Source organism: Elaeis guineensis, chromosome 3 (genome assembly GCF_000442705.2).
Source record: "Elaeis guineensis isolate ETL-2024a chromosome 3, EG11, whole genome shotgun sequence".
NCBI classification, from domain to species: Eukaryota; Viridiplantae; Streptophyta; class Magnoliopsida; order Arecales; family Arecaceae; genus Elaeis; species Elaeis guineensis.
The window spans coordinates 101,444,165-101,588,343 of record NC_025995.2 but is presented as its reverse complement, the minus strand read 5'-3'; the positions used below and the strand labels follow the sequence as shown (position 1 = coordinate 101,588,343).

General features: G+C 37.8%; 5 protein-coding genes, 1 long non-coding RNA gene and 1 pseudogene across 8 annotated transcripts; 4 read left to right on the top strand and 3 right to left on the bottom strand.

Moving 5' to 3' along the window:
- Nucleotides 1-25,898: 25,898 nt before the first annotated feature.
- On the top strand, nt 25,899-41,487 carry LOC105041383 (uncharacterized). 2 transcript variants are annotated; one of them, XM_010918346.4, is made up of 10 exons: nt 25,899-26,768; nt 28,109-29,269; nt 34,783-35,919; nt 36,121-36,162; nt 39,512-39,588; nt 40,064-40,148; nt 40,220-40,303; nt 40,407-40,508; nt 40,580-40,678; nt 41,003-41,487. In XM_010918346.4, the coding sequence occupies exons 1-10, from the start codon at nt 26,037-26,039 to the stop codon at nt 41,111-41,113; spliced, it is 3,630 nt and encodes a 1,209-aa protein (XP_010916648.1). In that variant the 5' UTR covers nt 25,899-26,036; the 3' UTR covers nt 41,114-41,487. The 2 variants fall into 2 exon arrangements, with proteins under 2 accessions (XP_010916648.1, XP_019705162.1); XM_019849603.3 differs by having other exon boundaries at nt 26,545-26,768; nt 28,140-29,269; nt 41,003-41,307.
- A 6,105-nt stretch (nt 41,488-47,592) lies between these two features.
- On the bottom strand, nt 47,593-49,164 carry LOC105041384 (uncharacterized). The gene is made up of 2 exons (XM_010918347.2): nt 48,966-49,164; nt 47,593-48,384 (listed from the first exon to the last, which is right to left on the bottom strand). Exons 1-2 carry the CDS (start codon nt 49,131-49,133, stop codon nt 47,833-47,835), a joined length of 720 nt encoding a protein of 239 aa, XP_010916649.1. The 5' UTR covers nt 49,134-49,164; the 3' UTR covers nt 47,593-47,832.
- Nucleotides 49,165-62,773: 13,609 nt separating this feature from the next.
- On the bottom strand, nt 62,774-69,479 carry LOC109505616 (protein LURP-one-related 12-like; annotated as a pseudogene).
- A 2,591-nt stretch (nt 69,480-72,070) lies between these two features.
- Nucleotides 72,071-82,860, bottom strand: LOC109505658 (uncharacterized). Its single transcript, XR_002164252.2, has 4 exons — nt 82,634-82,860; nt 82,279-82,407; nt 81,909-82,036; nt 72,071-73,929 (listed from the first exon to the last, which is right to left on the bottom strand). It is a non-coding gene; the product is annotated as an uncharacterized lncRNA (long non-coding RNA).
- A 1,533-nt stretch (nt 82,861-84,393) lies between these two features.
- On the top strand, nt 84,394-100,974 carry LOC105041385 (probable inactive heme oxygenase 2, chloroplastic). The gene is made up of 5 exons (XM_010918348.3): nt 84,394-84,922; nt 91,708-91,931; nt 92,925-93,032; nt 93,151-95,730; nt 100,406-100,974. The coding sequence occupies exons 1-4, from the start codon at nt 84,457-84,459 to the stop codon at nt 93,241-93,243; spliced, it is 891 nt and encodes a 296-aa protein (XP_010916650.1). The 5' UTR covers nt 84,394-84,456; the 3' UTR covers nt 93,244-95,730; nt 100,406-100,974.
- LOC105041386 (uncharacterized protein At5g64816) lies at nt 100,447-100,974 on the top strand. The gene has a single exon (XM_019848999.3). The coding sequence runs from the start codon at nt 100,447-100,449 to the stop codon at nt 100,825-100,827; it is 381 nt and encodes a 126-aa protein (XP_019704558.1). The 3' UTR covers nt 100,828-100,974.
- Nucleotides 100,975-109,613: 8,639 nt separating this feature from the next.
- LOC105041387 (uncharacterized) lies at nt 109,614-121,604 on the top strand. 2 transcript variants are annotated; one of them, XM_010918349.4, is made up of 6 exons: nt 109,614-110,296; nt 111,075-111,310; nt 111,395-111,653; nt 120,481-120,660; nt 120,755-120,910; nt 121,003-121,604. In XM_010918349.4, the coding sequence occupies exons 1-6, from the start codon at nt 110,267-110,269 to the stop codon at nt 121,174-121,176; spliced, it is 1,035 nt and encodes a 344-aa protein (XP_010916651.1). In that variant the 5' UTR covers nt 109,614-110,266; the 3' UTR covers nt 121,177-121,604. The 2 variants fall into 2 exon arrangements, with proteins under 2 accessions (XP_010916651.1, XP_019704486.1); XM_019848927.3 differs by lacking the exon at nt 109,614-110,296 and adding an exon at nt 110,415-110,730.
- The last annotated feature ends 22,575 nt before the right edge of the window (nt 121,605-144,179 follow it).

Here is a 144,179-nt window from a genome sequence, read left to right as displayed (position 1 = left end):
TTTTTCATTTTGTTTTTTGTTTTTTTTGGTAAGATTTTTTTAATTTTTTGGTAAGAATTCTTTTTCATTTTGTTTTATTTTCAAGCCGTTGTGGTCAACGACAATGGGGTTTTGGGAGGATACCCAAGCAGCCTAGATTGGAGGACTTGAACTTGATAGTTTCGAAAGTTTATTTATCATATGTCCCAAGTGATTACGATGCTAATCTCATTTGTTTTACATAATACTGGTTCATTTTTGTGTATTACATAATACTGGTTCATTTTTGTGTCTGCCTAGGAATCTATTACGTGGTGCGACTAAGGTGCTGGTCACATTTATTCAACATGTTTCATTTTTGTGTCTGCCTGGGAATCTAGAACGTCGTGCCCATCGTTCCTTCATATTTTTTTTTATAAAACCATTCTTACATATTTCAATATATAATCATATTTTATTAAAAAAATAATTAGATCTCCTGGTCCATCAATCCGGATCGATTCCTGCGTCTATTTGATTTCAGAGAACGAGACCGTTGGAATCGCTTTTCTCACGGTCTCTTTTTTTTCGTGTGCAATTTAATTGCCGGTCCTTCCGGGCACCTCTTTGTGACGAGTAGCCAATGTTGCCTGTTGACCGGCAATCAAGTACTGGTCCCTCTTACTAAAAAACAAAAAAAAAAAAGTACCGGTCCTAACGGGGCACATCCCCGTCCCTATCCCATCCCATACCATTGCTTTAATCACCGGTCCTAAGGCCTTTACCAAAAAAAAAAATCACCGGTCCAAAGGGGGCAAAGTGCTTTAATCGCGGGTCCCTAAAAGTTCCAACGCTCTTCCCTGGCCTTCTCCGCCCACCCCCGCACGCGCTATTAATGTGACATGACTTCACCCGTAGATGAAGACTGAAATGATTCAGCCTTACTTCCAGTCTTCCCAAAAAAACACGCTAAGTTTTAATATTATTAATTTAGTGTAACTTATGCTAATGGGCTAAGTAAGCGAAAAACTTGTCATTGTGTCTGACATTGTCGGTCTTTTTTTAGTTATCATCTACTTTCAAGTTTGTGGAATTTATGCCTCGATTCTGATCAGACTGGAAGAAAATTATTTTCTTATTTTTTTATATATAATCGTATTTTAGTTGAAAATTAAGTAGAATATTTGTTTCTGCGCCTTCAATTGAATTTGACCGTGGAATCTTTTTCTCACAATTTTTTCTTCATTTTTTTTAAGAATGTTATTTTGCCTGCTTGACTTTTATTTTATTTTATTTTATTTTTTACTTCATTGTTCATCGATCTTTCTCCTGGTCGGACAGGAATATTATTTTTAACACCCAATATTGCTTTCAGAATTCGTTTTATGTATCACAATACCAACCGAGTTTGTTGTCCAAGAATTATCACTCCTATACATTTCCGTCCTAGCAACCTTTTTTCTACGCAGGCTACATGAATTCTTCATCATTCCATCAGCTTATATGGTATCATATCACGAAACTTGCTCCCTCAATAATTGAAACCCATTATTTAGATGTCTTCGGGTGCTCTTTACCGTGCAAACCTCCACCATCCATATGCCAATGTTTGATTTTCTAATAGTGAACAGTCCATCTCTCTATGCATGGATGTTTCATTAGCATGTACCTTTGCAGAGCATTAATGCCATTGTTTTTGTGATGCCGCATCTTTGCCCCATGCTTGCTCTATATTAATTTTGTATCATATGTGAGGAACTATACTTACTTTGCCACACCGGTGCATCTGGGGCAAATCTCTTTAGGCCTACAACAATATAGACGTCTTACCTATCAACAAACATTTATAAATATTGTGTATAATTGAAACAATAAGTGTGTATGAACATGTAAACCATGTATAACTACGCAAATTATCTGAGATTGAGCAGCAGCTAGAGTTGAATGATGAGCAAAAATCATCTTGCATACGGCAGATATAAGTTCGAAGTGGACATATATCATTCTTGTTCATCACATCATCGGGCTAAATGCTTCCACCTCTTCAAAAAGAGGAAAAAAAAAAAAAAGGAAGTTGAACATAAATGCCATCTAATTGAAAATCTTGGGACCCCGAAAATAACATAATGGTTGCTAGCTCTCATGAATAAAAGTAACCCTGAAATTGAAGACTGCATTGCCCTTCACCAATATAAAGAAAAATTATTGTTAAGCCCACACGCAAATCCTGGCGCGAGTATGTGCATACAATACATAATTAGACTCACGCATATCAATGATGTTATATTTGCATATATAAATATATACTAAGTTCATGGTTATGTGCATGACTATACATTGCAGAACATATGTTGCAGTCAAAAAGACCTAAAGAAAGCTAGATTTTCTTAACAAGTTCAACTTTCATGACTACTGGGCGGAAATCTCAGGTGTATTTTGTGGAAAGAAATGAAAAGAGTAGGATATCCAAAATTTTGTTACAGTACGGTGAACTGTGCACTTCCATTAATTGCAGCACAGACATACATCGATGAGATTGTCCAAGGTCATTAAGAATTTAAATGATCCCTTAACCTGAAAAACCAAAAAACAACCTCTGAGTTGGAACACTCAAGATAATAAATAACTATATGTAATCCCGTAGAATTTTGTTAGCAACAGTATATTACCGTGTATAATTTTGCTAATTTTCCAGCAATGATGTATAACAGTATATAGATGTGCATAAATTTTCCAAACAACTCCATATTACTGTATATGAGTTTGCTAACCTACATATAACTATCCAATAAAAATAAGAAATTACCAACCTATTCTTGTTGAAGATAAAGACATCATGATTGATTAGAAAAAAGAAATAATAATCAGTGGTGCACAGCCATGCCACAACGATATGCATAACTTTGTTTCATGGCAAAAGGGCATTTCCTAAACGTCTTGTAGGATTACTCGATTAGATGAGGGCCTTGGTCCCTTTTCATATCTTCCATGGTAATAGAATTTTTCTTCAAAAAACTTTAAAGCACAGCCAACCCAACAAAACTAATAAAAAAAATGTTAGGGGTTACTAAGTTTTAAAAATTAATTAAGGTACGTACGAATAAGAGCAAATCAATGAAGAAGAAAGCGAAATAGAAAAACATACCTTCTTGAAGCATAAGTCTTGAGCCTTGTATGATGAAACTAAGATAAGTGTCCCACTAGGAGAAAAATATGGGAAGGAGAAGGAGAGGTTGGGATGCTGATTGGTAGAAAATGGATAATGAGACATGAATTAGTGAAGAGAAAAGAAGGAAAGCATCCTAGAGATTCTTAACCTTGTTTAGTGAAGATTGATTAAGAACTTAATTGCTAAAAGTTATTTAGTCCAGAATTTATAATCTATATAAGGGACTGAAAATAAAACCCTAGACAATGAGTACTAGAAATTGTCATCTTTCCATAAATCTGATAAATGGAAGGTAATCATCTTTTAAGAAGCTCTTTGATTACAGGCACCTAGATCTTAGATGTTGCATTCCAATTGCTAGCAACTAGATAGATGTAGACAATTGAGATGCACCCTCAGGCTCTTTTACTATAAATAGAGATGCGGCCAAAAAAAGTTGCATTCCAAATGCAAGCTCTCTCTCTCTCTCAATAGTATTTCTATGATTTTAATTATAAAAATTAATTTAATACTATCATGATGCAATATTATGTGACAATAATTATAATATAAAGATATATAAATATAATATTTATTATAATAAGGTGATAATAATCATTATGATGTAGTTATTATCAATATTAATTAATTATAAATAGTATAATTATATATATAATATTAGTGAAAGTAATTTTATCACGTTAGCTGCAAAGTGGTAGCACTCTTTTCATATTAAACAAGCAAACACAAAAACTACAGTTGTAATTCTTAGATTCAAACAAACCAAATTAACACTTGCAAATACAAATTCAATATATTTTTAAATGTAGCTGCATCTAGAAATATAAGCAACCAAAAACAGCCTCTAAGTTTGAAACAAGAGAAGTCTATTTTGGAGAAATGTTTGACTGTTTGACTTTAAACTATTATACTATATGAGATAAATTTTTCTTATCCTATCCTACCTACACTATATGCAATCTCCAATGCCATATCATGTCTGAACTAGTCCCGGGCTCCCCACATGACGGGAGTCTTCAGCTGGTATGATTTCACAATACTAGTCCCGGTGATCGGTGTGACGGGATTAGTATCTGCATGCATTAAGCTCATAGGTGGCCTGAGGGAAGTAGATAAATTTATCTTGTCCAACCCCTATAAGTTTCAACTAGTCCAGCACTCCGCCTAACTGGACTTTTCTTTCTGGTTTTTGTGTGCGTGTGAGTGGATTAGCTCATATTTACTGGGCTTGAACGCTATCTAATGCAAACTAGGCTCAGCATGTAGCCTGACGAGACTATTTTACAATGTGCACTTGGTGTCCAGATTTAGTGGGTCCCAACACTCAGTTTGACGAGATTAGTACAAATTCATCCTGGGCTTGCTCTGTGACTCTAAACTAGTCCCTGCACTCCACCGGACTGGACGTGACCACATTTACTGGTGCAAGCCAACGTCGACATTGGTATTTAGTCATATTATATTTGGGGCAGAGTAAACTCACAAGATTTAAAGGGGTATTTAGTTCATAATCAAAATCAGAATGAAAATAAAAATTAAAATAGCTTAGAATTGAAATCAGAATGGTCAAATTTTTTGAAACATTTAGTTCGTGATCGAAATCAGAATCGAAATTGAAATGAAAATTTGAATCCACAGAAGAGAATAGGGATTGAGTTTTATATAGATTGAGCCATTCCCATTCCATCCTGGAATCAGAATCGGAATGAAACTTCTTCCAACTAAATGATTGGAATGGAAGTCATCCATTCCGATTTCAATTTCAGATCCTCACTCTCCCCAACTAAATATCCCCTAAATGAATCCATTCAATCGCAACTAGTCCATTAACTTTGAGCATTTGCTTGGTAGAATGTTCATTGCTAAGTATTCAAATGGAATAGTTAATAGTTTAAGATGCGAATCCTTTGGATAATCCTTCTTAGCGTGGCATGACCACACGGAGTATGAAGAAAGAATTCTACAAAGTGACTTTTTAATTGGTTATTGCAAGTATCAATTTTAATTAAATATATAAAATCGATATTACCGGTGTACATGTAAAAGATTTTTTTATAAATGCACAATACATGTTATGACAAAAAATGATGTGCTGAAAAAAGGCTAGATGTTCACGGAATTCAGACACTTCTATTAGTAACCATTGTTACTTTTGGTCATTCCAAAAAAAAATCTGTGGCTGAAAACCTGATGACGTTAAAATATGATAATAAAAAATTCTACCGCAAATCACCAGTTTTTTCTCACAAAAAAAAAAAACTACTCACTTGGGATTCATCATATTAGTTGGTATTGAGTATGGTGGAGAAGGGATACTTTAAAAAAAATTTATATTATATATGAGAGAAACTCACCGGAGATGCTAGCCTGTTGGACATTTCATTGTCTTCGGTGTCGTGTGTTATCATACATGAGTGGAAATAGGGTATCAATTTGTTCTTGGATTAGTCCTTTAGTTGGGAGACATAAAATAAGGACAATCAGGATTATGTCGTAATTGTGAGTCCACAAAAAGTAGAAAAGCATCCATACTTTAGTTGGTCATAGGAAAATAGGCAAAAGTGACAGGTATATGTTTGTCTAGCTCTCCATCTTTGGTGCGCATGGACTAGGTCAGGGTCGGACTAGGACCTGTTCAACATAATTCTGTGATGAACCAGCTAGGTTAAAGCTCAGCCAAGCCCTATTTTACTTTAAAGAAATGCAGATCAAATAAGTCAATAAAGATTTAGGGGATGTTTAGTTCACGATTGAAATCAGAATAGAAATCGAAATTGAAATAAATTAGAATCGAAATCAAAATGGTCTAATTCTCTGAAACGTTTGGTTCGTGTTTGAAATTGAAATTGAAATCGAATCAAAATCGATGATTCTCATTGTTGCTATTTGGTTCATCTAAAAAAATTGAAACAAAAAATATTATTTTTTAAAAAATAATATTTTATTTATTATTATTATTATTATTATATTTTTTTAATAAGATAAAGAGGTGAGGGGAGATTTATTTTTTTTTTTCTTCTATCTTTCTCTCTCTTCCCATGGCATCACCGCACCCAACCCCCCACCTCCGCTGGTGCAAATCGAGGCTCCTCCGCGCTGCCCCCCGCCCCCCACATCTCCTCCGCGCCACATCCTGGCCTCCCTTGCATCTCCTCCACTTCTCTGTGCCCTCCCAACCCCCATCCACGGCTCGCCACTCTTCCGAGCCACCACCACCACCCTAGCCTCCCGTGCCTCCTCCGCTTCTTCGTGTCACCCAACCCCCACCTCTGTGGGACCAATGCCTTTTCTGACCCATCGCCCAAGCCCTTGGTGGTCCGTGGCTTCCTCACGCTGCCCCATGGCGGCCCACGCCTCCTCCAAGCCACCACCATCCCTCCAAACCCTCTGGTGGTCCGCGACTCCTTCATCCTCTTTTCTCGCATTCGACGCTAATGCCTCCTCTCCACTTTCGGTCCCACCTCCCCACTCACCTCCCCGGTGAAGCCCAATGTCATCCTCGACTTCCTCCACTGCCGCACCGGCCTCTCCATCCCCCAGCTCCACCGCTTCGTCCACTGTCGTCCCTCCATCGTCACCGCTGACGTCCCTTCCAACCTCCTCCCCAAGCTCTTCCTCTTCCATTCCCTCCCTTGGCCACAGTGTTCGCATTCCACGCCTGATGAGTTTTTTTTTTTTTTAATCTCATTCCAATGGAATGAGATTTTGACTCTCTTGAGGTGAGGCCGGATTCGACTATAGAAAGAAATGGATCATTCCCATTCCTCTCTGGAATGGAAATCGAAATGAGATTCTCCTCCAATCAAACACTTGAAATAGGAGTCATCCATTCCGATTCTCATTTCAGATCTTAATTATCCCAACCAAATAATCCCTTAACGTAGGCTAGACCCTTCAAACATGAGCTGGTTCTATCTAATGCAATGTTTCCTTTCTTCGGCCCAATTAAATTTGGTTTAGCCTAGCAGGTCATCTCCCTCAAACAAAGTAGTGGTTACATTTTGATCTAATTTAAATTATTTTTTGGATAAAAGGGACCATGCCAATGGGCCGTATGATGTGGGTAGTCCTTCCAAGATATCCTTAGCATGCAAAACATCGATGAAGGCGAGATTCAATTGAGGGGGTGTTTGGTTCGTAATCGAAATCAGAATAGAAATGAAAATCGAAAAGGCTTGGAATCGGAATGGGAATGGCCAAATCCTCCGAAGCGTTTGATTCATGACCGAAATCGGAATCGAAATCAGAATCGAAATTGAAATTGAAATAAAAATTTGAATCCATAGAGGAGAGTAGGGATTGAGTTCTATATAGATTGAACCATTCTCCTTCCACTTTGGAATCGGAATCGGAATCGGAATCAGAATGGGACTCTTTTCAACCAAACGGTTGGAATACGAGTCATCCATTCCGATTCCGATTCCAGACCCCACTCTTTCCAACTAAACATCCTCTGAAAGTTATTTGATATATATATATATATATATATATATATATATATATATATATATATATATATATGGTATATATATTTTATATGCATACATATATATATATATATACCATATATTTTATCTCCAATACAAGTTAGGTCAAGATTGCACTGGTTAGGCCAAGATTTTATGGGACCTAAATCAACTCAGGCTTGTCCTAAAAGTAATTTAGGCTTAAAAGTTTAATCTAATCTGACCCTAGAAGTATAAAATTATTGCACGGTCCAACTATACTTTTTAGCTGGCTAAACACATTTACATTTTTACCTTTAAACCCATATGAAATCTAGATTTAAACCCGGGTTTCTTTGAGACTACCACCAAAAAAGCTTAGTAGCTTATTCTCTTTTTGGCATAGCTTCTACTTCCTAGGAATTAGTTTTATTTTAGAAAGGTTTTTATTTTAGAAACATAGAAACTGAGACTATTTGGTAACCTCATTTCCACTTTTATTTTTTTAGAAGTCTTAATTTTTTTTTAAAATTATGGAAGCTAGAAAATCTGGTTTTTAAAACCTTTGAAAATCAAAACTAACTATGACCACCACTACTACCTCTTACTCTATTACCATTGCTGCCTCTAGCAGCCACCACCACCAACATAACTAGTGCCACTGGCATCACTAATCGACAACATCAGCATAGTTGTAGCCAAACATAATTCAAGTAATGAAACATGTTTTTAGTTTTTATTTTTTAGTAGAATTTAAGTTTTAGTTTTTAGAAGAAAAGTAGAAAGTATGTTTCAGTTTTTAAAAGACTGAAGGATGAAAACTAGAGGTGATGCTAAACTAAGGACGAGTTATATGGAGAACATACATCAATCTACCTCTCATCCGATATTTCATAGATTAAAAACAAAGATGGCCATAAAAGAAGGGAGCCAGTGAGAGTAGCTATATAAAATGACTTGTGAGGTTTTGCTTTTGTGCAAATGAAAAGTTCCACCTACAATGTGATGTTAGGGAGATTGGTATATCTTATATAAGTACATTATAATGAACAAGATTCACCGTCTCAATATCGAATCTCGTATCGATATCATTCTATTACAATATCGACATGTATTTCGGTGAAGTACAATAGTATCGATATGAGACGGTATATCATATGGATACTGTTGGGTATAAAATAACCCTAGCCGAAGCTCGTAAGAGACCAACCCTCCCAAGACTCTTCCGGCTTCCGATCTTATGCGATGTTTTTTCGAACTCCTCCGACCGTCCGAGCTTCAATAGTACCCTCCGAACTTCTCCAATAATGAGCTCCTTCAGTCGTCTATCGGACTGCTCCAAATACTCTCTGGGCTTCACTATCAGTCGATTTTCTACAATGATCGACTACTCTCCGAATCTCTTTCGGACTTCCTTCTGTCATGATCAACTTTACTCCGAGCTTCTTTCGGGCTTCGTCAATGTCCGAGCTTCTCCAGCAGCAGGACTTCTACAGTAACCAGACTCCATCCGAGTTTCTACACCCGTCGACCGCCCTCCGAATTTCACCCAGGCTTCTACAGTAAGCGAATTCCGTCCGAACTTTCACGGCAATCGGTCTCCATCCGAACTTCTACAGTAAGCGGCCTCCTTCCAGACTCCTACAAGAATCGGACTCCGTCCGAACTTCAACAACAGAATTGGATTCCAGACGAACTTCTACAACGGATGGGCTCCATCTCAGTTACAACTGAGCAGTGCTATATGCCAAGGAAGGAGTTTGAATCTTCTAGGGTCTCCACTATTATGATCTCCCTGTGATCGGCCCATGTGGTGGTGGTCATGGACCACAAGACAGGAAAGAAGCCATTGCATGGTCCTAGTTGGGATATACCGACTGACCCCCGTACGCCGACTTATCCTCGGATCGGTCCGACCGATGCCCGACTCTACCCACCGGACAGATAAACGACTCCGACAATGACTACCGACAATATCTGACCAAAGGTATGCCGGTCAAACAGACCAATATTGTTTCCAACCAACCGAACGGCCGAACCCATACCACCGACTCACTGTCGGGGGTGGCTGCCGACGTCCGACTTCCACAAGGTACCAGATCAGTCGATGGTATTTTTGAGTCATCGCCCGACATTCCAGCAGCTAAATACCGACATATAGTCAGCCAGCCTATCCAAACATCGTACAACTGCTATGGGCTGTTGTCCTATCAAGGACATGCTGTGCGATCGCCCTGGGGTATTGTCCTGCCAAGGACATGGGTTAATTCTGATGACCTAACAACCCATGCCGATTTGACAACCCCCGACGACCCACGTCGATTTGATAGCCCCCGATGATTTGACAACTCTCCAGTTGTCTGCATCATTAATGACGGGACCATACCGTATTCTACTATAAAACGAGGTAAGGTAATAATTTTTTAAAATTTTTCTCAAGCTTTCTCAAGTTCTGAAAAAGCTCTTAAGCTCTAAGCATTATCTTTAAACTCTGCTAAAATCCCATTCGAGTGCTCCATTTCTGTTGAAGCAGAGTACTGACTTGAGCGTCGGAGGTCTTACCGAAGCACCCCCAACTCCGGTTTAGACTTTCTTTGTAGGTCCCGGCGGCAGCCATGATCCCCTCGACTCCAGCTTCTCCGGCATTGGCGGAATTCTGCACCAACAGAATTGGCGCTAGAGGAAGGATGTGTGTCTTCGCAGGATCCTTGTTCTTAAAGGAGTACTCAACGGGACTGTCTCCGATCATCTTCTTTGACATCTTCTTCTTCTTCGGTCAGATCCCAACCTGATGTCTCTCCGAAAGACATCCACCAAGCGATCTACGGCCTCCATGGACAAATCTCAGCAAGACCCATCGGCTCCGGCCTCGTCTCCAATTTTTCAGGCTCCTCCCCCTCCGACAACGACAGTCGGCATAGAGCAGTTCGACCTGCTGGTTCAGCAGGTCAGGGGCCTCACCGAAGCGATGCATGCCATGCAGCAGCAGCAACAGCAGCCGCAGACATCTGTGCGGCTGGAAAGAGCATCGTCGGAGTTCCAGAAGCCGGCGATTGGATGGCCCATTTGGGCCAGTCACCCTGTATCTCCCAGAAAGGGGAAGCAGGGGGCGGAGAGCCCTTTGTCTGATCATGATTTTGCCCCCGGAGGGTCCCTACCTCCGTTCTGCCAGAAGACCCTCGAGATTCACGATCAAGAGGATCTCCTAGATCAAAGGCTCCAAGAGATGGACCGACGGATCGAAGAGCTCCGCCATGCTCCCCCTGCTTACGATGAGAATATCTGTACTGACCCACTTTTTTCTCAAAAAATTATGCAGGAACCGATCCCGTCGAACTTCAAGCTTCCCCAATTTGAGAGCTACGACCTGGAGGGAGAATCCATCTACCTTGAAGGTCTTTCGGATAATGATGCTACTCCACGACGCGTCAGACGCCATCCTGTGTCGAGCTTTTCCATCTACCTTAAAGGGAGCAGCAAGAAATTGATACTCGACATTGAAATCGGATACTATCTTCTCCTTTGATCAAATGAGCCATCAGTTTGCGGCTCATTTCGTCAGCAGCCGACGTCCCCGGAGAGGTTTGGAGTCCCTCGTCAGCATCAAGCAAAATGAGGGAGAATTCATCCGAACTTATGTTAACCATTTTAACGCCGCCGCATTGGAGGTCCGAAACTTGGACCAATCGGTTGCAATGGCCGCCCTGAAGAGCGGTCTTCAAAAGAATGACCTTCTATTTTTTTTAGAAAAGAAGTATCCCAGGGACTTCGCTGATTTGCGAGCTCGGGTCGAAGGATATGCTCGAGCAGAGAAAGCCTTCAAGCTGAAGGACGAGGAGGCCGCGAAGGAGCGACAGGCAGGTGACTCCGGCAAGCCCGCAGCTGAAAAAGGGTCGAGTGAAGCTCGATCGCATTCTCGAACTTCCTCCGGACACAAGCGTGTCCGAACTCCCCTCCGAGCTCGTAGGCAGAAAAGCCCGGACCGTAGAGTTTGACGGAGCTCTCCCCCAAGAAGATTCCATAGCTATGCCCATCTCAATGCTCCAAAAACTCAAGTGCTGATGGAGATCACGGAGCAGCTGCCGAGGCCGGAAAGGATGCGCACACACCTCGAGAAGTGCCATCCTAATAAGTTCTGCCTCTATCATCGTGACCACGGTCACGACACGGAGGAGTGTATTCAGCTTCGAGATGAGATCGAGGAGCTCATCAGACGAGGTCGGCTCAACAGATTCATCCGACGCCGGTCTGAAGGTAGGAAAGATTGGCCGAGGGCCCTACCACCACCAGAGTCACCAAGGAGGGAAGAACAGCCTGAAGATCGACCTTCAATCGGGATCATCAACACCATCTCTGGAGGATCCCGTCGGGGAGTAGCCAGTGGATCGATCGGACTCTCCAAACGGCAGAGAACTGAAGAATCTATAATCTTTACTGAAGAAGATGCCCAGGAGATTCAATTCTCCCATAATGATGCGGTTGTAATTTCTTTAAATATTGCTGACTATGATATATGCCGCATCCTTGTTGATAATGGAAGCTCGATCGATATTTTATTTTACGATGCATTCTCAAAAATATCCATTCTGGATGGTCGATTAGGGTCGATAAGCTCTCCATTGGTAGGGTTCACTGGCAATGCTGTACCAGTAGAAGGAGTAATAACTTTGACCGTAGTTGCAAGTCGGTGCCTGAAACAATCTAAAGCGCAAGTAAATTTTCTGATAGTAAGAGCGTCGTCTGCCTACAATGCAATACTCGATCGATCTGGCCTCAACGTCCTCTGAGCTGTGGTATCGACCTACCATTTGAAGTTGAAATTTCCTACAAGCCAAGGGGTCGGAGAGGTCAGAGGAGATCAAGCCCTGGCAAGACACTGCTATAACATAGCCTTACAAAAAAATGGTCAGTCTGACCCCTGTCCGGTTGATGGATTAGACACTCACGACGACCTTGCTGAAGAACAGGGTGAGCCGATCGAAGATCTTGTCCCAATTCTTTTGAACGATGGGAATGAAGAGCACGTGGTAAAGATCGACTCCAACCTGGGAGAAGAGGTACGGACACAGCTCATCAATTTTCTATAAAAAATTATGGATGTTTTCGCTTGGGTTCCAGCGGACATGTCGGAAATTGATGCAAAAGTCATGGAACACCATCTAGCTGTCGATCCCAAACATCGGTCGATGAAAAAAAAATTTAAGGTCATGCACCGGAAAGGCAGAAGACAATAACTGAGGAAGTTGATAAACTCTTGAAAGCCGGGTTCATCAGAAAAGTCAACTATCCGAACTGGGTCTCCAATGTGGTTCTCGTCAAGAAGGCAAACGGCAAGTGGAGGATGTGTATAGACTTCAGAAAGCTGAACAAAGCCTGCCCAAAGGACAGTTACCTTTTGCCCTGAATTGATCAATTAGTGGATGCAACCTCAGGCCACGAGCTTCTCACCTTCATGGATGCATTCTCCGGCTATAATCAAATCAGGATGGCACCAGAGGATGAAGAAAAGACTGCTTTTATCACTGACCGTGATCTTTTCTATTACAGGGTCATGTCTTTTGACCTCAAAAATGCAGGGGCGACCTATCAACGACTGGTGAACAAGATCTTCAAGGAGCAGATCGGCCGCAACATAGAGGTCTACATGGACGACATGCAAGTAAAAAGTAAATCCTCAATGAACCACGTCGCCGACCTTGAGAAGACCTTCAGCGCCCTCTGAAAGTACAAGATGAAGCTGAACCCAACCAAGTGCACTTTTGAAGTAACCTCAGGAAAATTTTTGAGCTTTATGGTATCGGGGCGCGGGATCGAAGCAAATCCGAAAAAGATTCATGCCATCCAGAAAATAACTGCCCCGAAGTCAATAAAGGAAGTTCAGCACCTTACTGGGAGAGTAGCAGCTCTGAATCGCTTCGTCTCAAGGTCGGTCGAATGGTGCCTGCCTTTCTTTCAGACTCTCAAGAGCTGAAGAACTTCTGTTGGACCACTGAATGTCAGTAAGCGTTCGAAAAATTGAAGAACTACCTCAACTCACCTCTGCTATTGGCAAAGTCCGAACCTGGAGAGGAGTTGTTCCTGTATCTGACGGTCTCCCCTGTGGCTCACGCAGCAGTTCTGGTTAAGGAAGAAGCAAAAATTCAACGACCGATCTACTACATAAGTCAAATATTGAGAGACGCTGAAACCAGATACACTAAGTTAGAAAAACTAACTTATACCCTGTTGATTGTAGCCCAAAAGCTCCGACCTTACTTTCAAGAGCACACCATAACACTACTCACCGACCAGCCAATTAAGGTGGTTCTGCATCGAGTGGATGCTTCTGGAAGGATAGCGAATGGACGGTCAAGCTCACGAAATTCGACATCAACTATCAACCTCGGTCGACGATAAAAGCCCAGATATTAGCAGACTTCATAGTGGAATGCACTATCCTGGAAGAGGCCGAACTTGAACGAGGTGAAACTGACAACCCAGAGCTCCAGCCGAACTCCCCTGAGGAAAGAACGGATCTCCCTGATGATTTTTGGGCCCTCTATGTGGACGGATCCTCCAACATGTCAGGTGCGAGTGCGGACCTGATCTTGATCAATCCGGAAGGAATCATCGTGGAGTACGCACTGCGCTTTAGATTTCCTACGACAAATAACGGAGCAGAATATGAAGCTCTAATTGTAGGACTGAAGATCGTCAAAGAATTAGAAGTAGATCGGCTCCAAGTCTACAGTGACTCCCAATTGGTGGTGGGACAAGTCAGCAGAAACTATGAAGCTCGGAAAGACAGTATGGCCAAGTATCTCGAAAAGGTAAAAGAGATCATCCCTGCCTTCTGCAGCTTTGACATCAAGCAGATTCCAAGAGCAAAAAATATCAGGGCCGATTTGCTCTCCAAATTGGCTACACTGGCTCCGGCTAAACTACCCAAAGAAGTCCTTTTCGAAGTTCTGAAATATCCAAGTACGGAAGAACCGCAGCTTGTAATGGAGATCTGCCATGAACCCAGCTGGATTGACCCACTGGTTGCATACCTCAAGGACAGGATTCTTCCTCATGATGCAAAAGAAGTTTGGAAGCTTAAAAATTAGGCCTCCCGATATATCCTTTACGAGGGCAAACTGTACAAGAGGTCATACTCTTTGCCCCTCCTGAAATGTCTCCGACCTTCTGAAGCCGACTTCGCCTTGTGGGAGGTACATGAAGGAGTCTGCGGAAGTCACCTGGGGGCCAGATCTTTATCCCACAAACTGCTCTGACAAGGTTATTACTGGCCTACAATGCACCACGACTCCATTGAATATGTCAGAAAGTGTGATCGGTGTCAGAGATATACGAATATCCAAAGACAGCCCGCCTCCGAACTTACACCTTTGAGTGGCCCATGGCCGTTTGTACAATGGGGGATGGATATCCTTGGACCTTTTTCCATGTCGTCCGGGCAGCGGAAGTTTCTTCTGGTGGCAATTGACTACTTCACCAAGTGGGTCGAAGCCGAACCTTTGGCAAAAATCATAGAAGCTAAAATGCAGGACTTCATCTGGAAGTCAATCGTTTGTAGGTTCGGCTTGCCCATAACTCTCATTACTGATAATGGGCTACAATTTGCTAGAGCAAGGTTTGCTGAATTTTACGAGGACTTAAACATCTCCCATAACTTCACGTCAGTAGCCCATCCGCGGGCAAACGACGAAGCCGAGATGACCAATAGGACTCTGTTGCAAGGAATCAAGGTGAAACTTGAAAAAGCAAAGAAAACTTGGGCAGACGAGCTTTATCATGTGTTATGGACATACCGAACTATCCAAAGACTGCCCACGGGGGAGACCCCCTTTGCCTTAGCCTTCGGAATAGAATCCGTTATCCTGATTGAACTCAAGCTTCCGTCGGTGCGAGTCATGGCATTTGACGAGCAGCGCAACTCACAAGATCTCAAGGCCAACCTCGACTTGTTAGAAGAAAAATGAGAGACAGCTCAAGATCATATGGCAGCCTACAAGCAGAAAGTAGCCCGCTACTACAACTCCCAAGTCAAGAGCAAAGCCTTCAGAGTGGAAGACTTAGTACTTCGGCGAGCCGCTATTTTACAACCTCAAAACTAAGGAAAACTTGCCCCAAACTGGGAAGGCCCATATAAAGTCAGGAAGGTAGTCCGGCCCAGAACATACTATCTAAAAGAGCTCGAAGGAGCAGACCTTCTGCGATCATGAAATTCGAAAAATCTACGGATGTATTACCGATAACTTTGCCTTAAATAAAAGTTTCATATTTGTATATCTTCTCTTTTGGCATGAGCTTATAACGACAGGGAATAGCTCCTTCAGACAATCGAAACTAAGCGTGTTAGGAACAGGAGGAAGACCTCGTCCTAACACGAGCAAAGTCGAAGATCCGGTTATTAAGAGACCGGATGGAGGGAGAGGCCCTCGCAACGGCCCTTATGCACCCCCACAGCCATGTTAGGAACAGGAAGAGGACCTCGTCCTAACATGAGCAAAGTCGAAGATCCGGTTATTAAGCGACCGGATGAGGGGAGAGACCCTCGCAACGGCCCTTATGCACCCCCATAGTCATGTTAGGAACAGGAGGAGGACCTCGTCCTAACATGAGCAAAGTCGAAGACCTGATTATTAAGAGACCAGATGGGAAGAGAGACCCTCGCAATGGCCCTTATACGCCCCCACAGCCATGTTAGGAACAGAAGGAGGACCTCGTCCTAACATGAGCAAAGTTGAAAATCCAGTTATTAATAGATCGGATGGAGGGAGAGGCCCTCGCAACGGCCCTTATGCGCCCCCACAATCATGTTAGGAACAGGAGGAGGACCTCGTCCTAATATGAGCAAAGTCGAAGATCCGGTTATTAAGAGACCGGATAGGGGGAGAGGCCCTCGCAACGGCCCTTATACGCCTCCACAGCCATGTTAAGAACAGGAGGAGGATCTCATCCTAACATGAGCAAAGTCGAAGGCCCGGTTATTAAGAGACCAGATGGAGGGAGAGGCCCTCGCAACGTCCCTTATGCGTCCCACAGTCATGTTAGGAACAGGAGAAGAACCTCGTCCTAACATGAGTAAAGTCGAAGATCCGATTATTAGGAGATTGGATGGAGGGAGAGGCCCTCGCAACGGTCCTTATATGCCCCCACAGCCCTGTTAGGAACAGGAGGAAAGTCTTGTCCTAACATAAGCTGAAATTGATTGTGTCGGGAATAGGAGGAGAACTTCGTCCTGACACAAATGAAGACCTGATCGTTTAAGATCGGATGAGGAGAAAAACCTCCTCAACGGTTCCTCTACACCCCTACAACTCCATTAGGAGCAGAGAAAAAATCCTCGCCCAAACATAAGAAAAAAAAGAGGAGAGAAAAAAAGAGAGAGTGATGAACTACGCCAGAGATAAGGAAAAAATGGACTACATCTAAGACACAAGGAACTTCGTCTCAACGAGAAAGAAAACTCTTGTCAAAGACCCTCAGTCTCTAAAGGGGAACCAAACACTAGCAGGAGAAAATAGACTTCCTCAAAGTAACAAGAAGTTCGGACCTCGAGCTCGAACATCGAGAGAAAGCGTCAAATTCGAATGGCCTCAAAAAGATCTTCGGTCATGAACAAGAAGGGCGAATCAACGCGGCGATGATCAGGAACCTTCAAACAACGTCGACATCGAATAAGACAAAAGATAAGAGAAGCTCGGTAAACGACAGCTCAGAGCAAGAATAGACAAGGTAATGAGAAAATTTCTTTTCATTTCACTAATAAAGAGTGCATTACAAAAGCCTTTGAAGGCCAAAAAAAAATGACAACAAGAAAAGAAAAAAATACATAGAACAAAAGATAAAAGAAGCTCTAAGGAAGCTTGACTTCTTCTGACTTTAAACTCTCGGTTCTAGCCATTATCAGGGATTGCTTTAAGTTCTCAACTTCTTCTTTCAGTTCTTTCTTTCTTAACAGCATCTCCTGATATATTTGGTGAAACCGTCGGCTTTCGTCCTCTGATTTCCGAAGCCTCTTCCTCAGAACTTCAGACTTCGCTTCTGCATCCTTGACCACCTGCTGCTCATAGGCCAGCTGAATTTTCAACCACTGCAATTCGGCCTTCTCTTTTTCAAGGGCTATGGATAGTTCTTCCGTGATCCCCCTTAAGGATCGAAGCTCGTCGGAGCCTTGAACCGAAATGGCCTGGGCTCTTTCGGACAACTGCTTCTGAAGACGAGCAACTTCGTCAATCGCCGTCTTGAGCCTCCTTCTGCAGTTGTCTATTTGCCTGCACCAGCCGACTCGGTAAGTGTTGTAATTCGTCTCGACATCCTGTAGCTACTTCTGGAGGTCGGAGAATTTCTTCGACCAGTCAGCCTGAGTTGAAAGCCAGGATGAGCTCCCTTCCAATTGGCCGATCTTCTCCTGTGCGGCCGCCAATTCAACCTCGAGGGAGTTGATCTTGGAGGCCTAAGTCCAAGATCGATCGCTGGCACGTTTCTGGAGTTCCTCAAGCTCCTTCACGAAGTTGGCCTTTTTTCGGTTGTAGTCCATGAAGTCTTTTTTATGGAGGTTTCGAAGGCAAGTAACTTCCACGGTGGTTTTCGAATGGCTCTTCCTCAGTCGGTGAAGTTCGGCATCCATCTTCTTTGATTTCTTCGTTATGTGACGAACTTTTCTTCTTAGGTCCCGTATCATAGACTTTAAAGAAATCTCCTACGGTATGGGAAGAGCTTCGGCAGGGCACTGTCGTCGGAAAATAAGAGCATCACAAAGCAAGTCATTGCAAAGAAAAAAAAAAGAAGAAAAAGAAAGTAGAAGAAGAAAAATGAGCTCTCTGTAAAGAGGAATCCAATTTCATTGATTGAGTAATTCTTAAGTATAAAAAAAAATGGGGGTTGTAACAAAGAAAAAGTATAAAATTAGAGGTTTCGGACCTCTGCAGCAGAAATGGAGGAGCTCGGTGCTTCTAGAAGGTCGGTCACGGCAGCTACAGCGGTTGAAGAGGTCCGACTGGAGGAAGATCGGTGGCAGCTTCGGAAGGTCCGGCTTCATCGTCGGACGTCTCATCCAGGAAGCTGAGGTCGAGTTTGAAAAACTTTCCGACCATCTTTTCCTGGCAAAGCTCGAAGTCTTTGATAAAGGCGGTCTGGCCGAACTTGATATTCAGATTCCTCATCTCGGAGGAGGTCTTGAACTCCTCCACTGCTTGGGCCCTTGCCTTCGAGACTAGGGTCGGGATCTGCTCTTTCAGCTTGGACACCTCGGCCTCTGCATTCTTTCTTTCCTCCTCCAAAGCAGCCTTGAGATCCGTCGAAGTTTGTTCCTCCTTCTGGAGCACCTCTTGGAGACTCACGACTTCAGTGACCTTCTCCTTAGGACGGGCAGCCTCGGCCTGGCGACCTTCCTCCACCTGGGTTGCTTCCTTCTTGGCATTGTTCATCACCTCGATGTTGGCGATAAGCTGGTGTCCAATCTGCAAGAGCGGCCAGAAAGTTAACATGAAAGCTAAGGAATGCACTAAGTGAAGAAGCAAAGGGAAGAAAAAAGTAAATCGACCTGCCTCAAGAAAGGATCCCAGAAAGTCCCAAGCTCGTTGTTCAGGATCGGCATGGACGATCCTATAGACGATCTCGGGCAAAACGCACCCGTCGACCAATTTTTTTATTAAATCCCTGTTGTTGAAGGGATTCTCCCCCGGATCCTCTTCGGAGCCGTCAGACCTTTCGATGGCAGCCCTGCTGCTGCTGATTTTGTGGACCACCGTCTTCTTTCTTCTCTTCCTTTCGGCCCCCGGTGCCTCCTCGAGACGAGACTCTGGAGCGGGAACCTCAGCCGAAGGGCTTCTTGAAGAAGCTCGGGGGACTGTGGGCTCGATGTCGGAGGGGGCATTAATGACAACGACCGCCTGGGCAAGCACGGTCGAGCTTGTCTCCTCTATCCTTGCCTTCTTCATCGACCCGAAAGTTGCGGTGCCTTTCCTCTTGTGGGCCTTGAGACCCTTGGTTAGTATCTGAGCTGCGTCTGTGTCCATGTCTGCAATGAAAAAAGATCGACACAGCTTAGAAACAGAATAAGAGAAAGAGGAAGCAGCGAATGGCTTGAGAAAGAAAAATACCGGTAGGGTTGAAAAGGCTCAGGCCGACATTGAATAAAAGTTGCTCCTTCAGAAGGTCGGAGAGGAGAGGAGCTGGATAAGTCTTAAGTTTATTGGAGGCTTCTAGGTCATCCTTTTCTAGGCTAGAAGCCCGACGGACGGAGTCTCTCAGGGAGCCCCAGGGGGGCAATCCCAGCCTCAGGGTCGGGCATCGGACGTAGAAGTACATCTCCTTCCAGTTGTGGATAGAATAGGGGGCACCTTTCAGCAACCCCTTCCTACCGAACTGGAGGGAGAAGTACCACCAGTCCTTTGTCAAAGGATGACGCTTAAAGATATAAAAGTTTCTAAATAAGGGAAGAGTTGGCCGGACTTCAGCTAAACGACAGAGGGAAAGAAATCCTATCAGAAATCTAAAGGAGTTCGGCGCTACAGAAACTAGAGAAATGTTTAAAAAGTGAAAAAGAGCAACAACAAATGGTGGGAGTGGAAGTTGAAGTCCGACACGAAAAGCTTCCTGGTATAAATAAAAACGGCCAGGGAGAGGGGTGCTAGACCGGTCAGTTGGCCCGGGAAGCTCAAGCTTATACTCCGGAGGAACCCCGTACTGAATCCTAATCAGCGAGAGTTCGTCCGGGGTTAAAGAGCTAGGAATGATGTCTGGCACAAAGATCGGACAAGATCCGACCCTAAGTATGGGTTCATCTACAGTACTAGGATTTCGGAGGGCTGGAGCTGACGAACTTCTAGAACTGCTAGAGGAAGAAGTGTTGGAGGACATTTCGGATCAAATGAAAACCCCAAAAAAATATCAAAAAAATTGAAAAAAATAGAAAACAAGGCGCTCGCAGAGAAACAGAATGGACGGGATGCAAAGGAGGAAAAATGAAAGAACATCAAGAAAAAGAAAGATTCCAGAGCTAACCTAGGCTGGTCCGAGAGGTGCAGGAAGGCAGCGAAGGCAGCGAAGGCGATGAAGGTCGACCTGAAGGGCGCCTAAGATCTAGAGGGATGCTGGAGGAGGACGAAGCTCTCAGAGAAGAAGAGGTGATCAAAGAAAAATCTCAGGCAAGATGAAACCCCCGAAGGAGAGGGACGGGTTTAAATAGACCTCAGGGTCCGGCGCAATAATGATTGCAGATCTCCTTTGGCCGATCTACAACCGTGGCGTGTCCCACTCATCGTGGCCGACGGCTGACGACTGACAAAATCATGATCGCACCGTACCTGGGGCGACGCTCCAGCGGAAATTTTAAAGAAATCTTTTCGGATCGTCTCGATTTGAAAAGACTCCAGCACCGGCGTGCCAAATGCCAAAATATCTGAAAACAATCGAGCACGAAAATCAAGGGGGGCAACTTCGGCTATGAAAATTTTTCTGTACTTCCTTCGTTCGAAACCCGAACTCGAAAGTAGGGAGACTAGTGTTGGGTATAAAATAACCCCAGCCGAAGTTCGTAAAAGGCCAACCCTCCCAGGACTCTTCCGGCTTCCGACCTTGTGCGGCATCTTTCCGAACTCCCCCGACCGTCCGAGCTTCAATAGTACCCTTCGGATTTCTCCAATAATGAGCTCCTTCAGTCGTCTATCAGACTGCTCCAAATGCTCTCTGGGCTTCACTATCAGCCGATTTTCTACAATGATCGACTACTCTCCGAATCTCTTCCAGACTTCCTCCTGTCACGATCAACTTTACTCCAAGCTTCTTTCGGGCTTCGTCAATGTCCGAGCTTCTCCAGCAGCAGGATTTCTACAGTAACCAGACTCCATCCGAGTTTCTACAGCAGTCGACCGCCCTCCAAATTTCATCCGGACTTCTACAGTAAGCGAATTCCGTCCGAACTTCTACAGCAACCGGTCTCCATCCGAACTTCTACAGTAAGCGGCCTCCTTCCGGACTCCTACAAGAATCGGACTCCGTCCAATCTTCAACAACAGAATTGGATTCCAGACGAACTTCTACAACGGACGGGCTCTATCTCAGTTACAACTGAGCAGTGCTGGATGCCAAGGAAGGAGTTTGAATCTTCTAGGGTCTCCACTATTATGACCTCCCTGTGATCGGCCCATGTGATGGTGGTCATGGACCAGAAGACAGGAAAGAAGCTATTGCATGGTCCTAGTTGGGATATACCAACTGACCCCCGTACGCCGACTTATCCTCGGATCGGTCCAACCGATGCCCGACTCTATCCACCGGACAGACAGATGACTCCGACAATGACTGCCGATAATATCCGACCGAAAGTATACCGGCCAAACAGACCAATACTGTTTTCAGCCAGCCGAACGGCCGAACTCATACCACCGACTTACTATCGGGGGTGGCTGCCGACGTCCGACTTCCACAAGGCACCAGACCAACTGACGGTATTTTCGAGTCATCGTCCGACATCCTGATAGCCGAATACCGACATATAGTCGACCAGCCCGTCCAAACACCGTACAACCGCTATGGGCTGTTGTCCTGTCAAGAACATGCTGTGCGGCCGCCCTGGGGTATTGTCCTGTCAAGGACATGGGTTAATTCTGATGACCTGACAATCCACGCCGATTTGACAGCCTCCGACGACCCACGTCGATTTGATAGCCTCCGACGATTTGACAACTCTCCAGTTGTCTGCACCATTAATGGCGGGATCATACTGCATTCTACTATAAAACAGGGTAAGGCAACAGTTTTTTGAAGTTTTTCTCAAGCTTTCTCAAGTTCTGAAAAAGCTCTTAAGCTCTAAGCATCATCTCTAAACTCTGCTAAAATCTCATTTGAGTGCTCCATTTCTGTTGAAGCAGAGTACTGACTTGAGCGTTGGAGGGTCTTGCCGGAGCACCCCCAACTCCGGTTTAGACTTTCCTTGCAGGTCCCGACGGTGGCCGTGATCCCCTCGACTCCAGCTTCTCCGGCATCGACGGAATTCTGCACCAACAGATACAGTATCGTATCGATATGCAGCAGTACGGTAAATCTTGATAAAGAAGATAGTTAAGCATAGGGGTGCAAAAAATTCTGATTAAACCGTCTAAACCCTCCAACCTGATCTGAGCTGATCCAAATATGACGGTTTGGTAGTTTAACTGGCTTGATTCTATTGAATAAAATAGAAAAATCGATATTTTGGTTTGGTTATTGATTTATTTATTAATGTGATCTGCTGAAACTGAATCGAACTGACGAATCGAAACTAAAATACCATCATTTTATATATTTATATATACACCTATGTTACATGCTTCATATGTTTATATATACACTTATGTTACATATATTTTTAAAGTTGAGCTATGTGCTTTATATAAATTAAGAATCTAAAATATTGATTTGATCCTATTTTAATTCAATTTGAATCAAATTTGATTTGATTATAGATCATAATAAAGAAATAAAAAATAGAAACTAAATTGACCAACTTGCTTAAACCGAAAGACCATTCAAATCGTTCAAATATTTGAAAACGTTACATGAATAAATCGAATTGAATCGGATTAAAACTGAACCAAAAAATTTGATTGTATTTAGTCAAATATTTAATTTTACAAACTATTTAAACCAAAATATCGTTTCAATTTGAAAAAATTACTTAAAATCGAACCGACCAAACTGTTTTCGGTCCTAATTAAGCATGGAGTTGTTGATGCAATAATAGTAAGCCTGAGATTCTGTATGCATGAACTGAACACCCCAAACATTTCCTAGTAGGATGGCAATAAAAGAGAAAGCCAAAGTTGACTCGGAAACAATGCAGAAAATATCGGATTTTCTCATGTGCTAAATTAGCTGTCTGTAATTCCAGAAATGAGGTATCGAGACAATGCTCTACTCGCCCATCCCAAGCACTGGTTGCTACCATAATTTTGCCGTAGCCCACCTCAAACCTTAACACCAACATCCCTACTATTAGTTGTGTTGGGTCGGGTTTCTAGTATTTTGCCCGCTAGCAAGGTTCATGGCGGAGGATACATTGGTCTAAGGAAGAGTTTTATCCACTTGATAATATGTATGCCAAATAGTTATACACAGTAGAACCAAGTCAGAGACTCAACTAGGAGCTCAAGTGGTTGGGAGGATCAGTCCAGGTTAATAAATCCATCACTCTTATCCAACCTCATGATGTACTCTCATCATGATTGGCTCTTACTTGAGAGAGAAGTGGCCCCATCTATGGTCCGGATCATCCTTGGTCCCAAGGTCCTCCACTCAAAACCTTAGGCTATTAGGAGGGTTAGCCTAGTCTAATAGACCCCATGTGGCACTTTTTTTATTAATCAATATGGGACTATGAGAACTCGCATCCCCAATTGCCATATCTCCCTCTTCAGATGCCCATGCACAAGAGACATGCAGCACCAATTGACATGGCTATGTCAGGCAATGCACCAGCCCAAACACGGTCTGACCCGATCCTCTCATCACACCCATCGATTTAACCCCATTCGGCATCTAATGGCTCATAGTTCATGCAGTCCGCTGGATTCCTTTCTCCCAACTCTGTACCATTCAAAATCGGATCGATATATCTATATTTATATTTATTTTTTTATAAATATAAAAATAAATATAAATATTATTTAAATATAAAAATTTATATTTATATTTATTTTAAAATAGATATAGATATAATTTAGATATTAAAAATATAGATATAATTATAGATACCAGTTGGATAATTAAACTTTATAACTATAGAATTCAAATATCACTAGATAGATACTAAATCAAATTAATAATATATTTATATAATTATATATTTTTTAAAAAATTAATAAATACTATATAAAACTATGTAGAATTATAGTTAGATTTAGATATTCAGATATACATCGGATAATCATCTATCCATATTCACATCTATTTACTTTTAACGATATGAATATGATATGGATTAGGTTTTTATAAATTTATCTACTTTGGATATGAAAATAGATTCGGATATATATTAACCATATCATTTTCATCCTTGGGTTGCATTTGGCAGCTGGCAATCTATCCAGATTACTGACAATTTAAAGGGATCCACCAGATTACCACATTTGGTATGCTTTTTGGATTAATAATCCAGATTACCAGATAATCTAGATTACCTCATGGGAGGTAATCTGGATTGTCAAGAGAAGAGATGGCTATTCAGATTACCATGGTAATAATTTTTTTGGATAAAAATATCTTCAAAAATTCAGATAATCTTTTTCCTCACGATAGGCAGTGGAAAGAGGGGACCAAAACCAGCACCCTTCTTCACAAAATCAGGCCGGCAACGGCTCCAAAATTGGCAAATTAGCGGGCTGCCACCATCTCCGAACTGTTGGTAGCCATTGGAAAGCAAAGGAAAAACATCGATCAAGGCGGGATTCGATGACCCCTCCTCCCCCCTTTTTTTTATTTGTTTGGTTAACCAGGCCGCCGGCAAGCCGCATTTGGTGCCGCCGGTTGCTCAAATGTTGCCGTTGGAGTCGCCATCGCCTCTCCGAACAGCAGCCTACAGTCACTGCACGGAGAAGAAGGAGGACACGATATGGAGGAGCCGGCGTCCCTTTCTCCCCTCTTTTTTTTTTCCTGATGTGAGGAAGGGGAAGATCGGATTTGGTAGGGATCAAGCGACGCCAGTCACCACTACCGATGCTGTGCTAGACGGCAACAGGGGATCGACGATGCTGGTGAGGGCGGCGACGCTGGTGGGTGAAGGCAGCGATGGAGGCGACTGCAGAGGGTGCGGCGGGTGAATTTGCTGGGGGGCAGGGGACGGTATAAGGGGTGGTGCGGATAGCCGGAGGGCCAAAGGCGGTGCCGGAGATGCTTAGCCGGAGGGCCAAAGGCGGTGCCGGAGATGCGACTGCTGGGGGTCAGGGGCGGAGCAGTTGGAGGTTGGAGGGTTGTAGCGCATGAAGGAAGAAGAAAGAAAAAATAATATATTATATTATATATTATATATATAATATAATATAATATATATTATATTATATATTTTTATTTTTTTATTTTAAAAAAATAAAAATTTTATGTTTAATAAATTTGATTTGAAGATATTTTAAAATTTTAATGTTACACTATTAGTATTCTGGTTGTCATATCAAATATATTAATAAAAATTTTTAATAATTTTTTATAATATTATTTATATATATTAAATAAAATAAATAATATTATTTTGATTGTAAATAATTTGAATTATTCGATAACCCAGATTATCACTGTCAATGCATCAAACGCAACCTCGGTTCCATTGTCACCCTCCGTTGCCGCCTATTCCTCCTGCCCAATCAAAATTTCCGGCAACCCCGATTCCATGTACGGTGGTATCCTAATCTACCCACCGAGTCCCGAACAGGCAACCGGTCCAGCGGAAGACCACCTTCTTCTCCTAACGCAAATCAATATTGGAGAACCGCAAGGCCGGGATGCTCCGCCTCTTCGCCTGGCGATGCCGCCGCCCTCCCCGCCCCCCGCGACGGCGTTTCTCCTCCCAAAGCTCCGGGCAGCCCTCACACCACCATCTCAAAGATTCCTCCTCCCCTCCTTCTCTCCTCCAGAAACCGCTCTCTTCTTCCCCTCTCTACCCCCTCCCCTACTCCCCACGCCGCTCCCTCCCGTTCTACGCCCTCACTGGAACCCTAGTCTCCTCGCTTGCTCTCGCCGCCTACCTCTCCTACCCCTCCTCCGACGATCACCACCGGCCCCGATCGGAGCGAATCTACGCAGACCTCGAGGAAACCCTAGAACGATCCAAGGGCTCTGTGCAGAGGGTCCTGGACCAAATGAAGCAGACATTCGCCGCCGCCGCCGTCCTCTGGAACTTGCTCGCCTCCGTGATGTCGACGGCCAATCAGGAGGTCCGGTCCGGGTTCGAGCTACGGGTGGCGGCGCTGCTCGCTGACATCTCGGCCGCTAACGGGGTCCGCCGGTCGGCCATCGTGGGGGCCGGCGGCGGGGCGGTCGTCGACTGGTTGCTTGAGAGCGTGGCATCGTCCGGGAACGGAGGGGATCATAGCGGCACCCAGGCTGAGGCGGCGAGGGCACTTGCGCACCTAATCGCGGACCATAACGTGTGCCAGTCCGTTCTCGGGCGGCCCCATGCAATCCCGAACCTCCTCAAGTTCATTTTCTCCTTCCAGCCCAAGAGGTCGAAGAAGGTAAGTGTCTGCCTCGAGGTGTGTGGAAAAAGGAGGGAATTTGATTCTGGTTTTTCTTTGCCATGATTAAATGTTTTGGAATTTCCCGGAGATTATGATGCATTGCCATTTGCGATGCTTAGTCCCAAATTTTCTTAGGTTTCTCTTTTATTTTTTCCCCTCTTTCTTTTTCGATGCCTCTTGCATATGAAATGGATGAGTAAGCAGGAAAAACTACAGTACAGCCAATTCACCATCCTATGACTTTTGTTAGCTATGCACAGGATTTGAGCCCTGGACTGTCCTCCATATCCTGCGATCAATCATATATGTATTAATTTGCCGCTTAATTGGCAACCAGCATGGGTCTGCCAGGTAGTTGGGCAGGAACTTCTAGACAGTTTCTAGCTGATCCATTCCCTTGGTAACTTTTCTTTTTAACACCTACTCTTAAGAAAAAAATCTTTCTATTTGTCATTTTATATATCTATCTAATTATTTGTAGGAAGACATCAGAAAGAATTCTCTTTCTATAAGCTAGGTCAATAAGAGCATGGAAAAGATAATTAACGTGAAAAAGGTAAGTAGATTAAAGAAAATGCTTTATTGGAATTCATTGTGGTAGAATCTTTATGCAAAAGCTTCCAGTCCTTTGGCTTGCAAAATTGGGATACATGATGACTCCTAAATCGTATGCAATATATGTGGTTGTGAAAATGAAGCAAGCACAAGCTTGTGGACGGTGCAATGATTGCATATATATGCGGTGCAATATATGTAGCCACATATAGAGTGGACTGCCTTTCTGGCCCATATGCAATATGATTGCATATAGTATCATATATAGACAATGCAATGCAGTCAAGAGACCACATCTGCATCTGTGGTCGCCTGCACCGCATTTTAAAACAATTGCTAGCAGGTTTATCTTCCTTTTTATTCTAATTGCCTAACCTCTCTTGCTGCTTTCAAGCTGGGATTGCTTCACAGTATACAAACAACTTGTAGTCAATTTTAAGCTATCAACTAATGTAATGAGCAAAATCTAAACCCTTAGCCTACTAAATAGACGAATCGAGGATCAAAGGATTATTAGCCTAGAAACAGAAACAAAAGATCAAAAAAAATGCTCACGTAACCTTTTCTAGATCAGTTGTTTCATTCCCCTAATTATTATTTATCTACTTTAATTCATTTTATTGTTTGAATTTTTCTCAATGCCCTCTAAAATTAGTATTTTTAAATTTGCATATTTATTCATATCCAAGACATTTAGTTTTCAAGATTCTTCTAAGATTTGTCCTTTTATTGGATGTTCTGAACCTTTACTGTTGCATTAACTTTCTTTCTTGTCAAAGCAGCAGTTTAAACACACTTCGTTGGATGGTCCAGATTTTTGTAAAGGAAGAAGCATGCTTGTTGCTGCCCTTATGGACATAATCACTTCAAACTGTGACAAGATAGATCATTCATCATTTCAGACGTTGTTACCTGGAAATGCAGATATGAGAGATATTGCAGTAGCACTTGAAGTTGTTGAGCAAGGTGGAATGCACTTTCAAGATCACCATGGAGATGAGGATAACGATGATGGTGATAGAGGAATGCGTGGAATTGGGATTAAAGTTCTTGGTGGCACAACTGTTTTGGGATTTTCAGGAACAGATGGCAACTTAAACTTGGGAGAGCTTGATTATGGTCACCTAGAATCATTTGCACATATCTGCAAGAATATGGTATTCCAGGATAATATTGGCAGTTCACCAAAAATTGAGAAATTAACTTCTGTCACTGTTCCAGGCCTCTGGGATGATTTGCAGAGAGAACATGTTGCTGTACCTTTTGCTGCATGGGCTTTAGCAAATTGGGCATTGGCATCAGAGCTTAACCGTTCTCATATTCAAGAACTCGATGGAGATGGGCATGCTATCATGACTGCTTTAATGGCACCGGAGAGAACAGTAAAATGGCATGGGAGCTTGGTGGCTCGAGCTCTTTTAGATGATTTGAATTTGCCATTGACCGTTTCTGTTCCAAAGTGGAGCTCCAGTCTTCTTTCTACGGCTTTTTACGCTAGTGAAGCTGAAGACATTGCATTGGCTCGAGTAGCATTATCAGCTTTTCTGGTATCCATTGACAGAAGTAATGATGCAAAGAAAGTGGTTATGGAAAAGGGCCTTCATCTCATGAGAGGAATAGCTAAACAGTCAGAAAAATATAAACATTTGCAAGAAGCATTAGCTAGGATTTTGGAATTACTTTATGCAGCAGACATGCACTTGTCTCTTGAGGAAAGTCAAAAGTGGTCTGGTATTCTTCTTCGTTGGGTTTTTAGTCAAGCTTCCTTAGACACTACGCGCCTTTCAGCTACCAAAATCCTTTCTTGCATCCTTGAAGACCATGGGCCAGCTTCAATACCCATTTCTCAAGGATGGTTAACTCTCTTGCTCACTGAGATTCTTGGAATCAGCAAGAAATCAAATCTGAAAGCAAGCACTCCACTTAAAACTGACAAAGTAAAGGTTAGAAATTATTCTTACTTCTTTTATCTTTTATATATAGAAATACACATATATATAAACAAATTTAGATAGATACATATGAAGTTTTCAATGTATTATATTAGACAAATATGTTAGCCGGTACCTTAGTTTGCTGACTTGTATTAATAGGGTGTTCTTCATCCAAAGGCCCTTCATGTCATGAACTTGTCCAAGTTAAACTCTTCTTATTATAGGATAAAGTTCTGATAAGCTCATCAGGTGCCGGCATATGTAATACTCCTACCATTGGCAAAGCTCTCTCTTTAAGGCTTTTTACTCCGATCATCACTATTCAAATGGTATGTCAGAGAATCTTTCCTTTCGTCCTTTTGGAAAGGGTTTGAAGAGGGGCTTGGTAGCTAGGGAAGTCAAGTCGGGGGGAAGGCACTGCACTATTGGGGAAGTAGCGGTTTTAGTCTGGGCCTTTTTGTAGCTTCGAGGATTTTTTAATTCTACCTTAGTATTAAAAAAGGCTTCAAGCTCCAGTGCAAGCTAAGTAAACTTGTTCAGCTATATTGCAACTCTAAAGAAAGAGAGGGGCATGGTTTTGTTGTTTATTTTATTTCAATTTATTTTCCTAAATTAAGGAAAAGAAGGAAATGATTTTGGCTTCATGAAACTTGTATAAATAATTTTTGTTTCTCCACATCCGATTTGATGTAGAATGGAATTTGACTCCATCAAACTCATCTATTAGTAATTTTAGTACCTTCTGTGTGCTATACATGATTTTCATGTTTGGAAGTAGAAAGAGAAACATGGATCCATTGTATGAAGTCATAAACCAACTTAGGGTAACACATAACTCATGGAGTCATCATCCTTTTTGTTAGACTGACTGCAGTAATTACCAGTTGGGAGATGGGCAAATATCAATTAATGTAATAGTTGGTAACAAAGCTCAGCTTTGTGTCTCCTCCATGGAAGTGGTGTTACCTTGGATAATGTAGAGGGCATAGGATATGCATGTGCTGTCACAAGCACATCTAGCATTCTACTTGACCTAAAGTTTCATTTTGCTGAAATTTAGATGTGGTCCTAAATTTACCTTTGATGCAGGAATACAATGAAGCTCTTGTTTCTGGTATTTTGTTTTCCTTCAATCTGGGATATTATATCAGGGCTCTAAATTTATAAATAACTATTACATTTTATTTGAAGCCATTGTAAATGCTTTTGATTATGAGAATTAATATTTTTGTCATGTTTATTTTTGAATGTGCTATAACCTTAACTTTAGTGGGTTGTCACTTGAAGTTGGTACCAAGTTACTAGGCCTAAAATTTCTTTATTTATGATTGTATATTGTTTTCGGCCTTTCCTTCTATGTTTAATGGTTTTTAGGTCGGCAACATGTCATTGACTATCTTCTCCAAGAATTGTGGACTCATTGAAATAGGACAGTACCTTTACGTGCTGTTCTGATAGGAGAATGGGACTACTAGGGGGTGTGGGATATTGTTCCTTGGGGGTGTGGGATATTGTTCCTTGACTGGATTAGGACATTTTGCTTGTCCTAGCCAAAAATACTCAAGATTAACTAGTAATAGGGCCGGTTTGGCCAGTACCAAGGGAGACCTAGTTGAGTCACTTGATTTGAAAAAGAAAAAAGAGCAAGAGAGCTTGGGGCCACATGTTGTCTCCTTGTGCTTTGGTAAATGCTGTGGATGGAGAGAGAGAGAGAGAGAGAGAGAGAGAGAGAGAGAAGGGAAGGGAAGGAGGGCAAATTTTGGACTGCTCTTTTTCTCTGTATGAGCCCATACACCCCATGATTGTCTTGAAACTCACTGGAACATGGGAGGAAAAACATTGACTAAAAATTCGTTTAATATAAAAAATAAAAAAAATCTTATTACAGTACTAGGATGCAAAACCGTCCCAAGAGTCAATGGTACCATCATATCTGAGTATTGTACCATCCTGAGTTAGTATTGGTAACGAGTCTCAGTACTGGTAGACTTTTATGTTCTCTTTTCAAAAACCAAGAAGAATGCATTGCAAGAAAAAAACTAACTATTCATGAACAAAAGATCATCTTCCAACCCTCCTAATTGATTAAAAATTAAGAAAGCTAACTAGTCATCTATAGAATGCAAGCCATGGGGTGACGTTATGGATATATCTAGGAGTGTGATTTTTCAAATAACCATGCTTCGAAAATTTTATGGAGCACCAATTTTTTCATATGCCCACATTTGGATGAAGTGACTCAATCAAGAGCAGCTCTAGTTATACCTTATCTTTATCGTAGGAAGGCTATTTGTGGCCATTGCTTGGTGCAATGGTAAAAACCTTGGGCTAGCAAGCACAATGATGCAATTTTGAGTCTTAGGGCAGCCACTTTGTACAAAACAATGTCAAAGGTTAGGCTTGTCCCTAGCTTGCCCCTCTTAGGACCCTAAATTGTTAGGATCATAACGGTTAATGGATTTTTTCAGAAAAAAGAATTGGTACTTGTCCACTGGTTGTTAGGATCTTATACATTGTTGATTTTTTTCCTATTAGTTTAAGCTTTTGACGTTGGTTGGTTATTCAACTATCGTCTATGTCTAGTTGTTAACAGAAGAATTCTCTTTGGATACTTTGCTTAAATTTGGTATAAAAGTTATTGATTGGCCCTTGTGTTTGGTCGCTATATTCTTTTGATGAATATTTTTGATCATAAAAGCGAATGGAAGTCTCATCATTGCTATGATGGAGCAAAGTGCAATGCAATTTATTAAAGGCTGCAAGCATCTAGCCCAAAAATGAAAATTAGTGCCATGCAAATACATTAATATGTCCCATCATTTGACATAAATTCTTATGCAGCTATGTTGGCAATGGAGGTAGCACGATGAAATAACTTCTGGACAATTTAAGGATTAAAGTGCATGCCATGTACATGATGAGATGTCATATTTATGTTGATAAGTTCTAACTGTTTGGTTTCTTTCTAATGGATGATAGCTCCTTTGAGTCTAGTGTGGTATTGTCCTTTTGTGAAATGCAAAACATTACTTGAGAGGCCCTGGATTCAACCCAGGGTGGTGGAAAATTACCACCATATTACACGAGGAGGGGGGGGGGGGTGGGCGAGAGAGAGAGAGGTTCATTTCACAAAAGGTTGTCAAACCTTTTTTTTTTTTCCTAAAAATATATTTTTAGACAAGGTTTTAAATACTGTGTGATGGGGCCATTCCATTTTTTCCTACTAAACAGAACACCCCATGTATTGATATTTGAGATGGTGAATTTCCGGTTCCGTCATGGTCCATTTTTAAACTCACCCAGTTCCAATGCTTAGAATAGTCCCAGTTCTGACACTCAGTGTTTAACTTTGCTTTTAGGCAAATTGGGAAAAAGGATTTTTTGTTGACCCATAAGGACAGCTTATTCAAATAAGACGGTTAAACAAGATCTAGAGATTGAATGTGGGAATATAAATGAAGATATAATTCTATACACGTACTTTTACTATCATTTCTATGCGAGGTTTACTGAACCAGTACCAAATATCGTATTGGCCGGTGATTGATTCAGAATGGTATGGGTTTGTATTGTGCTGTTCCAAGACATACTGGAATAGGGAGGGGAAGGGGAGAGGGAGAAGGAGAGAGACGAAGAGAGGGAGGGAGGAATGGAGGGAGGAAGGGGGAGAGAGAGGGGGAGAAGGCTTGTTGATGACTCCTCCGACAGTAGTTCTGGATCTCCACCATGAGTGGAAGTGAGCGGTGGGTCACATATCAGTGACAGCCAGGTAAAAGAGAGGTGGCGCTTCCCTAACCCTTTTTGGGGGGGGGGGCGGGGGGGAGCGAGAGGAGAGGAGGGGATGCTTACTGGTGATGATTGGGTTGAAGAGGGGGGAAATGAGCAGCGGAAGGCGGCATGGTTTCTACTTACTAGTGAGCAACTCTCGAACAGGGGTGAGGGGGGAGTGGCTGAATCTCGAAGACTTGAACCATCGTGATAAAGTCTCAAGAAGTTGGGATTTTATAAAGGAGCAGTTGAAATGTTTTGAGCTGGCATCGGTATGGTTTAGTATAGGCCGAATTGCTCGATTCGGGTTGATTCAGTGATCACTGCTTCAAAGGATCTATAATACTAGAAAAAGAAGAATCACCAACATTTTTTTGTGTGTGATGAAGTTGTCATTGATAGCATCCATGATGAGAGATGCCTCCATGGGTAATTGTTGCTATGAATTTGTCTGGGTGGAATTATTGTTGGTGTGGTTTGGTCAAAGATGCCACTTCTTATGCCACAAGTTGGTGTTTGAAGGAAAAGAAACATCTTGTACATTCAATCTGAGTGATGAATGTTTTGGAAGTTTAACCAAACAGGCTTTAACTCGAGAAAAAGCTTTTCTATCAGCAAGCCAGTTTCCTCATTGAGCTTCAAATCGAGATCAGTGGCAAAGCGTTCCACATGACCCCAATATGGAGAACGCAAAGACACAAGTATGGTGCAAGCCACAGTTTGTCATAAACCCTAACTTCTTCAGGAGCAAGTGTAACCACATATTGGTGCCATCTTGTAATAGTATACAAAGTCAGGATTAAGTGTTGTATTCTTGTTCTGGAGTTGAGATTAAGTTTGGCAAAAGAAAAAGGTATGACCTACCTTATTAACTATAATATATATTAGGATATTTTGAGTTATACATAAAAAAATTGATAGAGATAAAAAATACCTTCTTTGTTAAATTGTTTTATGGTGGGGAGCTATTTGACATTACTGATCATTTTTTTTAAAGTATTAGTAAAATTATGTGTCTTGTCTAACTACCAAGATGTTGATTATCTTAATATCTTTTAGGATATTTTAGGATTATTTTTGAGCTATGCATAAAAATTGGACAGAACTAAAAAATACCTTCTTTTTAAAATTGTATTATTAACTATAATATATACTAGGATACTTTAGGATTACTTTTTAGTGATACATAAAAATTTGAGAGAGCTCAAAAATACCTTCTTTGTTAAATTGTGTTATGATGGGGAGATATTTGACATTACTGACCATTTTTTTTTAGTATTAGTAAACTCATGTTTCTTGTCTAACTACCAAGATGTTGATTATCTTAATATCTTCTTAAAATTCCCATGTGGTTTCTTTTTTTTATCATACACACATGCATGCACTCATTTACACTTGATATTTCTGTATGTACTTTGCATCATTGCATGTATGTAGAAGGTATCATTTTGTGTACTATGGATACAGGCACGCACAAACCTTGTCTGAGGATTAATTTTATAATGGTAACCCAAGTTAAGTAAGAGTTGAGTAGGCAACAGAGTTGCCTTAACCATCAGTCCAGTGTATCAATTAAAAAGATTTCTCAACTCTCAGGCTCAAACTTGAATTTGTTTTTGGTACTTAAATTCTGAGTTCCTGAGACCTATAGACAGAAATCATTTGCACTACGTGACTGTTTAGTTTTTCTTAGAAAATCTCTCTTATTAAATTTATCCTCCCATGCTTCTGATTGAAGTGATTATTTTCTGCAGACTCAAATTGATCAGTCCAATGCTCAGTCAGCGGCACAAGTTGCCAGTCAGTTAGCCACTTCTGTTATAAAACTAGCTGGGGTTCAGTTGAAATCAGAGCCTGATTCTTTTGATGACTTTCCTCTTGCTGATTTTCTCTCTATTGAACCTTTTGCTGCATTATTTAAAAACATGAAGAAGAATAATTTGCCCAAGTTTGATGCTGCCGATTCAGCATTTGCTACACTTAAGAGTATAAAAGCATTGACAGAGCTTTGTTCAGAAGATGCTACATGCCAAAATATGATAGCTAATTTTGGAGTGCTTTGCTTGCTCAGACGCTTCCTTTTGGGTGATGATTATGAAAAGCTTGCTGCTAATGAGACATACGATGCGTCAAGGCTCCTAGAGTCTCAAGATCGGAATTCAACTGTTTCGGGTGATTCATCTGCTATAGACCCTGATGATCATTCTAGCATAAGAGTTCCTCCTACAGCACATATTCGGAGGCATGCTGCTCGGCTGCTTACAATTCTTTCTCTTCTACCAAACATTAAGAAAGCTATTTTAGCTGATGAAATATGGTGTAAATGGCTTGAGGATTGTGCCAGTGGGAAGATCCCTTGTTGCAGCGACCTTAAAATTCAAAGTTATGCCAGGGCAACTCTGCTAAATGTTTTTTGTTTAGAAGAAAAAGATTTAGAGGCAGGAAGTCATAAGCATCCTGATGTGGATGGAGGGAACCAAAAGACAAAGTGCCCTCAATATGAAGATATGATATTCTTGTTAAATCCGGAATTGCCATACTGGAAATGTCCGGACAAGAGCCATTTGGGAAATTCACAAGATCCATCCGCTTCGCCTTCTAATGGTGGTAAATGTATGGAACATGAGGATGATAGGACTTCCATCTCTTCAGATGGCTTGGATGTGGTATCCAAGTCAGCAGTTCCTTTACTGGATGTTGTCTTTGTCCATGGCCTACGTGGTGGTCCTTTCAAGTCATGGCGCATAGCAGATAACAAGTCCTCAACAACCAGTAAATCTGGCCTGGTAGAGAACATAGATCAGGAAGCCGGGAAGCAGGGTACATGCTGGCCAAGAGAATGGCTTGCTGCTGATTTTCCTGAGGCTCGCTTATTTACTGTTAGATACAAGGTTTGTGCTGTGACTACATGTCATTATATGCCTTTTGTTTTCTCAGAAACATGTTTCCTGAAACATCTCAGACTTGTTTTTGAAAGCAATACACAAAAAATATCATAGTCCTTGCCCATTCTAATCACAGCTCTAGCATTTTTTATTTTCAAAGGTCCACTACTGATGAACATCTACCTTCTAATTGAATGTTTGGTGCAGACAAATCTTACTCAATGGTCAGGAGCTAGCTTGCCTCTTCAGGTTTGTGCTTTTTTAGTACCTTATCTAAAGATTTTATAATTATAGATTTGCATTTTGTGGCATAATCCCATATGCTGTGTAAGCAGAGTTAGACATTATTGAAAAAATGTTATTGTAGTCTGATGCTGCTAGCTACTCTTGTTTGTTGTGTTAAATCGATGTCAGATGCTGAAAGCTTCTGTTGAATGAATACATGTGCAACATCTTGTTATTGGCTGGAAACTGAAGGTTCTCTCATTTTGGTGGAAAAGTATTGTCTGGTAAATATAGTAGAAAAGGAGTATTGGCTATTGTCTTACCCAAAATGGCAGAGAAATATCATGTGAAAAGAGATGATGGGGAGAAGTATGCTTCTTAAAAAAAGAACTGCCTCGTTTTATCTCCTGAGAATTGATGATTAAAGGTGTGCATAGTTATTTAACACATGACTAGTGGCATGATTTGCTAACATGGCTGTTTCTACATGGAAGGAAGGGGGTGGGGAAGATAATCCTATCAGTGGACCTAGTGTGCTTTTTCAATGACCTAAATTGTGTGAACAATATTTGTTTACATCTATGTTAATTTATTTAGCATGCGGCTAAAATCCTAATGTTCTATTTAGTTGCTGAGAGAGTGATATGAGATAATTTATTAATGGTGAATGTTACACTCTATTTGATGAAGAAGGAATTCAAAGAGATCGAAGGAGAACTAAGGACTAAAACTTTCTCTAAAACAGTGTTAACTTGATACTGATTTTGAGAGGAAGAACAAAAGCCTAGTGGATCAAAATGAGTAACCTCTATCCTAACTACTCTCTCTAATTTCTCTCAGCAATCTCTCAGTTGGCCTAGACAAGAGAAAGTTCTTAATATTCGTTCTTTTCTTTTCTCTTGTTGATTTACTTTACCTTCATTTCTCAGCTACCAAGATCAAGAGAATCTGAAATGGCCTCTACAAGTGCTATTGATTGAAATTAAAAAAAAAATGCAAAGGAAGTCTGACCCATTAATTTCATCCATCAAATCCCACCTGCCTAATGATAATCACAAGCATAATTAAAGGTTTTAGTTTATCATGTTTTCGTTGAAGACTAATATATCTTTTGCAGAATGGTAAAATATCTTCTTTAAATTATTTGAAAAATTTTATAACTGTTGATTAATACTTTTCTGGAAATCAGTTAACTGATGCTGATGGTTGCTTGAACATTAGCTATTATATTTTCTTAAAAAGAGGCACTGAAATGAAATCACAAATCTTCTAGGAATTTATCTAGGCAAGTCTACTTTTATGTGATTTGCTGACTGTTTATTACAATTAAACCATCCAAAATATGTCCAAGCTATTTCACGAAGAGAAAATATGTTTTGTTAATTTAATTCAAGATCCTTTAATATCATTGGTGACAGCATGTTGAAAACCTGCAATATAGTGACTAATTTATATTGACTATATGAGCCATCACAATTGCATTTGCACCACTTTTGTGTGTGTGTTGCCATGTTGATTAGAGTCTGTATCCTGGACTGATTGATTTTCTTGTTCATACCAACTGTCCGTAGGTGTTTATTTTTTACAAATCATAGATATGTGCAACTCATTTCAAGAAGAGAAAATATGTTTTTGTTAATTTCATTTAAGGTATTTAATATCATTAGTAGTGATATTTTGAAAAGGATACGATACAGTCAGTCATTTTTCTTGATAATATGAGTCACCACAATTGTATTTAGATCACTTGTATGTTGCCATGTTGATCAGGGGATACTTTCTTGTTTTTCCCTAGTATTTTGATATTCTTTTAAAAAATTTCAATAATCTGGGAACTGTATCCAAATCAGGGGACTGCATGAATCACATTTTTTAATCATGATGCCTTCAGCATGATCTGCTGCAATTTTAAGATCTGAACTATTGGATAAGAAAGTCTATTCTTTAAAAATGTTTGGGTTGTTCCATCTAATTATCTCCTTCCTCTCGATTGGAAACTCGATAAAAAGTCCTACCTTCTCTTTTCCCATTTCTCAGATCTAATGTGAAACATAATTTACCCTAGAATAGTTTTGTATACTACTTGATACGTAAAACTTGGGAACTACCTGTACACAAGGAAAAAAGGGCAGCCCAATGCACTAGACTCTTGCCATTGCAGGGTCAGGGAGGGTCAGATATACACAGTCTTAACCTTTGCGGAGAGGTTGTTTCCATGTTTCAAATCCATGACCTCCAGAGGTCATAATACAGCAACCTAACTGTTGCACCAAAGCTGACCCTCAAATTACCTATACACAAAAAGGGCTTAAAAGTCTGAATAAGCAGTGTCATAGAGCTAGTGTCCAAAACGAGAAAACAGGACCTTGAAGCTCTAGTAAGTACTTACTCAGGTGAAGAAATATTAATAACATGAGAGGTGATGATTATGACCATGGATCAGGGCATGAAACACTTACAATCAAGGGTGATAAGGCCATGACAAAAGTGAGGAAAAACATATTGAATTGGTATTTGGGGGCTTATAATTTGACAAGAAAGTATGACAGCTTCAGCATTTGCAAGAAAGTTCATACAATAAAAAGTTACAATTCTGATTTCATAACAAAAGGAGGCAAAAAAGTAAATCTTAAATCCTCTTTCAGATAGGTTTTAGCAGGTATGGTTGACCAGATCTAGAAATTATAAACTCTTAAATCACAGAATGATAGCTGTCCAAAATGTAGAAGGCTCATAGGTTAGAAAGACTCTATAGCTTGGTTTCATCCTCAGGGTTACTTTTTCTAAAATAGAGAAGAAACCCCTCTCAGATGCTTCACAGGTATTGAAAAGAAGATGCTTCAAAGGGCAAGAATGGACTGTTCTTATTTTGAATCAATCCTCTGTACTATTTTTTGCTTTGTCCATGGTGATGTTTCAATTAATTAGTTAATGAACGTAGACTGGAATATTGTAGGTCTGATAATTACAATTTGGAATGAAACCATGGGAAACTTGTTCTATCTGATGGATAATCATGCAATGTAGGTTTCTGACTGTGAAAGTCTCAAAAGTTAATATGGTGATCTTGAGGTTTGAAATGGTGAAGCTTGAGGAGCAAGTTTTGGACGGGAAGACATAATGGCATAGATAATCAAACCAAAAGTGAAAAATATAAAGGATTCACATCTTATGACTTGACAAAGTATGGGTGATTTTCATAGAACCCATGTTCAGTCCATGTTGAAACTCATTAAAGAGATTCATGAAATACGTATTAAAGAACATGCTGGAAATGTAGATTCTCGAATGCATCACTTGTCAACAATTTGATCACTTGTCAACAATTTGACATATAACTTTTTATGGTTAAATTTTTCATCGGTTTCTGTAGGAGGTCGGTTCAATGCTGCTCAGAAAGCTAATTGCTGCTGGAATTGGGAATCGACCCGTTGTATTTGTCACTCATAGGTATGTAATTTGAGCTTCAGCTTCTAATCTTATGTTAAATCATTTGCATCCATATGGTTGCTTTACATCATTCAAGTATACAATGAAAGTTTATTTACATGATGCAACAGATATATGTAGAAAAAAGATTATGGGATCTTAAAGTAAGTTTAGGATGCCTGGGCTATATGTTATAGGGATATATGTGATGCATATAACCAATTAACCATCTACCATAGAAGTCTTACATCTTTTTGCTTGGGTAATTTCCTAATGGCACAAGTCTTCATTCTTCCGGGAGGTTAAAGGCATTTTCGAAGTTAAAAAAAGATATCTGCATGTGCATATGTTAGAAGGAATACTACATAAAATAATCTTGATTCTGTTCTTCTGCTGATATACATGCTACATACATGCCTATGCATGTAAGTACAAACATATGTACATAAAAAAACTGTTGAAACAGCCTCTTACTCCTGTTGTTTCATTTCTGCAGCATGGGCGGACTGGTGGTTAAGCAGATGCTATTTCAAGCAAAGATAAATAATCTTGACGAGTTTATGAGCAATATGATTGGCGTAGTATGCATCTCCCTTGCTAATGATATTCATGGTCATTCTTTGTTAACTACTAAATGAAATCCTTAAAACAGGTGTTCTATAGCTGTCCACATTTTGGTAGCAAGCTTGCTGATATGCCTTGGCGTATGGGCTTGGTTCTCCGTCCAGCACCATCAGTCAGTATTCTAAAATCCCAAACCTGGATAAGGATTTGCTATAAGCCACTGAACTTGCAGCATTTGAAATTCTAATTTCATACATATTTATGCCTTCTTGTAGATTGGGGAACTAAGAAGTGGATCCCCAAGATTGGTAGAACTGAATGACCTTCTTCGCCATCTTCATAAAAAAGGACTTCTTGAGGTTCTCAGTTTCAGTGAGGTAAAGAAATATTCCTTCATACTGCATTATCATGTGTTTTCAGATAATTTATGCCAATAGCGCTGTCACAGACCCAGGTTACCCCAATTGTTGAAGGTTATGGTGGCTGGGCCTTTCGCATGGAGGTGGTGCCAATTGAATCTGCATATCCTGGCTTTGGCGAACTTGTGGTAAGAAAAACATTGCTTTTCTGAAAATAAAATATTAGCTATGCATTTTGATGTACATAAGTTCAATTATTTGGGGTTTTGTTGTGTCTGTTGGAATTCTACTTAAAGTTTCTCATTTGCACATGAATTTCTGCCTTCACATCCACTGGCTACATCATTATAAGAACTAGAATCCCATTTGATCTGTAAAATCTGTTTATTGAAGTATTTATTTGATTCCATTGAATATTCTTCTGTTAAGTATGATATAGATTTTTTCGCCAAGCATAATGTGTGTGATCTAATATCACTTTTATTGCTTTTTCATGTGATTCGTTGGCATAGGTACTGGATGCCACTGATCATATAAACTCATGCAAGCCAGTTAGTCGTTCGGATCCATCCTATGCAGAGACGCTGGAGTTCTTAAAGAAATTGAAATCGCGCCTTGCATGAGTGTCCATATATTTCATTTAAGATGTTAGTCCTTTTGATGATAACTTGCAGATTGGTGGCTGCAAAGTTCTGCCAAGTTTTTTACGAAGTGCAGAATTTGCTACAAAGCTTGTGAAGGTGCTACATAGTAGCTAATCTGATATTTCATGAAGGCCTTTCAAGTGAAGATTGTTATGAAACATGAAGCATTAAGCGTTTATCGGAACATTCACCAGATACAGGTTATAGTTATCTCTGTTCTGTTGTAAAGAACATCACAAATGTAAAATTAATTGCCCTCATTTACATGAGTGCAAATGTCTCACACCCTGTAAGAAAATTCTGTAAGAGAAACAGGAAGCATCTGTATATATAATTTGTTGAAAATTTTGTAAGTCGATCATATTGTTCCCTCGATTCTCTGCAGTAGGGGTGTCTGCAGACAATCATCGTATTGTTCCCTTGATTCTCTGCAGTAGGGGTGTCTGCAGAGAATGGTTATGTAGCATGCTGAAAGGAAACAAACCGGGATCACTGAAATATTATTTTGTTGATGCTACAGTTATGATATGATGATAGGAAATTTGGCATTTGTTGCTACTTGAAATATTTGAAAAGTCCTTGCTGGCGAAGCAGATGAGACAGGTAGACCTCGAGAAACTAATTCTTCCTGCAGATTTTACATTAAACCCTACATCAAGTGGCATGTTTTAAGCTAATCTAATTTAGTTTATAAAGGTATCTGGAAACCTGACGGGAGAGAACGGGAATGCGAAGTATCAAGTCAATCCATTGGCAGAGATGGAAACCTCCTTGCGAATAACATCTCAGAAACATGTAGTCTTTGTTACTGTTGGTGGTGGTTTGTCACCCACTTCCTACGGTGTTATTCCACTGTGCTCGCTATAGCTGGTGCAACAAGATTTCTTCATTCTTGGCTCTTTAGCTGGTTTTGACAGCCCAGTCCGGTCGGCTTCAGCATTTGGCCGGATCCTTTGCATCCTTATGCAACTTTCTGACATTGTTATCAAGAATGCTGTGACTATGATGCATCATGAATGCTCGAGAGTTGATTTCGGACTACTGACTGAAATCCAGTCCGCCCAGTGAGGCATGGAGCTGAAGCCATACGCTCCCAAATTAATCTGGATCCACTTTTAGATGCCAATCAGTTTTTATATAGACATATTGATAATTCAAAATTTGGGAACACTGTTTTTGACAAGAGTTATGAGTCCCACCAAAGTACCTCTTTTTGGAAAGAAAAGAGAGTTTAGATTGATAAAATACCACCCACAAAGGGGAGAAATGTACATAAACATTAGGAATACATGCTTCAAAATTTTCAAGCAAAAGTAGGAATTTTTTTATTAACTTTTTAATCCCTTTGTCATTTCTAGTTTGAACCTCTAATTTAGCATTCAAGATTTTCATTGTGCACCGAACATAAACGAGTATGATTAAAAGATGAAAAAATAATATTAGCCAAAGAAACCATATCAAAAGAGAACATTTACCCTGTTAATCCAAACCGTCCCAAATATCCAACCTTTTAAAAAGGGAAAAAGACAGAAGGAAAAACATGGAACCATCCAAAAACAAAGAACACATTTTCATTCCGATTAAATGATGATGAATCGTGGGATATAGAGGCGGACGCCGGCACTTCCTTCAGTTCCAGTAGGTGGAACTGGCGTGGATGATCCAATGCATGGTCGCTGGTGTTAAGATTAGGATTAGGATTCTTACCGGGCTTAGGGTTAGGATTAGAATTGAGGGTTTTCCTCGTATAAGCCTTTCTCTCTCCCCAGTATGGCTCGTTTCGGACTGGCCAAGAGCATGAATGACATGTATGACAAAATATAGCTCTTCTGTATGTATGTGTGCGCGCGTGCGCACGCGTGTATTTTTTTCTCCTCTTTTTCCTCCCTCCCACTGCTCCGGCCCTCACAGCATAAGATCCAGATCATGGCCATCCACGCTGCCTCTACCGCGGCCCTGTCCCACCATCGTCTGCACCGGATGCACAAAAATATTTTTTTTGATATTGTTGTATTTTTATTATAATTTGAATTATTATTAATAATAAATTAATATTTTAAAAATAATATATTTATTATTATTTAAAAAATAATATTTTTAAAATAATATTTATTATTAATTTTTTGAAATATTTTTTTTAAAATAATATGTTAATAGTATTTTTAAAATAATATTTTTGTTATTATTTTAAAATTAATATTTTTCTGCTTCAAATTATTATTAATAATAAAATAATAATATTTTTTTCCTCCCTCTCTCCAAATATGTTCTTTTTAAAATTAATATCTTAAAAAAATAATATTTTAAATTATTATTAGTGATAAAATAATAACTTTTTTCTTTCCCCCTCTCCAAATATTTTTTGTTTTTCTTTCTTTTTTTTTTCTTTTTTCCCTTTCCTCCCGTCATCTCCCCCACACCCCCTGCCCCCACTGCATCCCTCGGCTCCGGCGCCACCAACCCCTCTCCTTCCCTCTGCGGCCCCGCCCCATCGCTGTCTCTTCTTATTCCCTTCCTCAACCCCGACAAATCTGAGCCCCTACGGCTTCGTGCGAGTACCAGCGATCGCCCCTCCCCTCCCCCTACTCTAGCACCACCAATCCAGCCCCGCCCTACCACAGTCCGTGCCGCATCCGACTCTGCACGACCACCAAACTCCCTCCCCTCTCTTCCCCTGACTCCGACGCCACCAACCCCCTCCCCTCCGTGGCCCCGCCCCGTCGCTGTCTCCTCCTGTTCCCTCTTCCGGCCCCGGCGAACCCAAGCCCCCATGGCTCCACACGAGCACCAGCGACCGCCCCTCCCCTCCACCGGCTTCGGTGCTATCAATCTCCCTCCCCTCCCCTGGCTCCAACACCACCAACCCCCCTCGCCTCCCCTCCCTGGCCCCGACCGCGGGCGGTCACCATTGCTCGCACGGTCACCGGCTTGGAGCGGCTGAATAGGGAAGCTTGGACGATGGCTGGGGTTCGCCGGTGCTCGCACAGAGCTGCAGAAGCTCGGGTCGCGACATTTCGTAGGGGGCTTCTTTAAAATAGTGGAGGTTTTCGATGTTTTTTTTATCCAAATGGCATAACTAAACTCATTTGAGGAGTTGAGTTGGCAACATCTCAATATTTCTCCATAGAGTATTGTTATTATATATATATATATATATATATATATATATATATATATATATATATATATATATATATATATATATATATATATATATATATATGATAGACAGATTTGGATAAGTCGATCGAATTTAAGCTCAGATTCGATCAAGTTAAAACTGGATAATAGGAGTCCTACATCGATGATTCAAGCCGTTGGATGTGATCTACTACTTCAAAACTGCTTGCACATAAGAAAATTATATGATTTGAAGGTCTTTAGCTTATACATCAAGTGATCAAAAATTATCTAATTCAATTTTATTTATGCTGTCCAATTTTGACTACTTGATGCGTAGGTTAAGAGTCTTTAAATTATATAATTTTTTATGTACAAGTAGTTTTAAGGTAGTAGATCACATCCAATGATTTAGATCATTGACGTAGAACCTCTATTATATAATTTTAATTTGATCAGATCTGAGTTTAAATTCGATCGATCTAATTCTAATCCGACTATATATATATATATATATATATATATATATATATATATATATATATATATATATTCTCTTGTTCTTCAGTTCGGCCCATCAATCTTCTTTGACTGGCCAAACCATCTCAAGAACAATAGGTTTGGGCCAAGAACTCAGGATTTCAAAGCCGCCACCAATTATGGCCGCTATTTCCGAGAGAGAGTCTCCCCCATTTTCGACAACTCTTCAAGCTCCAGAGAATTTCTTATGGCGTTGGATGTAGTGATAGGATTCTTGGAGAGGCCAGAGGGGCTAAAAGGAAGTTGGAGCTTGTAATGGTTGAGTATATGCAGATGTTTGGTGGCGCAAGACTCCAACCTACTTGAGTTACCGACTGAGAGGAGGGGCCAGGTTTGGAATAAACAAAAGAGAGCCTGGGTGGGTACACTTGGATGTTTTTTTTTTGGCAACAGCTTTTTATTGAAAGAGATGCATAAGGTTACTACAAATGATGCATATTCTCTCTAGAGATATCATATATACATAAAATAGCTAACAATGTATTTGATTGGATATCTAGTTATATGGTCAACCATGCTAAAAATATATTATGGGATTCTACAATAGATTTTTCAGCTCAATTTTGAATATTTTATTTTTTGATTCCAATGAATGTATTTATACTTGATTGGTTTAATTGAGTCGATTTATTGAAAAAAGTGATGATAATATTAATTCCTATTGATAGCAATGCTAATATTAATTTCTAGTTGTATCACCACCCTAGTCTGGATTCTCATTTACAAAAACTATCAACATAATATAAGCTTATAAGTGGGGATGTTTTCTTTTTCTTTTCCTTTCTTTTATTATTTGGATGAACGCCGGGGGAATTAGAGTGAACTCTTAAGCAGGTTAAGCACATAGCATTGATCAATAGTAAGGATAAAATTATGATTTAGGAAGGAATATTTAGGTAAGAATTAAGGTTGAGTGATGCAACAGCAAGATTGCTTTATTGTGATCGAAACACTGAAACAATCTTTCCGTATGTGAGAGTATCGCTGTGATTCCACAATATTGGGGGCCTTGTGCAGTTGATTGTCTTATACGGGCAAGGATTGTTGGCTTGTAGTTGTTTCTATATATTATGCCTGTTCAAAGTGTAGTTCTGAGTTGGACAAAGGAAATGGTAGGCTGAAAAATAAGTTGCCTCATCTGAAAGGACCCAGCAGCGGGACCTAGCTGATGAAATCATGGGTCCCATGAGTGGAGGAGGCCATCTCATGAGCTATGCATGAGGGCAGGTTACACTCACATGAGAATTTTCTCCAACCACGTTTGTACATGAGTGGTGGGTGTCACTTCGAGCTTTTGCACCATGTATGGCCATGATAGTCACCATGGTGGTACTTGATCCGGTGAAATTTTTACATGCATTTAAGGGACACTGCATGTCATCTTCCCGTCACTGGACACAAATCCTGGTTCCTCGATGAAATCTCTCATACAGCATTCTCATAGTGTTCAAAGGAGCAAGTGTACGTACACTTGAACAAAAAAATAGCAGTTACTGTGGTAGATAATTTTAGAAAATTCTATACATATATACCTATGTATGGGTACAATGACCTGGCAGTACCATGTTAGTGCATAATTAGATAATATCGGGAAATAGAAGGAAATGTTGGTTGCTCGCTTTGTGTATACATGTTTCTGGCGGTCCATAAATTTGTGAAATCTTCAGAGTCATTAGCAAGGGCTTTCTAATTCTCCTTAAGCCAATTTAATATGCAGCTTTTCGATACTTTCCCATCACCATGTACATTGGCTTATAAAATTTTCTTCACACAAATGTGGCTAGCTCAAGCTTGTTATATAATTCTTTTTCCTTCTCTTTTATCTGCTAGCATCATTCCACATACAATTCACGTTGAACGATGAATACAATAATATCAAGTAAAAAAAAAAATGCACTCAGGCTTCAGTTTACCCCGGATCGCATGCATAAGCTCCAATATCCCCCTAATCAAAATTATCAGTGAGCTTGATGTAATTAACACAGATGGCAAGCACATATCTCCTTCTATTTATTGGCTTGATCTAAATTGTCTATGCATGTTTATACACTCATCAAGAACATTGTCAGGCTGCATCACTGTGAATGCAATGGTAAATAAAAGCAATTGCAGATGACTTGAATAGTAAATGACAATTTGCACTTGCAAAATAGATGATGTTGGTTTTACACATGCAATGGAGACAAGTGCATTCACATTGTACTAGACTGTGCAGTGACTGGGTTTGGGCTGGATCACACCCCAGCAACTTCGTCTGGGCTGGGCCAAACCCGGGCTGACTCAAGGCAGAACAATTACAGCTAGAATGACCCTATTCGATCAGTTGATCTATGGTCATAGGGAAATATGGCAAGGTGCCAATACGTCTAGTGTATCTACCGAAACCTGCTAAAAATTGGGTCATACTAATCAGGCCAAAGACTTAGGTCGACATTGTACGTGTGTAAACTTGCAGCATATTGGATTATCAAGCACTGATACATATTTCATATGATAAAAATCAATTAGTTACTGAGAGATAAAACTCGAAGAAGGAAAAAAAAAAAAAAAAAACTTACCAAACTCACCAAACTTTTTAAACAACCCCTCATTAATTCCTCATCTAACTATGAAGCCCAGTACTTACCAAACTTAGTTCCACTTCCCAACGGAGTCGGCTTTACACGTTTTACCAAGGTGGAGAAAGGACTTAAAAAGGGCTAAAACAAGTTGACCACGAGGCAGACCAGTCATAGCACGTTAACACCCTTTTTCAGTAAATCCAGGTTAACACCTTTTTTTTTTTTTCTTCTTTTTTCTTTTGGTAAATACGTTAACACCTTTTTCAATGCTGTCCCACAAGTTTAACGGCCTATGTTCATTGATTTGCATGTAAAGTTTCACCAGACCCACTGAACATATTCTGGGCTCTGAATATGTACCTCTCTACTGCACCAACTCTAAAAGAGAACAAATTAAGAAGGATTACATGCAAAAACATTAATAACCCTGGCCTTTTTGTTTAATTTCGGTAAGGATGATCCCGCCCTTCACAGCGGCTACGCTGCCATAGGAGTTTTTCCATCCACCTTATCTTCTTTCATGATACCACCCTTCCTCCCTTGCCCATTGGCAATGTCCATGTTGTATAGTATTGGAAGCATGGAGAGAGAGCCTGTAAGCACCACAACTGGCCCAAATATCCACAATATAATGGGGAGACCTGCATAAAAGAGTCTGTTGCCCGCTATGTTGAGGGCAAAAGCCTTCTCCAAGAGATTAGAAATGTAGTCGGGCGTCACGAGGGAATTATCATCTCCTTGAGGGACGTTGATGAGAAAGTTCACTTGGCCTATGAACCTGATGGAGAGGGAGTAGCAGACGAAGGAACAGATGTAGATGAAGAGAAGCGCGACGTACTTGAAAGCCACCACGAACTGCCCATGCGCGCCGTAGACCGAGTCATTCAGCGGCTGCTTGATGCTGTATGTGCTGCTAATCATGGCCGCGAGGCCGCAGCAGAGGAGGATGGAGGTGGTGGCCATCAAGGTGGAACCCATTATTGCGTTACGAATCGTCTGCACCGCCAGCACATTTTTCTTATCGTTCTCCTGCAATAAAAAAGCGTCACAAGTACTCTAGCACTCTTGTTATAAGAAATGATCCATCTTCGGTCCGAAGGAAAGAAGAAAGGAAGCTAGCTAACGTTTGATTTATGAAGCAAACTTATAATAGAAACCAGAGACCTCTCAAATTTAAGTTCATGTGGAGATAGACATCCCCCCCATTTTAAACAAAAAGCCAAGCTCTACCCACTGGTCACCCTCCAGGAGGCTAGTCCTCTCTAGAGTCTACATCAGGCACAACCAAATGCGCAACAAGTCATGCATGCTGGTCAATGGTTCTGCATTCATCAAATAACACTGGCCGTGTTGCTTGATATATACAGAACAACTTCTAGCTAGGCTTGTTGTTGCATCTAAATCATATTCGGTGTTTAATATGTTGCAGACCTCTCAAGCCACATGATGCAGTGTGTTCATAACCTAAAAAGATCACACACTGCTTGAGCTAATACACTTGGAGTTGCACCTTGCATGGGGGAACACCATCAGATACTTCACGTATTCTAGATATCAAACAAAATATGGATATTGTACCAGAAGAAAAAATATATATATGGACATGATACCTTCATCATGGCAATGACCCAGAGTCGCCGACCGGCAGAATTGATGCCGATGAAGGTCTGTTGTGGCTGCGACCTAATCTTTTGCCACAACCAAATATGGTATAGAATGGAGGAGAGGAGGCCTATGGGCACCAATATCAGATCAAGGTAACTCTTCTTCCACTCCATCTCCCTCTCTCTCTCTCTCTCTCTCTCTAAATTTTCTTTCTTCTGTTTTCTTCGGTTTTGAAGTAGGAGCGGCAGCCCTATTTAATGGACACCAGGTCAGTGAGTGTACAGTGTTTCAAAGCAACAAGCAATGGTGCTGTTACCGAACTTAGACGCCATGCAAAATATTAGTTCATCGCCGCGTCACTGCCCTTGTCTGTCCAATTATTACGAAATTATCCACTTGACAGAAGCTCTGTACCAAAGAAGAGGGTAGGAATGAGGGTGAATTCGTGATTTAAGGAAAGCCATGGGGTATTTTGGATTTAACTGGGAAGGGGAGCGGGAGGTGCTTTTGGTAAGAAGGGAAATGGTAGGCTGGCGACCCCTGAGTGTGAAATGTGAGATAAAATTTCTATGGTCGGCCATGAAAAAAATGGTCATCATCTGTTATGTTCTATATATATATATATATATATATATATATATATATATATATATTTTAAAATATTTTTTTTTCCTCCGCATCCAACCGCCGTTCCTCCAGCGGTTCCGTCCTGACGCCTGCACCCCGGCCCCCCGCCACCATCCTGTCGGCACTTGCACCCAACCCCCCGCCCCACCACTCTGACCGCCTACACCCCGGCCCCTCGACATCCGTGCCGTCCCATCGCAGCCCCCTCTCCGATGCCTCCGCATCCAACCCCCCCTTCGACGGCTCCACCCCGATGCCTGCACCCCGGCCCCTCACCCTGGCTCCGCCCCCAGTCTCGATGCCTGCATCCGACCTCTCAACGTCTGTGCCATCCCCATCGTGGCCCCCAATCCCGATGCCTGCACCTCAGTCGCCCACCCCCACCCTGATCCCTTGCCCTGACGTTTGCACCCCGGCCTCCGACCGTCTCCATCTCGGTCTCAACCGTCAATGCCATACCCACCACGGCCCCGTCCCTCTCCTCCTCCGGCTCCAATGCCATCAACTTTTTTTTTTTCTACTTCAGTCTTATGATCTATGAGATGGAGGATATATAGCAGATCATATTTACGATCGGATCGAACATAAAAATTTTATCCTGAGATGTGTGGTTTACGAATGACCCAGAACACGGGAGATTGTGACCAATAAAGAACGTTGTGAAATTCTTACCAAAAAAAAAAAAGAACGTCGTGAAACTACCCTAAAAATAGAGAGGAAATAATTAAAAAAATAATAAAGGGACGTACGTCGTGACCGTGACACCGACGGCATACCAAACTGTGGGACCCGGACCGGGAAATCGTGGGCCCCAGCTGCGAGACAAAAACATGTCCTTGGATGCTTCCACTTTTGACCCGAGCCCCTGAGTTCCCGGGCGATATATTTTGGTGTTGGAGCACCGTGGAGATGGGGATGGGGGCGCGCAGCTCTCGTGAGCTAAAATGCAGCAGTTAATGCATACGGTTTGGACTCTAAAGTGGCGTGACGTGTTAAACATAAAATGTGCTGGCGTGGTTGTGGACTTTACCGTTTCTTGTTAGGGAAGTTATTGCTTGGAACTATTTCTGGAACCATCCAACAAAAAAATCATCATATCATTTAATAAGATAAAAATTTTAATAAAATTTAAATTTAAAATAACTAATCATAATTAAATTATAATTTATTTTTATCAAAAAATAATAATTATGAACTGTATTTTTATTTAAACCTTTAGCCAGACGAGGAGGAGTGGCGGATTGGAGGAGAACAAAATAATAATTTATTAATAATTTTTAAATAAAATATTTTATAATAAATAAAAAATAAAAATATATATAAAAATATTATAAAAATATTAATAGATATTTAATTTTATATATAAATAAAGATAAATAAAAAATATTATCTTATGCTATCCGTAAAATATTTTTGATTGCATAAAAATTTCAATAATTTTTTCAGATCAAAGATTGAAGAATAAATAAATAATTAAATAAATATTTTTTAAAAAAAATATTATTTTTAATAAAAAATTAATATATAAATTAATTATATGATTTTTTTAAAATTAATTGATTCATAATATGTGTAAAATTTAAAATATCGAGAAGATCATCATGTATATAAATATGTAAGTAATAAATATTTTAAAATTTTTGGAGGGGAGCAGTTCCCCCCTCCGTCCCTCTTACACTCCGCTCTTTCGATCTCTCTTACACTCGGTCATTGCAAATAAAAAATTTCAAAATTTTTATTTATTGAATGCAGTGATTTTTATTGGATGATCTGAATTCCGTATGGTAGGATAATTTTAACTAATAGCTTCCCTTCTTGCAGGCATATACTTTGATCCATTTTTAGACATTTTTCAAGAAAGAAAAAAAAAATATGGGGCATTAGATTGTCTAAATTGAGTTGAAAAATGGCCCTCTCCACCACGAAGATGAGTACGTCATCCACGGTGCCGACAGCAGGCGTCAGAGGGAGCAGCTGCTGTTGGCAGCTGCTAGGTGGACTAGTACCGCTCCAAACGGTTGTTACAGGACGCCTGCGCGTTTCGAACCCGAGCAACTCCCGTCGAAGCATTTGGCCCCTTCCATCTTGGCAACTGCGTGAGTGAAGGAAGACTTTAATTTTTTCAATGTTGCATCTTCCAATTAAGTTTTATAGAAAGATTATAGAATATCTAATAATTAATTATCGAATAGTGGATAATGTGCACTCCATGCGTTTTGCATCTATTCTTAAAAAAATAATAAAATAAAGAGTTTGGATTCCTCAAGATTAAATACAAAGATTCAGGTCAGCAAGCAAATGTAACCTTGAGCATGGACAACACAGTACATGATTTTTCAAGATCCATGCAATCTAGTAGCACCATACAATACATGGATGACCATGATTATTTGATTGGACTCAACCCAATTTAAGCATGAAATGAGAAAAATAAGTCAGCAAAGAATTTTTGATGTATTACGGCCGAGATCCTCGAAAATCCAATGTCTGGAGCGGAGAGGTGTAAGATACCAATTATGGTCTTTCAAGTCTACCATGATGATTATGATAGAACGAGCTCTTGAGAGTCTCCTCTTCCATATATCATGCAGGATCCATTTTATCATAGCCTCCGTGATGTACACAAATGGTTGTGATTGACAAATTGATCCCATCTGTTTTATCTCGATGATAGATTAGATCTCTCCAATTCAATCCTATTGAAAAGAATCCAGCTCAAGTGCTTATTATTTACCATTAAATTATTATAAAATATAGTACATAAAAATAAAAAAAATTATTGTACATGTTGAACGGTGATATCTGATAAAGATTTTGCTACGGTGCTCTAAAGGATATTTTGATCTTTTTATTATCTATTAAATATAGATCATTTGAATTTTAAGTGATTAAAGTATCCATGTGCATGACTAGTGCAATACATATTTCAAAAAGTAAAACTATTTTATACAATAATTAAATTAATTTTTTTTTCAAAAAATTTTTATCATGGTCAGAAGGCAGTGGAGCCGTGGGTGGGGCGGAGGAGTTGCAGGCAGGAGTAAATATTCGTTGCAACAGTGATACTACGTCAAACTTGTAACAAGCCAATCAAAAGTTGGAAATCGATAGGACAGTGTAGGATATCATCGTGGGAACCGATAAAATACACGACAATCGATGAAATGCAAAAATTCTTATTGACTTGTTACAAGTTTGCTGTGGTATCACCGTTGCATCGAATATTTAATCCGTGGGTAGAGGAACCATGGGCGCGCGTGGGGTGGGGGGCCGTAGAAGCCGTCGATGCCGAGGGTGGGAGAATCTTGGGCGCGTGCGGGGTGGGGGACTGCACAAGTTGTCAATACCGAGGGGTGGGGGAACCACGGGCTTGCGGGGTTGAGGGAGTGTGCAAAAGCGACGGGCGTCGGAGAGGGGCCCCAAGGTGGGGGGGTGTAGAAGACACTGGCTTCAGGGGGTGCATAGAAGGCGCCGGAGAGGGGGCCGTAGAAGCTATTGGTACCCGAGATGGGGGGAGGGGGCATATATGATGGGGGAACCATGGGCGCAATGGCGCAGGAGGCCGGGGGCCGGGGGGGTGCACAAAAATTTGCATGGGGCTGGCGTTAGATTTGGCAATTGCATCCGATCCACATGGATCTTGACTCAACTAGATCCTAATAGATCGGGTTGGTCAACATATTGATCAGATTTTGATCCCATTTAATTCAAACCCAATAAATTTATATCTCGGATTGGATCGGGTTCGGATAATAGCCGCCCTAACCCATTGTCCAATCCGATCTTATGTATATATATTATAAAAATATAGACCGGTTGTATGAAATATGAGCCATATGGCTTTTATACTTGGTTAGGACTGAAGTGAGGTAGTAGGTTATTATTTAATGCTTCTATTTTCTTCTAAAAAGTCTCATTTAAGCTTGGCAAATATCTGATCGGGTGACTCGATATCCAATCAGGTTGAGTATGGGTAAAGAAAGTGTTGACCCATCAAATCACGGGTCGGATTCAAATCAACATACTAGAATATCGGGTTAGATTCGAATCTATCCAAACCTACACCCAACTCAACCCGTTGCCAAGCCTAGGTGGTATAGGGGGTGGCACGAAAGCCACCGACACCAAGGGGGTTGTGATTGGAGAACCGCTGATGCAAGACAGGGGGAGGTCGATGGCGGAGGAGCCGCACGAGGTCGGGGTTGGGGGGGGACTGCATGCGGCACGTCGAAGGAAATATTTATATATATATATATATATATATAATTTTTTTAAAAAATAAAATAAAATAATAATATAAAAAATTTAAAATATTTTTTATAATAAAATATATTAAAAAAATATTTTAGTGAAATTTTATCCGATAATATAGTAATTTATAAAATAGAAAAGAAAATGAGGAAGGTTTCAAAACTGCGACGTTTTTCGAGGGAAAGAAGTTAACTGTTACAGGTCCAAAAGAGGGAAAGAAGTGAAAGTACCGTTCACGCTCACAGTACCACTTCACAGTTTATTCTATTATTATATAAACGAATCTCCAAAGCCCTCATATCACAGTTAAGATTATTCAGAGCTTAAATTAATATACCCCATTTACTTTATTCATACATTAATTAAGAGAAAACTAAATTGAAAAAAAGCACCATACAAGCCGCACTATTGAGGGGCCTTGTGATAATTTTCCCTACAAAATTCAATCTATTTGGATAGACTATATTGCACATAAACTTGATTAGTGATGTCATATGAAAATTTGATTGTGCATGGCCAAGAATAAAATGCAACCTAAATTTACTGATTGGATTCGGTGACAGGGATTACAAGAATTTCCACCATATTTGGAATCGAGTTTGGATATAAACTAATTTGGAAAACATGGGTCTACAACGATTGATATGTACAGGGCTTGAGAGATCTATAAATATGCATGCATATATGTCTGCCCACATCTGATCTATATCGCTTCATATTTAATGAAAGTGACTAAAAGGATTTATATCCCTTTATACCAAATATGATTAGTAATTTCAACATTAATAAAAATGTTAGAAAAATATATATACACATGAATGTGATAATGAATACCTATTGGCATTCAAAGATGAAGATGTGATGGATATAGCTATAGCAATGGTATCATGATACATCAACTTCTTTTTACCTTCATGAGAAATTATTGAAAATAGCGATGGCAATGGTGCAACCTTCCATAATCGGATTCATAACCTTAACCTCTTACCTCTTCCAAAGAGGGATATTGGCATACACCATTAAATTATATATTTGAGTTAATTCTTTTATCAAAGTCAACTTAAATTATTTCTTGATCAAGCAAATCATATGATGAAGTAATCAACTCCTTTAAAAAAAAAAAGAAAAGAAAAAACAACTTTTCAATCAACTGACTTGAGTAATCAATGGTTTCGAGGACCCTCGGCATAGAAAGTGGACGACGACGCACGAAACCTTGGCCGGTAGATAAAAAGGATGGCAACTAGTGGTCCATGGAACGTGCTTGTGGAGTAGGTTAGCGCATCGTGCCTTAGATGCTGGCCAGTAGTGGTTTCGTACCTTTGCCACAATTTGGTGAAGTTAGCTGGGCGGTCAAAGTTAGCAGAAGTCTAGAAGTGGGGCTAAAAGCACCATGGTATCTTTCGACTTGCGTCGATAGAAAGTGGCCGATGTGGAAGCTTGGTCCATAAAAGGCACACTAATACCATAGATGGGCCTAAAAAATAATGGATGATCCGGGTGTTCTTATTCCTTGAAAATTCATCTTTATCTATCATCTGAACAACTGATCCAGAGATTGCTGCGTTGCAGGTTGCAATAGCTAATAGCTGATCAAATTTGTATCCCAAAAGGTCCTGACACCATGATGTCCATCCAGATCTTCTTTAGGACGTGTTTGATTAGTAGCTAGAGTTGATATCAGAATAAATTGAAATGAAAATCAGAATAACCATATCTCTCAATATATTTGGTTCACGACCGAAATTGGAATCAGAATAGGCTTTGAATACTGACAGGGAGTCAGAGTTGGATTTTAGAAGATTGGAGTATAATTTTCATTTCGTTCTAGAATAAAAATGAGACTCTTCTTGATCAAATAGTTGAAATAAAAGTAACTTATTTTTATTCTCATTTTATCCTATCCTTCCCGACCGGACCAAATATGCCCTTAATTCATAAGGGCTGCTTGGGCTATATTACATTGGACTCGGGCCTTCGGCAACCCATACAGAGCTAAGGTAATAATGGGCCTTCTTTGCGTTTACCCCAATAGTGCGGACCATCTGTGACACGTTACGACACGCAACTTTGTCATGACCAAACGATGAAATTAACTGTATTATTTCTCTTTTCCAACCCAAACATAAAAAGGCTCCCTTTTCTTCTAGAAAAGCATCTACTTTTTGATGTTTAATTAATGAGACAAAACAATTTTTGGTGTTTCAAAAATCTCTTTATGTTAAATCCCTATCATAACACATTTGATTTTATGATGGAAAGGACACAGTTTAAATAATTAATAAAGAACTACGGTATGAAGTTGAGAAAGTCGTCACTTCGTGCCAGAAGCAATTGTTTCCATACAAAAAGTTGACCGACTTTAAACTTTAATAGGATAGAAGGGATTGTTATTGATAGATTGAACCCACAGATACTGGCTTGGCAACTCCATAATCAACCAAACTCTAATTGCATCAAAAAGTTGTAAGTTACACCAATCTTCTTGCACCATATGGCAATAGAATTATTTATGTATACAAATCCTATACAAATATATTAAAAGAGAAGCCAGCGGTCTCCTAATGCGACAAATGTCGCACATCCATAATGCCACATGTTACCAATAACAAATGCCATGTGTCATACATCAGATGGCCTATAATATCCTCTTTACGGCTGAACCCATTGCATTTAAGAGATGATAAAAAAATTATGCAGGTGGCTTACATTTAGCATTAAACAAAAAAAAAAAATGTGCTCTGAATCCACTTGCTTGGTGATAGAGACCTCCATTTAAGAGGATGGAAGACAGGATCTAGACATTGATTATAGGATGGGACTGCTTTGAATGGGATAATCTCCGGATAGTTCCTCCTGAATGATAGTTAGTAAGAGTTATTAAATGGATTTAGACGGAGAGTTAGGCCTGCTGTGACTCTATTCCAATTGATGGAGGGGACTGCTCGATCAGAGGAGCAAAAGATATGATCGCATGGTGGACAAGTCAGTGAGGGTGAGGGGGATTATAAATATCTCTCTCTGGATAGTAGGCAGCAGGCATGCATGGAAGATAGGATTTTTTGGTAAGTTTTTTCACAGTAGCTACAGTTTTATTTGCGTAGATTTTTTTTCTTTATTTTGAATTCATCAGACTGTATGAGATGGTTGCTGCAGATGTGTTGTAGCCATCTGTTCCCTTTGGTGCATCATCTGAGAAAGAAAGGATTCCGATCCAACTCAAGATAAGGTTTATCTATGTTTTGCTATCAGAGCTACGAAAGGTTGCTGTATTGTTTGGCAATCTTCCTCCTCCCATGCTGCATCATGTGGGAGATAGAATTATTATGATCAACCTAAATATGTGGCCACTGTTGATCACCATTTGGGAAGGTTGCTATATACAATAGCCTTTCATTCTCGAAAATCATCATGAACGGTATTTTTAGCAACCCTCCACAGTGGTGTGAAGGAAAGGAAAAAATATAAAACGGATTGGAATGGTTGCTGTTGAAGCGCAGTAGCCCCAGGTCCCTTAGTTTAGTTGGGGTTTCCGGCTAGTATTTGGATCCAATAGGATTACTTTAGGATTTTGGATTTGGGCTGAATGGTTCAGGTTTGATTAATCGAGCTAACAGATTCGGATCTGTGGATTCAGATAAAAGGATTCGAGTTATTGGATATTCGACTATCGGATAATGGTTATTGGGATCTCGAGTTTTAGGATTTCTGTTTGTGGGTATCGGGCTATTAGGTAGTTGGATTATCGCATATTGGGGCTGACGGGTTTTAGATTAGGGGTTTTTGGGTTGTTTTTTGGTTTGGGTTAGTCTGGATGGCTAGGTTAGGCCTAGATTTGCCGATAGGGTTTGGGTTAGACTTAGGGTTTGGGTTGGATTTTGATTGGGATTTGCAGTAGTAATTGGGTTTAGGATAGGGTTAGAGTTCGGACGGCAGGTGTAGAGATGACGGAGGAGAGAACTACGATTTTCGATTAGAAAAAATCATGAATGATAAAGGTTCAGCTTAGGGGGATCGGGATGGTGGTGGGGAGGGTGAAGGTTGGCACTGGGGTTTGGGTTAGGATTAGGGTTTGATCCACATAAGTGGTGATGGCAATGGGTTAGGGTTACAGTTAGGATTGAGGCTAGGGTTTCAAAGATGAAGGTCGAGATGGCGAAGGTGTAGGGTTGGGATAAAAAGGGTTGAGGTTAGGGCTAGAGCTTGGATCGAAACAGTGGTGGGGAGGATTAGGGTTAGCACTGGGGTTTGAGTTAGGGTTAGGGTTTGGTCCATGGATGGCTAGGATTTCAGGTTGAGAGTAGTTAGGTTTTAGGATTTGGTCCATAGAGGTAGGGATGGCAGTGGAGTTGCAAAGCGTCTCGATTAGGGATAGGGCTAGGGTTGGTGTTACAGAGATGGAGATGGCAATGGAGAGGGCTGCAAGAAAATGAAGAGAGAGATAAGGAAGAAAAAAAAAGGGGGTTGAATCATGACTGACCGACTGTGAATGAAAGAAAAAAAAAGATGGGATAGTAGATGGTACTAGAGGTGAAAAACCTAGCAGCAAGACAATGCCGATGCATCTTGCTGATGGCGCACTTCCTCATCGGTGAAAAGAATGATGGATCTACAACCGTGGACTTCAGCCTCTTTGGTGCACGTCCTCGGATGGTGAAATCAACCCCATAGTGGCAGGATCCGATCGGCGAAGGACAGTGGATGCTGATTCGATGCAAAAATAGGTCATAAAAAAGAATCAGAGAGAGATCGGGAGGTGAGGAGCAAAGGGGGAGAATCGACGGAGTGAAAGGGTGGGGAGACAAAGGGATGGGTTATTTAAAGAGATGGTAGTATAGAGTAATTTATGCATTTGTTACACATAAAAGCTCCATGTGCTCTCTCATTACGTACGTGTTCCCATAAAAAAAGTTATGCAGGAATTGATTTTAAAAAGTTTTGATTGCATAGAAATTATATGTGGCCGCTTGCATGCTTTTGATTTTTTTGATTTTTTTTAAGACATCCTCATATTAATATTATATGAAAATTACAAGAAAAATATATTATGTTGTCTTTTCTTTTGCATTAATTTATAAGAAAAAATTGATAATACTTTGACAAACTAAATGTTATATAATATTAGCATAGATTAGTGAAAAATAATTCTTTTTTAAAATCTATGTTGGTGAGCATAAATTAGCAAAAAATAATTCTTTTTTAGATAAAATAAAATAATATATTTATTAAATAATTTTTTTTAAAATCAAGTTAGTTTATGATAATGCAGCATCTTGATTATTAGCATAAATTAGTTTGTCAATAGAATAATATAATATGATAATTAATTTTTTTTAAAAAGGGATTAGTTTATGATTTAGTTAACACAACATCTTAGTTAAATATAACTTTCCTTGGTTAATTTACAAAAAAAAAGTACTATTTTTTCGATAAATTTTGCTTTGATCGTATTTTGAAATGAATCTACATAATAAATGGATGGATAATATAATATTTCAGACAAAATAATCTTTTAAAAGTTATCCTTGATTGATAGTATGTGATTAATTATTAGTGCATGATTTGGCCAATACAATATATTAATTAGATTAATCTTCTTTTGTTGGATTTATTGTTTAATTATTGTATAATTTGCAAGAGTATGTACTTTAGCCAAATTTAGGAATAAAGTAAAATGATAATATAACTAGATATTATTAATTTGATGGATTATGCAGCTAGGGAGAATGACCTCTTCCATCATTTTGTTGGGTTCTAAATTTATTATATTTGCTTTATTTTATGTTCTTTCCGATCTGGAACACTAATCTTTAGCCGCTTATGGTTGTAGAAATATTTACAATTAAAATTTCATTGAAAGTTATGCTTGAGAAGATAATCAACAGATTAGAAATGTACAAGCTAATTTATGGATTAGAGATCTGAGATGATGGGATGTTGAGGGTATATGTCGAAATTATGCTCAAATATGATAATAAATCATCTAAAATTCTTAAAACTTGAGGTCATTTGATGTATGGTCAAAATGAATCGGAGAAATCTACTGCAAGATTTGCAATAAATAGATTACAACAGAGATTAAAATTTAAGGTTGAAGATTTCAACTTCGAAGATAAAGAATATTACAGATGCTCATGAACAATTCAAGTATGAGTATAGATAATGTGTTGAGAATATGATTTATCGATGATAGGTATAAAAGGTCATTGGATGAATTTAATGCCCTGGAAAAGAAAACTAAAAAATATAGAAAAATATTCCATCCAAATTCTGAATCATTGGTTGGTGAGAATGTTATCTAGAACTATTTGATAAATATTTTGTGAGTGTTAGTTTGAAACCAATACCGCATAAAAGTACTGATGCGTGGCTTTGCATTTTGTATTTTGGATTTCATCGAGACAGATTTTCTTTTCATTATGTGTATGTTCTACAATTATAATATATTTTGAATTGCTTAATGATATTTAACTATATATTTTAGCAATGGACGAAGATAATGTTAATTTGATCTGTTTCTTTTTTTTTTGGGATATACAACTCTTGCACCATTTTTTGTAGGTTCTGGTATTGATGTATTGAAATTATTTGTGCTATAAAATTCAACTACTCATTAGAATAGACATGAAATATTTTGCAATGCATTCCAAACATGAAATCAATAAATAAATATTTTATTTATTTAGAAAATTAGAATAGATTATTGGGAATAATTTCTTTCTGACAAAATTTTGCTAAATTGGGTTTTGTTGTTCTTTGTAGGCCAATTTATATTCAGAATTTTATTTCTTCGGTCTAATTGCTGCATAAGGTATCTATTAAATTACAACTATATTTATTTTATCTTCAGTATTATTTTAAATTGCATTATTGTTAAATTTGAAGTCTAGCCTAGGAAGTTTCTCCTAAATTTATTTACTATTGATTCCAATTTCTATTTATTTATGCTATATTGAAGTCAATTCGTTGTTTATATTCTCCAATTTTTTTTTATTCCCTACAAAATAATGTTGGTACATGGTTTGGGTTTAAATTATTTTTCAATTTAATTTATTCTTCTGCACCATAGAATGAATTCAGAGGAAGCATATAGGGAGAATAGAATAAGAAGGATAAATATCATTATTCCAAAGAGCTAGAAGATTGTTTGAAAAGAAAGGTTGCATGAACAATACTAATTGAAAAAATAATACCAACATATACATTGTCATTCGATGTTGAACAATGAAGGAAATTTAAATACTATTGCATATGAGAGTTCTTACAGTTTTGGACAAAATAGAGCATCTAGCACTGAAGGAGATACATGCACAGCAATGTACAAGCACAATATCTTGGAAGAGAATCTTATATTGAATATAGAAGAAGATATCATCTATTAGTTTTTGATCTTCGTTAATTATATTTTAATCTTATAGTATTTATTAATATCTAGATTCATTGAAATTTCAGTTCATAATCGATTATATAACCGAGTAGATTCTAGTCCAATTTCTCTTAATACAAAAAGTAAGCCGTTTGACAATAGTGCATTTGTTTGTTTTAATTTTCTCGAAGTTGGAGGAAAAGTTCAACTAGATTTAAGGTTTCTACTTTTTTTCTTGATGTTGTAGATAACTTTATTGAACCATTAAACGTTAGCCTTCACAAACATCAGTGTCAATTTTTTGGAGTTTTGTTTTGGTACAAAAAATATATGCATAAATCACATGATATATCTAGACCTATAATAGGTAGCTTTGTTTAGTTTATATTGTCGTGAAGGAAGAGTGGATTTACCATTGTTGAAACTAACTTCGATTTTTTTGGATGCTTTATTAAATTATGATAGAGGGAGGAGGGCTTCAAAATTTTGAGAAAATATTAGAGTATATAAATTAATGTTTGCCTTTACATCAATAGTAGACATGAACCATTTATATTTCAAATCAATGGATAAAATCATCATAGAATGGGCTCGCTTCTTTCAGTCGATGAAGAAATATCTAAATTCACATAATCATATATATGATACTAGAAATGAAGTAAGTGGTAGACTAAATGCATTAAATTTAGATGATGGTTATCGAATATAGATCGAGAATTGTAGAAGGATTGATGAAGATGTTGATAAAGAAAATCAAATGGTCAAAGGTTTTAAAATGACTAGAGATTATTTTGAATAATCTCAATTTTCATCTGTGCATCTGAAATTATTGGAGAGATGTGATGGATATAATTTATAGTATAATGCATCTTTGGCTTTTGAAATAACAGCTTTGATTATGGACAATCTAGGCCAACTGGATAGCCAGTGCGACATTATTATTGAATATAGAATAGAAGAATTAGACGTATTAGTGATCTACAACCTAGCTTTATAGCCATACAATATCCAATTTTATTCTCATTTAGTGAAGATGGTTTTAGAATTGATATTAGATACAATAAATTTTTGCATAGACGTTCAAATATTAGATAATATGTTACTATGAGAGAATTCTATACTTACAGAATACAACAAAAAATCAGTGAAGGAAAGATATTGATAAAGAAAAAGAGATTATTTCAGCAATATATAGTTGATATTTTTTTATGTATCGAAGAAAAAAGATTAAATTATATTAGAAAAAATTAGAAGGATCTTCAATTAAAAATTTATTAGAATATTAAAGATACTATTGTTGGCGGTGATGTTGATAATAATGCAATAAAAAAAAAATTATTTTGCTATCAAATTTTATCGAAAGTTCAAGATATATAGTCCAGAACTATCAAGATGCTATTGCTATTTGTAGATGGCACCAACTTCCTGATTTATTCATTATATTTACATACAATACATAATGATCAAAAATCAGACTGCTTTAGATTTAGTTGTCGATCAAAAAGCTGAAGATAGACTCAATATTATTAGGACTAGAAATGGACTCGGGCTAGCCTGGCTTCAGGTCAAGCTTTAGGCTCAGCCCGAAGCAATTCGGACAAGCCTAAATATAAAGTTCCTATTTCTTTCGGATCGAACTCGGATATATCTTTGGCCCGACCCAATCCAAACCAGAATATAAAGATTAAACCTTACCTGTTGTTTCGTATTCTTGATCTTCCACTGGTGTCCATGAAATTCATCGCTTCATCTCCATCCCTCTTGTAATACCTCTACCGCCATGTTGCCTTGGTCGTCGTGGAAGATGGATGACCTCCTCACGGTGAACAGCTCCTGCTACTCACTCCGCTCGCCCAGAAAGCCCTCCCACCACTAGTGTAGGTGTGCAATTAATCCCCCATCCATCATGGATGGAAACACATACACCCCACATCTATATTCAATTCTCATTTGTTTGCTTCCTACCTAAGCCTGAGTTTGGTTCCAAGATCCACGATCGCCATCAGTTTTGACTTTTTTTTTCTTTCTTTCTAACTCTCTCGACATTCTTTCCATGATCCAACGCCATCTATTCCAATTCCACATTTTTTCTTTCCCTTAATAAATAAACAAATTGAATTATTTGATGAAATAATAATAACAACAACAATAAATTATAGTAAATTATAATAAATATAAAAGGAAGCCAGAGAAGAGGGGTGGGATCGGGAAGAAGAGGAGGTGGAGGCATTTTACCTTGCATTGGAGGGTGAGGATGGAAGTGCCGATGGGATCCATGAGGATGAGGCAGGACCGACTGCAAGTGTCTACCCAAAAGACCAGCTCTCCGATCTGGTGGTCGTAAGCGGCGAACCCGCCCCCCGTAAAGAAAAGGGATGTCTTCCGCACCGTCAGGTCCTGCTCCAATTGGGCTCGGACCAGTATTTTTTCAAAAACATCGGACCTAAAATCTGACCCGAAGCTCAAAAAATCTTTGCGAATCGGGCTCGGGCAGAGGTCTGGCCCGACCCAGCCCGACCTAGTTCTAGCCTTAAATATTATTAGTAAAGTCTTCAAAATAAACCTTGAAGAATTAATATCGGATATTACCAAAAAGCATCATTTTGGAAGGACGATCGTAAATAACATGCTAATTTTTAACTTAAAATTTTATAATGATAATTCTAATATATATTTTTAATATTTTTTATAATTTTACATAAAATAAAATTTCAAACATGGTTTACCATATATACATATATTGCTTTAGTTGGGTTCAGAGAATGTCCATTGAAAATGGATATAGATTTATAACATATGCTGAATTATCCGATAAAATTGCTAATTCTGTTTGATATGAATATATTATAAAATTTATGATGTATGATCTATATGGATTGGATAATCTAAAATCGTCAATCATAATCAAAGGACATTATTCGAGATATTTTTTAAAAAATTTTCAGAAACAAACAATAATAGATGAGAATGGATTTGCTACTTATTGGAGAAGTGATAGACGATACGTCACTAAAAATAGAATTAGGGTTGATAAGTGATTTATTGTTCTATATAATTTAGATTTGTTAATATGATATTAAGCACATATAAATGTTGAATGATGTAACAAATCAAGAATGATTAATTATTCATTCAAATATATTAAAAATATTGACAGAACAAGAACCATAATAACAGAAAATATATCAATTAACAATAGTACTAAAAAACAAAATTATGAAGAAGCTGATGAAATTAAGGCATTCCTTGATTGTAGATATTTATTAGCATACGAAGCTATTTGGAGACTATTTCAGTTTGATATTTATTTTAGAGAACTCACTGTTGAGCACTTAATTATGCACTTTCCGTTTATGAATAGGATAACCTATCATGGAGATCAAAGTTTACCATCCATTATGGCACAATATTTATGGAGTGGATGTAGACTAATGAGATTTTCGAGGATAGTCAAAATTTAACATATGCGGAGTTTTCTATAAGGTGGGTGTGGAATGCTGAAGATAAATATGGACCAGAAGAAAATGAAAAAATAGAATTGATAGGATTGTATATATTCATCACACTTTAGGCAAATTATATTATTTACGAAAGCTCTTAAATATGATCAAAGGAGTAAGAAATTATGATGAAATCAAAATCGTAAATGGTATTATGCATCCCATATTTCAATCCGTATGTAATAACACTTGATTTATTAAAGGATGATAGAGAATGACATAAAGCATTGGATAAAATTTTTTTTTGACAACAATATTTGAATTAAGAAAGCTTTTTGTTACATTGATTATTTATTGTGAAGTAGCAGAATCGAATAAATTATTCCAAATATATTAGAATAAATTTGCCGATAATATTATCTATAATTTGTGAAATATATTGGAACTTCCTAATTTACACATTCCAGGATCACAGTTGAAAAATCATATTCAATTTGAATTAAAAAAAATATTCAATAAAAATTCATATTCTCTTTTAGATCATAATCCTTCAATATCCAACAGAATTATGATGAAAAAAATAAACAATAAATTACAAAGAGTGGAACTCGATTACGATATACCAATTCTATAATAAAAGCATTTAATATTGGTTGAAAGATTAAATGAAGATAATGATGGATTATTTTTTATATATGGTCATGGAAGAATAGCAAAACTTATCTTTAGAAAATCATTGTATCAAAAATTAGATTAGATTTTAACTATTGCTTCTTTTGGAAAAGTATCGCTTCTATCATCCGATGACCGAACAGCATATTCTAGATTCAAAATTTCAATTTAAGTTGATGACTACTCAATATGTGAAATTAAGAAATATACTTAACTCGTAAAATTAATTAAATCAACAAGTTTGATAGTTTAGAATGAAGCTCCAATGAACCATAGAAATTATTTTAAAGTGCTCAACAAATCTTGGAAGGATATTTTATAAATGAGGAGCATCATAAAAGCCATTCGATAGAAGAGTTGTATTGCTTAGATGAGATCTTAGATAGGTTCTCTCAATTATTGTTGGAGGAAATAGAATAGATACATTTGATATATCAATAAGTTGATCATACCTATAAAATTATATATTTATTTGAAAAAAATATACGATTGGTGAGTGATGATATGGATGAAGAATCTAAAATATCATTGATGAATTTTGATAAATAAATTTTGGATATTAGTGATGAAAAAATACCAACTGTTAAATTATATGATGATGATGAAGAAGCAACTTGAATAAAAATTTTGGATAATCTGCTCATAAAAATGGATAAAAATCATGTTTAACATATTGCTTATGTAATTTATTCTAATTTAAAAAAAAAACTTTACTGCTCCTGCAAATGAAAGAAAGGGGCTATCAGTATATCTACAAATGAAATGGATGATGAAATAAATATGTACTTGCTTTCTCTACTTCCTAATGAGGAAAAACAGTATTTAAGTTTCGATACAATATATCAAATACCCATGGATGCTGCATACGAGGATGTTCTTTATCCTGTTAAATTTCTAAATTTTTTAAAATTCAAAGATGTTCTGCATCATGAATTGAGGCTAAAAAAAGATGCACCGATAATGTTATTATGGAATATAAATTTAAGTGTGGGTCTCTATAATAGTATTAGATTAATAATGATCAATTTGACAACAAAAGTTATTGAAGTAGAAATTATCATAGAGGGTAACATTGGTATCAGGATTTATATTTATAATGTAGATAAAGGAAACAAAATGATCATTTATTTTTAAAAGGAGATAGTTTTTAATTAAACTTTACTATGTCATGATAATTAACAAAAGTCAAGGTCAGATAAAGTTGAATTATATTTGTCTAATCTGATATTCAGTCATGGTCAGCTTTATATTGTACTCTTGCATGTCCGTTCACATCAGGATCTCAAGATTCTGATAAAAAACGAACATACAAGATTCGAAGATTATACAAAACATATTATCTATAGAAAAATTTTTTCAGGCCTACCTTCAGATATATTTGCAGTATTTAATGATATATCATATACTTATATAATTATCAATATCATAATATTATATGGCTGCTTATTTATTTAGATATTCCATTTGTCCAAGTAGGGTAATCGAAACTATAGAATAAATCTATTATTGGATTTATTATTAAAAAAATAAAACTAAAAAGTAAAGATCAGGATTGCAAGAATTTGGGATTCGATAAATCTCAATGCTAATAATCAGTTGTTGAGTATTGATTGTATCTTCATCGATGAAAAGATTATAATAGATTTCTATTTTTATGAATTTGATATTAATAAATTGATTTCATACAGCAAAATATTATTCAAGCATTGATTTGTAGAGAAGATTCGATGCAATTCAAGACCACCTTCATTAAAGAATTTTTTTTTGAAATATTCAATATTGCACAAAACCAAAAAAGTTTTAGAGTTACTATGCATAGATACATTATCTTCATTGATAAATAAATGACCGTGCATCAAGTTGATGATGCTGGCTATGCTATACTTCTCTAGAAACTTAATTTTATTGATTTCAATGAATTACCGATCCAAAAACATAATGATCTTCATTCGACTGGTATATATAAATTTTATTTATTATAACCTATGAGTTTTCGAGAAAAAAAATTTAATATATTGATCGAATTATTTTCAGATGTTATTAGTCACATAGTGGTTGTTGGACCTCTTGAACAAATATATGTCAGACAAAAATTAGTTTATAGGAGGAATTTAGAAATTAAAAATTTGAAGCAACATGTATGAGCTCAATTTATCTTCCAATGATCATATAGAATATTATTGTTTAAATATGTATTAATATTTTGTAGCATACAGAGACGATCCATTACCTTTTGAACTAAATTTATTGAAGAAATTAATCAAAATACTATTCAACAAAAAGAAAAAGAAGGTCAGTTATTTATTTTCATGGGGATGATAGTAGGAACTTATAGAGATAAATTTTTTCTCCTACATTTTAACTATCATAATTAAATTCATAATTTCGAAAATACACTATACATCTTTTGGAGAAAATATACACTATACATCTTTTTCAGCCTCAAAATTTTTCATGGCTCTTGAAATATAGGAGATAGAAGCAGGTTAGAACATTGATTTTTTTAATACTATGTTCAATGAAAAAAGTAAAACATTTGTTTTGATATATATAGGATAAAAATGCTAATTCCATAGATTGAATTTTTCGGAGCAAGAGCACCGCACTGTAATTCATCTGCATGATGAGAGTATTATCAATACGAAAACAATAAATGAATTATTAAGGTTAGATCGACAGGAGGTTCAGGTATGATATGAATTGATCAAATAAATGAAATATGCTTATATTTAATATTTAAATAATTTTTTATATTTTTTTAGAGAATAAAATTTATATGTAAAGTAGTTATAAAAGAAATCCGCACATCCTACAGATGGTGATGATAGTTGTAGAGCCACAGTGAAAGTTCACGTTGATAATTTCTGATGTAATCAGTGCAGAAGGAATGATCAGCATCTAATACTATGGTATGATCATTATATCTTCAATCTTATTTTAATTTTATATAAACATACATAATTATGCATGTAAGTGACAATTTATAAAATCCTAAAATTTTTATGTATAAATTCATAACAAATTTTATCGTTTTCGAAAAATTGGCTCAATAATTGATCGAAGACCCTACAATTAACCTTGCAACAAGATCTGATCGATTCATTTTTTTCATTATTGTAAAAAATATTTTCAACAGCACCTACATTTTTCAAATATAATGGAAAAAGTAAATCAGTTATTTTTAAAGTAACCATCATTTTTAAAGAAGATAAATCTTAACAAGTCAATGTATAAGAAAGTTCTGTATCTAAATCTTTGTGTGTGATACAAATTCCTGAGGAGTCTATTTTTTCAACTTATAAAAAAAATTCAACATGAACTTTCTTTCGAAATCACTCGTACAAAATGATTATCAATCCGGTGACATATTTTTGTTATACATCTTTTTTTTTTTAAATAGAAATTTGCATTGATTACATCACAATATGTATAGAAAGATGCTAACAATCTCACCATCGAAAAAAAAATAAGATCAAGATACTAATGGCTATGCATGCACCTCTTTTCCCCATTTTGATTTTTATTGTATTTTAAAATTTTTGCATTTGAATAATATTTTCAAGAAAAACTTTATATACTTTATACAATCAAGATATTTTTTACAAAGATTTTCAAGAAAAACTTTATAACGTATCCTGATTTTTTGGTCTACAACGATCGACCATCGTATATGATGATATTAAATACATTATAATTGATATATAAAACTATTTATCATGTTATCGGATAGTACTATCTATTTTGTATTGAATGACAGTATATATGCTACCAAAAATGATAGACAGAACCAAAATAATTTTTTTTGAGATAAACGATATAATCCCAACTAAAAATTATTATTTTTTTAAAATTATTATTATATTCTTATCAAATATTTTTTTGGTCATCTTTTAATTTCAATCCGTCACGTGGCGCACGTAACTTACTAGTGTTAGGATGGTGGCTGGTTGGATGTTCTTTTCTAAGAAAGTGGACCACTTTGAGAAATAGAATAAGAAAAGAATACATGTAAAATTCTATAAAATGTGTGTGCGTATTGGAGAGGGTATGTCCTAAAATCAAATCAGATTTGTTCAAACTTGTTTGCCTAAAATCCTTGATGCCAATTTGAATACCAACGTGGGAAAGGGTTGATTCCGCATGAAAGAAGGATTCACCTTCATTCGTGCGAATCAGCTGTCGAGTTGCGTAGCCATAAAAATGTCATGCAAGTAGGCCTCCTAAACATTTCCACAAAATGCCAGATAAAGAAGAAACTTGACTGCCAACCTTCTTTTGCATTAGGGGATCCAGTGACAAGATGTTAAAGGTTGGAGTACATGCGAACAAGAGTGGGATAAGAGTACATTGATAGAATTTTCGACACAAGGCATGTGTGGCGTGTAGAAGACATCCGAGCCACTGAATTCCTAAACATACAGGAGCTACCTCTTTGATAGCACTGTTCTAAGAGCAAAGCTGCACGTGGTCTGATCGATTGGCTGATTGAGAGGGATTTGACCACTGTGATTGGCTGATTGCGAGAGCAGTCAAGAAAAATGATAATGCACCCACTCCTTTATAACATATGACAACTTATGGAAGGTAGTACCTTGAAAGATATTAGGTATCTTTATCGAGATTAACAATGCCACAGACTAGATAGCCTCCAATATAGTAGAGCACACCGGAGGGATCGTATGGACCAATGCAACGGACCTGTCTCTGCTATTCTGGGATACTTTTTTTTTTAATAGTTTTAATTGTATTCATATTAAACTTATATGAATGGTCTGTCTTATCAAAATAAAAAAAATGCTAACAAACTTTTTTTTTTTTTTTTTTTCTTTTGATGAAACGGGAGGTGGTGATACCATCCCCCTGCTTTATCGGTAGCAAACTACTTCTACCTCAATGAACATCGAGGAGTACACTGGAGCCTTTTCAAATCATAAATCTAGTTCACACTGACAGAGATCGGGCAAGGGCGATCACTCTAATGCTTATTATGCCGACAGAAGAGGTTTTAGTCACCATATGCCATCACCTCACTCTCGTATATGGAATTTAGCAATAATATGCTAGCAGATTGCAGAAGCATGTAGTGATGTTTCGAGGATGACCCAAAAGAATTGCCTTAAATTGATCGCAGTAGAGGGAGATAAGCATTAACGGAACAAAAGACCTTAAATCTATCTTAATATGGCTTGGAATTCTCATGCCATGTGTTGAAACATTGCAAGGACGTTAATTTGCATTCCAGCAGCTGTTGGGATGTACACTAGAATAAAAGAACGGTCAGGTAAGGAGTTTGATGAAACAAACCATCCACCATGCAAGAAACTACGGGAAGTCGGAACCAAGCTCCATAACATACGTAAGGAAGAGACGAGAATATGGAAAGATGGTGGAGCAAAAAGATTTTAGAAACACCGAATGTTGCACAAGAAGACAAATGGAAACACAACCAGCAAGGAGAAATGACACCTAAGTATTTATACATGTATAAATAAAAACACGATCAAAACAAAATCTGATGAGAAGGCAAGCATTTTAATAACTATTCATATGATGAGATTTTGAGGCAATCACAATCTGGGATTATACAGGATGCAATTAGTGTGCTTGTCTTAACTAGAGTAGAATCAGAAAAAAGGGAAGGTTCCTACTCATACAAGTCCTCAGAAAAATATTTCAATCCAAAAGAATTCCAGGTCCCAATTTTCTGATCGCACTATTATTATTTTAGACTCTCATTTTCCATAAGCAGAGCATGGTAAACTAAACAATGAATTTAAAGAAGGAAAATTAAGAAAATCATGAACACTGAGCCCTAAAAATATGTCCACCAAGAATAACACTAAACATATGCTACAGTTGCATAAAGTAGTGTCCCCATAGGGTCCAATCTTTTGAAATGGCTGCATCGAATGATCTGTAAAACAGACCGAAGGAAAGCATGCACTTACACAAGCATGAGTAAGAAAATTGGTTTGCAACAATACACAAGGCAATGAAATCTGTTACTAACACAAATTCATTGACAGGGGTAGCATATGGCTGATAATGATTGGCGTGCAGAGGCATATCACTTACTAGTCCTTTATACCATCTTTGAGGGGTGACAAATCAACACAAAAGCAAGTCATACTAGTTCTTATCCTTCGTAAGAAATGTGAAAGAATAAAGGCCAAAACTCCATTTAAATCAGCCCAATTATTTGGGGTGAAGAGCAAAGAAAACGTATACCCTACAGTCAAAAAACCTCTGTAACACTCATGGATGCCAAAGCCTGATTTTGGCCGGTAAACAAAATGGGGGGACAAAAATGCTTAATAACAAGGCCACAAGTATAAGAAGAGCTAAAAGATCATGATCATGTAGTCTGATATATTTGGTCCGAGATCCTTCCCTAACACAACTTGATACTGAATGAAGGATATTTTTGCCATATAACATTATCACTTGATTATTCATCCACTTGATTCTAGTATGCTTAATTGTGTAGAGCATATTCAGGTGTCATGATTGGAGTGAAGAAAGAATCTTTATTGATTAGGGATGACCTCAGTAACACTCATGGATGCATCCATTCGTCTAAATAGTTATTAGTTTGGAGCATGAGTGGTAGGGCCACAAGGAACAAATTTATTCCTTATACTAGAGGCAATTCAATCTCATTGTTGATTGTGCTACACGACAACATATGCTGATCAGATCGATGTATTAGGCACTCAAATGAACTTCCATTCAATTTATATCCATATTGCACAGGGAAAAAAAGATAGACTTAATATCCATAGTACATATCAAAACTCAAAACAACTGAAAAACAAAAGAAAGCAAAAAAATAAACCCCAAATTTTGTGTACTGCTATGGTATCATTGGTAACCACCACTTTTTTTGAGAGTTGGTACAATACCATATCGTTCTTGGAAAAAACTGGTATCACCCTTGGTACTAATATTTCAATACTTGGTTGAGAAAGACATAAATGCGGCAACATGAGGTTCACAAAACTATAGAAAATAGGTATCTTTGTATCTTTGCACCTAGTTCTGTTAAATTGACTACAATTGTCATCATAAGTTGCAATCATTTTTGATGGGTTGAAGAGTGAACCAGGGTAGCTTCCATGACCCAAAGACAAGGACATTTCATGCCTGGCTTTTTTGTGTTGAGAAGGTTATATAATAAGATGTCCTTGAGCAAATAGCCTTGCACTCAATAAGAAGCCCAATATCCATTTTCCTGAATACCATTCAATAATAGTTCATTGTCAATCTCACAAGAACTAAGTAGTCATATGATTAAAATGGAACACTAAGTGGTTAGTAGTTTGACGTGTTTCTTATCAGAGTTTTTGATTTTTCAGAACACCCTTCTTGTCTCTTTATCAGAATTCTCGCGTACGGGCTCTTGCGTGCAATGCACACACCTCGCAGCTCGGCATACGATCCAGGCCACATAGCACGTGACTCGTACTATATACGATAAATGTATTATATTATTTGGGTGGGAGCCAGGCCCCTGGATTGTTGGAACCAAGGTGACTCATACTATATATTATATATAATATAGTACGAGTCATGTACGCTGCCCGCAAGAGCCCATATGTGAGAATTCTGATGAAGACACAAGAAGGGTGGCGTTCTGAAAAATCAAAAAGTCTGGTAAGAAACATGTCTAATTTTCCAACTTTAGTTCTTATGTCATCTTCATAAATTAGCTTCATAGATCAAGGTTACATTCACCCAAAGTCTAAGAATGTTTTGTTAGTGGCCAACAAGATGGTTAAAAACCAAGACTGGGAAAGAAAGCTGTTTGCCATGAAACCTAGAAGAGTTGCCTACGTGGTTAACATAGTTTTGACCAATTTGATCAAAAATTAGCATCCCATCAAGGTTTCTTTAGACTTGGAAATTGTCTAGGCAAAGTTGCAAGAAAGCGAGATTGATTATAGAAGACTATATTCTCATTTAATGTAGGAATTGTAAACTAGCGAAGAAGTAATCAAGAGTCCTCTCTTAGAATAGGGTTAGCAGAATGCATTTACAAGAATGAACAAAAAAATCTTGTAACTAATGAATATCTTCTTTTTCATATTGACATGCAGAAATATTTGTTGCGTTTCTGCAGTGCAACTTAAAAAAATTGAATATTGGCTTTTCGTCAAGGAACTTGGAGCAAATTGAAGAAGGATTCAACCATTCAAGCTTTAAATTTAGGAGAAGATCAGAAAATGACCATACAAATAACATGGAATCCCTCTTCAGTTGATTGAGGCAGGCCATGAGAGCTGGTCCGACAAGAAGCAAAAGTATTTTTCAGGAATCCTACTAAATGCATAGATGAGGAACATGATATTCAACTTTACTAAATGCATAGTAGAGGAAACATGATGTTCAACTTTACAGATTCAAGATCCAACTACAATACCTACCACTCAAACAACCTGGAGATGCTCTTCTGAGATTTTGAAACCTCACATTCACTGCATTTTTCTTCCCCTTCCATTCTCATCATATGTGTCAGATCATAATCTACTGAATTGATAACATGTCAAACAGACATTCCTCATTTCCAGTGTTAGTGGCAAGTGATCCATCTCAAAATATGAAATGCAAGTCCACCTTGCGAAAATCAGTTCATATCGTTCAAATGAAAATAAATGCAATTAGTATAAGTTCTCTGGAAAAAGGAAGTAGATAAATAAGAATTGAACCACCCTTTGAAGAAGATTGTCATTGCCACAGCAAAATTTGATGCACAAAATAATTTTCCCCAGCAAAAAGAATAATCTTATGAAAAGGACAACCATGCTAATGATAAAATGAACAACTAGATCTTATGAACCAACATTGTTGTCTACAACTCTCCCCCACCCCCCCCCAAACCCCACCCAAAAAAAAAAAAAGCAAGAAAGGTAATGGTTTCAACTAGCATATCGAGGGGGAAAATAGTTTTTATAAAAAATACAGCATTTAAATAATTTGGGAAATATTATCCAACAACTCAATTTTATATGACTAGAAAAGAGCATTTAAAGTTAAATATGTTTGAAGTGAGGAGTAATAAAAGAAATTGCAAGAGTATTAGTTGAAGTAATCATTTCATCTTTAAGGAAAAGTAAAATACTATACTAATGATAAAAATAACGACCAGAACTTACCAACAAAAGGACAAAAGTAATTGTTTCAACAAAGCACATTTGAGAAAAAATAGTTTTTTATGAAAACATAGCATTTAAATGATTTTTAAAAATTCAATAACCAAATATTGTAGTATTAGAGCAAAGCATTTGAAGTTAATATGTGAGAATTTATAGTTTAATTATTCATAAGATATCATATACACTTTGAAAGGTGCACCATATCTAATTCTTTAATGAAAGATTATGACACTCAAGTGGTCACCCCTTACTCTATTCCTTTCTAGGTCAGGAATAGCAGTCTTAGCTAGCGTTTCCCTTATCTTTCAAAAGACCTTAAGCTTCTAAAAAGTCTTTTCACAAGAGTTGTGAGATATTAAGCTCCACCCTTTTTAGTTATAGGATACATTTGAATAGGAAAAAAACTAATTATTCCAAGGGGGATGAACATGGACCTATGGAAGTGATTCCGACGAAGAAAAAGAAAACTTTTTTAGTTTGAAATACAATTAATAGAAAACAATTTTGCAAGTGTATTAGTAGAATGACCTAAAAGACAATTGACAAAGCTACGCAAAAAAAAAAAAAAAAAAGGCTAGAATTTACCACCCAAAACAGCCAACAAGCATATTTGAGGAAAAAATAGTTTTCTAAAAACAAAGCACTTAAATGGTTTGAGCAAAAAAGAATTCCAAGAACCAAATTTATGAAAAACACAGAATTTAAAGGATTTGAGAAAATACAAGAACCCAATTTTATGAGAGAAACTTTATTATGAAAAACAGAATTTAAATGATTTGCCAAAAAAAAAAACCCAGAAACCTGATTTTACAAAGAACAAAATAAATATGATTGAAACAAAGGTGATGAAAGAAAGAAATTTGCAATAGCATAAAGTAATTGTTCAACTTAAAATAAAAAATGTTATGTTTATGCAAGAAGGAACAACTAGAACAGATCACAAAAAACAAAAAAAGTACTTGTTTCAACTACTACATTAAGGAAAAAAGCTTTTTCATGGAGATAAATAAAAATTCTGAGAACCAAATTTTATGAAAAGCATAAAGATTGAATAATTTGAAAAAAAAAAACAAGAATCCAATTTATTAATATTTGACATAAAAACATTATTCCAAGAAAATACAGCATTTAAATGATTTTAGAAAAATCGATCAACCTGATTTTATACCACTAGACAGAGCATTTGAAGATGTCTGAACCAAAAGTTAAGAAAGAGAGAACATTTCAAGAGTGTTTGTAGAAAGTTACTATTTCAAATTATAGAAAAATAAAAGAGTTGTGGTAAAAATGAAAATAATAGTTACTACTTACGACCCAAAACAACAAAAGTAATTGTTCCATGATAAGCACATTTGAGAAAAAAACTATTTTTTTATAAACAACACAGCATTTAAATGGTTTAAACAAAAAAAAAAAAAATCCAGAAACCAATTTTAGGAAAACACGGTATTTAAATGATTTTAGAAAAAAAAAACCAAGAACTAATTTTTTTGGAAATTTGATGAAAACACAGGCTTTGAATGAGTTGAGATAAAAATCCAAGAAACTAATTTTATAATAAAAATGGGAGAAAGATATTCTTTTATGAGAAACAAAAAACTTCAAATCATTTCAGAACAGTTGGAATCTGATTTTATATTGACTATAGAAGAGCATATAAAGATAAATATGTTTAAAACAGAATCAGCAAAAGAGAGAACAAAAAGTAATTTACTTCAACTCGAAGAAAGCTACAAAAAAGTAATAAGAAAAAGAACAACTAGAACCAACCACAGAAAATACAAAAGTAGTTGCATCAACTAACATATTTGAGAAAAAAAGAGTTCATTATGAAAATACCACATTAAAATGATTTGAGAAAAAAAATCCAAGAATTAGAACTTTTGGAAATTTGATGAAAACACAAGATTTGAATGAGTTGAGATAAAAGTCCAAGAAACTAATTTTATAAAAATTTGAGAGAGATATTTTTTATGAGAAATGAAACTTTAAATCATTTGAGAAAAGTCAGAACCCGATTTTATATGACTGCTAGAAAGCATTTGAAGCTAAATATGTTTGAAACAGAATTAATGAAAGAGAGAACATCATGAGAGAACAAAAAGTAATTTATTTCAACTTGAAGATACCTGAAAAAAGTAATGGAGAAAGAGAACAACTAGAACCAACCACCGAAAATAACGAAAGTAATTGTACCAACTTACACATTTGAGAAAAAAAGCATTCATTATGAAAATACAGCATCCAAATGATTTGAGAAAATAATCCAAAAAGCTTTCTAAGAATTTGAGATAAGATACATTTTTTATGAAAAATACAAAATTTAAATGATCTGAACAAATCCAAGAAACTAAGCTAATGAAAAATACAAGATTCAAGTGATTTGGCAAACAAGAAAAAAACCCAGAACCTAATTTTATAAAAAATTGAGAAAAATAGTATTTATGAAAGACAACATTTAAATGACTTGAAAATTTAAAAAAAAAAAAAATCCAACAACCCAATTTCATACAGCTAGAGAAGAGAAAATCATTTTAAATATGTTAGAGATAAAAAGAGTGAAAAAGAGAACATTGCAAGAAAGCAATTATTTTAACTTAAAGAAGAATAAAAAAGCTATTATAAAGATAAAAGAACAACTAGAATTTACCACCCAAAACAATGAAGAAATTGTTTCAGATAGCATAATTGAGGGGAAAAAATACTTTTTTTAGTGAAAACATAACATTTAAATGATTTGAAAAGAAAAATCCAAGAATAATACTTCTGAAAATTTCATGGAAAATACTTCTCCATGATAACAGAATAAATGATTGGAGTAAAAAATTTCAACTTCCAACAATTCAATTTTATGAAAAACACAGCATTTAAATGATTTGAAAAAAATCTGAGTATCGAGGTTTGTAAAAATTTGAGAAAAATATTATTTTGCAAAAACACAGAATCTAAATGATTTGAGAAAAGATGAGAACCCATTATTTTGTGATTGTTCAACATAAAATTGACAAAGGGAGTACATTGCAAGAGTATCAGTCAAAAAATAATTTTGTGATTGTTCAACATAAAAAAATGAAAAGCTATGATAATGATGAAGAGAGCAACTAGAACTAGCGATAATAGTTTTAACTATTAAATACGGGAAAAAGTTGCTTTCCATAAAACACAGCATTTAAAATATTTAAAGAAAAAAAATCCCAAAACTGAATATTTAGAAAGGAATGGCACTTAAATGATTTAAGAAAAACACCCAAGAACCCAAATTTATGAATTTGAGAAAAAAAAATACATTTCATGAAAAACTCAAATTTCTATAAAATTGAGAACAAAATCTATTTTATGAAAATATGGCATTTTAATGATTTAAGAAAATTGCTTTCCATATAACACAACATTTAAAAGATTTAAGGAAAAAAGATCCCAAAATTGAACTTTTAGAAAAGAATGGCACTTAAATGATTTAAGAAAAACACCTAAGAACCCAAATTTATGAAATTCGAGAAAGCATTTCATGAAAAACTCAATTTTCTAAAAAATTGAGAACAAATCTAGTTAATGAAAATATGGCATTTTAATAATTAACCCGCATAGCACAACATTTAAATGATTTGAGAAAAAAATCAAACAACTCGACTTTACAAAAATTTGATATAAAATATATTCTTATGAAGATAATCAAGAAAAATACAAGAACCTGATTTTATATGGCTAGAAAAAAGCATTTGAAACTAAATATGTTAGAAATATAAGTAACAAAACAGAGAATTTTGCAAGACTATTCGTAGAAAGTAATTCCATCAACCTAAAGAAAAGTGGAAAAGCTACACAATTTAAAAACAGAACAACTACAACCTACCATCCAAAACAACAAAAAGCAATTATTTCGACTAGCATATTTGTGAAAAAAATAGATTTTCATGGAAAAAAGCATTTGAATGATACGAGGAAAAAAATCCATGACCTCAGTTTTTTGGAAAATTTAAGAATAGATCTTTTTTTCAAATACAATATTAAATGTTTTAATAAAAAAATCCAATTTTTTTTATAAAACTTTGAGAAAAATTAAAATTTTTGGAAGAACACAACATTTAAATGATTTAGAAAAATCCATGAACAAATTTTATAAATATTGAGAAAAATAATTTCTTATTAAACATATTTAGATTTAAATAATTTAAGAAAAGTCCAAGAAACTAATGTTATACAACTAGAAAAGAGCATTTGAAACTTGATATGTTAAAAATAACAGTAACAAAAGAGTGAACATTGCAATAGTGTTAATATATAAGTAATTGTTTCAACTTAAAGTAAACGCAAAAGGCTTTGATAATGATGAAAAGAACTTAAAACTTACCTAGAAGAATGGAAGAAATTATTTCAGAAAGCACATTTGGAAAAGAAATGCTTTATCTCATGAAAAAGAGAACAATTTCATAATTTGAGAAGAAATATTCAAGAACCCAATTTTTTGAAAATTTGAGGGAAAAAACTTCTTTATGAAAACAAAGCATTTAAATAATTTGTGAAAAAAATTAGAGAACATAATTATATGAAAAGATGGAATTTAAATGATTCAACAAATAAATCCAATAACCCAACTTTATAACAATTTGAGAAAAATTCTTTTTTTTTCATTGACCCTACAAATGAATTGGGGAAAATACCCAAGCATCCGAATTTAGATAATTGGAGAAAAGCATTTGAAGAAAATTGAAAAGAACATTTGAAACTAAATTTTTATATGAAATAGAAGTAATTAAACAGTGAACCTTGCAAGAACATTAATATAAAAGTCATTGTTTCGACTTAAAAACAAAAAGCAACTGTAATGTCAAAAAGGTCTAGAACTTATCCCCCAAAACAACAAAAGAAATTATTTCTAATATAGCATGTTGGTATAAAACATATAATTTAGTGACATGAGAAAAGTCCAAGAACCAAGTTTTATAAAAAAAAATTGAGAAAAAAATATATTTTAAGGAAAAGCAAAGCATTTGAATAAGTTGAAAAATAATAAAGAACCCAATATTTTACAACTCGGAAAGAGCATTTGAAGCTAAATTTGTACAAGATAACGTAATTGAACAGAAAACCTTGCAAGAATATTAATATGAAAGCAATTGTTTCAACTTAAAAGGCAAAACAGCAACTGTAATGTCAAAAAGATTTAGAACTTACCACCCAAAGCAACAAAAGAAATTGTCTCTAATAAGTTCTAAAGCATTTGAATATGTTGAAAAATAATAAAGAACCCAACTTTTACCACTCGAAAAGAGCATTTGAAACTAAATTTGTATAAGATAACGTACTTGAACAGAGAACCTTGCAAGAATATTAATATGAAAGTAATTGTTTCAACTTAAAAGACAAAATAGCAACTATAATGTCAAGAAGATTTAGAATTTATTACCCAAAGCAACCAAAGAAATTCTCTCTAATAGCATGTTTGATAAAAAAAGATACTTTTCATAATGAAAACATAATATAACATTTGAATAACTTGAAAAAAAAAAAAAAATCCAAGAACTCATTTTTTGAACATTTGACAAAGAAAACTTTTCTATCAAAATAAAACATTCAAATGATTTGAGGAAAAAATAAAAGAATCCAATTTTACAAAACACAACATTAAATAATTCAATCCAAGAACCCAATTTTATGCAACTAAAGAAGAGAATTTGAAATTAAATTTGTTTGAAACATAATTAATGAAAAAGAGTGAGTATTAGCAAGAAAAAAAATCAATTTAAGAAAAAAAAATTAAAAAAAAGATAGAAAGTCCAACAAGGATTTGTCACCCAAAAAAAACAGAAGCAATTTGAAAAAAGAAATAGTTATTATATGAAAACATATAATTGATGATCTAAGCAAAAAAAAAAAATTGAGAACCAGATATTATTCAAAATGATCATGGATAAAAAAACTATAAGACGCTACTTTTGTAGAAGTTTGAGAAAGGAAAACATAGTATCTAAGAACCTGACTTTATACGACCAAAAAAAGAGCATTTGAAGATAATTATGTTCAAATAAAAGCAAGGGAAAAGAAAACATCATAGTAATATTAGTAGGAAGTAACTATCTCGACTACACATTTGAGGGGAAAAACACTCTCTCAAAACATAGCATTTAAATGAGTTGAACAAAATAGATCCAACAACCCAATCTTATGAATTTTAGGAAGATGCTTGCTTGTTTGAAAGTGTAGTATTTAAAGGATTTGAGAAAAAACAAAGAACCCTATTTTATGAAAAACACATTTAGGTTTCACTTTTAAAAGAAAACACATTTAGGAAAAAAAAACCTTTTCATGAAAAGCACAATATTTAGGGAAAAAAATTCAAAAATCCAATTTTACGTAAAGCACAATATTTACATCATTTGAGGAGTAAGCCAATAACTCGATTTTATGAAAAATTGAGAAATACATACTTTTTACAGAAAATATAGCATTTGAATGATTTAAGAAAGAATCAGAACCCAATTTTATTTAAAAAAATAAAATATATTTTGATGAAATGCACTATTAAATGTGAGAAAAAATTCAAGAACCCAATTTTATCTACCAGAGCATTTGAAGCTAAATATGTTTAAAATAAAAGAAAGAGATGGCATTGCAAAGTAATAGTTGAAAATAACGGTTTCAACTTAAAAAAGAAAAACAAACAAAAATGCTATGGTAATGATAAAAGGATATAGAACTTAACACCTACAACAATAAAAGTCATTGTTTTAACTAGCACATTTGTGAAGAAAAGTATTTTTTTATGAAAAAAGAATTTAAATAACTTGGAAAACAAAAACCAAGACCCCAATTTTATTAAAACTTGGAAAAAAATACTTCCTTGACAAAACAACACAGCATTTAAATGATTTGAAAAAAAAAAAATCAAAGAAAGGAGTAATTATTCAAATTTAAAGATAATAAAAAGATATGCCAATAACGAAAAGGACAACTGAAAACTAGGTAGGTCTAGGATACAAAGACTATCATCTTAGAAAACCAAAGGTTAATGACCCACCACGAAATATTCTATTTTACAGGTCTTTGAAAAGAGAAATAAAGGAACATTTTTTTTTTCAAGAAGGAAGGACGTTTAGGATGAACAACTACTGGAGAACTACCATTGTTCAAGAATTACAAAATATAGGCTAAACAAGCTAAATCAAAAGCACAAAAGATGCGAGCCCTATATAATTAGAATTAGAAACTCATGGATTGCAACATTAAACCTCCAGGGTTCAAAGTAAATAAGCCAGAAATCATAAACAGAACTAACCAGCCATAGTCATACATAACCACAAAAGAGGACAAATTGCATCAAGAAAAGGGATCGATCAAAGAAAATAATCATACAAAGATAGAACCTAGGTTTATGGAAAGGAAAAAACAGGAAAGAAAGAGATAGTAAAGAAGGATGAGAGAGGAAAGAGAAAAGCTCACCTTGCTGCCCTTTCTTGTTCTCTTAGACGCTAATCTTCTTGGAGCTGTTCCATCTCCTCATCTTATTCCTCCTCTTTCGACTTTTTTTGACCTTGCCATTCGAATTCTTCGCATACAACATTAAATCTCTAGGGTTCAAAGTAAAATAACCAAATTCTTAGTAAACAAGTTAGGCATCAGTTCAAGAAATCAGAAACAGAACTAACCGGCCATAATCATACATAACAATAAAAGAGGATGAGTTGCATCAAGAAAAGGGATCGATCAAAGAAAATAATCATACCAAGATAGAACCGAGGTTTATGGAGAGGGAAAAACAGGAAAGAAAGAGGTAGTAACGAAGGATGAGAGAGGAAAGAAAAAAGCTCACCTTGCTGCCCATTCTTGCTCTCTTGGACGCTAATCTTCTTGGAGCCGCTCCATCTCCTCATCTTATTCCTACTCTTTCCATTTTTTGGTGACCTCGCCATTCGAATTCTTTGCGTGCAACATTAAATCTCTAGGGTTCAAAATAAAATAACCAAATTCTTAGAAAACAAGTTAGGCATAAGTTCAAGAAATCAGAAACAGAATCATAACAACAAAAAGAGGACGAGTTGTATCAAGAAAGGGGATCGATCAAAGAAAATAATCATACAAAGATAGAACCCTAGGCTTATGGAAGGGGAAAAATAGGAAGGAAAGAGGTAGTGAAGAAGGATTAGTGAGGACAGAGGATGGCTTACCTGGCAGCTCTTTCTTGCTTTCTTGGATTTCTTGGAGCCGCTTCTCCTCCTCATCCAGTTTCTCCTCTTTTGATCCCTCTCGTCTAATCAAGAGCAAGTAACGTCGCTCGTCGTCATTGGATTCTTTCGGAACTCCCCATTTGAACTCTCTGCGTGCTCCCCCGGGGGTGTGGCGCGGAAGAGGGATGAAGAGCTCTGAATTACGGAGAAAGGATGAGCTGAGGCGGCCTTATTTATAGGTTAGGACTCCTCATTGGGCTAACAATTCTGCGCCAGCCGTAGTAGCCGTTGGGCTTGGTGACGGGGTTGATTTGGACCGCTGGAGAGGCCGAGAGTGCTATTCGTTCTTCTCCGCTCTCTATTTAGACCGTTGCGCTTGGATGGCAAATACGGTAGCCATGTCCTACCCGTTAGAGACTTGGGGGGCAATCTGGCTCCCAAGTTATGGCAGCATTAAATAATTTTATTATGCACGAAGATTAATACATCTGTTGAATTAATTTTTTTTTTTTTGGTCATTGTTGAATTGATTAAATTGCCGTGACTAACAATAACAATGTTTTTAGGTGTGTATGTTGTGTCTATAAAAGATCAGGTATAATGCAGGTTGGGATACATCTGGTAGATATAAAACATGCTTGCATCGAAAAGGGATTGTGCTGAGCTTTCCCCTCGAAGAAAATGCATAGCAGTCCTAACCTATCTTCTCCCAGCCACTGCCTTTGTAGAGGTGAGTGGATTGCTTTTCGTTCTTTCTTTCTTCGTGACAGGTAAGAACAATGGGCTGCACTGCTGAACATTTGGCTTCATATGAATTAAATGTAAGCTTCTTGGCCATGGTTATCATATGATGAGAGAAATTTCTGCAGTCGGTCTCTACTCGAAATATTTGAAAAGTCCATACCGGCAAAGCAGATGAGGCAGGCAAAAACTTTGAGAAACTAGTTCTACTTGCACATTTGACCTTAAGACCTGCATCAAGTGGCATGTTTTAAGCTTACATAATTTGGTCTGAAGGTATTTGAAAACTTCATGGGAGAGGACGGTATGAGAAGGGTTTATAAAGTGGATTCATGGACAGAGATGAGAACCACCTTGCAACTAACTTCTTAGAAGCATGTATTCTTTGTGATCAGCTTCAGCATTTAGCCAGATCCTGTGCACCTACATACAAGTTTCTGAAATTGCTATCAAGAATACTGTGCCCGTGATGCATCATGAATGCCTGAGAGTTGATTTCCTAGTTGATAGGACTACTGACTGAATTCCAGTCCAGCCAGAGGGGCATGGAGCTGAAGCCATCCTCTCCCAAATTAATTTGAAATAATTTTCAATTTTATTTGATTCATGAACAAAATTAAAATTAAAATAAAAAATAATTAAAATCATGTTGATCAAATTTTTTAAAATATTTAGTTGATATCTGAAGGTCGAAATAAAAATTTAAATTTTTTAAAAAAATTAAAATCAAAATATAAATAAATTAAATTATTTTTATTTTATCAAAAAATTAGAATTAAAATGAGATACCTTCTAACTAAATGGTCGGAACAGAAGTCCTGACAGCCCATTAGACCTACTGTATTATTAGTAAACCTAAAACCATGCATCTTTGCGCCGAGACAGCATCTTAGTCGCATCAGCTCCAACAGACCTTTAGGGCATGACCTCAATAATAAATCTTTATTTTTCTTATATATATATATATATATATATATATATATATATATATATATATGGTAATACTTTAATGCATTTTTTTCAATAACAAGAGAAAGATCGAACCCTCGCCATCTCCGGCGAAGCGAAGGAGAAAGGAATCAATGTTGTCCTTTGGCGCAGCAGCACCATCTTCTTTGAGGCTGTTGGAAAACCCCCGCTTTCCCTGCACCACTCCCCCACCATCCCCAAATCTTTCCTTCAACCCAAAGAACCCCCGCTTCTCCTTCTCCTGTTCCTGCTCGTCCTCCTCCTCTCCCTCGTTTTCCCCCCCTTCTGCTCCTCCCTCTCCATCCGCCCCTCCCGTGACGAAGAAGAGGGTGAGGTACCGCAAGCTCCACCCGGGGGAGAGCGAGGGCATCGTCGAGGAGATGAGGTTCGTCGCCATGAGGCTCCGGAGCACCCCCACCGGTGGCGACGAGAAGGCGGAGGGGGAGGGAGAGCTCGAGCCGGGTGGCGGCAGGGACACCTGGCAGCCGAGCATGGAGGGATTCCTCAAGTACTTGGTCGACAGCAAGCTCGTCTTCGACACCGTTGAGCGCATCGTGGACGAGTCAACCGATGTCGCCTGTGAGCTTCCCTTCTCCTTCCGCCTTCCTCCTTTCCTGCACTTCTTTTTGATTTCTCTCTCTTCCTGTTTTATGTCGTCATTTGTGCTTTTTAAGAATTGGGGAGTAGTAATTTCTATAAAATTTAACAATTCCATGTACATTTATGTCACAGTATGTCTGTGCGTCAACCATGTTTCTCCGCTATATCTTAGCAAACAATTTTAGGTGCATCCACAATTTTTCCACGCATATTACATCTTAATTTTGTTCAATTCTACGTGTACGAATCAAAAATGTATTCCTTTGCAATTTTTCCATTTGAAGATGACTTTGTTTTCTTCGTCTTAGAGATTTCTATTCACCTCCAAAAGAGCTGCATGAGAGAAGAAAGTTTGGATAGGCTGGATGAGATTCTATTAGAGTAAATAATTGCTAGATAATTTGGATAGTGGTGCGGACACCAGAGCCATCAAAAATCGGCAACATAATTTAAGGCTATACTTGGATTTGTCCACGTCACCTTTGGAGCCACCACTCTCCACATGCCAAGAGAAGAAATATGCAAGCCAGCATGTGCCGTGCTCATGCCAAGTTGTGTCAAGCATCAAGCACCCACATGGAATTCCATTTTTTCTTTAGAATTCCTTAAGAGTTCTTGGCTACTTACTTATTTTGTTGAAGGCTGATTTCTTTCCTATGGTAGATTATAATGCTTTACTTTTTTGTGGAGGGTTGATTTTTTTTCTTGTAAAAATAAGAGATTCCTAAACAAATAGAACCCTTAGAGTCCTATATAAATCCTTGTATCTTTCATGAAAGAAAAACAATGAATGATTTTACAAACTCCACAAATACTTGTGTCAATCGCTCCGAGAGGGAGAGAGTGTGAGACCCAAAATCGCCCCACAAGGGGAGGGTGTGAGGCCCACTTTCTATCATATTCCTTCTACTTAAGATTCAGTGTTCCTACGACTTTGATCGACTCCACCATCTACCCACGCAAGCCTATTCCGTCAAGAGAAGATCTGTCTCCTCCAGAATTTTCATCTGTCGTGCTGAGAGGAGTGATTTCTTATTCTACAGATCATATGCTGTCAAGGACCTTCGTTCCTTAACAGTTGATCTTTGATTTTTTTTTTTAATCCGATGTTGGTAAAGACCTAGTTCTTTATCGATGGATCTGTTTGGTTAAAAGATTAAGAGCCCTAATCAGAGTAGTTTCTTAACTACCACGATCCGGATTCTTATCATCTTCTTGGATTTTCTCACGGGTTTAATGTTTTATTTTCTCTCGTTCCATTCTTATTTCTTTTTTTGCATTTACTCGTGAGCATGTTTAATTTCTGCTATCTGTTTATGAAATTTTCTATTGCTAATTGTTTACTGATCTCTCGAATGGCATTCGTCTGTATCATTTAGATTGATCTCGCTTTAGTCTCGTATCAATCAATCACGCCTCCTGAGCAGAGTATAGGCAACTATACTGTCTGTCCTGGGAACAATGAGCCCCTGGCCGGACGTGATTTGTTGTTGATGAACAGAAGAGAGCTTGATTATTAGGATTAATTTTCTTTTTAGGATTGTCCCGCATCAATTTGGTATCAGAGCAGGTTGATTAGGGCTTTAGTTTAAATTCAGCAATTTAAATTTTCGCAAGTTAAATTTTTGCACTCTAAATTTCGTACTTTACTTTCAAGCATTTTAATTTTTTATTGCACTTTATTTCTGCATCTTAGAGTTGCATGACCACTAGATCAGGTACCTGGTACCAACATCCTACTTTCCCACCCAACACCAATATGGATCCCAATATAGCAGCCATCATTAATGCTCTGACTGAAAAGTTTGATGACATGAAAAATTTTATGAAAGCCATGGATGAGAGAATAGTGGTATTAGAAGAAGCTAGGCAGAAACAACCTGAACCTGAGTCTCCCCGACTACCTATAGGACAAAGAGATAGGAATCTAGAACTTGATCGACCTATAAGGGCACGTCCGCACCATAACCAGTTCGATCAAGATGAGCATATTCTTAAGAATGTGAAAGTCGAAGCCCCAAGTTTTGATGGTTGTCTAGATCCGAGAGAGTACCTAGATTGGGAATCAGGTATGGACCACTATTTTGGATGGTACGAAATGTCTGAAGCAAGGAGAGTTAGGTTTGCTAGGATGAAATTGGTGAGGCAAGCCCGACTTTATTGGGAAAGTGTTGAACGTCTTCTCAATCAGAGAAGACAAGATCCGATAGAAACTTGGGATGAGATGAAAGAAAAACTCAGAGAGAAGTACCTCCCCACCTCTTACCAACAAAGACTTTTAGATCAATGGCAGAGACTTACTCAAGGGAATAGATCAGTCACCGAGTATATCACGAGATTTGATGAATACCTCATGAGATGTGGAGTAGCCGAAGATAGAGTTGTTACCTTATCTAGATTTAGAGCTGGATTACGAGAGGATATTCAGCGTGAGCTCTTTCTGCGAGAGGTAACCACGTTGGAACAAGCTTATCAACTTGTCTTAGATTTTGAAAGATTTTCTAGATATTCGACTCCCCATCGTCCTGAACCCAACCGAGTAATCCCTTCTGGATCGAGACCTAATATTAATCAAACTCCTAGTAACGGACCTCCACTTACAAATCCTATTGAGAGAAAAGAAGATAAAGGAAAAGAAGCTATAGGAGAGTTATCAAAAGGAAGTAGTTCTCGATCTCATTGCTTCAAGTGCCATGGTTACGGTCACTTTGCTGCACAATGCCCCAACCGATCATTATGCGTAGAAGAATTAGAAGGAGAAACTTTAGAAAATATTGAGGAGGAAGTTTATGAAGCTGATCCAGATTTAGCCGAGCAATTTGAGAGTACTGAGGACATCCTAGGTTATGCCACACCTGAGTCAGACCTTAGGCTTGGAGTCGTTAGGTATGTCCTAGCCCAAACTAAGAAAAGTGAAGACTGGCGTAGGACCTCTATTTTTCATACCTTCATAAAATTTGGCGATAAAATTTGTAAGGTAATCATTGATAGTGATAGCTGTATCAACGCCATTTCCACCGACACGGTTAAGCGATTAGGATTAACTCCTGTAGATCATCCCAGTCCATACCGTGTGTCTTGGATTGATTCCTCCTCTATTCCCATCAAATTTAGATGCCGTGTGCCCATCCAGCTTCATTCCTATCAGGATCATGTGTGGTGCGATGTCTTACCCATGGAAGTCGAAAGTATCATATTAGGTCGGCCTTGGTTATTCGACAATGATGTTACGATTTATGGCCGTACCAACTCCTGCAGCTTTACTCATCAAGGTAAAAAGATCACGATTAATCCTTCCCCACCTAAGGCTACTAATAGAAAGATAGGCGATGGACCAAAAGAAAATCTTAAGAAGAAAAGCCTCAATCTGATAGGTGCTAAAGAATTAGAGACGATCATGAGTGAAGGATCACCAGTTTGGATGCTTGTTGCTAGAGAAGTTCGTGAGGATTCTAAGGTGGATTATCCTAAGGAAGTAGCTAGCCTTCTTACTGAGTTTCATGATGTCTTTCCTGAGGATCTTTCAGATTACTTACCGTCTATGAGAAACATTCAACATGCCATTAATTTAGTTCCTGGGTCTACCCTACCCAACTTGCCCCACTATAGGTTGAACCCTAATGAGCATACCGAGCTACAAAGACAAGTTGGAGAGCTGATAAAAAAAGGATTTGTGAGGGAGAGTTTGAGTCCTTTTGAAGTAGTTCATGGATATCAACTTAGAAAATCAATAGACCTCATCCCACTACCCATGCATGCTAGGATTTTCGAATCTACAGAGTCATTTGCACAGCATGTCAAGAGTCTGCATAAAGAGATCAGTAAAAAAATTAGTATGAGTAATAAAGTTTATAAACAGAATGCAGATTCTCATCGACGTGTTCAAGAGTTTGCAGAGGGAGACTATGTGATGGTTCGATTGAGGCCTGAACGGTTTTCCCTCGAAACCGTGAAGAAGTTACATGCCCGAGGAGCAGGTCCATTTAAGATCATAAAGAAAATCGGATCAAATGCGTATGTTGTAGACCTACCTTCTGATTTTGGAATTAGCTCTACTTTTAACATTACAGCTCTTGTCGCCTATAAAAAAAACCAACTCGGATACCTAGTGAGCCATTTGAGCCTGAACCAACCTTTGAGAACGAACCTATCCCTGAGTGTCCACCAGCCAAAATGTCAGCAAAACACGATCAGATTGAGAAAATTTTGGATGAGCAGATCCTTTCCACCCGGAGTCGAGGCTATCAACGGTATCTGGTCAGATGGCGAGGTCGACCGGAGTCTGAAGATACCTGGATCACTCGAGAAGAGCTGCAACGCATTGATCCCGATCTACTTGAGCGTCACCAGAGCGGAATCGACCCACACTCGACAGGGTCGAGTTTTTCCCACCCCGGGAGAATTGGTGCGGACACCAGAGCCATCAAAAATCGGCAACATAATTTAAGGCTATACTTGGATTTGTCCATGTCACCTTTGGAGCCACCACTCTCCACATGCCAAGAGAAGAAATATGCATGCCAGCATGTGCCGTGCTCATGCCAAGTTGTGTCAAGCATCAAGCACCCACATGGAATTCCATTTCTTCTTTAGAATTCCTTAAGAGTTCTTGGCTACTTACTTATTTTGTTGAAGGCTGATTTCTTTCCTATGGTAGATTATAATGCTTTACTTTTTTGTAGAGGGTTGATTTTTTTCCTTGTAAAAATAAGAGATTCCTAAACAAATAGGACCCTTAGAGTCCTATATAAATCCTTGTATCTTTCATGAAAGAAAAACAATGAATGATTTTACAAACTCCACAAATACTTGTGTCAATCGCTCCGAGAGGGAGAGGGTGTGAGACCCAAAATCGCCCCACAAGGGGAGGGTGTGAGGCCCACTTTCTATCATATTCCTTCTATTTAAGATTCAGTGTTCCTACGACTTTGATCGACTCCACCATCTACCCACGCAAGCCTATTCCGTCAAGAGAAGATCTGTCTCCTCCAGAATTTTCATCTGTCGTGCTGAGAGGAGTGATTTCTTATTCTACAGATCATATGCTGTCAAGGACCTTCGTTCCTTAACAGTTGATCTTTGATTTTTTTTTTTAATCCGATGTTGGTAAAGACCTAGTTCTTTATCGATGGATCTGTTTGGTTAAAAGATTAAGAGCCCTAATCAGAGTAGTTTCTTAACTACCACGATCCGGATTCTTATCATCTTCTTGGATTTTCTCACGGGTTTAATGTTTTATTTTCTCTCGTTCCATTCTTATTTCTTTTTTTGCATTTACTCGTGAGCATGTTTAATTTCTGCTATCTGTTTATGAAATTTTCTATTGCTAATTGTTTACTGATCTCTCGAATGGCATTCGTCTGTATCATTTAGATTGATCTCGCTTTAGTCTCGTATCAATCAATCACGCCTCCTGAGCAGAGTATAGGCAACTATACTGTCTGTCCTGGGAATAATGAGCCCCTAGCCGGACGTGATTTGTTGTTGATGAACAGAAGAGAGCTTGATTATTAGGATTAATTTTCTTTTTAGGATTGTCCCGCATCAGATAGGATTTCTTGGTTTTGGTTTTTGTTTTTTTTCTCTCATAAATGATTCTTTTCAGTAGTCCCTAGGATAAACCATAAGCTAGACTGGTGTATATTTGTAGTCTCAGCTAAAGGTAGGTATATAAAGGTCTAGATCAGGAAGTAAGAGAAGGAATGAAATGGAAGGAACAAGCTATGGAAAAACTTAACAAGTAAGGAAAAAAAATTTATCCGAAAGGATTTTTTTTTGCATTTCAAGTCAATTTTCTTAATGGAATATAGGGTTAGATGACAGGCGGCACACTTATAGCAATCCATTTGCACCTCTGATTATAAAATACCAGTAACATGGATACCTGTTTGCTCAGTTGTAGTGTCAATATTATATTAAGTTACATGTTATGCTAGTTTTTTAGAATCTGCACTGCATTAAGTGTTTTTAGCGAAAATCTCAGAAGCCATAGTGTTCAACTGACTTGTTAAACGTGCATTTAAGTAACATCTCATAAGTTCTGGGGAGACTACTGAAATTTCTTTAATTGTGGACATGAACACAGGTTTCCCACGGACTGCTGAACAGCCTACTGGCTTAAATCTTTTTTGGCATCTGATTACATCACAGGGGTAGAAAGACTGATGTTAAACATGTAGACTTTGTAATCATTCAAAAAATGGCTACTTTAAGGGCATTCACATCTAGATGCAGATTTTTTTTGCCTTTAAGAAGCTGATTGCGTACACACTTAGTTGGGAAGAACTCTTAAGGGGTTTGAAAGTGGTTCATCTCAAGGAATCCCCTCATTGAAACTTCATGAGTAAAATCTTTGTGCATCATAACTATCAGCGGGGGTATGGTTTCTAATTGATATATTTATTGTAGTTTAGACGTTGGACAGATGGAAGTGGAATTGTAATAGCACATTATTTTTTGCTGCAAAAACTGAAGAGATGATTGGTTTAAAGGTTATGCATTCGATATAGTTGAAAAATTGTGTGAACATCACTACATGTATTAGCTTGTATGTTAAACCAGATTTGAACATGTATGCAGAAGATAAAGTGGGAAAATTAAAATTGTTTATTTGAAATATTCCATGCACTTTTATGAAGCATTTGCAAAGGTGCTAAAGAAGACAGAAACAGAAATATGCTAAATGAACAGTATGCTCTTATCAAGCATGAAGGCAATGAGCATAAGAAGAACTGGTGTATAATTTCTTTACAATGTTTCTACAGATGTTTACTTCAGAAGAACTGGTTTGGAGCGATCGGCAAGTCTTTCAAAAGATTTAGAGTGGTTCAGACAACAAGATCTTGTGATTCCAGAACCAAGTGCTCCTGGAATTACTTATTCTACTTATCTTAAAGAACTGGCCGAGAGAAGTGCACCATCCTTCTTATGCCATTTGTACAACATATATTTTGCACATATCTCAGGTGGCCAAGAAATAGGTAAAAAGGTATCCTAGCAATCCATTTTTAAAAGTAATATAATCCTGCATGGTTTGATTGATGCAATGTTCATTACATGGTTTCAAGCTTTCACTAGAACTTCGACATTCAAATCAAAACCAAGGTTGCTTCTGGGATTTTAGCCAAAACTGACTTCTGGAACTGCTTGTGTCGTATATGGACAATTTTTTTTTTTTTTTGGAAAAAAAAAACTCTTCTTTTCTTTGAATTCCATGGGGCATTTTCTGAAGATCAAACCTAGATTTTAAGAGTTTTTAAAAGATCTAGAAACTTAGCTTTGATGTGAAAATAAATTATTTGGCATAGGTCTGGCTCTTCCAGAGTTGCATCTCTTTGACATGCATATTTTAGATCTTAATCAAAAAAATGATAAATATTTTCTTAAATGATGTCAAACATGATTGTAAAACTTTTTTTTTTCATTTTTATCTACAGTTCTTTGATTTTTCGGTATGAAATCACCAAAGTGATATGATTAAAGATCTAAACAATACAATACATTCTAAATGATGTCTATAATACTTTCTCGACTTTTTCTTTTTCTTGCATTTGTAATTTTTAACATTTTTAATCCTTTGAATTAATTTTTATAAGTGGCGGCCCTAAGTAGGAATGCTTAGCAAATGAGAATTCATAAACTTGGCTTCAAAAAAGTTTGGACAAGTCTTGATGGTTTTAGTTGTGGTTTTGGCTGAAAATGGAGCCATACCAGTGAAAACCACTAAACTATTGAAATTATAACTTGTTTGGCCTAGTAGTTGAAACCTAGTCTGCAAACCTTGATTTTATGGGAACTCCAACCACATATGATTTTGATTTTTGAACAGGTGGATGAGATAATTACTGTCATGTACTAAATTCTGAAATATTGATATGTTTTGTATAACGTAAGGTTGGATTTCTTGGAAAATATTTATAAAAAGTGATAGGGGATTCTCCTACTTATCTGAACTTCAGATCTTTGAATTCCTGGTTTTTAGGTTTGTGAGAAGCTTTTGGAAGGAAAGGAACTTGAATTCTACAAATGGGATGGGAATGTACAAGAATCATTGAAAGATGTGAGGGAGAATCTGAACGAGCTGGGACAGGTAAAAATCAGTTACACCATTTAGTGTTATTACTTGCATTGGCATGAATTCAAATTTAGCTTCAAAGTTTGTTCATAAAGTAACTAAATATTTTGGATTGTATATTTCATTGATGCAGCATTGGACCCGGGATGAAAAGAACAGATGCCTAAGAGAAGCAGCAAAGTCATTCCGCTTTTTGGGACAAATTGTCCGCTTGATCATTCTGTAGCAATTTCTGCATTCCATCCTGACCGACTCTTACTGGTTAGAAGAAACCCTAGGCAAAACTAAAGTGCCAGGAAAGAAATGATGTAGAACCAATTTCATGTGTCTTTTTGACATCAGACTCACTATTGATTGTTTTTGTTGTGTCCATTATTTGAAGTCCATCAGTAATCAATTGGTATCATATATTCTTTCTAACAATCTTTATGCTCTTTCTGATCCTAAATGCTTTAAAATGGACTCAACTTGTGTTCTTTCTTCTTTCTTCTTCCCCTTTTATTGTCAAAGTTGGATGGTGCCTTCTTATAGTTTACTTGGCTAGCAGTTGAAGTGCTGGGCTGCAAAGCTGAAACATAGATCTTGGTATAGTCTTCGATGCACTTTAGAAATTGTAGTTATTCGATCAGTCTTAAGTTGAAAACAATTGGTGTATGTCTTGTTCTGTCTTTTAAGTAGATGTCCCTGTAACTCATATTGATTTTTAGGATTTTTTTTTTTTTTCCTCATCTCAAAACTTCTTTCATTTTGACCATTTTTTCGCCTTTCTCCCATTCATTGGCTCTTTAGTGTAGTTTTCTTCAGATCTTGGTCGACGGGAGAAAAATCATTCAGGTCCTCTTTGCTGGAGAGTGAATTTCAGAAGAAAGCTTCCGCTCCTGAATTATATAATTGGATTTGTAACCTGTGAAACAAGCCTCGCTGATATGCCAGTGTTCTTTGGAAATTCAAATGATCAAGATTTCTGATTACCGAGAAATGCTTTGATGAGCTAAGAATGGTATTTTCTGCTTGCTACTTATAAAGGTGGATTGCTTTTGACATAGTGATCTGATCCATCTTTCCTGGACATCAGAGCCTCTTTGCTTTTATTGAAATCAATGTTGAGTTAAACATCCGTAAAGGGCAAAAATTTATTCAGATTGTTTTGTTGAAATCCTCTTACAGTTGCCAGTTATAGTTGTGTTCTAAAACAAGCCAAATATGCTTGCCCTGTCGTTAACCATTCTCCTCAAAATTTGTCTTTGGCCTCAAGGCTCAAATAAACTATGCAACCTGTCATTGGTGGAGCTTTTGTGTTGGAACCAACAATTCCTGCCCGGCATTTCGTATAACATATTGGTAGTCATCGCATAAACTTTTAGTGATGGTGCAAACTGGCGTGGCTGGTAAATTTATTGGATGACGGATACTGCTGGATATTGGCCGGTGTTAGAATCCTGCCCTCATCTTGATTTCAGCTGGACTTCCTTATCATCTAGTTTTTCAACAAAAAAGAAAATACATATACATTTTATTCTGACATGACTTGGGAAATCATACTTGATATTAAACCAAATGAGCTATGCAATTCTAGGGTATTAGATACAGCTAGTTTCAGCTTACCAAGCCATCATATCATATTTCGTAAATGTTGCACTCACAATAACTCAAATCTTGGAGCACCTTGGGATTTACACAATGCTGTCAACAAAGTACAAGGATAGATTACCAAGAATGTGACTGTCCTGATTGCTTGGACCAACACAAGTAGCTCTTTAATCTCAACTTGTCTGCAACATGGACCGGGTGGACCATTGATGGATCAAGAACCTACAAAAAATTAATCTGGCTGCCGCGAAAACGAACCACGCACCAAAACATGGTCCTGACCCGTTTCCAAAGTCATGAAGCCTAATGCAACTTGGATTTCAAACTCAATCCTCCACCTGTATTATAATTACCCAAGCACTAATGCTTCTAGATGAAGTTTCTTCTTTATTCTTCTTCTCTTTTAAGAGAGAGAAGAGGGGTATGCAAAGCAGGAGAACTACTGGTTGCCAAGTAGAGATGGTTGCGACCAAGATTCATCTATCTCGATCATCACTTTCATATTGATATCATTTCGTTACAATAGCGATCTATATATCTAAGATGGTGAGATGTATTTAGTGTCGGTATGATGCAAGATTAGACATCGATTTGATATCAATACGATATATTTGATACAATATAATATCAATTAATACAGCAAATCTTCGTTGCGGTAATTTGAAAGAAGCTTTAATTGCCGTCTTTTGAAATATTTAGTTGGAGTGCTCTGACACAAACTTGGTTAGGTTGCACGGCTTTCAAACTTAGACTTGGGCTTTACCAAAAAAACAAAAAAACTTAGACTTGGGCTGAGCTGAATCAGGATCGACACTCAGGTACGAGCCTACTTTACTATGTGTGGCTCAGCACGCACCCAACTATTGTTAGGAGCTTTTACCAAAAAAACTATTGTTAGGAGCTCGGGGCTCAGGGCTTAGGGCTCGTTTGATCGGGATCGTCGTGCTTAATGAAATAGCCGCGGTTGCCTTGCAACCCTAGGGTTGGAACCTGGAGGGCAGGCAGAGTTTCGCAGCATGGAGTGATGCAGTGGGGGCATTTAAATGCGAAGATCGAGGCTGAGGAGGTCATTCTGCCGGACAACCTGTACGCGAGCGGCCCACCGTCTTTTCTTCCAGCGGCGGTACCATCTCTTCCCTAAACCCTTTATTTTTCGATATCTAATAAAATTTTCTTAGGTTGCTGGTAGGTTACAGAATCTTGAGTCGTCTCTATCTTTTTCATCAATGTATTTTCTTTATTTTTTTTATTATTTTAAGGTTTGAATTTTTTTCCCCACAACAAACTTCTGCTTCCGCTTGACGAAATAAACTAAATTTATCAATGTGTTTAGTGTGCCTCTAGAGGTTTAGGGGTTTTTTTTTTTTATTTTATTGTTTTGTTTTGGTTACAGTTCGGCCCTCGCTGATGCTTTTAGTATTCAAATTGGCATCATATTCTTTTCTCGACAAGTGGTCATCTGCCCACGCTCCATTGGTGTTCAAGGTTTGTGATCTCGGTTTTGGCTCAGGTGGCGAACTAGCTGGATCCAATATTGCATCAGTCTGTATCTTTGTTATATCATCGAATAAATTGACTTGCCAAAATGGGATTTCATTCTAGTTTTTATTTGATTTTTGCATTTTGTTTCAGTTGAATAAGTTTCCCATTTGAGATCTTATCATCATCCCTCTTTGTTAGATTCTTTTTAAGCCTTTTGGAGTGAGGAGGTTACTAGCTCGATATTTCTTCAAAAACAAATGAACATTCTATCACAAGCTTGTCTCTTGCCTAAGGTTGCCTTAGCTGAGAATTCAGCACCTGTTGTTGGTGAGGTTGCCAGCCGGTTATAGAACTTTCTGTCATACTTCCGTGGAGATTTCTTGCATTAGCATTGTACTCCGTAATCGATGCCATTTGGATGAGATAGTCATGGGTGATGATCGTGTAATCAAGCCATTACTTAGCATCAGCAAATAATGTAAATTTTGTTAATTTTTTATATCCCGGTTTTTATATCTTGTTGGGTCCAGTTGAAAACTGGAATAGTTGGTAATGAAGCATTTTTTATATTGTATGTTATGAACTATGAAGCAGTATATGGTAGACACATTCCAAATCTATTGCATGGGAGATGTGACATATTAACTTAGCTAAAATATCTGGAACTGCAAAGGAGTTCACTTCAGTAGGTGAGTGTTTGAGTTAATTAACATTTATCTGAGGATTGTAAGCTATTAAAATTTCTAGATAGTGATGCAAAAAAAAAATCACCATGGTTTCAGATACACATGGAAGACATTGTGGACTCCATGTTTAAGTTAGTGGTTAAGCTAGTATTTTAGGTCCACAAACAAGCTAAGCTAAAGCCAAGCATTAGGTTGCTTCTTTTTTGGTTTGACTCAGCTATGTCAAGGGGGTGCTCTATGTCAGCTTGAGCTTAAGTCAAGCTCAACAAGAGAGGCTTGACTGATGAAGTTATTCCGGAGCCCTGTCCAAGCCTTTGCTTATTTTGGAAGTTGACAATTATTCAAGCTCATCTTGTTCAGTAGTCAAGCATTTCAGTGTGGATTGATCCCAGTGGATTTCGGACTGAAGAAGATTGAACAGGTCTCTTAGTTAGCCAAGCCTTAAATTATGTATGATGACGTCTTAATTCATTTGAAGCCCTAAGTATGTTCTTTTAATAAGGAAATCCAGGCTAAGCTCTTAGTAATTTGTTCCTTTATTCAAAAAGAAAATCATGTTGTTTAGGCAAAGAAAGAAAAGACTCTAAAGCTTTAAGAATGCATCCTTCTGCCATGAAAATTGTTTTTGATTTACTCCTATGTGAAGGTAAACTAGCTACATGATGCACCTCTTTACTATGATTTATAGTATTACAAATATCACTTCTTATTTCTTTTTGTTTATTTTTTAGATTGGACCATGAGTGCAAAGGCCTTTTATGCTACATTGCTACCCGGTAATTTTTAGCTATTTGAAGTTTTAGGCTAATGTCTTCTTGAAACATAGTTTCCATAGTTATCGCAGAACTCTACACAGCTCTGTGGTAGGTGCTTGGTTTGCAAGGCACTAATTGAAGGCCTGAAGTCGTCTGATACTTGAATTAGTTGGGCGCTGCTTGCTTCTTGTGCTCATTCAAGCTGCTGGCTGAAGGATGAATTTCGTGGTCTATAACATGCTTAATATTTCATGCTTCAGACACCATGCCATCACCTTGATTTGCATCACAACACATGAGGTATACTTTAGGTGCCCTTATAGTATGGTCCTTTCTTGTCTCTGGGTTAGCCATGGAGCAGTCTCTGGTTTGGACCATGATGCTGCTTAGAAGTAGTTGGAGCACCTGTCAAATTGAGTTGGTTATGAACCAACAGAGATCAACTTGGTCACAAGCAGTCTGCCTTGCAGAGGACTCTGTATGTGAAAGCAAGCTCTTTCAGGTTGCTGCAAATGATGGGCCTCTTATATGGAGCACTAAAAGGCTAACGAGGTGATTAACATCCAAAACACCGACTGGAGTTGGAAGACCAATTTTCTGGTTTAAGAACTGTCGTGGACTATTATTAAGATTAAACATAAATTCAAAAAGAAGACCATACTGCAGAAGGAGAGGGAAAAATTAAGCTTCAGCCTGAGATCGGAAGATGGGTGGAAATCTTGCTAGATACAACAGCAACAAGACCTGGGTGTGCGAAGTCCTAGAGACTTTAAATTTTAAGAGATTGACATCAGATAGCCTTTGCTATAAAAAGGCATTGCAACCTTCCTCCTCCTCCTCCATAAGTTCAGGAGAGTTGAACCCTCTTCCTTTCCCCCATTCACAACCTTCTGAGTTGCCCTCAAGGACAATTAATTTAACTACATCTTTGCGGTAAGCTTAGCACTTACTTTGAGAGCTTGATCTCTTTCAAATTGGACTTTCTCGGGACTTGAGCTTAGTCCAAGTCAATTCAGCTTGACCCTAAGCCTTAAAAATCTTATTTATTAGAGAATTAAGTTTTAGAAGCTCGACTAGCAGCGATTTGTGAATGGTGATTGAGGGTGATTCTAATGATTTCTCTCAAGTGAGTCTTGGGTGCATGCTTACCTAACAGCACAATGAGAAATATCATGGTGGCATAGTCATGCAGTCAACCTAGTCATCTAGCTAGTTGAGTTTGATTAGTGATGTTCATTGTTTTCAAAGTTTAAAGGTCTAGACTTGATTTTTCTGAGGTATGTTGGTTCAATTGGACCTAACCAGCTCTCATCCAATACCACAAGATCCATACCCATCCACACCACATTCTTTCCTGTTTAGGGGACCCTATCCAACCAGTGGGCCTCAAATTTGGGCATGAATCAATTCCAAATCAAGTGCTAATTTGATCTGGCCCTACCTTACTTGCTTATGCCCCTAAACAAAACCTATTATTGTTTGCATTCTGGAAACCAGAAAAAGAAACAATGGTTCAACAAAAATCTTCCAATGGGTCAGTTGTAAAACAATATTCTGAGAGAAAATGATGGTAAATACACAATCCTATCTAGCAACTACTTCCCTCTGTTTTCCTGAAGTTTTTCTCATGAATTAAATTCCAAGACCTTATTTGACTGAGAAATGCATTTATCTGGTTCATTTTTGTGTCTAGGTGGCTGAACTCAAGGTAATTATCCTCTATCAAGTCTATATGGCCTAGTAGGACCGACCCGGCTCAACCCAGCCTGCTGACAACCAATGAGAGACTGTGGAATGGGCTAGCAGGTTGTGGAGAAAATTAGAGTCCGACGTTTTCCTTTCAAAAAAGCTCTTTTATTTACCTCCGGAGTAGGATCTTGATCTTAGCTACAAATGAACAACTGGGGAATACTGTATTTCCGGAAATTTTCTTTCCAAAAACTTTTTTTAACGAAGAATTTGCTATCTAATAATAAGACATAAACCATAGATGTGATTTGTAATCTCGGAATCAAAAACTCTTGCTTGATAATTTCGAATGTTTTAGTAGGGGCTATTGCAAAAATATCCAATATTTATCCATTTTCCCAAATAGGTCATATTTTTCTTCTTCGTTTTTCATTTGTTAAAATGGTCCAACTTATTCTTTACCTGATCATTATGCCCTGCACTAATAAATGGACAAGTAATACAGGTCAGGGCACATATGAAAATGCTCTTGTACTGATTATTGAAGCAGAGATAAAATTGTGTAATTACGTTTCAAAATGGACAGTTTCCACAGAAAAGGTTAGAACTGAGCCATTCTGCAAACACAAAATAAAGTAGATTTTCGTTGCCAAATTATACTCCAAAAACCGCAATCCATCGGTATGTAAGTTTTAGGTAGCTGCATTGAATTTGAACATCATTTATCTGAGAACCAATGTTAGGAATGAAAGCAGTGATTTCCATTGCATCATGCCATTTTCTGTTGTCATTTGAAAGATGACATCCTGCTAAAGGTGCGCATTCAGTTCATTGTTTGATGGACTTTGCTCCAGATGTTTAAAATATGTTAATTTGCATTTTTTTTTCTTTTTCTTAGGATATTTGCAATTTCTTGGTGAAACATTTTAATTTTGATCCTTTTTTTTTAGCAACTTTATTCAGGTGATAGTTACTGTTCGTGCAGTTTCCTAGATTCTCCAGATTGCTGGTTTTATCTCAAGGATATGCCATATTTAGGGTCTTTTATCATTATTTATTATAAATTTGATGCTTTTTGACTCTTTCAAAACTGGCTTCTTTTTATTGCCTTATACTTGGTAGAGAAATGGCAAAATAGCATTTCACTGATGTTTCGTTTTTTTTTTAATGCTCTTATATTGTCTAGTGAGAAGGGTGAAGGGGGGCAACTAAAGCAGTGTGATAGTAATGGTGGACCTTTGGTGGCCCTTGCTGGGTTTTGCCATTCCAGCAATTCTAACAGGCCAAGCCATTAGGGTGAAAAGGAGGCGTGCTGAGGAGCAGCGTCTTAAGAGTATTCGAGGGCGTGAGAAGAATTTAGATGAAATTTTTGTCTGTGAAAGGGTTTGTACTTCAAAAAGAATGTTGAAGAAGGTTGGTGCATTCTCAAAAGACCCGATTCCTGACACATGTGTTACTGTTTGTGGTGTTTCTGAGCTTGATGCTTGTGCCGATGCTTGTGCACGGACAGTTTGCGTTAACCAACACCAAGTGCCCAATTGGAATGATATCTGCCTGAAACGGTGCCAAAGTGAATGCCTAAAGTTGTCATCATCTTCGATTCACTAGACAACCTTTTGTTTTTATTAAACACCATTTAGGTTATTATCTCCATACACTATTTGCTTCATGTACAATAACTTATGTTACTTCATTGCACTTTCTTGTTACTTCTGAGTTATGGTTAATTTGTGCTTCTCATCTAGTTTCATTAAATATATATTGTGTTCTGATGGATTGAGTGAATTTTTGTTTTGATTTCATTGAACTATTTTGTGGTTTAACAGGTTCATAACTAGGATCTTTGTAGGGAGCCTGCAATATTATTGCTTTAGTAGTCAATGTGGACATGGATGTCACTATCAAGGCATCCCTGATATGGTTTATTGGGAAGTAACAGTAGTGTTGTCTAACAACATTTGTTTGAGGTATGGAAATTTTTTAGAGCCTGAACTTGATAGTTCTGTTGTATATGCTCTAAACCCAGTGTTGGAACCCCATGTCAAGCGATAGAAATTACAATGTGCTGTGATGAATACTGAATTTCTTCCTGTCAACTAACATTTTTGTTTTCCTTGAGTGAAGTTGGATTTTTGACGTTTCACCTGTCAATATATGATCATTGACTATTTTTCAGAAATTTATACTAGATTTTAAATGTGAGAACATTGTGAATTATCAATTTTTTTACAATAAGATCATGTAGTTTACATCGCTTAGTGTGTGATTGCCAGTTATTGAGCTTTAAATTTTGCTTGTTATTTGTGTTGAAAGTTGAGATCCTCTTTAGTCTTTGGGCAGTTAATCATCTATAGTTGTTGGACAACGAAGCGATTTAATGTTGTCGCTTTCTTTTTCTGTTAGTAACATGCTAAATTTCCATGCTTGTGTTACTTCACAGAATTATTGGTTTTGAATTGTCTCTTGTTTTTGATATGGGTTCATGAGAAGATATAGCTGTCTGTATTTTCCAAGGTCAATTATTCATAGTGGATTCAAAGTACTCACTTTTTACTATTTCAACTGTTACTAGTATAATCATCTAGCCTCATCCCAACTAACATTTACTGGATCTATGTTATCATAAGCATAACCATCAAACTTTGTCAAATCTATTTGATATTGGTTTTATGGCTTATTTTTGCCATTGTTTCTAAAGGTTCACGTGTGATGTTTCTGCAAGCTGGATGAAGTTCTTTCTTAGAACTTCCATTCATGTGAGTCTTCTCCTTTCTCCGGTCCTTCGGCACAATTAGCATCTGTCTGATGTCTCTCCATGTTTTTGAACATGTGCCATCATTATCTTCATCGGTTCACTTGCCTGTCGGTGCAACTGTTTAGCCTCTTGTTACATATTGCTTACATATCTTGTATCCCATTCTTTGTAAATTAACCATACATATCAACACTCTCATCTTTGCCACTTATCTGGCTGACAAGGTTATTTTGTATTAACATTCAAATAACCATACAATGCTAGCCAGCTGGATTGCCATCTTCTTCTTCTTCTTCTTCTTTTTCCTTTTTTTCAGCTATCAAGGTGTCAATGGTCACAGAACACTTGAGTCTCAACTCTTTATCATTCAATGCCTGTTCAAGGCATGTTCATCATTACTTAGCTCCTAGCGTCTTTGCATCATAGGATCGAGCCTTTTTTTGCCCCTGTATACTGGCCATTGCAGGCTGTTGCATGAGAGTCAGCTTTGATTCCTTGACATCATTCATGAAATTTTCGATCTCTGATTTTAGTACAGCATCACATTTAGGTGCAATTTTTCTTAGATCTATAAACTCAACAACAATGATATGTTCACAGATCACCATTGACTAAATATTTATAGCATTGCTCGAGAAATTTGAAGACAAATTTTTACCAGTTGCTGTAAGATAGTTAAAGGGAGATCTGACTTGGAAACTGGGCAGTTTGGTGTAAACTGACACCAAACATGCCCTTGATATCAACAAAAGGCATCTAGTTGATCTAGATAAAATATTTAAATAACACTTACCAATGCATCTAGTGCCTTTAAAATGTATTGTCTTTCTTTTGAATATCAACAAAATGATCTGATTAATCCCTTGATCTAAAATGCTCTGTGATCTGGGTGGAATATTTAAGGACTACTTACTAATTGATCTAGTGCCTCTAAAATGTACTGTATTATCCTTTAGACGTCAGCAAAATTATCTGATTAATAGATTAGAAGTGTTTAAATTAATTGACATTTGGTGGACCAAGATTAGGAGATGTGCTCTACAGCTATTCTGATCCTAATGGGATAAGGTATTTATCAATGTTGATCTTGTTATGTTGTTTTAAGAAAATGGTAATTGGTTAGGAAATGCTAATGGACATTCTTGAGACACTTTTCTAGAATCATAGTTTACAGGTTGCGGCTGGCCTGAGCTTCACCTATATCAAGACGAAAACCATTGGTAACCGATATGTTTTTAAAATTGGAACAGTGGTGCAACCAATACTAATTTCCTAGTTCATTTTTTCCTGTTTGGGCTGGGGAAATTCGCAGGAATATCACTTCCTGGGTTTAAATCTGGATCCTCACCCCAGCCTGGGCACATGAGCCGAGCGGAGAGGTGCCAACTAGCAGACCAAAGTGTAGTCAATACTGATCTCCACATTCTCTTACATATTTCATCTTGAAACTTCTATCATATTAACTTTTCTTATCTAAACTTTTCTCCCTTGTACCAATCCCTGATTGTGCTTCGTGTCAGAGTTTTGATTATTATGACTCTCCTTGGTTCAGACTATCAAAACTTACACTAATCTTCTCCTAAATTTTATCGATCATTGTAAAGCAATTCCAAGCTGTATGAGACATTTAAACAGCCGCCGGTGGTGTGTGGAGCTATCTTGGCTTAGGAACCGATGTGCCACAGATTGGATAGAGTGACCACTTGGAGGCCCTATTTATGGTTCATGACTTTGCTTGTTGGCCAGTCGCCAGTTACTTAAGGTATTTGAGCTGTTCTTAGTATTTCACTATATGAGTTCGGTATGGGGTCGAGGCTTGTAATAAGCCAACTTGAAATGTTGGATGATGTTATCTAAGGTAGGACAGGTTTCGTGGATCTTACCCATTCCAGTTGGGTTTGGGCCTATCAGACCCAGATCTCCATATGTTATGGGTATCGTAAACCTGATGTTCAACAGTTTCTGCCCTGCTGCATAATATAATTTCTGCACACTTCTGCCTCGTATAAGTTGAGAACCTCTAGTGAAGCTGTTTCCTGACTGTGCTCTCTTGTTGTTGTTGGTTTAGTGTAACCAATTGATATGATCACTTGCAGACATCAAATATTTTTTTACTCTTGAAATAAGGGTTGTATGGGAGTTCTATTTCTAACTTTCAATCACAATTACTTTATAATCATAAGGTCTGCTCCAAGCATATCCAAAACTTTTAACGAGGCTCAAACATAAAGAAATCTAGCCTGGGGGTCATCTCTTAACATATCTATTTGCAATCACTATATTTTGACGTTATGAAATTTTATATATCCTGGAAACATGCAATATTCTTTATCTCGGTATGAAACATTATTTAGCTTTTGTATGTGTATAGTATATAATTAATTATTGCCATGGTCAAACTATAAATTTATTGTAATCCCAGATTAACCTTCAAGACCCTTTTTTTTTTTGGCTCTATAATGTTGATCGACTTTTTTTTTCCTTTTTTCATGGTAAGCGAGGAAGGATGCCATCCGAAATTTTGTTACAGAAAGTGAGTAAGATACAGAGTATAATTACAAGAACCAGGCAACAGGAGGTGCCTTAGAGAAAAATAAATGTTGTTTGTGGTCAAACTTGAGAGTTAGAAGAGCTAAACGAGTGACAGCAAGAGACCAATGCTGAAGAGCAGAATGCTTCAGAGGAGAATTCAGATTGAAAACTTTGGGATCTTGAAAAACAGCAAAACTCTGCTTGGAGAAGAACAATATGTCGAAGCTGCTTTGAGACTGCTTTGAGGTTGCACAATTCTATAGATGACAACAATTACTCAGCTGGTTGTAGTATCCTCTAAAAACAGTGAGTAGAAATTCTGGATGAAGACCTTAAACCAGCTGCAATAAGTTCCTGTAACAAATAAATCTAGCAATCATGGATCACAAGGGGATAAGGGAAACATTTACATTGTAGCAGCTGTTTCCATCATGAGAGAATTCCTGCTCACTAGCAGCTCTGAAAATAATCACATAATGACTTGAAGCTGTTTGTAAGCATGCTCATCATTTTTCGCTAAGATGGAGTCAAACACATCATAAACAAAGGTTAGAAAGGTATCTTTAATGGGAAAAGTTATCATGATGAATTGAAATACAATGGCATGCAGATCGCATGAACTTGAGATTATGGGCCTATCAGAAGCCATGGTCTTTTGTTCCAGGATAACTTCACAGAAGTTAAGGAATAATATGTGGGCTACTTCCGTCGATCTGTAAGATAATAAAGGGGTCACGATTTGTTGGTGCTTTGCGCTGGTCAAATCCTCCAATACTTAAGCTAGAAGAGTGTTTGTATTGGAACGAAGGAAGAATCAGAGAGTTGAAGTGTCATTTAATTGAAAATTTAGTAGTTACCTTTGATGGTGGGTCTTTGGGTTTATTTATAACTGAGAGATATAATTGTATTCTAATAACTTGGAGTCATGCTGTAATGATAAAAGATTCTATTGTAAGTGCATGAAATCCAATTGTAGCCATTTGGGATCATGCTGAATGATCTAGGATCGGCTCATAATTGTGGCAGCATGTGCCATAACCACCCGGGCGAGGGTGCCAATTGTGACTCCAAGACTAGTGAGGGAGGTGCATTTCTGATTGTTGTCTAAGATAAGAGGGCCCTGCTCAACTTGGCACAGAGTTGAACGATTGTTTGGTCGAGCCAAGGAATCCAACTCTAGAGGTTGGTATACTTGGCTCAACCGTCTAGTTGGTGGAAGTTAATTTAGTTTAATCATGTCAAGAAAGTGTCAGGTGTACACTGTACTACTTTGGCTGAGTAGGACGAATATGGTTGTGCCACATTATCATGATTATTTGATGCCACATTAGTTATACATATGGCTTGAGAGGGATCATTATGATTTGACAGTTACATGTTCTCGCTTCTCAGTTGCATCCAAATGGAGGAAATTGGACATCAGCATCCAAACAGGCCTTGAAGATATTTAGGTTCGTTCGTTCGCATGGTAGTAGGTCATGATACTTTTATATGATATCAACAGCTTCGATAGCTAATCTTGAACAGATGCCTTTCCCGTTACCCTGTCCCAATCAAGAAGTCAAAGTCGAAACAAAAAATTAAAAATAAAAAGTGGAACGATGATCATAGCTGGGTTCCTTTTTCTCTAGTCAGACATCAGCTAATGATGCTGACATTTGCTCCTCTACTTGTCAGGATTTGCTCCTCTACTTGTCAGGATTGATATAAAACCTAGTGACATTAACAAGGAGGAAAATCCATCTTCTCAATTGGAAAATTCCAAAAGAATCTTGGACAAAATTAAGCCGATAAGATATAGATAACAAAACATCATTAAAAGTCAAGGTCACATTAAACAGCTATCATTTCTCGACAGGAATCTAAAAAAAACGTAGAAGAGTCTCTGATGTATCACTTTCTGCTCGCTTATTTTCCATCTCTTGAGTATGATGCTCGAACGAAGATGGGGACAGCTCGAGGGCCGTCCCACGATTTTTTTTTTTTTTTGAAATCTTTTTAATTATATTTATCAAAAAATAATGTGTTAATTGAATCTGTATCGTTTCGAGATATTCTATATAGGAACTTGTTCAAATAGAGCTTATTTCTATCGATTGGGTGATCTCTATGAGACGCGGTCAGCAATAATTAATTATTGAACGAACCGGACCATCGCACGGCCTCCAACTCCAGCTCCAAATTACTATTGTTCTTGATAGGACCATGGATTCAATGGTCCAGATTGGTTCCCACCGATAAGCGCTCTCGCTGTGTGGTGGGACTCTCCTCCCGACGCCATCTCGTAATCCTCACCATGCTGTGTGGTTGGGCTCTTCTTGTAACCCGTAACCGCATTAAACTCACCGCCCTGCTTGCCGTCACCGCCACGATGAGCTCGGTTAATTTCTCGTTCATCGGATCAAACGGTCATCAATTGGTGTACGCCGGAAACATTGCTCCCACGGTATCCTCGGGTGACGAGCTAGGGTCCACGAGGGTACAGTGATGATGGCACCTTCGGCTTCAAGCTAGCGTGCGGATGTGGGACCGCGGATGTTTCGCCGTCCGATGACGTGGACGACGGTGATGGATGGGGGTTGGGTTGAGTTGGCTTGCGTTTGGCCACGTTTTAGCTACGCGTGCGTCCCAGCTTTCGGGTCCCAGCGGCAGCCGTAGAACGAAAGCGTTTGACCGACCGTCTGGCTACTTTGCGACTTCCATCCTGTTTTCAAATTTTATAATTAATTAAAGATATGATTAAATAAGTATCAAAATTATGGCCATGAGGCACTCGTGGCGACTCGCTGGTCACCACCACTCACCAGCCGGTGGGATCACGTAGATCTGTCTATCTAGATGTGCCAATCCACCTAAAACCGGTGCTACTTGAAACCCTAATTTATTAGTAGGATGCAATGTCGCTAACAGACTTGAATTTTTAGAAAGCCGTTTACGTAGGGGAATATATTGAATTTTAATATGCTCTGGCATAGGGCAATGATTTGGTATGATATGCAAAACTAGGTATTGTGATAAATTGTTCACAATTAGAATGCACAATAAATTAGATCACTTCCAGGTACTCATACAAGTTGGTGAAAATGTACTATAATGCCACACACATCCTCTGCACCAATCGGAAAACAGTCACTAGGAGCATGCATGGCTCTCTATTCAAATCACACATTCTTTCATTTTTCTGTGTGCTCTCAGACCGACAAATTTATTAAAGGCCTCTCCCAACGATCTATTATCTGACAGTGCAAATGTATCGGCCAGAAAGGACTATCAAATAAAAGGCTTGTATCTTTTCTTATCAAAAAATCACCACATTTAAAGCAAAATCCTGTTTCCCTCCTCTCAAATGACGATCTTTGTCATCCAATAATTTGATCGATGATTACATTTAAAGCATATGAATTTGATAGGTTATTTTTTTAAAAATCTTAAATATAATGCATCTGTTATTTTTAAATGTAATACATCTGTTGTTAGTTAGATGACGACATATCATATCTCAGATAAAAAAAACATGGGATATTAGATATGCAACACTTGTTGCATTGGGAGACCATTGGTTTTTTTTTTGATTTATTACATATAGATTTTTGTTTGAATCATTCTACGATCGTAATCTATAAGTCATGGTCTTTAGTTGCGTGTTTATTGTTGTTGAAATTCCTTGTTTGCTTGGTATTGCAATTATGAATTAAAAATAAAATATTTCAAAGAAAAAGAGAGAGATCATGTCAAGATTTGAAATCTTTGCACGCATAGTTAGAAAATGCACATTTGACTTTTAGTGATTATGCAATTCTATCTAATTTACTAAAGATGTTAGTTATTAAATAAAGAATTGGGGTTAGAGATTATGTCCAAATCACCATAATAAAGGATAAGCACAACAATTTCTAATATTGAATACAATCAAACAATAATTATTAAAATTTAAGTTTTATTTTCTCGAGCTACATAAAGTTGGTGCATATAATATATTTTTTATTTGGTATACAAAATAAAATCATTTCATTTCTCTCCATTGTCTTTTGAATAGATACCTATCATGGTTGAAAAGACACAAGATGGTCCTTATAATTAAAATTTAAAGTAAATCCATCAATCCAGATAAAAAAATATCGATTACATAAGATTATAACCATCCATCAAAATTTACATTTCTTTCCCCTACATTACACATATCCAAAAAGCAATACTAGTTTTGCCTAATATCCAATTAATTTCATATACATTTATTATATGTTGCAACGTTAGTACCATGAACTTCTACTTTTGCCTGATATCTAATTATGTCCCTCTCTATTGCATACATGTGCCTACACACTCAAAATGTACATTTTCTCGGGGGATTGACATCTTATCTTTCTTTTTATAATGCTAGCAATAATGCAATTTTAGGAGTGCTATCACAAGTGCTGGGAACCTATTGCTTTCAAGTGATAAGGGAGAGCACAAATTAATTGGATCTTATCCAATATCTATATTTAAGTACTAAGGCTCAAATTCTTGTATAATTGTACCCCTCTTTGGTAGAGATATAAGCCTAAACACCCATAATATACCTTTTCTCAAGGGATTGATATTAAATTTCGTATAGAACCAACAACCTTAGTTCAACCATTCCATCCTCAAAAAGTTGACAAATTTAACTAGGAGAATAGAGAAATTCTAAGCCCTCGAGACTTTATTAACCATTACCTAATCTTTCATTACAAATCTCATAATTAAAATTGAATTATAGTTGATGGGTTGTTATGGCTTGCCTTTTATGTAATGTATGGTATCTGTTCTATTATTGTTGTTTTTGTAATTATGACTTCTTAATTATCAAAAAAAATAAAAATAAGTTAAACTCTTCAATTATAAATAAAAGTACTTTAATCATTTTATATAAAAAAAGTGATTAAATAGCATCGTTGCTATTTATCAAATTTGCACACACGCATGTACCATATTCCAATGCCGCCGGTATTGCAGACTCGTGCAAGTGGGTATATGAGCACACGAGTACTTGTGGGATAAATCATGTATCAAAATGTTCTGTTTACTTTTCTCTTTCTTTGTATATATGATATTAAGAATGTAATTTTGGGTGCCATCACAAATTGGGCTTCTTCCAGATGGATAGAAAGCGAATAAAAGTCTAGATTTTGAATGGATCACATGCGATCTCTGTTCTCTTTCTCGTACTAGTAATGTTCCCCCCAAACCCTCCGGTGCGTCTGTTGGTTTTGTCCGCCTTCTCGCCCGCTCTCTCCCTCTCCGCACTGCCAGGTGTACTTCCGCGAAGCTTTGGGAGAGTCGAGGGAGGAGGAAAGATTGGTTTTTGAAGGAGAAAAACAAACGGCGATTCGAGATCGAGACAAATCCGAGCGAAAGGAAAGGCGGGCAGGGAAGAGAAGGGAAGAAGAGAGGAGAGCGTTGCAGGCGTTTGATGGTATTGATGGTGGCTCAAGGGAGGGGTTTTAGTATGATGGGAAAAGGCCAGGCCCAGGTGTGCGTTTGGATTTCTTCGCTCCGCTCTCCTCCAAAAAGAGCCTTCTTTTGAAAAAAAGGAAGAGGAAAATACGCCCCACAAGAAGTTTCTTCTGAGAGAGAGAGACAGAGAGAGAAGAAGCAAGAGGAATAGAAATAGAAAAGGAAAAGGGGAGGAAAGATCTGAGAGAGAGAGAGAGAGAGGAGGAGGTGGGGGGAGGTTGCTCTTCTTTTTATGCCCTTTTTTCTTGAAGGATAGACAAAAAGCCAAAATAAAAGCAAAAGATGGCAGAAGATTGCTGTTCTTTCAATAAGGTGATTCCTTTCTTGTTCTCTCTTTTTCTATTTCTTTTTTATTTTATTGTCTAACGCCATTAGATATCTTGCTCTGTTTGTGATTTCTTGTGGGGTTAAAAAAAGTTGGGATTTTGATGTTGTCTGGTGGAGATACGAGCGTCTCTGTTTCGTTGGAATGAATATGTTTTATCCGAGATTTATTTAATTCACTTTTTTAGGGCACAGTTTCTCTTCCTTTAGCGTTCGTAGCTGTTGTTGGAATTGAATAAATGATAGTATATTTTGGTTTTTGTCCCTTTTTTTCGTTCTCTATTGATTGAATATTTTAAAAGCTCCTTTGTTTTCTCCTTATTAGGGATTGTTGTTGCTTTTGGAGATCTTTGTATCTGATTAATGCACTGGCTTGAACAATCTTCGATGCCAGTGGATTTTGAAGCCTCTCTTAGCTCGTGGTTTGCCATCATACTCCGATGCTTTGCATTAAATGAATTCTGTGCTATGAATTTTCTGATCTGATTTCTATTAACGTCAAGGGACTCTGCATGGTTCTTCTTCCTCTGGCTTTTAACTAATTGAGTGAATCAAATAGAGCAACAATTATTTTGTTTTGTCTTTTCTTCTGGAACCTTCTTATGTACTACTTGTCGAGTTCCTTGCATGCAAAGTGAAATCTTGGATGGAGTTGTGTTTATTTTTGTATATGGTCACAATGGGACTATCAGGGGTCTTAGCTTCTCTGTGTTTCTTCCCCCTATCCAACCATGTTAAATATTTTCTTTTCTTTCATCTCAAACAGGAGTCATTCATAATAAAGCCTCCAAAGAAATCACCGCTTGCATTGAGGATGGTTGTCTTGGTTGCTGTTATGATCTGTGGTGTTTATATTTGCTCTATGTGTTTAAAGCAAATAGGGAATCATGGTGTGCCCAGAATAATAATGATCGAACTAGCAGAACTGCCTTGCCATGATCCTGGTATTCCACCATCTGAGATTCCTTATGTGCACTATCCGGAACCTACCACTTATAGCAGGTAAAGAGGCTTCTGTTTTCTGGATATTTATTCTTGATTTGGATTGTACAAAGACATTGCATAACAACTCTCTTAACTTGTCAGGGAAGAATGTGCATGCACACCAGTTCGATACTTTGCTATATTGTCAATGCAGAGGTCTGGAAGTGGGTGGTTTGAGACTTTGCTAAATAGCCACATTAACATTAGCTCTAATGGGGAGATATTCTCTGTCAAAGAAAGGAGAAGCAATATATCAGCCATCATAAAGACATTGGATAAAGTTTACAATCTAGATTGGCACAGTAGTGCTTCAAAAAATGAATGCACAGCTGCCGTTGGCTTTAAGTGGATGCTTAATCAGGTAAATCTAAGAAAGTTATTGTGATGTGTTTTGTATAGTATGGTATGTACTGTCATTTTGGTCATGCATTTTTTAATGTTGGACCTAACTAAGAAGCTTAATCTTTTTATGTTTGTTTGATCTTAATCTTGAATGAGCACTGATTTCACCAAAAATTCAATTTTGTTTATTTCTAAGCATGGGGTTGTTTCCATGATCTATGTTGGAAAAATAAGGAGTTTGTTGTGTGAGATGAGCTTATGCATTGTTCATTTCTCCATTTGATTGGATCATTCCGTGTTAATTTGAATGCCTAAACCTTAGCTACATAAAGCCAGCTCAGCTTGCTCAAATTTGACGATCTGTCACTATCAACGATAGATTTTGCTAAATCAAATGGAACAGCAGTCTTTTTGTTATAATCGTCAGGGTTTCTTATATTTTGCATTTTTCTAGCAAATCAACAACAATACTATAGATCTTACTGGATGATGCTTCAATTTAGGAATGAGTTGCTGTTTTATGATATCATTGCCATCAATCACATTATTGATCATCTTCCTGCTTCCATTATCATTCTCGTTCTTATTTACTTAAATGACTGGTTGATTTCTCATTCCATCTAATAATTCTCATTCTCACTCTTCCTAATATTTTCTCTCTATGCTTTTGTTCTCTCTCTACCTAACATTTTTTTACTAAGTCTTGTCTGTTTTGTCATCTAACTTGTTTAGCCTTTCCTTATATCTAGCGAGTCCAGCATGCCCATGCATGTGTCACAAGATGGGTTATATTTTTGCTTTCAATTACTTGTTTCTGCTCGCTGACCCTTTTAGTTGCTCTTTGAAGTGTAATACTGTATTTTTAATCCAAGTATCATAGCAAGTTAACACTGGTCTAGTATTCTGGTAATTATTTTTTCTATAGTAAATAATTTTGAGTAATATATATATTATAGAATGCTTCAAATAATAGGGCTTTGGTTTTGCGAAATAAGAGATTTAAATTTGATCATTGATCTTCTTGCAATTATATGTGTCATTTTATGTTTGAAGTGTTAATCTTCTGGTGGCCATTTCCCCTCATCCTTTTTCTTTCAAATTCCCAACAATGAGGAGTAGAAGAGAACAACACTAGAGATGGAGAGAAACCTTTCAAGAGTTAGGAGTGTACCTTTCTTTTTCTTTTTGTGTGTGTGTGGGGGGGGGGGTGGAGGGGTTGAGTGTAAAAGGGAACAAAACAAAATTTCTTCTCCTGTTTTTTGAGTCTTGATGTTCATAAGCCGATTATAGGTTGGAGAGAGCTGAAGCATTAGGTAATTTAGTGTATCTAGTGGTATAGATTAAGCAGCAAGTATATGCGGGAGATTAGCTTGGGTTTGAGGACCTTGTAGGGAGTGGACTGGGGTTGGAGGAATCGGAGGAAAAAGAAGGGCACTTATGGTTGGTGGAGGAGGTTAAGAATTGCTTGGATATCTTGTAGTTTCTAGTGTTGATGAGGATGATATGCCTTGGGTGGGAAGGAGTAGAGGGAAGAAGAGAAGGAAAAGGAAAATACAAATAACAAAATAAGGAGCTGGTTTGGTGGGTTTTTGGCAATTCTATAATCTTTGGACAAAAAAGGGATCATAGAGATAGGTCGAAGGATAGAAAAAGAGGTCAAGGTTATTGAGAATTATGTTCTTTCTGTGAAAGGTCATCATCAAGATACTTAGTTATATTTTCTTTATTCATTGTTGAACTTTTGCCTAAAAATAATGATGAATTGGGGCTTATCCTAGTGGTCACGCCCATCAAGCTACCAACCAAGGTTCTAGGTTTGAGGCTTAGCTGGTGCTTCCCAGATATTTGGACTTGGATAATATGGATGGTCTCTCTTCCTCTCTCTCAAAAAGTAACTCTTGATTTAAAAATAATGAATTTCCTTAAATGAAACCTAGTCCTCTCTCTGTGTACTCAAGGTATTTTCGATGGTTTCTTCTTGGTTGCATGAGCTTCAGCCATGTGATATTGTGATTTGTAAGGTATGTCACCCTTAAATTCCAATTGATCATCTTGGTAGTATGATAGATTGCTTGCTTTCCCATCATTACTTGCTAGAAATCTGGCAGAAATTTGCAATGGTTGCATAATGTTGATCACTACTCAAATAGTTCTAAAAAATTGAGGGATCATATTTTGAAGTATAAGTGGATGCTATATTAATCCTTTGAACTTTTTGTTTTTAGAAATTTTTAAATCCAATCCAATACAGTTCAAGTTTATTTTCTGCATTTTGTTTGGGATTAGTCAAATATAGCAGGTAGTGATGGGGCTCCCAAGCTGGCTCACAAGGATGGGGTTATGATATTATGTACTTAGATTGCACCCAAATGGCATGACAGTTGAAATGGTGGGGATCCGTTGGAGGGGATGACTAGGTTGGAAACTTGGAGCTTTGGCCTATGATGCTGTGATATAGTGTGGTGCTGGAGCTCGACAACCAAAGCCTAGATTAACGATGGGATGGAGGCATTCCGGAAAGAGAGAGAAAAGGGAGAGGAGAAAGGGAGGATGGAGAAGATAGTTGTGAAGGAGAGTGATATGAGGGGAGAGAGGAGAGGATCAGATGGAGGCTGGGTGGGGCACAATTGTAGTTGAAATAGATAAGGGTTTGATTTTATTTGTCTTTTTTTCCTTGAAAAATCTTGTGCATTGTGTATATATATTTGTGAGTGCATGCATATCTATATATAGGGTTCTAGGCAGGTCAGAATCTACAATCCAAAACTAACCTGACTTGCCAGTGGGTCTGGTTTGTTGGATCCATACCTGAGCCATGATGTCACCGTGTCAAATTTTCAGTCAGTCATTCTTCTAGCAGCCAAAGTCTTACTGTAGAGTTTTGTTCTATTTCTATTAATTTATGTTTATACACACTCATTGTTGTTTTCTCCTCTTCTGGTTACTTATGATGTATTGTGCAATTCCTGAGTTACTAATCATATTTCATGCAATTCCTTTGATTAATATCGTTGCTTGTCTAGAACATTCCTTATAATTAGCATCACACTTAACTAACTTCTGTGCACCAGTTGGTTCGGCATCCATGGTATTTGAGTATCATCTCTAGTTATCATTTGGATTTTGTTCTTGGTTGTTTTACATTGTTCTTATACCTTTCACTGTGCTCTCCCTTCCCCATTGCCATGTGTACAGTATTACCTTCTGGCAAATCTTTCTTATGGGTAACTTGTTAACAATCAGCTGTGGTTATTAGTACTCAGTGATCCTTTGCAGTTACTATTAGAAATTACACTATTCTGGAAGTAAAAATTGAACCAAGATCTCAGTTATGATAATTCACAGTCGTTGGAATGAATCCACAAGGCTGTCCTCATGCATGTCTGGTTATCAAATTAGTTGAGTCATCATTTGTGCACATCCCTATGCATATCTGATGATGACTTAAACTTATGTGCAACTTGTTATTACAATAACTTTTTTTTTCCCTAGCTTAGATTCTGTATTAATGATTGGTTTCTAAGAAGACTTGCTGCAGTGTTCTTATTATCTAACATCTTGTTGTATAAAGTGGAGTTTTGATTCAAGAATTTTTCCAATTTTTCTAGGTAGTCCACTTGCAACTGTTGTTTCTCTAAAGCAAGGTTGTTAAAATAGCTATATGTTTTTTAAACTCTCTCCAGTACTTGGGGTTTAATCATTTCAAATAGACTATACAATGGCTATGAGTTTTACAAAATGTTAAATGTATGAAATTCACATAAAATTAATGCATAAAACTTACAAATTATTAAAAACAATGACTCTTCTAGGTGTATTTGTTATTTAATAAATGTTCTGGTGTCCTTATTATCAATTTTACGAGTAAAACCAAGAACCTTGTGAAGTAATTGGTAGGAAATTACAGAACTCTAAGTTTAAGAAAAAAATGAGAATTAGAAGATGAGTTTTTGCTGCAACTATTCTGAGAAGAGAGCATCTAAATGTGACAAGAAAAAAGGGAGAAGAAAAAAAGATCAAGATATAGAGAGAGGAAGGCAAGACAATTTTTTCCTTTGTCAGTAGAAATGCTAAGGTTCAGGTAAATCAGAATAATACTTCTCTATCAATTGAGCATATTATGGTGTACTCACATGAAACTTCTAGACTGTTTGATGACTAAAACACACAGCTAGGGAGAAAATGCAGATAATGATTGTCAGATCATGTTGAAGGGTAATTTTAGGTTGGTCATGAAACTAATAATCACGCAAGACTAAAAGGTTGCTAAATATTTAAACAGGTCTTGTGTAAGTATTTATGCTTTACTTAGCCACTAGATGGTTGCATAGGCATTTAGATAGCCATTTAATAAAGTGATTTCTTTGCTTCATTACATGTCCCTTGTCTTTCCATCAACTTTCAGCTTTTAAAGAAAATGATTCTTGAATCAGCAATTTATGACCAGTTTGACAATACCCACCTGAAAAAATAGGTTTAACAAAAAAGACAACCGAACACATCATTTTCTTCCTGTGCCTACATGGCCTTTATGGTTTTATCTTCCTGTTGTCTGCCACGTGATAGTGAAGGAGGTTTTCTCTTGCCATCACCTTTATATTTGACTCTTTGCTATAAGTCAACTATGAATCATAGACACAGATGCCTGGTATGGACAAAAACACATGCTGATATCACAAATCTTGAAAAAGAGGTTTCTATTTGTGACAACAAACATAAAAGATGTTCCATTTATGAGAACAAACAAATATTTTTTTAACATATAACTGCATCAAGTATGACAACTAGTAAGTTCTGCTTCATTTATTGAAAATTCTATACTCTTAGATATATTTCTTTCGTTGCATAGGTTATATTTCAATCTTATTCAATGTTTTTTATTGTCAAATATTGAGGATTAGGACCATAGTGATCCATGGTCAGTGCAGTACACACCATACCATGTATCGCACCAAATATAGTATCGGAATGAGAAGGGAGGGAGGGAGAGGGGGGGAGAGAGAGAGAGAGCAGAGCAGAGCATATCAAGCAGGGTGCCTGGGCTCGGGAGGGGTTAAATCCTGGATAAGTATGTGTTGGTTCCTGGATCAGTTGATATAGGGTAGTTTCATAGTGATATGTGTTGGTTCAGGATCAGTATGGAGTCTGCAGCTAGACTAGGGGTATCCTGGATCAGTATGGTGTCTGCGGGGGTATTCTGGATCAGTATGGAGTCTGCAGGTATACTAGGGGTATCCTGTACTCGTCCCTGGCCGATGCACTACATAAAAAAACCAATATAGGGCTGTTACATGGGTGGTGTTCCAATCCTAGACCTAGGACACACATTACAATGAAAGCTGAAAGGGGTCTTATTTACCATCATGGATTGTTTACCTAGGTGTTGAATTTGTTGGCCTAACTCAATCATAACTTGATATTCTCCAAAAGTATCTGGGACATGGAGGAAATAGTTGGATATATCCTCATTGTCTTTATACCAGTTTTCCTTTAGCAAATAGATGGATGTTTGTGGAAGTGCTGGACATGTAACAGGCTATCTTTAATACGCATCTATATCCAATATCTAGTGGACAATGTACAGCTACTTTTAAGAAAGTATTTGTGCTTGACAATTTGCCAATGATGAAGAAGAGGCTGGAGATTAAAAAAAAAAGGTTGATGATTCATTCATTTGGCTTTCCCGATGTGAACCCTATCATAAACTGCCTTAGAACACTATTACTGCCACAGGTCAATCTCGGTTAGTCTTATGTGAATCTTAGATATCTGAATCAGCTATTGCATATCAAAAATTAAATTTTGATGCTCATTTTCTCAGCGATTTCATATATCTTGCACTGGTGGTTCAAAGGTCCGTGGAACCGATACGAGAATCCGTGTCAGCTTGCCGACGGTATGAGTCACCATGAATCCGTACTAGATCAGATCGGCGCGAACCGATATAGAAGCAAAGAAAGGAATTAGGGAAGAGGAAAAGAGAGAAAAAGGGGAGGGGAGGGAGTGGGTGACCGGAGATGCCGGCGGTGGCCACAAGTGGGCTGTGGACACGCTCGGAGGGCCACCAAGACCTCTGCTTCCTCTGCCAAATTGTGGCTGAGAGAGAGAGAGGGGAGGGAAAGAAAAGAAGGGAGAAAAAATCGTTGGAGAGGCCATTGGAGGATCTCTGATTGGCCATCGGATAGTGAAATCGTGGTCCGCGGTTCCGTGGGCGTGAAATAGGGTCGATTGCCTCTGTTTCACAAGATTTTTAAAAAAATCCCAACCACAGTGAAGCCAACAATTTCATTGCCAGCTTTTCTTAAGTTAGATTTGCCGGCTTCACTATTTATCATCGTTTAACCAAAAACAAAACGATGAATGGGGGCGGTTGCCCTTGTTCTGCGGTTGCGGTTCCGCCTCCACCTTTTGTGCTGCCCAATAGCTATGGTGGCCACCAGACGACCTCTCCGCTGACTACATCTCCCTCTGGTACCCTCGCTCCTTCTCTTTCTCTCTATCTCTCTTGATTAAACGTCCTATTGGGTGACATAGAGCCATGGAGGCCTCCATGGCCCTCTGATGGCATTGTCCCCTCTTTCCTTCCCCTCCTCTCTCTTTCTTTTCCTCTCTTTTCCTCTCCCTAGTCCAATGTTCTGATTCAGAGGGTTGAACCGTCTCATTTTGTGACCAGTACGGCTTGGAATGCCTCGAATCTTATGGTTTGGGATGGTTCGGCGAACCATGGGTGGTTCTTTCTTTTTTTTGCTTTGGTCAGTCTTCCAGATCATGATATTCACGATTGCCTTTTTTATGACCTTATTCTTTATTGCATGGAACAATTATTACATACTTGTGACTACTTTAGTACAAAAAAGGAAACAATGGTCTGGTCTGATCCATCAGATGTGGATCTTGTTCTTTGCAACCTTAATATCTACAGAGATTTTGTGGGAGTAGTTTATACAACTACTTGGTCCACTAAAACCAGGAACTAATTCTGTCCAGGGCATTCATTGCCTAATGTTTTATTTCATTTCTGCCCAGCAATTGTAATCATTTTGGTGCATCAATGAGTTAATAGTATTCCTTTCCTAGATTTGGAAAGTTTGAAATCTGCATGTAAATTCCTATAAGGTTAACACTGTACTGTAATTTTGGTATTACAGCAGACGCTGTGCATATTGAGGATTTTGATCTATAACCTTATCTAGTTCTCACTTCAGTTAATATAACAAGCAAAATATGTTGTTAATACCTCCACATTTGATTTTTGTATTTTTAATGTTGCCTACCACATATGGATGTTTGTGGTGCAAACAAGAATTTATGAAATGAAAACGTTAAATTCCCAAAATTATGGTGCTGGAGATTTGGAAATTAAGAGGAAGTTTTAGCATTCTTTAGTAGTCAGTTAGAAGAGAGAAACCAAGCTTTAATATACCAAGTAAAAAGGTTTCGATCTCATTGGCATGCATTATGAAAGTCTTAACTTGGCTGTGAATTTCTGAAGTCGAGAAGATGATTGGGAGAAAGAGGCTTTAAGCAATATCAAGGAACAAAAACATTGGAGACATGAATTGTAAAAAAAGCTGATGAGGCTAAGATTCAGACAGGCGGAACTTGTGACAATCTGTAACTTCGTTCTGAAATTTTTAGTTTGGACACAGCCAAATCTTTCCTTGCTTACTAGCATGCATTGATGCTGAATATGTTAAATAGATAAAAATAGTCAAGAAACCTGCCATTATTGTTTTGTGAATTTAAACTCAAGTTTTGATGTATTTGGAACATCAAACGACAACTTGTTTGTATGGATCTAGGTAGGGTTATTAATAATTTGTCCTATTCATCTCATCATAAATTAATAAAATTATTAAAAATTAATTTAAAATACCATGAAAATTGATTTTAAGTATAAAAAAATTCTTGTAGTGATAATAATTACATATCCTAAGATCTTTATATCAAAAATTTAATATTAAAATAATAGAAACAAAAGAACTTAGGGTGTGTTTGGTTTATGACCGGAAATTGGAACCAGAATGGATTAAAGTGGGAATTGGAATGGTCATATGCCTGATGCATTTGGTTTGCGACTCAAATCAGAACTGAAAACTGAATGGTTGATTGGGGCATTTTTGGAAAATCAATTAAATAGATGGTAATTTTTGAAAAATTATTTTTTTTTAAAGTAAACCTGACAGAATAGGATTTGAGTACTAGAAGGAGAATGGAGATTAGGTTTTATGGGATTGGAAGTGGGAGTCACTCATTTCCATTCCTATTCCAGAGCCCAATTCTCTCCAATGGATTCTCTCAAACGAATGGTTGGAGTGGGAGTCATTCATTCCAGAGCCCAACTCCCCCCAACCAAACGTGTCCTTAGAAGAGAGATTTAGGTCCAACAGCTGGTGAATATTTGAGTAAGTGGACTCACAAAGAGGCAAGCATGTAAGAAAGCGTCATGGAGAAATTCTAGCAAGGCTTTTGGGGCTCTGGCCTTTAGATGTTCGGTAATTGATTTGTGTGACGATGAGAGAGAAACGAAACCGAGGACACTGAAAAGGGATGATAGAGAAAAAAGGTTGGAATAGAAAGAAATGGAGAACTTTTTTATTTTTTTTTAATGCACATGTTTTATGAAAGTGAAAATTTGGAAGGATAAAAAACCTACTAGCGCCTAAAGCCACGTCCAACACAGCCAAACATGTTTTTAATCTGAGTGACGAATTTCTGTTTAGAAATGTACTAGGAAATAGAGAGATCTGACTATGTTAGATGGTAATTGTTCTGTATTTTTTCCCCTCAATAGTTATAGAATATGATGGTCTACCTGACCACCCATTGTCTCATTGTTACTGCAGGGTCTCATGGCAAATCATGAAAAAATAGTTGATTACTTCAGGATAAGAGGGGTCTTTGCAATATTCCTTTTTAGAAGAAACCGACTCCGCCAGATGGTCTCAATAGTAGCAAACAATCATGATCGAAACACTAAGCAGTTAAATGGAACGCATAAAGCTCACGTACATTCAAAAGATGAGGTCCATCTCTCTCATCCATGCTGGCACAGACTTGTGCATATCCAAACAAAGTTCTAGGCAGATTCTAAGTTTTTTGGTTGGTAATTGCTTGCAGGCAGAAGTTCTTGCACGATACAAACCTACAATTAATGCCACATCGTTAATGTTTCATCTAAGAAGCACGGGGGAGTCAACCGCCAATGCGCTTGAGTACTTTAACAGCACCCGCCACATTGTTGTCTACTATGAGGATCTCATTCGGAACCGCACTGTGAGTTCTCTACTTTCCTGCTTTTAGTTTAGAAACATCTAAATTGTTTCTCGAACCAGTTTTGCCATAACATCTACTTTGTTTTCCTCCAGAAAATGGTGGATGTTCTGGACTTCCTTAAAGTGCCTCAGAGGAAGCTGGCTAGTCGTCATGTAAAAATACACACTAGACCATTATCTGACCAGGTTCAGAACTGGGATGATGTCTACCATGCCCTTAAAGGAACTCAGTATGAGAACTTCTTGAATGCTGATTACAAATTGTAGAGTGTGACCATGAGCTCAGTTGGTGTATATAATTTCCCTTCTTTTCTCCCCTTTCCGATAGCTGGCTTTTTTGTCCAATCTTAAGCCAGAAAAATTTTGGCTGTCGAAATAGCATTTGGTGCTTAAAGAATTATTCCCAAAGTTTTCCAAGTTTTCTGTTTTCCCTAAGAATATGATTCGAGGTATGCGAGTTAGCTCCGAGATGCCTCATTCCTGTATATGGATTGCTCTTGATTTTGTGCGTTGACAATTCATCATTCTTGATGATTTTTTTTTTTTCACTTAGTACAGTGATTAATATCCCGGTCCTTAAGATGTGATGAACTTGTTGAGAATAGATGGAGTAATTGTACCGAGCTCCACTTGGAATGACTCATCTGTTGTTCTGATGGTTATTTTTTATCTATACATCTTGGTTTTCTTGGTTATACGGAGGGCTTAAGATTTTTGTGGATGATGCATGAGTTCTGCCTCAGAATGCCCTGTACACACATATGTATGGGTATGTACGTATCTATATATATAAGAGAGAGAGAGAGAGAGAGAGAGAGACCATACCTACCCTACTAAGCTTTTCATTTCCTGTGTAGATGCCAGTACTAATGATGCTGGTATTAATGTGCTGAGTCATAATATACAAGAGATTTTAATTATGCAAATATTAATGTACTCGGGCATTATTAAAGTTTATTGTTTAGTGTATTATCTGTTATATGCATCTAAAATTGAGGTTCAACTTGTGCAATGCCTTCCATCCGCTACATGGACACCGGTATAATGATATAGATATTAATGTGTTTAGTCATTAAAGTTTATTGTTTTATGTGGAACAAAAATTTGATTATTGAAATATCATGTTTATTATAATTTATTATATTAGTATGTTATATTTCGAGGATGGTTGAAAATTTTACAAAGATAAAAGTTGGAAAAAGGAGGAAAAAAAGTATCATGTGCCTTGCACAGGTATTAATAATTAATGCCGGTATTATCGATAGGTCTTTCTATATGTAGGCTTTTGTGTAGAGTTTTGTTCCTCGTATAAATATCAGGGCTATTAATAATAAAAATTTTTATTCAGTCAACGTTAAAGTTTATTATTTAATATATAATAAAAATTTAGTTATGGATATATTTTATTTTTTACAATTTGTTGTAGTGCTATATTTTATTTCAAGAATCTTTTTCGGGGGGGGGGGGGGGGGGAGGAGAAATCATATACGTGCTCGTTAATATGGCATATTTTGAAGGTTCCCGTTGAGATCAGAATTTTTGCTGGTGGCATCGTCATTAGAAAGAATATCCATCATTTTTGAGAAAATTAGGTGATTTCTTGCATAATTGATGATCGATTACCTAATGATCTCTGTTCCGTGGAAAATACAATGAGATTACCCATCACCGTCCAGGATTGAACCGAGAACCTCTTCTAGTGGTTGCACCCGTGCGTCTTCGAGTTGGAAGAGGTGCGCATGATTGAACATAGAACCATCTCATTTTTTGATGGCAACCTTCTAGCTTGTGCCGGCAAACCGGGTCAACAAACAGCTACTGTTCTTGGAGTACTCATTCCATGTCTTATCCTGTATATCAGTGTACAACCCTGTGCTTTCTTTATACAAGTAAGAAGCATATATGTAAGTGGTGCCAGAAAGGAGACGAAAAAGAGAGTCAAATTGGATATGTAGTACAGCGAATTTGCTATAATTCTTGCTTTATCTTGATACTCTCCAAGCTTACTTTGGTGTTTTCTTTCCAATAAAGAATAGATTGATGACCCTAGGCGATCTTTTGGCGGCCTGAGTGCGGGGCTGGAAGGGATATCTGGTCCTTTGGCCCTCAGTGATGTTGGTGTGACATGCTCACCGTTAGTGGTGGGGAGGGAGTACTCGATAATGACTTTTCGAATCGAATAAAGAGGCTCTCATGGTCACGCACCCCCCTACTCTTCTTCCCTTTTTTTTTTTTTTTTTTTACCAAAAAAAAAAAAAGAATAGATTGATGACAACTACCACATACTTTCCCTGTGTGTATGACAGGCAGTTTATTCAAAGCCTTTTCCTTTTTCTGTTTTTCTGAAGCTACTTCGGGACTACTTTGTTTTTGTATGAATTATTGTGCAAGAACGTTCTGCTAATAGACCAACATGAGACAATGAGCAAGCCAAGAAACTGGGATTTGAAGGCAAGGTGGAAAGCAGTCCTTCCATTCATCACTACTTCAACTAAATCACTGTCTATGAACTGGCAGGGGTCATGCCAAAGCAACCTCCTCATTCCCCATAAGATAATCCATCTTCATATATAAGAGGGAAAAAAAAAGTAAAGGAAAGAAGGACATGACAACAATCATACATCTAAGTTCTTAAGAAGGCAAAACCTATTCGGAGTACTAGAGAGGAGCCAATTTAGGTTGTCATGCATGTCTCACCTTAGACTTCAAATGCTCTCCAGCTTTAGCTTGAAATCAATCAGTGGACCATGGATGCAGAGCTGCAATAACTCCTCATGCAACGACTGTGGTGGGAAGCGCACCCCGCCGCAAGTTCGCGGTTGCTCGTCATGTGATGCCCTTCGTCTCCATGTGCACCCCCCCCCCCCCCCCCCCCGTGGGTAGATTCCGAGCTCATTCCCCTTCAAGCTGGGAGATTCTCCTGCCGACATCCTACGTTGGAACTCGGGAGATTCTCACGAGACCTGGTAGGGGATACCCTCCGACTTGCACTTGATGCCATCATATAGTACCGACCTACGAGACGATACTATGAAGACATCAAATGAGTCCACTGGATCTTCCACTATTTAATCAGTTCCTCACTCTTTACGGGTAGTCAAACGAAAGTGACCAGAGTATCTTCCCAACTGTAAAAACTATAGTAATTAATAAAACCCATGCTTTAGGACCTTGCATGAAATAAGACAATAGGACACCAAAAGCTTATGCCATGGTTTATATGCTTAATTAAATCTGGATGCCATATATGCTAGTAAATAATTCAAGGTTTTTTTTTTTTTTTTGTAATAAACAAGAGTTGAAAGCTTTTATCAAACATAAACAGGATACATTAAGGAGGTGTTTGGTTTGAGATAGTTGGAATCTCGAATAGAAATAGAAATGGATGGCTTCCATTACAAATTTTTGGTTGGAGGAGTTCTATTACGATTCTGATTTTGATTTTGATTTTTCATTCTGATTTTGATTTTAATTTCGATAATGAAGTAAATACATCGAGAGATATGATCATTTTGATTCGCGTTCCAATATATTTTGATTGCAATCACAAACCAAATATCTCGCGGTAGTTCAAAGGTCCAAATTGATGAAGTTTTTAACTCATACGAAGAGACCGACAGTTCATCCCATATGCATGTTGGAAGCACCCAAATAACGTCAACCGAGGGAAGATAATAGCTAAACAAATCCAGCTATTAAGTACTAGTTGCTTCCCTGCTATGTATTGAATAAAGACTGATTTATTTATTTATTTATATAAATAAATCAGGGCTCCTTCCCTAGTCTAGGGAAAGCACTTTGCTCCTCCGTACTAAATTGAAGGAATCTTTACTCCTCACAGCTTTCAACTAAAAGGCTCCACTCTCCATAGAATGATCCTCTTGTTTACAGGGATTCTGGTTGGAAGGCAGGTTTTGTCGACCAAGATCATGCTAAGCTCTCATAGGAGCCGTCCAAATAAACGAACTTATATCTCTAAGCTTAGTGGGAAGGACAAGGGAATCTATCTTTTTGGTGCATGTGAATAGTGGGAGCCTTTTGGAGCATGTGAAAAGTTGGGAAATAAAATATGGAGTTTGTATCTGTTGGTTTATTATAATATATTTGATTCAAAATTTTAAGATTTGAAGAATAGTCCCATAATGGATATTAAACTAAATATAAATTTTCTTAAATATAAAAAAATCTTATCTTAGATATCTAAATAACTAGGACTTCTGGATGGGTAAAGATTAATTTAATCTTTTTTTTTCTCCTTTCTCTCTTAAAATTTCATAGGCACTCATTAAACATTAAGCATCTGGGAATCTAAATGAGCAAATTCAAGTATACCGATAAACATTTGAGAAGGGAGAATTAAGAGAGATTGCTTCAATCTATTTTGCCAATTTTTCGATACATCCGGATTTGGTTAGTTCAGATTTGATCTTAATTTTTTTTTCTTAGAGTGTATTTTAAAAAAATTACAAAGTAGTTCGTTATATCTAATGAGGAAACTACCATCAACTAGTTATGTCCAGATAGGAGGCAAATTAAGTAGCAAAAACAATACAAGATTGTCTATCATCCATAAGATTGATGGTGGCCTGAAGCAAGATGACGGTTAATATGTTGTGATGTAGTACAGAAAATTATTTTTTATATTATTAATCATGTGATTGCAGTTTAGCTGCCGGCATAAACTCCCATGGAAGTTACAGTCAGTTAGACCTGAGAAATAATGGAACACCCCTTTTTTTGGTAATCTTGGGGGAAATAAGTAGGAACTAGCTAGATGTATTTATTCCGTCTATTATAATCAGTGAAATTATATTTACAGTTATGAAAATGAATAGTAATGCATAAAGAATGATGCTAAAAGTTACTTTACAATTACTATGAGCGTCGGATGTGCACATTCTCACTGGCATGGTCGACTCTTGGCAAGTAGAAAGAGCCAGCTAGTTAGGGTCGTATAAATAGAAAACTCTCACATATGGCAGACATGAATTCAGAGTCCATTGAGCATTTTGAACATCTTCACTGCTGAGCAATTGGCAAGGGTCAAGAGAAATAATCTGATAGGTTCCATTTCATGGTAAAGTGATTTTTGGAGTCCAGCAACTATTTTCATAATATTACATGGTGCTTTAGGTTTAAGCCCTGAAAAAAAAAAAGAAAAAAAAAAAGCACCAGGTAGTTCTACGGTCGTGGATCTCATATTACAGTGGTATCCCAACCGCCAACTTTTAAGTAATTCAATTGCAAAATTGCAAAAATTATTGGTCGGATCAGATTCACAGTGGACCAGAGATAATTAATACCTTTTATCTTTTAAACGACACGCACTATCATGTATTTAATGCTTTTCTCTCTTTAACAATGCGTGCTGCGATGTATTTAATTTAATGTCTTTTAACTAAAAAACTATTTGTGGTTCATCGTGAACTGGGTCCAATCAATAATTTCCCGGTTGGGTCCTAAAATGCACAGCCTGGGCAGGCAGGCCAAAAGAAGAGAATGGGAGAGCAAGAAGGAGATGTATGCGGTTGCACAGGACGATCAAGAGGCGCCATGCCACACTATTCTTCTTTTATTAATGCCACGCACTATTCTATTCTTTACCAGCCATATAATGGTGGGAACTCTCCCAGGCCACTGGTCTCCGATCTGGCTATAAATACCGGGCAGAGGAGCGGGAGCATCATCTCTCGCTGAGGAGAAGGAGAATTAGGAGAGTGTTAGCTAGCTCCCTCGCATCTCTCATCTCCCTCTCCCTTTCTCCCTCTCTCTATAGATTTCTGTGTGTCTCGCCAATGGCTGCCACCAAGCCCCTCTGCACCTGTGCTCTTCTTATCTTCATGATCCTTGCCTTCGAAACTTTCAGTAATTCGGAGGGAACGCCTTCGGTGGAAGACAAGACTAAGCTGTGCAGGAGATGCTTGGTTGGCAAAGGTATGGTGGAAGGTCCCATTGCGCCAGCCGCAATCCATGGAGACAATGCACTTATGGTGGACACCAATGATACTCGTCCCACGACTCCCGGCCACAGTCCTGGTGTTGGACATTAATTCTTTTAACTATAAGAACGCCGTGATGATCAATAAGAACGTTAAGTTTGGGTTATAATGTTCCACTCATGCTCCTAGTGTTTGTGTTGTCTTTTTATATATGGTTTATTTTTAGTGTGTTCCTGGAGTAGCAGCTTGAGTTCAGTTTTTCATTTCCCTTGTACGTAGTTTCCAGCTAATTTAATTAGCAGTATGTATGCACCCTTAGTTATGTACAAATGAAGTAATACGCTGTTTGGATGCTAATTAACTTCTTATATGCACGTGGTTCAATTGCATGAGAAATCCGGTTTGGATTATTCTGATCTCGCATGCTCTACCTCCAGCCACCCCAGCTTCTCTCTCTCTCTCTCTCTCTCATATTTCAAGTCTTGCCGATAGGTTCTCAACAAATGAGTCTTCTATAACGATGTACCCCTTAATATCCTAGTAGGCTTTTGGTTTGAAGTCTTAAATAGTATCATGGTCAAAGATTGGTGATGATTGCACAAACCCAGGTCAATCTCTTGGTTGCCTGACTTGACCAAGTATTATAATATTTATCTAATATGAGCTTTTCAGCGGACAGCTTGTCGCAGCTAGCGATGTAATTCATGGCAGCATATGACAACTTGAGCACCCAAGCCCTTACTCTTGTCCAATAGCAAGATGGCGATTAATTACTACTACTTTGAGTGGAGAAGTCCCATGTCCAAACCTGCAGTTCAAAACAGCCTAGCAATAGCAAAGAAATTAAGAATGACCCATCCTCCCAATCTTCAATTCTTTAAGGAGAGCAGGCAAGTTCCTCAAACCGAGGAGCTAGCCAAACCCACTGCGATGGCATCTCTGAAGAGGGAAAACCTTATGTCCGCATGGAATCTTTTTGGACCTGCTTATGCTTGCTTAGCAATTCTATATATATTCAATTATCCCTGCTTATCGGATCCTTTTAAACCAATAATCTAGTGACAAAAAGTGGCAGAAGCATGTTTGATGTGCACCAAATGGGGATCACCCAGCAGTGCATCTCAAAATTTAATTTCTACGTCGCTTTCAGATGGAGGCTCCACCTGCCACTCTCGGGCCTCTCATGGCGTACATTCTATTTGCCTCCGCTTTGCTCCATATAAAATAGCCGCCACGCTTTTGCAAAACAAACACCGGTGGCGTAGGTCCTTTGTTTTCTTTTGGAGCCACAAGTAGGATGGTAAGTACTCAAGTTCTTGGCCGCTATATCTCCAACGCTCTCTCTCTCTCTCTCTGTGTGCATATTTATTGAAGTATACCGTGTCTTAGTGATATTGGTAAAATAGACCAACGTTTCTTCTGTTTGGGGTTGAATGAACTAGGGAGGTCCAATTCTACATCACGAGCTGTCAAATTGGTATGCTGAAAATACCCTATAAAGGACAACATCACTAGATTTATGCAAATCGATAGGGTCATGGCTTCATATACCCGTCTCGTAGTCGTAGACTGGACTGTACATAACCCAGAATGAATAAAAGTGTCGAATCTTGATTGCCTGTGATTTTTTGCAATTAGTAGTGAATGCTGAAATATCTTGCTCATTTCAAGTTGCATTTGGTTCAAATGTAGTTGCAGCTCTGATTGCAAGTTAAGGCTTGACGGATGGTGAGATCGCCTTGGGATTAAAAAGGATAACACTTGGGAGCAGGGCAGCTGTAATGGGATCATATACCATGTGGTAATGGAATGTTAAGTTAATTCTCCTCTCCCAAATAATAATTTGCAAATCACCATTCTAGTTGCAAGTTAAGCTGCTCTAAGCAAACTCAAGTTTTAGTTCGAAATTGGTAGGCAGCCAAAACAGAGCTAATGCTTGGACTGTTGCCATCTCATGCCATCTTCAAGGGCGTATGCTTAGAGTGGACAACGAAGAACTTTCCGAGGTATTCACAGTCGGCTGCTTTGATGTTAATTGGAGCCATGACTTGGTCCTGCTGGAGAGAGAGGAACGCTAGAGTGTTCCTCAATAAAAAGGCTTCAATCAGTTCTGTTTGCAGCTGAAGGGTTACAATTGTGTGCAGGTCCCTGTGTAACTCCATTTGGAATATCCTTAATCCCCTTGCCCTGCTTCTTTCTTTCCTTTTGTTGTATGCTCGGCTTTTCTTTGGCTGTATCCACTGCTTTTCTCTTCCCCGATCGATAAAAGAATGGTGGCCGCTATTCCGGCCTCCAGTGACTTTCAAAAAAAAAAAAAAAGAAGAAGGCCACTTGCAAGATTCCAACCGTACCTGTCACTCTCTTCAGGTTACTGGAAGAAACAAGACCAGTAGCAATATTAAATTTTATCAAACTGACAAAAAAAAAAAAAAAGTATACATGTTTCTCCACCCAAAGTTCCAAACATAACCACTGAAAATAATGAATCATAAACTGAACCTCAAACCAATAAATTACTGATACTTGAGTTCATTACCCCGCATACGTCCGCCCTTTAAAAAAATGAAAACAATTCCGCATGGACCACATACATCCTCCTCTCTCTATTTATGTAGTCCGTTACATTAATTAGAAATCTAGGATGGCAACTGCACCGCAGTTGAATAAAAGATGTCAAGTGGTGCTTGGATTTAAGGACTTGAAATCTAAGATATTTAGGTGGCATCAAAAGCCTCTGAGCGACCCACAGTTGCAATATGACAAAAAATTGCTACCAAAAAAATATACAAGAAATATATACGCTTCAGTGCACCCATATATTACACACGTGAAAAGTTGCCGTCTGATAAGAGAGTTGTTTGCATGCACCCTACGAACGTTACTCGTACATAAGCGGTCATTGGGTTGCCCAAGAGCCAAGATCTCCGCCTTCCACCTGGACAACAGAACCGGACACGGAGACTAATTTAGAGGCAACTCATGTCTTTTGTCGTTCAAATGGCCCTACCACACCACTTAGCACTCTTATATAATCAAAATTAACAGTTGTCGAGGTACGGAAGCATATGACTCCAAGGGACCCCAACATGAATAGTTGAACTTAGTCTTGGCCTCGGTCTCATATTGGGCAGAGAGCATGCACGTTCTGCGGTTTTGGATCTTTGGGAAAAGTATCTTTCTGGTGGCTTGTCTTTCCGACTGGACCTTTAAAGGAATCATTCCTCTGTACCTGGGTTAAACACCAGCTAGCTTGCCTAGATGAAGAATAGTGGGTGTTGTACATAGTGGAGTTGTTATTCTTTTTAAAATGATAGTATAATAGAAGAAGGCAAAATTATCAGGGTTATGTGCATGGTCATTATAATCTTTCTTTTGGGATAATCGAGATGAGGGTTGTCAAAATGGGAAATAGATGTAAAAGAGCAGAACTTTAAGTGTAGAGTGATGATAGGCGACCGATTATAGGTTAAAGTATGCAGAAGCATGTACAAATATATGGATGTTGGGGGCAAATCAATCGATCCCGACTCCGACTCTACATCAGCCGACTGAACGTATTGCATCGACTCAACCGACCAATAGTCGGCTATTATTGAACAACAGATGACTTGAACAACATCCGACTTATGATCGTCGGTATATCAGAACTACTTACCAATGGTTGCTCGAATCTTCTACCGACATATAATCGGTCTATCTGCTCAATATACCCTAACCATTATGAACGGTTGTCAACTATGTATCATGGTAATTAGTAAGAATTAATAACCCACTAATTCTATAATTATGACATGATAACTTAGCGCCATAAAAAGCGGGACTACGTGTTCGACAGTTACATCAGAATTATCTATAAAAAAAAAGTAAGGGAACAGCATCGGTAAGGCAATTCTAGGCCAAAGCTCTGCTACTCTAAACATTCAAATCTACTATTCACCAATTCTTTCTCTGACTTAGGAATCGGAGGATCCCCACTGGATACAAATCCGGTCTGTGAGGACGTGTTTGCAGGTGCTCTTCACCGACGACAGGCGACGAGAGTATTGGCCGCAACAAATTGGCACGTCAGATAGAGGTCGAGGTCCGCCTCAATTCTTTAGGGCTGAGGTCCACCTCGACTGACTGTGGGACTTTTCGGACTGTACACACCGGAGTTCTCCTTGATTGGGGGGCTCTGTTGTGGTTCTAATAATGTGGAGGGCACCAATAGTCTCACATCGGTTGTGAATCAAAGGAGACTCGTACTCATCAGGAGAAAAAAAATTTTCTCACGTGAGGCACCTTTTAAAGAGCAAAACTGTGAGGCCCATGGGCCAGAACGGACAATACCTCATGTGACGGACTGAGCCATTGTCCGCAATAATGGCACGTCAGGTAGGGACAGAATTATAATCAACCATATCGAAAACTAGAGTCCATCACTCGACTGGATCGACGAGGCACTCTTTCCATCGAGATGATGCTCTTTCCCCACCTTCGGTAGCAGAGTCCAATTTCTCGCATTCTGTGGTCACCACAGACGCTCAAATCATTACACTCGTGCAACAAATGAACGTTTTGACGGAGGCAGTCAAAAGCTTCCAACAACAACAAATCCAGCAGCAGTAACAGCCGCCAGCGGAGCAATCGGTAGCACAGTCGGTGCCACCCAGGCACAGCCACCATCCTCCGCGATGATCACCTTCCTTCTCCTTGGAGCGACTGTCTCGGCATTCCCATCGAGATGAACAACCACGCTCTCGGCACTCTCACCGTGCCACCCACCATTCGCAGCGTTCTCCCTCTCCTTCTCATGCACACAATATTAGGAAGGGAAAATGACTGCAGACACCTTCTGCTTCTCATTCTTCAAGCTCTTTCAGGGGTTCAACCCTCAAAATTTCTCAATAGCGATGGCTGGATGACTATGAATGCAAGTTTCAGAAAATTGATCGTCAGCTAGCCTGACTTCAGATGGAAGGTCGGAAGTCTTCCAACGACTCTGATTTCCACACTGCCCAGCCTCTCTCTCGGCACATCCTCGTTGAATCGATTCCTTCTCGATTCAAGATGCCGTAAGTGGAGTCATATGATAGCTCCACTGATCTCATCGACCACTTGGAGAGCTATAAAGCTCTCATGATAATCCAGGAGGCAACTAACGTCCTCTTATGCATTGGCTTCTCGATGACTCTTCGGAAGGCTGCTCGAGCCTGGTATTCTGGGCTCCAGTCAGAAAGCATCAATTCTTTTGAGCAGCTCAAACATTCCTTCATGGCTCACTTCAGCACAAGCCGAAAGCTGCCACGAACATCCGACAGTCTCTTCTCAATCAAATAAGGTGAGACAGAGACACTAAGAGACTTTGTGGCCCATTTCAATACGACCACACTTGAGGTCAGGGACCTCAACAAAGATATGGCTATATCGATAATGAAAAGAGATCTGAGGAGATCCAGATTTACTTATTCTCTTGACAAAACTCTCCCTCGGACCTATGCTGAACTTCTGAAGCGCGCGCACAAATACATTCATGCGGATGAAGCTGCTTCTGATCGACACCAAACAAGTGAAAAATATCAGAAGAAGAAATAAAAGAAAAATAAAGCTCCGATCAAATCAAGCAGGCTGACTATCAATAAACAAACTTCATCTCGATGAAGGAGTCCGAAGCTGAGTTATGGCAGGTATGACTCTTACACTCTTCTTTCTATTTCTCGTGCATAGATTCTCATGGAGATCGAAGGAGCAGAGTATCTACGGTACCCCCACCAATGAAAGCGCCATCGAAGAACCTTGATTAGAGGAAGTACTATTGGTTCCATCATGATCATGATCACGATACCGAACAATGCATCCAGCTCAGAGACGAGATAGAGGCCCTGATCCAAGGAGGCTACCTCGAGAAATACTGAAGGGATCAACTGACTCAATCTCCTGCCGACCGATGACCTCAACCATAAACTGAGGAGACTATCAATAATCAACCGACTACAGAGGTGATCAACATGATCTCCGAGGAGCCAAACTGGAGGGCAACTTTCGAAAGAGAGTCGACGAAGAGGCGATGACTCGACAATGTAATAACTTTTTTGAAAGAAGATATTTGAAAAATTCAAACTCTCTATGATGATGCTATCGTTGTTTTGGCAATGATAGCCAATTATGATGTAAAAAAAATATTTGTAGATAATGAAAGTTCAATCGATATTTTATTTTACTCGACTTTCTCCCGAATGCGACTACGGACTGATCGGCTCAAAAGAGTCTCGATGCCATTGATCGGTTTCACTGGAGATGCTGTTACTGTGAAAGAAGAAATCACTCTCTCCTTAACTACAGAAACTGAACCATAATAAAACACTATTCTTGTGACATTCATGATTGTCCGGGTTCTCTCAGCTTATAATGCCATACTCAGACGACCTAATCTTAATGCTTTGAGGTCAGTGGCCTCGACATATCATCTACTAGTTCGATTCCCAACAAAAAATAGAGTCGGAGAGATGGTGGAGATCAGCAACTTGTCCGACGTTGCTTCTTAATTTCTACACAAAATAATAAACCTGAAGACTCTTTGTCCGTCGATAAATTGGACCAAAGAGAGAATCAGGAGAGGGGTGAACTAGCTGAATAATTAGTTTCCATCCTGTTAAAAGAAGAAGACTCTGAGAAGACGATCCAAATTGGATCGCAGCTACCTGATTTGGAGCGGCAACAATTAATAAATCTATTCAGAGCAAATGTCGATATTTTTTCTTGGTCGACAACAGACATGCCAGGTATTTCTCCGGACGTAATAACCCATCGATTGAACATTGACCTGAAAGTCAAACTGGTGAGATAGAAGAAAAAGCCTTTTGTCCCTGAAAGGCAGAAGGTCATCGACGAAGAAGTCGATAAGCTCCTTGCAGCTGGCTTCATCAGAGAAACTACCTATCCTGATTGATTCGCCAATGTTGTGATGATGAGAAAAGTCAATGAGAAATAGAAAATCTGCATCGACTATACAAATCTGAACGAAGCTTGCCCGAAGGATAGTTTTTTCTTGCCAAAAATTGATCAACTTCAACTAATTGATGCAACTTTGGGACACTGACTCTTAAGCTTCATGGATGCCTTTGCAGATTACAATCAGATTTGGATGGCACTTGACGACGAGGAGCATACAGCCTTCATAACCGATAAAGGCATCTACTACTATAAAGTAATGCCTTTCAGTTTGAAAAATGCGGGAGCCACTTATCAATTGCTTGTCAACAAAATTTTCAAGGCACATATTAGAAAGAATATGAAAGTGTATGTGGACAACATGCTGGTGAAATGCCTCCAAACTTTAGAGCATGTTTGAAACTTGAAAGAAGCCTTCAGCACACTTCGATGATATCAGATGAAGTTGAATCCGACTAAGTGTGCGTTCGGAGTGACTTTCAAAAAATTCTTCAGATTTTTTATGTCACAATGAGAGATCGAGGCCAATCCTGAGAAGATAAAGGCTATCATCAACATGAAGCACCCGAACTCAAAGAAAGAGATACAGCAACTTAATGGAAGAATTGCCGCACTCAGCCGATTCATTTCTAGGTCGGCTGAAAGATGTTTGCCTTTCTTCAAGACCCTGCGGCAAACAAAGAATTTTTCATGATTGGATGAATGTCGACAGTCTTTTGAAGATCTGAAGAAATACCTTGCATCCCCACCACTACTAACAAAATCGAAGGTGAGAGAAATATTATATCTCTATTTGGTGACTTCAACAGAAGCGGTTAGTTTGGTACTCACCCAAGAGGATGAAAATCGAATTCAACGACTGATTTACTACACTAGCAAGGTGCTTCATAATGCCAAAGTGAGATATTCAAAAGCGGAGAAAATGATCTACGCTCTGATCATATCATTGCAACAACTCGTCCATACTTTCAAGCATATCTTATTGTCATCTTGACAGACCAACCGCTGAAGGTGATCTTGCATCAACCTAATACGTCAGGTCGAATGGCAAAGTGGGTGATAAAGCTCAGTGAATTTGACATACAATACCGTCTGCATCTATCAATGAAGTTGCAAGTTCTGACCGACTTCATCGTCGAATATACAGTACCAGACAATAAACTTGAAGATGAAGCTAATGACAGAATAAAGTAAGTCACAACTGCCAAACCTGACTTGACGTCGGTATGGGTGTTACCTATCGATGGAGCATCAAATGCATAAGACAGTGGAGCTGATCTCATCCTCACCAACTCTGAAAGGGTTATATCTGAATATGCCCTTCGGTTCAATTTTAAAGTATCAAATAATCAAGCTGAATATGAAGCGCTCTTAGTCGGCTTAAAGATTATCAAAGAGCTTGATATCGACAGCCTGAAGGTCTTCACCGACTCGCAATTGATTGCTGGATAGGTCAAGGGTGAATTTGAAACTCGAGATTCTATTATAATGAAGTATCTTCTGAAGCTGAAGGATCTTACATTAACCTTAAAATACTTTGAGATCTTTCACATCTCAAGAACTGAAAATGCTCGGCCGGCACACTTTCGTGACTCGTAACTACTTCCTTCAACTCGCTGGGTCGGACATTCATCGAATACCTTGAACAGTCGAGTATTGACAAAGTTGAGGAAGTATTACAACTCACTGTTGAACAAAGCTGGATGGATCCGATCGTCCAGTACTTGACCAGTGGGACTCTCCCTATAGATCCCTCAAAAGCTAAACGACTCCGATGGATGGCCTTTCAATACATTTTAATGAATGGTCATCTGTACAAAAGATCGTTCTCCCTTCTCTTACTAAAGTGTTTGGGACTAACAGATGCCGACTGTGCACTCAAAAAAGTCTACGAAAAAATTTATGAAAATCACTTGGGGGGCAAATCTCTAGCCTATAAAGTCCTGCGACAAGGATACTATTGGCCCACCATGAAGAAAGATGCGATTGAGCATGTCTGAAGGTGTAAACCATGTCAGAGATATGCAAATATACAATACCAACCGATCAGTCAGCTAATATCGATTATTGTACTATGATTCTTTGCACAGTGGGGAATTGACATACTTGATCTTTTTCCTCCAGCATCTGGTCAGAGAAAGTTCACAGTGGTCGCTATCGATTACTTCACCAAATGGGTAGAAGTTGAATTTCTGACATAAATTACTGAAAGTAAAATGGAAGACTTCATTTAGAAATCAATTATATGTAGATTCAGTTTACCACACACTATCATCACTGACAATGATCGGTAATTCGACAATCAGAACTTTAAAGAGTTATATATGAAATTTCATATTACGCACAAACTCACATCAGTCGGCCATTCACAATCAAATAGAGAGATGGAGATAACCAAACGAATGATTCTGCATGGACTCAAAACCCGACTGAATAAAGCTAAAGACCTCTAGATGGAAGAGCTATATCCGATCTTATGGGCATACCGAATAACTCATCGCATACCAACAGGAGAATCATCATTTAATCTAGTTTATGGAATAGAAGCGATGATTCTACTCGAGATCAGATTGCCATCAACAAAGATTGAACAATTAGTGAGCCGAGTAATTCAGAATGTCGGAGAGCCGACTTAGATCTACTTTCAGAAGTTCGACAGCAAGCTCAAATTCGGATGGTAGCCTATCAACAAAAGATGATCCGATATTATAATGCAAAGGTTAAACCGAAGGTCTTCTATCCTGGAGATTTGGTCCTGAGGAAAACAGAAATCTCAAGACCTCTCGACCAAAGAAAGTTATCTCCGAACTAGAAAGGATCTTACAGGATAACTGAAACACTCAGAACGGACGCATATTGGTTAGAAACTCTTGAAGAGTCGACTATTCTTCAAACATAAAATACTGACAATTTAAAGATGTATCATCAATAAAATTGCCCATGTATACATTATTCGGAATAAAATACTAAATTTCAGAATCATGAGTTTCGATCAACTATGAAATGATGTTGGACCGATAAGTCAACGGTCGATTCCTATCAACTACCGACCATATTTTGGCTTTCACTGTAAAAGCCAAACTACTGACTATATCTTGGTATAGAATCTACCTCAGTTTTTCACTGTAAAAACCGACACCAATTATACTGGCTTTCACTGTAAAAGCTACAATACCGACTATGTCACGGTACCAAAATAAATTATGGCTTTCCACTGTAAAAACCGATCATAGTCGAAAGACTATTATGCTGACTTAGTCCTATTAAGTAGAATATTATACCAATGCGATCAAGATCGAATTGAAATCATACTGACTTGGCTATGGCCAGTCGAAGGATATTTGGCTTGCCATCGATTATCGGATGACTTGACGTACAAATCCGACTAAAAGTCGGACGCAGGGTATTCGGCTTATTATCGTTTATCCTAATTTTTATAAATACATCAAATGAATATGCGACTAACGGATGATCCTACAAGTACTATCGAATGTTCGATTCATCGATTGATGTTCGGTAGCTAAATAATTACTCTACATTGCAGACATACGAAAGAAAGAGTTTATACTTAGAAAAAAAAAAAATTTCATTCATTGTCAAAAAGAGATTATAAAATTAGACCGAAGTTCGATTACAAGTGTTTGATTATAAAAAGAAAAACAAAAGACTACACCGATCATGATTCGTCGTGATCCTTATCTCTTTATCCCGATGTAGCTTCGGAGACTTGGACAACTTCTGGCACGGTCAGTGTTCCAGCTTCGGTCAGCACAGCTGCTTCTTCAGCAGCTCTATCTTCTGGTACTGGAGGGATGACGCCGCTCAAGTCAAGGTCCGGATATAATTTTTCGACCGCATCTCGACCGTCTTCATACCCGACGTAGTAGGAGGCAAACCTGCCTTCGAGGATCTTTTTCTTGAATTCTTCTGAATTCTTGAAATCTTCGATCACCCCGTCCAAGGCCTCCCTCACTGACTTTGCTTCCGTCCTTGCCAACTCTGCATCAGCTCGCACAAAAGACGATTCCTCATCGGCTAGTGCCAACCTTTCCAAACTGGCCCGATGTCGTCCACGTTCGGCTTCGAGTTCAGCAATGCATCCATCTCTTTTTCCTTGAAGCCGGTGGATAGAATGTTTTTTGCTCTTAATTTTTAACTCAAGAGTCAAGATATTTTGATGAGCTGACTCAAGCTCGACTCCAGAAGATTGAAGGTCGTCAGACAAGCGAGAGACTTCCTCCTGAAGCTTCACCTCCCGCTCGACCGCCACCCAAAGTTCTTCGAGGGTAGCTGCCTTCTCAGCATCGGTGGCTACCACCTTATTCATCCACGTCCGACAGAAGTCGTCAAACTTCACATAGCCAGCCTCCAGATCGAACATATCGTGGACCAACTGCAAGTAAAAGATGAGTCGGATCAAAAAAAAAAGAAGAAAGAGAGTAAAAAAAATTTACCCCAAGTATCGTCGGATAAAAGGACGAGAATATCTCAGCCACTGTCCAGTTTCTTCTATTCTCCCGATCGATCGGGAGAAGAGCGACCGTTGGTGCCTTCCCCCGATCTTCTGTCGGCAGTCCCGCATTGGAGAATGCGAAAAAACTGGAGCTTGACTGCACCTGAGAAGGCCCCGCTCGAGGAGCGACTGGCGCAGCTGTTGACTGTTCGGGTTCGGCCGCGACCTCCACTTCAGCCCAAACCTCAGTCAATGGAGCTACCGATGGTACTGTGGCAGCTCCATCTTCACCTGCCGCCCCTTCTTCAGCTGATAGCATGTTGGGGAGCACTATTGGGGCCGACAGCACCAGAATCGGCTTAGGAACCAATACAGATGGTACATCAGGTTTTCCAACCAACACAAAAATAGAAGTTCAAAATCGAAAATTGAAGATTCGCCCGAAGGTCTTCGACATAGAAGGCCACTTGGTCCGAAGGAGGGGAGTTCACTCGACCGTCGGCACTAGATTTAAAGAGTTGATACTGCTCCGGGATGCGATATTGCTCCAGAAGCTGCTCAATGTTCAGTTTCGAAAGTGAAGAAGCCTCCACTTTGGGATCCGATGGGGAGTCGTCAGTCGGATTCACCGATCGACTATCCCGAGAAGAAGAACCCCTAGCCATTGGAGAGAAGAACTAGAGAAAATGAAGAAAAATCAGAAAGGAGGACCCAAGGAAGACAAAAAGCTAAACCTGAAACTCAAGAAGAAGACAAGGAAAGAAGTCTTCGAGCACTGGGACGATCTTTCGGCAGAGTTTCTGCAGCAGAAAGACAAAATGCAAAGTAAAGGCTTGGCCGAAAGCGATCCTATATATATAGGATCCCTCAACGGCTAGGATGAAAGCGATCAAATCAAGATCTCATCAGATGATGACACGTGGCAGCATCCTGATCGATCATTGATTGGACGGTTCGATGCACCTGCTCCTAATTGTGCCACCTCACCATCATCTGCGTGAACAGCTCCGATCCAATGTCGTTCTGACACGTGGACGAAATCTACTTGTCAGAATCGTACCAACCGACGTCGAATCAGATTTCTAAAATAACGTTCGATATGGATATTCGATACGACTGTCCTGTCAAGAAGACAGTTTAATGATGATTCTGCAGTCACCGAAACGACAAAACAGCCGACTTTCATACTCCAAAAAGACTAGCAGTCAAGTCGGGGTTTGAGGTGACACATGATAACTCTCTTTGTCCAACGTGATAGATCACGTGATGATATGCACATCGGATCATCTTGGACTTGAGAGTGGGGGGCAACTATTGGGGCAAATCAACCGATCCTCGACTTCGACTCTACATTGGCCGACTGAACATATTGCACCGACTCACGATCGATTGATCGACCGACAGTCGGCTATTATCGAATAACAAATGACTTGAACAACCTCCGACCTATGATCGTCGGTATATCAGAACTACTTACCGATGGTTGCTCGAACCTTCTACCGACATATCAGTATTATCGACATATAGTCGGTTTATCTGCTCAATATACTCTAACCGTTATGAACGGTTGTCAACTACGTGTCATGGCAATTAGTGAGAATTAATGATCTACTAACTCCATAATTATGGTCCGATAATTTAATGCCATAAAAAATAGGACTACACGCTCGACGGTTACATCAGAATTATCTATAAAAAAAAGATAAGAGAACAGCATCGGTAAGACAATTCTGGACTAAAGCTCTACTATTCTAAACATTCAAATCTACTGTTCATCAATTCTTTCTCTGACTTAAATATCGGAGAGTCTCTGTCGAATACAAATCCAATCTGTGAAGACTTATGTTTGCAGATATTCTTCATCGGTGACAGATGATGAGGGAGTTGACCGCAACAATAAAAAATCATAACAAAATTATAGCACGTTGAAAAAACTAGTCTCCATTGGTTGCAGTAACATGGATAGATCATTTATTACCAAAAAAAAAAAAGGATGGATCGTTGCTACCGATTACCTGCTAATGATCACCGGCCAAATGTGGCAGTTGGGAATTGATGCCAGAAGGATGAGGTCGGAGGGGGAAGTCGGGTCTACATTGCACCAGCGAAATGAGTGGTCACAAAATAGTTGGTGACTTGTGACTTTCTCTGAATAAATACAAATGAATAAAATAGGAGCCATCCAAAAAAGTTGTTTGCAATTAGAGCTGAGAGTCTGGATCCTTTTTAGTGTGTATTATTTTAGGGTTTAAAACCGAGCAAATTGGATGCTAGTATAATCATATCTATATTTATTTTATTTAATAAATATAAATATATATAGATATTGATCAGATAAAAAAATTATATCTATATTTATTTTAAACGAATATAGATATAAATTAGATATTAAAGATATGAATATAAATTGGATGATTAAATTTTATGCCTATAAAATTAAAAGTGTTACTGGATGATAAATCAATTTAATAATATATTAATATAATTATTTATTTTTTTAAAAAAATTATGAGTGCTATATAAAATCAAATAGGATTATAAATAAAATCAAATATTCGGATATGGATCAAATAGTTATACTATATATATCTATATCCATATTTTTTGAATAAATATAGAACAAACATATATATTAGTCGGATACTTAAATTTTAAAATGCAAGAACAGATTTAGATGAATATTATCCACTTCACTTTTACCTTTAGTATCGTACCGTAAAAAATTGTACAATTCTTAAAGATCGTAAAGTCTTGGTTAGCCACCATATTATTCATCTTGAAAACGGACTTTTATCATGGAGCATCATGTTTAGCATCTGATTATGACCTTATCTCTTTTTGCAAGTTGTGACAATACTTCATCTCTGAGATGAATGATGTGGTGACTATCTAGCATCATTTATTATTTACATAGCGCGTTAGGAGAGTCTTGGATGGTTTGATCGCAACACTTCCCTGCATGAAACTTAAGAAGAGTGCCACCATGGAGGCCCAAAATGCCATAATCAATGATTATGCGATTGCTATAATAGAAAGGTTCTTGAACGGCAACAACAACCACAAAATAAAAAAGAATTGTATTTTGTCATTTTCTTTTATCTCAAAGAAATTGTGGCTTAATTTGATGTCATATGTAACCCATGATGTGGGGTGGGTAGATACCCAAAAGTTTCTAAAATATTCACATGAATAAACACCAAAGATATGAAGTGATACAAAGTTAGATCTAGGTTTATTTTCTGTGGAACAAAAGAGCGCCTTTTTCATTAGTTGTTGCCTCTCATATATGATGGTCTCTTTTTTTTTTTTTTGTAATAGCAAAAAGAGGATAGCTAGCTTTAGAATCAATATTGTTTATTAATTAATTCAACTTGTCTAGGTACCTATCCAAGCATTGCCTGAAACGAATTTATTATTATATTAATTAAACTTATCTTGCTACCTATACGTTCATAATTTGTAAAATTAATTAGTTAATTAAGTAAATAGCCAAGGCTAAAAACAACATTTTAGTATAAAAGCTGACTATATTCCTGGAGTGGGAACTTAACATTATGGACAGTACAATTTATACAATATTACCTAACCCCATGATATTGATCTTTCATATGAACAATGTTGTCTCCTATGCTTGTTCAAACATCTGATCAAAATGCTAGAAGGCTATGCATCTAATCTACGACGAGCAAAGAAAAAAACTGAATATTATTTAAAACATGGAAGAAATCAATCCAATTTGTCGAATTGTACAATCATGTTAAACAAGCAATGGTCTCCCTTAAAACAACAATAAGCTCACTTAATAAAATAAATCAAACCATTCATTCATGTTCTCCATTTCGATGATCCAACTACCCAAATACAAGTTCCATTTTCACCATGTTTCGGCCATTCCAGGCATATAAATGCCAGGAAAGTAAAGGAATCGAAACAGTAGCAGATGTCTAAATCTTTAGTATTTAGTCAAAATAATTTCTGAGTCTTGGCAAACTTCTAAAGCATAACCTATTGACAAAATCTATTCAATGCAATTTCTTGGCGAAGGGAAAAAAAAATCCAGTGAACAAAACAGATCTTTCTTTACCACTAAGGCAAGAGGGAAAGAATAGAACATTTTAAAAATTAAAATTTAAATATTCTTGTGAATGCTTGGTAACCCAAAAAGAAAAGTGAGAGCGATTAGGGGTTTGGTAATCATTTCTCTCTTCCTCTCCTGCGTTTTTTTTCCCCTCCTTCCAAGTTTTGCTCATTCTTCTTGGCCCAGGTGTGTTAGACATGCCTTTGGCTCGCGGAGAACCATGTAAGCTTTATCATGATGTTAAAGCCCACAAAAGCTAGTTATACCCAGTCCACGTAAGGAGAGCCTGGTAAGCCGGCTACCTACTAGTTGCTACTAGGTCTCCTGCTCAAAACCTAGTTTGAGGTCACATAGAGGCTTAAATCATATCCTTATCCCATGATTTAAATCTCTTAATGTTACAATCATCTATTATATATAATCAAAGTGGAGCTGAGCTTTCTATTGCCATGTGAACGCTCATATTAGTAATGTTATTAATACATTCCTTCGTTTGGATAATAAGAATTGATTTTTTTTTTTATGAAATAAAAGATCTTAATAAATTTATCATTAACGGAGAGTATAGATTTCTGACTAGGTAATTATAATGTTTCATCACTCCTATAAGTGGATCGCCTAAATCCATCCCAACTAGTTTAGGGGTTCTACCGTCCTCTGGAGCCGATTTAAGAGCCAAGCCACATGAAACTGGCCTCTATTTTTATTGTTTAGTTTCTTTTGAGAAGTAGAGTTAGAAAACCACCACTAGGAGAGGCGTGCAAATTAGTTAGGTTAAGATTGACTAATGTAACTTATTATATTTATTTCTATCAAAGTGATGTATGTGCAAATTACTTTGTTGTTATAATGACTTCCTAGAGTTACTATTATTTTATTAGAAGAAGAGTGCTTATTTACCTATTATTATTCACTGGATTTTTATCGGAATGAAGTAGGATATATATGTAATTATTCTAGTTGTTATGGCAGAACCTAACAATTTTTTTTAAAGAATATAACATTTTTTTTAGAAGGAGCAGGAAAATAGAAACAGCAAAAAGAAAATTTTATAAACAAAATTACGCTGCTGAGAAAAAAGTTTGTGCAGTTAAATTGATATTGCTATTTATACAAATATTTACTTTTTTATAAAAAATAGATCTACTATGTGGTACGAAGCCAATACCCAATGAAAACTATGTTGTTTAATTGCATTTGCTTAATGTAACAAGAACTCATGTAAAAAAAAAAATACAGAAAAGGATTAAAAAAGGAGAGTACTAATACGAAAGGCTAAAATTTAAGTAGTTTGGAAGGTAACTCCTCACTTTTTCAAGCTAGTGATCATATAGGTCGGAAAAGAAATCAAGAAAAAAAATTGGTATTTCTAAAAAAAGATGAAAAAGAAAAAGGAAAGGTCACAAGAAAGAAATTATTAAATATTATAAAAAATAAGTTAAGTTTAAAACTAAGTTGTTTCGAAACTTTTTCCTTTTTAGATAACCAACTATTCCCAACTGGTATCGTGCGTGGTAGCTCGGGCCCTCCTCTCTTGATAACCTGACCCGTAACCAAGGATTTGAGAATTGGCAGCCTCTCCTTGTATTTCCACTTCTCGTATGCCATCGTCTAGCTCATCATTATGCGAATAATAAAAACATCACAAGTGAATAATTAACGAGAAGATCAAGTGACATGCATTGGAAATTTGGATCCATCATAATTTGTATAACATCATTAAGGCGTACAAGGTGGTTGTTGTACTACCATCTATCTATCGCTTGAATTATATCTTACATCATATTCATCATGTTAGTCATCTCAACATTTTTTCATGGACTCTATTCATCGTATGCTTATTTCGCTGATTAATCCATAGAGGATTCGT

Coding starts and splice junctions, on each gene's coding strand:
- LOC105041385 (XM_010918348.3), top strand. CDS start 84,457: ATGTTGTCCTTTGGCGCAGCAGCACCATCTTCTTTGAGGCTGTTGGAA. Junction 84,923..91,707: donor CGAGTCAACCGATGTCGCCT/GTGAGCTTCCCT, acceptor ATGTTTCTACAG/ATGTTTACTTCAGAAGAACT. Junction 91,932..92,924: donor GCCAAGAAATAGGTAAAAAG/GTATCCTAGCAA, acceptor CCTGGTTTTTAG/GTTTGTGAGAAGCTTTTGGA.
- LOC105041383 (XM_010918346.4), top strand. CDS start 26,037: ATGCTCCGCCTCTTCGCCTGGCGATGCCGCCGCCCTCCCCGCCCCCCG. Junction 26,769..28,108: donor AGCCCAAGAGGTCGAAGAAG/GTAAGTGTCTGC, acceptor TTGTCAAAGCAG/CAGTTTAAACACACTTCGTT. Junction 40,679..41,002: donor CTGGCTTTGGCGAACTTGTG/GTAAGAAAAACA, acceptor TCGTTGGCATAG/GTACTGGATGCCACTGATCA.
- LOC105041386 (XM_019848999.3), top strand. CDS start 100,447: ATGGTGGACCTTTGGTGGCCCTTGCTGGGTTTTGCCATTCCAGCAATT.
- LOC105041384 (XM_010918347.2), bottom strand. CDS start 49,133: ATGGAGTGGAAGAAGAGTTACCTTGATCTGATATTGGTGCCCATAGGC. Junction 48,385..48,965: donor GGGTCATTGCCATGATGAAG/GTATCATGTCCA, acceptor TTTTTATTGCAG/GAGAACGATAAGAAAAATGT.
- LOC105041387 (XM_010918349.4), top strand. CDS start 110,267: ATGGCAGAAGATTGCTGTTCTTTCAATAAG. Junction 110,297..111,074: donor ATTGCTGTTCTTTCAATAAG/GTGATTCCTTTC, acceptor CATCTCAAACAG/GAGTCATTCATAATAAAGCC. Junction 111,311..111,394: donor GAACCTACCACTTATAGCAG/GTAAAGAGGCTT, acceptor TTAACTTGTCAG/GGAAGAATGTGCATGCACAC.